Source organism: Anas acuta, chromosome 8 (genome assembly GCF_963932015.1).
Source record: "Anas acuta chromosome 8, bAnaAcu1.1, whole genome shotgun sequence".
In the NCBI taxonomy this organism is placed as follows: Eukaryota; Metazoa; Chordata; class Aves; order Anseriformes; family Anatidae; genus Anas; species Anas acuta.
This window is the reverse complement of record NC_088986.1, coordinates 9,130,674-9,269,130: the sequence shown is the minus strand read 5'-3', so window position 1 is coordinate 9,269,130 and position 138,457 is coordinate 9,130,674. Positions and strand designations below refer to the sequence as shown.

The 138,457-nt window shown below is 48.0% G+C and overlaps 8 protein-coding genes across 23 annotated transcripts; 2 read left to right on the top strand and 6 right to left on the bottom strand.

Annotated features, from left to right (window-relative positions):
• Window positions 1-1,410: 1,410 nt before the first annotated feature.
• Window positions 1,411-17,048, bottom strand: MOB3C (MOB kinase activator 3C). 5 transcript variants are annotated; one of them, XM_068690534.1, is made up of 5 exons: window positions 16,820-17,048; window positions 16,297-16,355; window positions 10,814-11,440; window positions 5,336-5,538; window positions 1,411-3,021 (listed from the first exon to the last, which is right to left on the bottom strand). In XM_068690534.1, exons 3-5 carry the CDS (start codon window positions 11,232-11,234, stop codon window positions 2,992-2,994), a joined length of 654 nt encoding a protein of 217 aa, XP_068546635.1. In that variant the 5' UTR covers window positions 11,235-11,440; window positions 16,297-16,355; window positions 16,820-17,048; the 3' UTR covers window positions 1,411-2,991. The 5 variants fall into 5 exon arrangements, with proteins under 5 accessions (XP_068546635.1, XP_068546633.1, XP_068546634.1 ...); XM_068690532.1 differs by having other exon boundaries at window positions 10,814-11,298; window positions 16,820-17,046; XM_068690533.1 differs by lacking the exon at window positions 16,820-17,048 and having other exon boundaries at window positions 16,297-16,532.
• A 5,136-nt stretch (window positions 17,049-22,184) lies between these two features.
• Window positions 22,185-31,417, bottom strand: ATPAF1 (ATP synthase mitochondrial F1 complex assembly factor 1). The gene is made up of 9 exons (XM_068689936.1): window positions 31,150-31,417; window positions 30,492-30,600; window positions 29,872-29,922; window positions 29,136-29,198; window positions 27,763-27,813; window positions 25,851-25,898; window positions 24,164-24,259; window positions 23,707-23,814; window positions 22,185-22,779 (listed from the first exon to the last, which is right to left on the bottom strand). Exons 1-9 carry the CDS (start codon window positions 31,407-31,409, stop codon window positions 22,585-22,587), a joined length of 981 nt encoding a protein of 326 aa, XP_068546037.1. The 5' UTR covers window positions 31,410-31,417; the 3' UTR covers window positions 22,185-22,584.
• Window positions 31,418-31,485: 68 nt separating this feature from the next.
• On the bottom strand, window positions 31,486-49,692 carry EFCAB14 (EF-hand calcium binding domain 14). 10 transcript variants are annotated; one of them, XM_068689927.1, is made up of 12 exons: window positions 49,260-49,692; window positions 48,809-48,957; window positions 45,313-45,458; window positions 43,397-43,495; window positions 40,483-40,593; window positions 40,140-40,244; window positions 39,518-39,598; window positions 38,458-38,649; window positions 37,692-37,772; window positions 36,264-36,375; window positions 35,505-35,636; window positions 31,486-34,666 (listed from the first exon to the last, which is right to left on the bottom strand). In XM_068689927.1, exons 1-12 carry the CDS (start codon window positions 49,442-49,444, stop codon window positions 34,491-34,493), a joined length of 1,569 nt encoding a protein of 522 aa, XP_068546028.1. In that variant the 5' UTR covers window positions 49,445-49,692; the 3' UTR covers window positions 31,486-34,490. The 10 variants fall into 10 exon arrangements, 8 of the variants coding, with proteins under 8 accessions (XP_068546028.1, XP_068546029.1, XP_068546034.1 ...); XM_068689928.1 differs by having other exon boundaries at window positions 39,518-39,595; XM_068689933.1 differs by lacking the exon at window positions 35,505-35,636.
• Window positions 49,693-51,210: 1,518 nt separating this feature from the next.
• On the top strand, window positions 51,211-60,728 carry CYP4B1 (cytochrome P450 family 4 subfamily B member 1). Its single transcript, XM_068690433.1, has 12 exons — window positions 51,211-51,479; window positions 54,786-54,930; window positions 55,641-55,685; window positions 55,903-56,030; window positions 56,892-57,016; window positions 57,324-57,475; window positions 58,175-58,281; window positions 58,676-58,866; window positions 59,183-59,316; window positions 59,410-59,474; window positions 59,981-60,063; window positions 60,231-60,728. Exons 1-12 carry the CDS (start codon window positions 51,300-51,302, stop codon window positions 60,397-60,399), a joined length of 1,524 nt encoding a protein of 507 aa, XP_068546534.1. The 5' UTR covers window positions 51,211-51,299; the 3' UTR covers window positions 60,400-60,728.
• Window positions 60,729-72,393: 11,665 nt separating this feature from the next.
• Window positions 72,394-78,372, bottom strand: PDZK1IP1 (PDZK1 interacting protein 1). The gene is made up of 4 exons (XM_068690434.1): window positions 78,161-78,372; window positions 74,340-74,448; window positions 73,165-73,266; window positions 72,394-72,910 (listed from the first exon to the last, which is right to left on the bottom strand). The coding sequence occupies exons 1-4, from the start codon at window positions 78,225-78,227 to the stop codon at window positions 72,820-72,822; spliced, it is 369 nt and encodes a 122-aa protein (XP_068546535.1). The 5' UTR covers window positions 78,228-78,372; the 3' UTR covers window positions 72,394-72,819.
• Window positions 78,373-91,254: 12,882 nt separating this feature from the next.
• TAL1 (TAL bHLH transcription factor 1, erythroid differentiation factor) lies at window positions 91,255-99,661 on the bottom strand. 2 transcript variants are annotated; one of them, XM_068690514.1, is made up of 5 exons: window positions 99,488-99,639; window positions 98,112-98,261; window positions 96,396-96,827; window positions 95,676-95,767; window positions 91,255-92,225 (listed from the first exon to the last, which is right to left on the bottom strand). In XM_068690514.1, coding segments are annotated over exons 2-5 (945 nt in total). In that variant the 5' UTR covers window positions 98,114-98,261; window positions 99,488-99,639; the 3' UTR covers window positions 91,255-91,806. The 2 variants fall into 2 exon arrangements, with proteins under 2 accessions (XP_068546615.1, XP_068546614.1); XM_068690513.1 differs by lacking the exon at window positions 98,112-98,261 and having other exon boundaries at window positions 99,488-99,661.
• A 3,171-nt stretch (window positions 99,662-102,832) lies between these two features.
• On the bottom strand, window positions 102,833-121,346 carry STIL (STIL centriolar assembly protein). 2 transcript variants are annotated; one of them, XM_068690113.1, is made up of 16 exons: window positions 121,196-121,346; window positions 120,958-121,061; window positions 119,186-119,301; window positions 118,895-119,082; window positions 117,662-117,909; window positions 116,769-116,852; window positions 116,524-116,610; window positions 114,714-114,861; window positions 113,480-113,589; window positions 112,511-112,625; window positions 110,628-111,683; window positions 109,161-109,326; window positions 108,187-108,412; window positions 106,026-106,218; window positions 105,311-105,561; window positions 102,833-104,350 (listed from the first exon to the last, which is right to left on the bottom strand). In XM_068690113.1, exons 2-16 carry the CDS (start codon window positions 121,047-121,049, stop codon window positions 103,525-103,527), a joined length of 3,906 nt encoding a protein of 1,301 aa, XP_068546214.1. In that variant the 5' UTR covers window positions 121,050-121,061; window positions 121,196-121,346; the 3' UTR covers window positions 102,833-103,524. The 2 variants fall into 2 exon arrangements, with proteins under 2 accessions (XP_068546214.1, XP_068546215.1); XM_068690114.1 differs by lacking the exons at window positions 117,662-117,909; window positions 118,895-119,082; window positions 119,186-119,301; window positions 120,958-121,061; window positions 121,196-121,346 and adding an exon at window positions 117,185-117,633.
• A 206-nt stretch (window positions 121,347-121,552) lies between these two features.
• On the top strand, window positions 121,553-135,322 carry CMPK1 (cytidine/uridine monophosphate kinase 1). The gene is made up of 6 exons (XM_068690115.1): window positions 121,553-121,890; window positions 129,590-129,736; window positions 130,626-130,778; window positions 132,241-132,317; window positions 132,397-132,493; window positions 132,981-135,322. Exons 1-6 carry the CDS (start codon window positions 121,816-121,818, stop codon window positions 133,020-133,022), a joined length of 591 nt encoding a protein of 196 aa, XP_068546216.1. The 5' UTR covers window positions 121,553-121,815; the 3' UTR covers window positions 133,023-135,322.
• Window positions 135,323-138,457: the final 3,135 nt, after the last annotated feature.

Sequence of the window (138,457 nt, the reverse complement as noted above, 5' to 3'; positions counted from 1 at the left end):
GTCTGTGGCAATATGGCTATTCCCAGGTGGGACAGCTTCGTTAAAGGTAGTAATAAAATAGCTTTTGGAGGGTTACTCATAAGGCAGTGAAGCTTCTCCTTCTAACACAGGCTGAGTAATCATATATGTTGAGGAGTCAGGGATCCTCTGCCCTCCAGACCATGCTTCCTTCTTTTTTATTTATTTATTTTAAAAATTTTATTTATTTTTTTCCTTCAGCCACCTCTACAGGAAGAGACTCTGTCATGCAGGAGACCTCATTTGCTGTTGCTATGATGTTCTACATCAGCGCAGACGTGCAGTAGTCCCCCACGCACCGCTGGCATTTCAGCTGTGACTCAGGGTCTCTTTTCAGCGGGGAGCTGAATGCCACACTCCGGCTTCAAGATTTTTGTGACACTTGTGAGTCATTTGTCCTTCCCTGACCCGCATGAGGGAATCCAGCTGACCAGGCTGTGCTAACAAAGCCATCAGCTGCCAGAAGGGAAAAACTGCACGCATTCAAGAGAGAGACTCTTGCCTCTAGCTGTGGAACTCTCTGCTGGAATCAGCATCTCTCCCTCCTCCAAGAAAGCAATCCAAGAACGGATCTCGTGTCATTAACCCTCCTTACCCCTTTCTAATTCCCAGTGGCTTCATGGTTACCTCACAGTGTGGACAGATTTTTAACCCCTTGAAACAACAGCTCCTTTTTCTCTCTTCCCAAGTCCTCTCTTACAGACTACAAGCTTTCACCAAGAGAGGAAAAGTACCTCAGACCTGATCACGTCATGGTTGTTATGACCATTCACCCTAGGACCTTCCAGCTCCTTGCTGGAGATGCCACTGTGTCCAGCAACCCCCTACCACCACCCCATTTGCCAACCCCACTGGTGGTGCAGGAACCACGTACCTGTGGAAGAAGCAGTGAGCAAAACTCACTACTGTGCATCACTGGAAAAATACCTTCAGGTGGTATGCTGATAAAAAAAAACTGCAAGGGGACGATGCAGACCAGGAACATGAGCCTACACCAGCCACTTTCTGAGATGCAGGCTGTGGGAAAACACCAAGAGCTGAAATTTTCTGCACAATCAGTGAAAAACAGTGGCCAGATCCACTATAGAGATGTTCAAATACTTAAGAACTTTCCTCAGTCCTTTCTCCACAGACCCCTCATGGCATTTACATCACACACTAAGGCTCTGCTGCTGGTGGCTGAGCCCCAAACCACTGTTCAGCAGCCAGTTACAGAGTTTTCTCCATCATGCACAACTTTCTGCAAAGCTGCCAGTTGCTGAGGTCTCGATGTGGCTCTGAGCTTCATCAGTGCTGCAAGTCCTGGGGGAAATCCACTCTTCAAGTTATCCTGGGTGCTGTTTCATGATGTTTTACTGCAGAGGAATTAGGGAAGAGTGAAGCACACAAGGTTTGTTCATGTTTCTTTAATTAGTAACAGAACAAAAATGTTTGGACTTTCAATTATTATTTTACAGTGAAAATATTGCAATGATTTATCGGGTCGTTTCGTGTCCATTTTGCTCCATTTTATTTCCATGTAAAAATATACATCTGGTACACAAGATTAAAAAAAATAGATTTTCACAACAAAATAAGTGCTCTGAGCACTAAAAATGCATTTGTGCACTTTAGTGTTGGCTTAAATATTTACATTTTTTAGCCACATCCCCTTCCTCCCCCCCAAATGGGCAAATACTATAAATATCAGCTGGGTCTGGTGTACAAAACTTTCCCAGAAAAAGGCCAGGAAAGACAAATATAAAACGCCGTGGCTCAGACAATTTAACTCCCTCAAAATTGTAAAAAAAAAAATAAAAAAATAAAATTAAAATAAAAAAAAGACTTCAACTCTTGTCAAAAGAAAATGTCACAGGGAACGGGACACTAGTTAACAGGCACTGCAAGCAGAAGGGGAAGAAGTTTTGGGATGTGATGCCTTTCATGGGAATAGGGGCACAGGCCAGGTAGCAATGGTATGCTTTCTTTTTTGGGCTAGAGAAACTCTGATCAGAAAGGCTTAAGGGGAACCGATCTTGCATTTTTGGACAATCAGGGTAGACGAGATGTCTCTTAAAGTCCTTCCCCACCTGTTTTTCTATGCTACAATATTGGACGATGGAAAGAAAACAATTTCTCTAGCCTGCACCTGCTGCTTTGAGCCAAGACAACATGTCAGGAAACACTGTTTGTTTTCTGGCAAGCTTATTTCCCTTTCTTTGTATCACAGTTTCTGAGTTTAGAAAATACTTGTGTGGACTGTGTGATCACAATGGAAAGTCGCCAATTCACTTCCTTTTGTCCTGGGGCCACCTTGCTATTAGTCATGAAGTCCCTGCTGCCAAGTGTGAAAAGTTCCTGGGGGGAAAAAAAAAAAAAAAAAGGAAAAAAAATAAAAAAGGTCCCTTTGGTAAAGCATGGATTAGGTCAGAAGGAGAGACATTCACAGCTCATGATTAAAAACAGGACATTGGCAGCTAACCTCGTGAAGTCAGCTGGGATCAAACCTCAGCAGCTTTGCAGAGCTGACCTCTGATGTTACCACAAACCCCCCGCATCTGGGCAAGGCCACAGGCATGATTCAGCCAAGGCCATACCTGCTTGCAGGGCAGGTATCGCTAACAAAGCGTTTGAAGATAATGTAGCTGAGGACAAAACAAGAGGCAAGTTAGCTGAGGAAATGTTATCACACATGGAATTGGTTTTTAGAGACCAGAGTGTGTATCAGTCAACCCAGCTTGCCCCGTTCTCCAGAAGTCAGTGGCTTTCTAAGACAGTAGCCACATGACAGACTGGGATCTGTTAAAATTGTAAAAATATGTATGCTCAGAGATGTTTAGCAAGCTTGGGATCCAGCTCTGGCCTGAAGAGGCTCTTCCGCAGCGTTCATAGTTCAGTTGAGACTCCCAGAGCAGGTCCTCGGGAGGGGTCCCCCAGCACTCTTGTCCCGTCGGATGCCGAGTGAGCTGGCAGAGTGCGCCCGCCGACATCGCCTCAGTGGCAAATCCGTTCTGTCATTTCCTTCTGCATTGGAAGAAAGGGGAAAGAAAAGACAGAACCAGTAAGTGCAGAGACAGCTGACACCGTAGTGCCACGCGGGGCAGCTTGGCAGGTAGCCTGCTGCTGGCTCCATGGAAATCCATGCATCCTGCCTTGGTACGTGAGCAGCTGGGGCTCTGCCAGTGCTGCTGCCCAGTGCCACGACCTGTCGCCTCTTCCCCCAAGTACACAGCTCCCTTCAGCCCCCATTTCTGCACTTAGCCTTTGCTAAGAGTGAATCACTGCCTGTCACCAGTTCTGCCTTTGCAAAAGATCTCTCTTATCTCGTTTTTGGCTCCTGCAATTCACTACTATGAAATCACTTCCTAAAGAAGTTTGACAAAAGTTTGATTGAGACAGCAAAGGGAAATTCAGGCAGAGGCAGTCTTTCAAACCAAGAACCCCTTCATCCCATAATCCCTGTATTTTTTTTGAGCTACTTGGGCCTAACTGGACATTCTCTGGCTAATGAGATGCTGATTTTTCTTTCCTCACCATCCTAAATTTCCAAACTGGGGCTTCCCCAGAAGAAAACCCGCATCTGGGCAGCTCCAGCCATAGTACAGCACTCAGACCTGCTGTCCTGCTCCCGCCAAGTCCCCATGTGCTTGGTGGCCCTCCACAGCCATGCACAGGGAACAGGACTCTCCTCTCCCATGGGATTTGTGCGGGCTAACTGGCCAGCTAAGTGCAAGGTGAGGTCAGTCCTCCAGGCTCATAAGGCAGTCAGGAGGGACTCAGCCTCTCGAGGACAGTTCATCTCATCCCAAATGAGAGATGATCAGCTTTCTGCAACCTTTGAGGACTTGCAAAAACAAGATCCTAACTCTTAACTTATAATGAAGGCAGATGCAACACGCTGTCTGTCCTCACCTGTGTGTCAAGCCAGGTGAAGAGTTCTTCAAGACTGAAAAACACCCAGGGGCAGGGCAACAGCTGTGGTGCAGCTGGGTGAGAAGGAGAAGGAGCAAAGCAAGCCACTGACTGCCTGATATTGTGTCTTGGGGGGAAGGAATCGTTACAGAAGCCTGATCTTGTCCCCTTTGGTCTCCTGGTGTTTTCTGGCTGTCCAAGTGCAGCAGTAAGTGCAGCTTTCCCTGCGTGCAGCAGAGAGAAGTGCCCTAACCCACTCAGAGTTTGGGCCCAATGCCCAGTTACAGCCTCGCTGGGGTAACAGGGTGATCAGAATGGCTTTCAATCCTCAAAAGTTGCCCATAAGCTGCAGGAACTTGTCCCTCTGTCCCCAGCACAGCACTGCATCCAGGGCACAGCCACCCTCTGGCTGCAGGTCACTCACTCACACCTACAGCCAGGCATCGCCTGGGGGAAGGAGGTGCCCGAGCCTCCCGCAGGGCTTGGATACCAGCAGTGCAAACCAGGCAATGGGCACACCAAGAAACAAGACAGACCAGAGAGAAACACGCCTCATTTCCTCATAGTTTAACCCTGGTTGCATCACACTGGAAAACTTATTCATCTTCGATTCATCCAGACCCATAAATGATCCCGTGCTGCATGTGAGTCAGTGGCATTGAAAGGCTATTTAGCGATGTCAGCCTCTGCTTTGGCTATTAATGCTAATTATTTACGTTAGCCAGCATCAGCCAAAGCAGATGACACCATCACGGGCTGTGTATTGATGCTAACGAGGTTTGTCATGAGGGGTGCTGGGGAGGAAGAAGGACATGGGATGCAGTGACACTGGGCTCCCTATTAATTCTTCTCCCCATCGCGACACATCCTCTCTAGGTCAGACCACACATGACTTTTTGCCTGTGACACCTTTGTTTGTGTTACAAAAACATGCACATTTTCTGGTTTATGTGCCAGGCCTGTCTTGCTCTTCCTCTGGTGCCCCCAGCCCTGCTTTTTCCAAGGTCTCTGCCTGGCTAATTGCTTCCCAGGGGAGGCTGCAGCAGGTCCTGGAGCTCCAGCAAGGCCTCTCTTGTTTGGCTTGGAAAGCTGCTGTCTGGAGCTGTGTGCCCTGCTGGGGCTCGCCTTCCTCCAGCCTCCTTGTAATTCGCACTTGGAGCTGAAGCAAGGACCTTAGACCATAATAGGAACACTCAAGCCTGGAGAGGAGACCTGGGCTCAGATCTGACCCTAGAAAGCCGCATGCACACAAGTGCCTGGCAGCACTTTGGTGTGCAAATTTCGTTAGAGCTGCCAAGATTACAGAGGGACAACCCGTTGTGGTGCAGAGACAAAAACTGTGGGTGTGCTGCTGGGGGAGGGTGAAAAGAGCCCACAGAAGGTGACTGCAGGGGACAGAGCCCAGCCCCACCTGGGGCATCCTTACCAAAGGCTCCAGCTCCCGATGGTCGACCAGGCTGAACTCCCTGATGAAGTAGTAAAAGTGCTTGTAGCAGGTGTTGACGTGAGCCTCGGCACCCATGTTGATGATGCTGTCAAAGTGATGGATGTAGACATGGACGAAGACGCGGAAGAGGCGGGTGAGGATCTTAGTGCAAACCTGCTGGAACTGCTTGGGGAAGGGGACACCTGCAAAGCAGAAGCACGTTGGAAACCATTTGACTATTTCTGGAAAAAAATGAAAATAAAACCCCACCACCAGGAAAACAAAACAAAACAACAGCCAGAGTGTAAATGTTGCTGCTGTGCTTAACAGGGAGCCATGGGTGAAAGACTCCCTTGGCCAATGTCAAGGTGACAGCTCCAGCGGCACTATGCCATCCAGCTTTCTCCCTTGCCCAATTTCCTCATCGCCCAACCAGCAATTTTCTGCAATTCTGGCAATCTGGGGAGTTCCCTAGGAGAGAAAATTTCTCATCCAATGTTGGAGGCCACATCTTTCCCTGCCTGGATCCCTCTGTCCTGCCCTTTCCATACAAACCTGAGCAGACCCAGCGCAGCACAGATGTCTTGACCCAAGTCTACGACAGAACAAAACCTGTCTCAGCAGGATGGAAACCTTCCCTGCTCCTCAGAACCAAAACCATGGGTTGTGCTACCTTTCTTCCTCCACACGCCCTCAAACATCACTTCTGATGCATCCACAGAAACAGGTGGGGTTCCAGATTTCCTCCTGAGCCGTGTTTCAAACAATTGTGTCACTAAATCAAGAACAGAGACACCTGGCATGGCAATCCTTGCGTAGTCATGCCACTGTGCCTGGATGATGCTCCCTAATGAAACGTCCTCCCAGGTTGTTCAGGAACTGGGCCCACCACACTTTACTCTATGCTTTTAGCCTTGTCCTGCACAAGGACACAATTTCTTATTCTGCATTTCCACCCTTGCCTAAACACACTACTATCACAGTGAAAATCTCAGAGGTATAACAGGGTCCGTGTCAGCAAGCAAATCTCTAAAGGAAGCCTGGCTTTTGAAACCCCTGCAAATATTTTTTTTGGAAGGTGGAAAATGAAACAATTATGATTTGTTTTCCTGACGGTTCTTCCTCTCCCCTGAGCAATTCAATGCAAATCTGCAACAAGCAAAATAAAATCTTCCCTTCCCGCAGCTGTACCTACCTCCTCCCCGAGCTTCTTACTAATACAGCACTTAACCTCTTAAAAATCTTCCCAAATAATCTCCGCTCAACTGTGGCCAGCTCACGCATGATGCTGCAGAAAGCATCAGCTAAAATCTCTCGGCTAAAAAAAAACAATAAAAATGGTAATTTGAGTCTTCCTCATCAGCCCCGCTAGGCAATTAACTTGTTTTTTTCCCACTGGCTCCTGGCAGTTTTGTTTGCCAGCAGCAGTGCCGTGCCCCTCTTCTCGTGGGGATCTGCTTCTGCCCTCACCCCCTGACCGTGGAGCTCTCCCTGCCTGCTGTGTGCTGAGGCAGGGAGCATGGAGCAGACCTCTGGGCTTCCCTGCCGTCAGGAAGGGCATTGTGCTTTAGCAAAGGCTTCACTGGGGCTTTTTGCACTGAGTGAGAATTTGCTAAGCAAATAAAAGCCCAAATCACCCGGATAGGGGCAGGGACAAGCCATTAGGGTGGCCCCTGCGGAGCACCTTTGAGGAACCAGTCGAGAAATATTTCTTTTAATAAAGAAAAATCCATCCGAGCGAGTCATTTCTGGTGAACGCAGGTTCCCAGAAGCCAGCTGGGAAACACAGGCTGTTCTGAACAAAATGGGCTCAGACTGCCAGGGCTGATGGCATCTGGTCCTGATACTGCTGTTGGAGGATCCACCTCCAGAGCTGCTGGGTGGTGATGGGTGGCTTTCCTCTGCTTTTGTCCTGAGGTTAGCCAGGAACCAGGAACTCTCTTGTCCTATAAACCAGCTGCCAGCAACATCTTCATGCACATGCTGGAGAGCTGGAGGGGCAGACACATCCAGCTCCAACCTGGGTTCTCCAAAAGCATCTCTTGCACCAGGGAACAAAGATTTAGCATAAAGCTTGTGGCTGACAGCCACTGTGGGAGCTGCTGAGCTATCACACTCCGAATGATGCCTGCAGAGAGAGCATCGGGCTGCCAAGAGCTCGAGGTACCCTCCTGGGCTACCCCACCACTGTGGCTTCCCATGAACCCAGCAGCACCATCAGCTCCTGGGCTGCTCTTCCTTGTGTCCATCACAAGGTGTCAGTGTCAGGCTGTCCTCTGTGGGCACGGCCAGGCTGCCGTGGTGTTTTTTTGGCTGTCACCCATGGACTTCAGCGGGTCACCTCGTCGTGACACCGCCACCTGCTACGGTCCTTTGGGCCCAGGGATTTTGAGGGTCGGGTTCTGGCTCCTTCTCCCCACATCTCCTCGCTTGCTCTCCCAAGCAGAAATGGCCCTAGCAGGAGCCGAGCAGGGAAACGGAGAGCATCAGACGTGCTGGAAGGCAGGGCAAGGGCTGTAAACGCAGCAGCAGGTACGATTTCATCGCTGCCAGCAGCGTGACTCACCGCCCTGACACGAATCAGCAGCTTCAGTTATTCCTGGATGTTTTCCTTGAAACCCCACGATGTGATTTAATGCGCCGAGGAGTCTGTTTTCCACCCTCTGCGCCGATTGCTTCAAAACATAAGGAAGCCGTGTGGGACCGCGAGGAAAAGGAAATGAGGATGAGAGGCAACGAAGCGCCTGCGCTTACAGGAAGGGAAGGCGGATGGGTCTTGGACCCTTCCTGCCATCTCTCCCGTCCCCAGCCCTTGTGCACCAGCCAATTCCATTTTTTCATGATGAATCAGTAATGTGAAACTATTTTGCTTCTTGGCAGTCGTATTTTTTTCTCTCCAAGAGCAGTAATTCAGTGAACGACGTGATGAATTATCGTCGTTAATATTATTGCTAAAAATCCATTTTGGCCGCTGGATGGTTCGGTGATTCATCTTTTCCTAAAAATACGTCTTTAAAGCTCCTTTGAAACTAACAGCACGGTGGCAGCTGCAAGCTGCTGTGGCATTAATTCGGGAAGAAAGAAGGGAGAAAATAAAAGGCAAATTGTGTAAAAAATAGCTAGCTGAGAAAACTGCAACAATTAGCCAAATTCTGAACATTTTTCTCCTGTTGTTACGGGGAGAAAGGAGGGGACAATTATGCATCAAGTTTTCTCTGCTTTTTGTCATTGTTTTGGGAATACGCTTGCATGGCAGGGTTGGGCTTGGGAGAGCTTTCCAAGAACAGCCCCAGAGCCTCCTGTGAGCGATGCTCCTGGCAGCCGTGGGCAGGGCTGGCAGAGAGCACGGGCGCTGCTGCCGCTGCTTTTGGTCCAAGCCCCACATCCACACTGCTTTAAAAACAGAGACGTCTCGGCACACGGGGCAGTGTGGGCATGGGACAGGTGGCCCTGCAGACCCTAAAGTTTGGGTTTTCACCATGGGTGAGCTTTTGGTGAAACACAAAATGCGATTTCCCCAGCTATCAGCAGGCACCGCGGGGCAGGGCGATGACCAGGAGGAGCCGATATTTTCCCGGTGGTAACTCGCTCATGAAGAAATCTACTGACATAGTTTTACCAGCTGGTAAAAATAAGCCTGTAGAATCACTTATTCTAATCCCTGCATGGGAACAATGCTTATTCTGCATTTAATAATTTTTTTTCAGGCCAGCTATGTTGGTTGGGAGAACGGAAACAGAGCGCTAAGCGCATGTTAACTGATCCGGGTGGGCTGGGAGAGCTGGAGGTGATTTATGGCAGCCAGGCTCACCCCAGCCAGGAAACTGTCTCATCGTGGCAGACAGGTTTCCTTCCAGAGGGAGGATTTATACAGCAAAGCCTTTCAGTGGGACTGAGCCCTGCAGTAGACTTCCCTGTGGACAGGGAAGATGCAGCATCTCCTCCACCCTCACCATCTCCTTTCATTTCCAGCTGAGCCTCCAAGCCCAGGACGAAGGAGCCCCCCAGTCAGAGGAGCCTCTCCCCTAGCTGCAGGCAGAGCCCGTGCAGCCAGGTCAGACCAGGCGCCCCATCCCACAAGGCTGAAATTAAGATTTTGGCAAGCCAAGCCTCCATGTGCTGCCTCTCTCCTGCTTGCACAGAGCTGTCACCCCTCCAAGCCTCATAGCCCAGAGGGGCAGAGGCTTTCCCCAAAAAAGCAGCAGCACGTGCCTAGATGCTCCAGCACAGCCAAACGGGGCTGTGAGAATTAGTGGCAGCCAGAAATCCCACACAGACCATTTTCTTCGATGTTTCCAAGGCTTTTTCAGCATATTAATAAAAATCCTAAGAACAACTGTAGTGGTTTCATCCAGCTCTGTCGGCTGTGCTGCTTGGGGAAACAGACTTGCAAAGCCCTGAATTTCAACCTAAGATCCCTAAAGCTTCCTTTCCATTCAAGTGGCTTTGGATTTTTTCTGGAAAGCAACCTCTCCCGGGCAGCAACTGAGACTCTGGCAGCCAGATCTGGTACAAATGACCCAGGGAAAGAAGAGATCCCGTGGGACAGAGCAGAACAGAAAAGTTCAGTGGGAAGGGACCTACAAAGACCATCGCGTCCAACTGCCTGACCACTTCAGAGCTAACCAAAAGCTGAAGCATGTTATTAAAGACATTATCCAAGTGCCTCTTGAACACTGACAGGGCGAGAGCTTATTTATAGACCTTTTCTGCTCCATGAAGATGGCAGAAACAACCAGAGCAGCCCCTCAGCAAAGAGGAGAGGTGGTAGATGTCTTTTACCAGCACCCAGCACACCAGCACCTGCACATCTCCCCAAATGAGAAAGCAGCTCAGCAGCAGAGCCAATATCAGCTGCCAAACACAGCAGGTCAGCAGCAGAGGGGTTATTTCGCATGCTGCTTTTGCCTTTGGCAGCTGCTGCAAGCTCTTAAGGCCAAACTTTTTGCAAGGTTGCATCATATGCAGGGGGTGAGCAGCTGGAAAGGCCGGATCCCTGGTCAGGCCTCTGCTCTGGAGACGCCTTAGCTAAACAGCACGCTGAGATGTATCGTCAGGGCTGGGATGCATTAGCAGGGGTGGAAAGGAGCTGAGAAGTGACGCAGCAAGGCAGGACAAAGGCCAGACCTTGGGAGCGTGAACCTGCTTAGAAAAGCAGAAAGAACTGGAGCTCGTCCATCAAGACAAAACGGACAAGATGGTGCGGGGGTGGGCTGACCGCCTCCAAGCAGCCTCGCTGCTCAGCTCCTTGAGGATGGGCGAGCAGACAGCCTACCAGCCCTCATTTCTCAGAATCACAGCATGGATGGAAAAACGAAAGCACAGAAGAAGAGAATATTTTTTCCTGCAAACAGAACAAGGAACCCCAATCTCTTGGGATTGCTAAATTCAGCACCACCCGGAGGTTTGCAGTGATGGTTTGGGAACCCGCACTGGTTACAAGCAGAGCCCTTCTGTGAGGAACCACGGCCCACTCACCTATCCTGGTGGGGAAGATGTCCTCGTTGTTGATGAGCATCTCGATCCAGTCCATCAGCATGCACATGTACTGCGGGGCCGACAGCTTGGTCGGCTTCTTGTATTTGCTATCGTCCTGCCAGCGGTACTCGTACTTGAGCCCTCCCGACATGATGGGGCAGCTCCTCTCGGTGCAGTACTCCGACATGGTGCCGTAGATGAGGTTGATGCGGTTGAAGAAGTCCACCACGTGCACGGCGATCCAGTCATTGATGCTCTCGCCAGGAGGCAGCTGCACCACCGTCCTCAGGTCCAGCCCGGATTTGAGGGAGGCCTGGGCTTTCTTGTAGAGCTCGAAGCGCTGGGTGCCGGGCTCGAACTTCTTGCGGGGCCGAAACGTTTTGTCTTTGTTGAAGACTTGCTTGAGACACAGTGCCATCATGGGCTGGGCCGGCCAGGGTGAGGGCAGCAGAGTCAAAGCCACGGATCTTCAGGGATGGAGGTTCCTAGGAGGAGAAGGACACGGATTTTGGTTATGCACAGAGCCGTGTGCGTGCACCTCGCAGGGACGAGCTAGCGCCGGGATGCTGCTGGCCCCACAACAGCAGCAGTGAGGAGCCAGCCAGCCTCTTATCTCCAGGCCTTTATCTGTAAATATTGCCATCAAACAAAAAATGTGATATCAGTGGTGTTCACCAACCCCAGCAGCCCCAACCTGGCGTCTTTTATCCCCTCCTGGCAAAGGAGACGTGCCTCTTTCCCAGGGATTTCGCAGCTCCCAAAAATAGCTGCGAGCCAGCCCTGCGGACAACGCTGCGACCGCAGCTGGCCGCTGGTTCACACAGCCCCAGCGCCCGGCTCAACGGGAAGAGGGGGGATTTTTGTTGTTGTTCAGCCCCGAGTGTTTGTTCGGAAGAACAAAACCCGCATCCGAAGAAGGGAAACAAACAGCAGCCGAGCGCGCCGGTGCCAGGATGCGGCCGTGCTGGCGCACAATGCGCGCGGGAGCTGGGGCTCCCACAGCTCCCCACGCTTCTCCAGCCTCGCAGTACCCCGGGGACAGGGGACGAGGTCTGGAAGTCACCACTCTGAGCTCATCCCTTCCTGCCAGCCTGGGGTGGCCAGCACGGAGCAGGTCTGCAGCGTTTCCCTTTTTTCCTTCCTGAAGCTCCTCTGGAAATCCCGCCCGCTCCGGAGTGTCCTGGACGGGCTGAGAAGCACTCGTGGGTCTGCCTAGAGTTCCCTGCGCTCCTCGCTGGGGTTGTTAACAGGAGGCCCCAGCGTGCCAAATGCTTTGCTGGGGCTTGGGGAGGAAAAAAATCCCCAGACGGCCTCCCCCAGAGAGGAGGAGGTGGAGAAAGAGTTAAAAATATCAATCAGTTCACGGAAAGGGGAAGTGACTTACCCAGAGTCACGAGCAGGAGGGGATGGTGGCCAAGCAAGGCTTGGGTGCACATTCAGCGTTAAAAAGACATCTTTTAGCCAAAAGCTTGCTGTGTAAACTCAATGTTTTGTCAACTCAGTCCCGAGCCACAGGCAAATCCTATTTAACCCAGCAGAGATCAGCCATCTGTCTTGCAAGGGAAGCTCTGTGCTCCCCCAGAGCCCACCCCAGGGGCATCCCTGGGTGCAGGATCTGCCCTGAGGGGGTTTCTACACCGCAGCCACACGGCTGCGAGGGGAAAGCCCTGCTGTGGGAGCCTCCAGTGCTGCGGAGGCTGGTGGGGACGAGCCGCAGCCTTTCCCACACATGCAGCAATGCGTTGTCACCATCACAGAGCTTGTGGCACGCTGGCACCACGCCCCGCCATACCCTGCTGTACCCAGTCCCGAATCTTGTGTTTTTAGGTGATTTTTGCCCCATGCCATCATGCAATGGCTTAATACTATGGTGTCTGCAGGTGATTTTCCCCCACACAGGCCCTATGCCCAATTTAAAAAAAAAAAAAAAAAAAAACACGGGGCAAGAACCCTGCTCAGCACCTGCTGGAGGTTTTTCTGCATCTGTTGGAGACGGGCAGCAATAAGGGAGCACCACGGCCGCTGCCCAAGCGCTGGGAGCAGCCCCCTCCCGAGCTCGCAGGCAGCCGGGCACAGCTGGGTAACGCGGGCGGGTTTGCTCTTGGGGTCCCTGCCAGCATCGCTACTGAATTACCGAGTCATTCAAAGGCCTCGTGAATCCTTACCGGAATTGGGAAGAAAACTTCTTCTCCAGAAATCCGATTTAACACAAAGCCAACAGCACATCCTGGGATTTACAACTGAAAGGAGCTGGGAGAGGCACCGGGCCAAGAGCCGGCTTCTTTCCCAACCTCGCTCCAAGGCTTCCCCTGCTCGGCGGGCAGGAAAAGACACGAGAGGCACAGGGAGGGAGCAGCGGGGAGGCCAGGGCTGGGGCTTTAAACACCCGGTGCAGCCCTTCAATGGGGACACTGGGCAAAAGAGCACCCTGTTGGAAGCAGCCCCGGCCTCAGGCTGCTTGCAGGACCAGCTTTTCCCACTCCCTGCCCTCAACCTGGAGCAGCGGAGCGCGAGGCAGCGCTAACGGGATGCCCGTTTGGGGAGATCCTAAAGCTGTGCCCCAGCAGGCTGAGGCAGCAACGTGACGGTGCACGTCCCACTGCCGTCGGTGCCCAGGGGGCCTGGCGTGGTGCCGGGCAGCCCCCAGTTCCCACGTGCGAAATCAAAGCTTGCCCCCGGGCTCTCCAGGCACGGCTGCCCTGCGATTCCCACAGCAGGGCGGTGCCGGCAGGCACCCCGCATGTCCTGTCCTGAATCACCTGCAAATCCTCCAGAGCGAGATGTTCGGGGTTTCGGTGGTGGTCCCATGCCCCCCATATCCTCACCGCTGCATGCCCGCATCCTCGGTGCCTGCCCCATCCGCCTGCCCGAAATGGCCTCGTTTTTTGGAGGGGTTGGTTTAATACCCAGCGAAACCCTTCCGCTGCTCTGAACGCTGCTGGTTTCAGCCGTGCCCCTGATTTTGCCAGATCAGGAGAGAAACTTGTAGGGTTTAGTGAAAGCCAAGTCGGTGCAGGGTGAAGCTGCAGGGGTGCGGCAGGGCTGTGGGGTTGCAGCAGGCTGGGACGTGCAAAATCCTGGTTTCCTAGAGGGCTGGCAGGGCCAGGGGAGAAAGGAAATGAACTGGATGGGGGGAAACAAGTTCAGGGTCAGGATCAGCCCTTAGTTTCGGATTTGGGGAGGATACTTTTCCTTTTTTTTTTTTTTCCTTTAAATCACTTGAAAACCACAGAAGAGCACTGCCAGACAAAGGCTTTGTTTTAAATTAAGAACAACACCGAACGGGCTGTTTAGAAACTGGCAAAACAAAAGGGGGAAAAAAAGGCAAAACAGAAGGGAGGGGAGCTTCCTCTGCCCACCGCAAACAATCCCGTGCTCCCAGCAAGGCCACCAGTGCAGGCCGGCATCCCTGACCCCAAACCAGCTCGAATCCCCAAGCCAGCAGGGGCTGACAGACGAGGACTGGGCTCTGGTGGGGATGGTGCCGCGCTCCCTGCCTCAGTTTCCCCACTTTCTAAACTCCTCTCCCTCCCCTCCCTTTATATTTAGGGCTGTAAAGTCAATGACTTGGCTTCGGGGAGGGGGAAAGCTCTTTGTGAGTGCCCCCGGGACGTAGCAGTGCTTATTTCTGACCAGGATCGGGAATAACAAGGGGGAGGAAGGCGCCGGCAGCGGCACCTCCAGCTGGCAGCGGGCCTGGTGCCTGCGCCAGCCCTGGACGCGGCCCCAGACGCTGACACACGCACACAGGCATCCGAAACCGCCCGGCAGCAGCCTCTGCGAGGCCCTGAGCCCACCGAGCCCCACGTAGCGGGGCTCCCGTGAAACCTGCAGGCTCCACGTGTCCCCCCTCTGCTTCCCCTGGTGGATTTTGGCCTTAGGCCGCTCTGTCTGGGCAAAAATTCCCCTCCTGCCACTGCCCTGCACGGCGGGGCCGGCATTAGCCCAGACACCAGCCTGAGCCCCCAGCTGGCCTCCAGACGGCCGGCCTGACCAGCTGCCTGCTGGCAAAGGGGCTCGGATGTGTTTTTTGCTGCTCAGGGCTGTGTTACGGTCTGCATCCCGACCCCGCAGCTCCTCGTGAGCACCGGAGAAGCCCTGTTGCAAAGCTCAACCTGTCCTGGAGCACCTGCAGCTGGGGCTTCTTTGTGGGGAGCTTGAGGTGCACCAGAAAGGCCCCGAAGGCTGAGCTGCCTCCCCCGAGCATCCCTGTCAGCAGTTCAGACCCCGTCCCACCAGGGGCTGGGGGCAGGCAGTGCTCCCCAAGGAGGTTTTGCAGCTCTCCCCATGGTCACGTCTGGTTTTAAAGGCAGGGAAGTGCTGGAGGAAGGTGCTGGGGGCACGGCCTCAGGCCTCTGGCCCCGCTCCCTCTCCCCGGGCTTCCTGCTGGAGCCAAGCCCCAGCTGGGCCGTCCGTGAGAAACGGGGTTATTGGCTGCCGATCCCAAATATAACCCAAACGCTGGAAAATTCCAGGAGATGAGCCAAGACAAGATGCCGGGAAGGGGATTGAGGGCCAGCACGCCAGACAGCAGGGCTGTGGAGAGCCGGGGGCTGGAGGCAGGGTCCCACCAGCCCCAAACGCCAGGCACAGCTCCTGGTGCTGCCAAGCCCTGTCAGAGGCATGAGCATCATTTGGGGCAGTCCCCAGCAACTATTTTTGAAGGGCCCAGCTCCCAAAGGCAGCGGGGCTCTGCTCTCTGTGCCGGTACTTCCCTCAGCTCTGCCGACACTCGGAAATCCCCACTTGGTGAAAACCAACGTGGTTTCCAGGAACAGAACCACTCACATCTCTGCTCACCCCCAGACCAGCCTCGCTGTCCCCTCTGTGTCCCCGACCCCAAAAAACCAAGCCCCATCTCTCTGTGCTGCAGGTGGCACATACAGCTCGCTTTGGGGTGATGCTGTTTGGGGGTACCTCACTCCTGGGGCTGGGATCTTGCTGTGGGCACCAGTGACTTGCTCGGAGCCCTGCAGACAGGCTCCCTGCGGCACCCAGGGAAATCAGTCCCATGGGGTGATCCCCCCACCATCACGGCTACAATCCTAAATGCCAGGAACTCCGGTGGGACACACGCCAGCGGCTGGAAGCGCATCCTCAGCGCTTGCCCTGCCCCAGCTCCCCCTGCCCTCCCTTGGACACGGACAAAGCCACCTCCAGGACTGTCCCCACCGGGCTGTGGGGTGACCACCCACACTGTGGGCTCCCCCCGTGCCCCACACACCCCCAGGCTCCCCAGCCCAGCACCCTCCTGCACTCCAGGCACAGGACCCCTCGGTTTTCACACACACAGCCCAGCTGAGACACCGGCAGCATTGGGAAGAGTCTCCGCAGGCTCCTGTGTCCCAGCTGTACACGGGGGGCTCGTTTCTCCCCTGGGTTTGCCCTCCCTGCCTTGGAAGCACCCCAGGAGCATCCTCGGGGATGTGGGGGACACAGCACCGGGACGTTGGTGCTGCTCCTCTCCCCAGCCCAGCACTCACCTCATCCCCGGCACGCCCAGCCGCCAGCACAAGATCCCGCCGTGCTTGCTGCTCTCTTACTAGGGAAAATAAAAAAAATAAAATAAAAAAAAATAAAAAAAATAATTAAATAACCCAATTCAAAACAAAAGCCCAGCGCCCGCCGGGATGCCCCACGGCGGGAGGAGCGGCCGCACGCCGACGTTGGCCGGGCTCTCGTCGCAGAAAGCGGGGCCGAGGGTTTTTGTGCCGCCGCTGATGTCACATCCTGACCCTGCCGAGCCGCAGCTGTCCCCGGGCCCCGCGGCCCCCCCGGCTCCACCAGCAGCTCCCACTCATGCACACACACAGCCACACACACGTCTGTGCAAATGCAGGCGCATCCCTCCCCGCTTTGCACCCCAAAAATCCGCCAAATGGGGAAAGCGCCGGGACGAGTTGGGCGCCTCCCAAGGAAAAAAAAAAAAAAAAAAAAAAGAGAGAGAGAAGAAAGAAGCAGCAGAAACAAAAGGCAAGAAAGCCTTCGGCTTCAGACAGGACTTACTTTTGTTGGTCTGAGAGGTGGGGAGAGTTATGAAGAGCGTTGGGATGTTTCAGTGCCGCTTGAGCCAGTGCAGTGGGCACGGCAGGAGCGGCGTGGGACGGTTTGGCACAGCCAGGGCTGCGGGAGGAGCACGGCTGGCTTCAGCTCTGGCTGCCTGAACGGGGATATAAAACACCCAGCACAGGTCCTGCATGAAGCCGGCAGGTGTTTGAGGGGGACAGGAGGCAGCTGAGCAGTGCTGGTATCCCAGCTCCCCGTCCCCACTCCTCTCCTCCTCCCTGGGGAGCAGCGCTGGGGCCCCGCTGAGATGCAGGTGCTTCCAAATTGTATTTTTAATTACATTTTCAACGTACTACAGCAATTGTTGTTTTTTTTTTGTTTTGTTTTGTTTTGTTTTGTTTTGTTTGCTGTTTTATTTTAGTTTAGTTTAGTTTAGTTTAGTTTAGTTTAGTTTTGGGGGGGGGAAGTGGCACTAATAGGGTTTCTCCCTGCTCTGGGATGCTCCTGCTGCTGCTGCCATAAGATGGGAGGATCCTGGCGCTGTGGATGTTTGCATGAAGGGGGAGGGTGTAGGATGGGGGTTTTGCCTGCTGCTCCTGAGGATTTAGCTTTTTTTTTTTCTTCTTTTTTTTTCCCATTCAGAGGCTTCACAGCTGTGGGTGATGCCAGGGTTTGCCCTGGAGCCACGAGGTTCAGAGACAGTCCTTAAAAATAAAGCCACCTACAGGGTGATGACAAATGTCCCCGATCAGCCAGCAGGGACGTGGCTGAAGGGCACATTGTGGCCGGGTGATGGGGTGGGGACACACCAAGGACATGCAGGATTCACCTGTGCTTGGGATCTGGCCCCAGGCAGGACCACGGAGCTGGCACCCATCGCAATGTGAGGCAGCTGAGGTGTCGCAGCTGCAGCACGTTTCTGCAGAAAAGATAAAATCAGGAGGTGAAACAACCTGCACGCTCAGAGCTGGGGTTGGAGGGAACCACAGGGCACCGCAGCCTTGCAAAGGGGAAAATATAACCATGAATAATTAAACCTAAAACACGAGAGCTGTCAGATCTGTCTGTCCAGCTTGCTTGTAATCATCAGCTCATCCAATATGACAGCTCCACGTTTGTGCCCTCTCCAGTGCCCCGGGATGCTTTATGGAGGCAGGGCCAGTGCTCTCGTGGTCAGGGCCAGTGGTTTCGGGTTAAAGCGACACCATCAAAATCAGCTGGGCAGGCTCCTCCTGGTAGCTGGCGAACCAGCCCTGCCTCTTGCTTCAGTGAGTTCATGCAATGGCAAAATCTTTTAGCTTTTCCTTTTGCTGAGCACCACGGGGTGCAGTTTCCCCCAGTGAGGTGGGGTGAGCCAGCAGGGACAAACCCTCCTGCCCCACAGAGCCACCAGCACCTGGGGACACATCCCCGGCACCGCGTGCTCTCTGTCCCCTGCTACAGCAGGGTTTGTGCCATGTTGCTCTCTTCTTCCCCAGCAACCCAACAGGCACTGAGTCCATGCTTGCCCCCAAATGATGCGGGAAACCCCAAAACGTCCTGGGACCTCATAACACAGAGGCTGAGGCAGCTCCCCAGCAGCTGGTGCCCAGCCGGGAGGATCCTTTCAAATAAAACACTAGCGAGTATGCTCAAATCCAAAGCTGGGGGGCTTGGATGAGCAGCAAAGATCCCGGAGGGAATTTGTGGCCAGGTGAAAGCAGCCACCCCGTGTGAGGCCGCGGGTTTCGGAAGCCCCCCAGAGCAGGGAGGCAGTGGAGCCACGCGCGGTCCCAGCTGCGGGTTTGGGGCAAGAGGGGGCTGTGTCGCTGTGAGGAGGGCATTTGTCCGTCCCGGAGGAAGGAAGAGGGTGTTCTGGTCCTGCTCGTGAAGGCAGGTGCACGGCTGAATTTATCAGGGAGGGAAGGAAGCGGGGAAGGAAGCGGGCCCGGAGCGCTGGATGGCTCCCAGACCTCGCAGGCGCTCACGGGAAGAGGCCCAACACCACCACAGGACTTCACATATTTCAAGGCACAGCACACCCCAGTGAACACAAAAAGGATCAGGGGTTGCTCTGTTTCTTTCCAGAGGCAGAGGACTCCTCCAGAGAAGTTTGCGTGGGCCGTGCAGCGCCAGGAAGAGCAAGCAGCCCCGCCGGAGTCCTTCAGACACTCAGAGATAGCGCGCGGGAACTTCCTGCGCAGGGACCGCAGCCTCGCTGTTCTCCAGGCCTCTAATCTTCGATCGCCAAGCACAGGAAGAAACAGACACAGATGAAAAAGCACCGGGCTCAGCATTTTAAACAAGGGCACGAGCATTGTTCAGTCTGCACTTCCTCGACTGTCGCCTTTGACAAGGCAGGGTGCGTCCCCGGGGAGCGGGACGGCCTCCGGCTTTCCTGGTGACGTGAGGCACATCTCCCTGAGGCGACAGGCGTGGGGGCAAGCCCTGGTTTCGAGGTGCTGATAACCAAGAGCTTCTGGGTGTAAAACTGGCTTCTCTGCTCCTAAGAGGAGCTGCTGTCACATCCCGAATGCAGGTGGCACCGAGGTCACAGCTCGTGTGGCACCCGCCTCAGCCACAAGCTCCCTGCTGCAGGGGCTGAGGTCTACACAGGGCCCTGAGGAGGTTTGGGTTTCTCCTCCATGAACATGCCCCCTTGAGGGCTACTAAAGAGAGACGCACCCAGCTCAGGAAGACCCTGGCCCACAAGTGGCTGGAAATCAGCAAAAACTACTTGGAAAACTGCTGCTGGAGTTCCTGGGGCCCTGCATCCTTCCCAGAGGGAGTGGGAGCCTTTGGCTCATTACACCCCACTGCCTTCTCTTGCTGCTTGCCCACACAGGTCAGCCTGGGTGTCTGTATGCTTTCCTAGCACAAAACCCACTGAGTTAATAAAGTTGAGCAGACAGGCTGTGTAACCTGTGTGCTGGGAGCTCAGAGCGAAGGGACATCTTCCCTCTAGCGGTCACACAGCACAGCGTCTCTCACGCTTACCCAAGCTACGACCAAAAGGTTTATTTCAGCAGCTCTTAGGCTCATCACACACCCTAAGTACAAGTGTCTGACAAACCCTACGTGAGTTTTTAGTAGCTTAGACCTAGAGTAGCTGCTGATGTGCACCGAGCTGCAGAGGGGTAGGGGGCCTGTGGCCAGCCCACGCCAAGGCTGCATCAGTGGAGGAGGTGGGAATAGCTCCCAGGTCATGCAACTTTCAGCTCTGTAAGCCTTCAGCAAGTCTTCCTACCACTGTGCACACATGTACACACAAACCTAGCAAGCTCTTGGCTCTTCTAGTTTGTATAAACACAAGGCAACCCCAGGCCATCAGCACATGCAGTAATTCCTGTGCCCGGTGGTCTCACCCTGACCCAAGTAGGAAACATGTTATGGCACATGAAAATACCTGAAGAAAAAAGCACTTGCTCTCTCCATCAGTTGACTCCACCTCTTCTAGGGCCAGAAAAGGCAGTCACCCCCTTCTCTTAGGACAACGGGTGTGAGTGGTATGATCAGCTTTGCTTTTTCAGGTAGGGCCTTACTCAAAAATACATCCAGGGTGTGCAACACAAGAAAAGTTTCCTCCTTTATATTGTACCATTGTTTTCTGTCTTAAATCCCTGGAGAAGTTCTTAGCTTGTGACTAATCACCCCATGGCTTGAAAGAAACCCACTCAAATTACAGGTAGTGACTGCTCACAGCCTTATACTGGAGATTTTGGTCTTTTAAGCTCAGAAAGAGGCTCAGGTGTGGATCTGGAGGCCTTGAATTTCACTCCTGTTAGCAATTACTCATCCAGGGATGTTGTATTATAGCTGTATTAAAAATGAATACAGCAACTTTGACTTCTTCAAAGCAGGGAGTGAATAATGAATCAAAACTGCTCTTATTTCAGCTATGGGAAAATGATAAATGGAGCACGAATGCTGAAAAACAGAAGGAAAAAGGCTCTTTAATAAAGGTGATGGGCTGTTCAGATTATAACAGCCCTATCCACACCTCCCCTGATTACTCCCCTGCTGTGCACACTTTCTCAGACCCAACCCAACCAGAAACAATGGCAATACTAGAGAACAAAACCATCTCCTTCAGCACAGCCCCAGGAGACGGACCTCTCCTAGAAACATATTTTAATGGACAAGAATTCATGCCTAACACACAAAAATCACTGTTAACCAGATCTCATCAGTAGAACCTTACTATCTGCCTTTAATGCTTAGCTGAACACTGTTCACATCCAAGGAAGGGGCTCAAAGTGTGCTGTGACAGTATTACAGCAACAACAGGGTCCTGCAATTATGCTAGCTAACAGACTGTGTAAGGGCACTTTATAACTAAGCAAACCTGTATCAGGTCACGGTTAAGGGTAGCATAAAAAAATCTGTTACCAGGCCTGCCCCCAAAATTGGTCTTTTTCTGACAGAGAAGTTGCTTCTCCTCCTTCCTATTTCTTTGGCAAAGGAGGAAATGCTTACCAGCTTCAGCAGGCAGATGGGAAAGTGTAACGTGGGCTGGACATGACAGATAACTAGCACTAACACCAAGTCTGTGTCAGTGATGTGATGTGGACAGGGGACGTATTTCAGTGCTGCTCCTGGTTGTCTTCTGTTTACTTACCAACATGTGCAGTGGTGGCACATGGATGATCCATGCACAGCCTGTCCTTGCCCACAGAGGCCTGTCTGCCTCTGCTGGGAAGGAAAACGAGGAGCTCAAAGCACAAATTATTTGGCATTCTTCTGCTGAAAGCAGGTTAAAAAACAACCACCACCCCACTGCAGTCTGTAAAGCCAGGTTCCTGCAAACACTGCTACAAGCATGCCAAAGTGGCTGTGCATATCCACACTAATGCATTTTTTTCATGGGTTGTCATTTAGCAATTGAAGAACTGGTCGGTGGCTCTAGCTCTGTTATTATACCATTTCATCTTGCTTTTATTATAGGTAGTGCTGTTCCTGATACAGAAACAGGAGCTATTTTTGTCCCTTTAAATACTGTTTGTAGAGCTGGCTGAGTAGATGCCAGTCTGAGAAAAAACATGCTATAAAGCACACAATAATTCCTCTACGCTACTCAAAAATATACAAAAATAAAACCATGTTTATAATACTCTATTCCTCAAGAAAAACAACTCTGAGATAGAAACTCAGAAACAGGATGAAATGGATATATCAATTAAGAAGCACAACATTCCCAGAACAAATCTAAGTCATTCTGTTCTTTAGTCCTGAAAAACCACGCAGGCCGCATTATATATCCATATGAGGAACCTCACACACAAGGTAACAAAGAGGAATCTGTTTTAGACCATCAGACCCATTCTCTTTTCTTGACAGACGAGGCTATATTAATTCCACACAAATTAAAAAGCACTGGACCATGCAATTATAATGGCAGAGGGCATTTAAAATGCCTTTATTGAGAAGAAACACCAATTGTTATCTCTGTGGTGATGTCAGTACACTCCACGATACAGCTCCTGCTCTGACATTTTATTTCAGATCTCAGAAGTACAGCGTGCAGCAGTTAAGTTACAAGAAGGGAAAACAGCTCCTTCTGACAACGTTACCCTGCAGAGCAGTGCTCCAGTTGGGCAGTTCGTTACTACTGCTCAAATGATCCATGTCCTCAGCTTGTATCAGTGCCAGGCAGGCTGGACAATCACACTCCCAGGATGTCTCCAGATCCCTCCTGTAGCCAGTCCAACTCCACAGAATGGAAGAGACAGGAACCAGCTAAGAAACCCTTTGACTGCTGCTGGTTTGCTTCACACGCAGGTCAGTCTCTATGACTTGTCAGAAACCTGACTAGGTCTCAGTGCTTTCCCAAGTCCGCTTTGCTCAAGCTCTGCTATAACTGACATGTATTTAAATTCGTTAGATCTGTGGTTGAAGGTCTCCACTAATTCATAGGTCTCAGAGCGATCCGTTGCATAGAAAAGCTGCACCTGATTCGCCAAGCACTGGGCTTCGTGGACCACCTGCAAGTTTAAACAGAGAATTTGTTAACATTGGGTTTTGTTCTTTCCCACTGAAAAGGACTCTTCAGGGACTCAAAGTTATGCTCATCAAAAGACTTGATCTGAAGTTATCCTCATTTTGCAGATCTCTTCACAAAACCATCTCCCTCTTGTTCCTGACCTACTCAGGCACCTGAGCACCGTGCCTACAAACTAGTCTCCTGCTGAGCATACACCTCAGAGGTCAAAGATGCACCCTATCTGTCATGATCCCTAACCCCTCTAAGGCACTGGAGAGTTACCAAAGTCACATCTTTCTCCTCCTACGGTTGACCCACATTGCAAATCCTGATTGTCTACTCTGAAATATAACAGGGAAATACATTACCACACAGTTTGGGAAGTGGTGTAAGCGGGTCAATTAGAGGTGGGATGCTTTAGTTATCATCTTGTTCCACCGGTATAATCCCTGGTGCCATTAGTCCTAGCACTGCATTATTGCAGATATGCAAATAACAGTACGCCCACAAGCAGGGAAAAGAACAAAGACACAGAAACTCAACACAAAACTCTGGATGTCTCTTGCTTTGTCCATCAGTATTAAGTTTCAAAACACTGTTTCAACTTGTTAGCAGGTAGCAACCACTTTCAAAATTGCTTCCACCAGCAAGAAGACCAGAAGCATTTCTAAATTTTGCTTATGTTTTACAACAATAAACTATAAATACAAAGAAAAAGAAAAAAAAAAGTATGTACAAGCTGCAAACACCAGACGGTCAAAATGCTGATTTCCTCCAAACTTTCCCTAGTTTACTAAATAGGTAAGTTAAAGAAATCCAGCACGACCACTTTTGGGAAATTGTCTTTTCAAGACTTAGTTTTTAATTCAAAATTATAGGAGGAATGGCAGCATAAAATGAAGGGAGCCAATGATTAGATTTCTCTTACCAAGAACTTGGAGTCCATTTCTGCTGTCATTAGTACTATTCCTTTCTCCTTCTGCAGCTCAGGATAATGGTACAGGACCAGTTGGCTTGGAGCAGATTCACCTTGGGTCTGAAGGAAGTAAACAAATCTGTTCGTATCCCATAAAGAACTTCAGCTTTATTGCAGATTTTGAGGCTTAATTATAAAACTTTTGAGTATTAGCTGCTGTGGAGACAATTATTTGCCTATTCTATTTTGAGACTGCTTGACTTCTACCTTATTCTTTAAAAGAGACGTTTAGTACTCATAAACTTACTGAATTCCGATAATTTAGGGCAGTTTTTCACTGAGAATTATTTTCAAGTTAAGCTAGAAAACCTATTCATTAAATTATTTAGCAATTGTATATTGTAATATTCTGACGCTCTGTATTTTTGGATCCTAATCCATTTTTCAACTTTTTATGGTAATTACTTACCTGTACATTTATTAGAGAAGTGAAGTGCAATTCTGTTCCTGACCACTGCCCCACAAAGAACTCATAGCCTTCTTTTCTTGGCAAAGCGTACAGGAACTGCAGAGAAGTGATAAATAATTCTCCTTTTCATAAAATAAAATGAACAAGAACACCCATGTCATACTGGCCTCCAGCATAAACTCCTTAGTGAGGAGCACAACAGAAAAAAGGGTCTCTCTGCTTTACTAAGAATGACAGGACAGCAGGAACCAGACTTCATGACCCAGGAGAGTGACTCTGATAACCACTGCCCCAAGGCTCAAATTTAACCTCAGACCAATACAGAAAAGCCTGCGCTGCTGCTTTGTGGATGAGCAGAGGTCATTAATTTTCAGAGCAGGCAATAAAACAGCATTACCTTATCAGTACTATTTCATTAGGAAATCCTCCATGTTGGGACGTATTTTTTTTTTAATCAGTATTTTATGAAAAAAATGAAAGGACTGTAGAGAATATTCAGACTCTGACCTGGTAGCTCACTTCTAAAATAAATTAACAACAGAAATGGTCAAATGTAAGATGAGGAACATTCAGAGTTTGCAGTCCTGTGCGGGACTTGCTCACATACCATCTTACCACACCAGGAAGGAGGACAATACAGGGGCAGAAAAACAAGCAGAACACCTGACTGTAAAGCCAGTGGGCTTTACAGAACTGCACTTAAAACTACAAACAACTTCCCAAGCTCCAAGTAGCTGAGGAAACCAGACATATTTGAGTGTGGCAAATGGAATACCCAGGATCAAGTCAATCTGGTGAAGTTTCCCATTTAGATGTAAAAAAAGCACTCCTCAACTCCGTGAAGTCTAGCTACCTTCCAATTTTATAAAGCAGTGAAGGATTTCATTTGACTTAGCAACGTGCAATTTCCACTGTCCATGCTTCAGTGCACAAATTACTCTAAAAGCACACTACTTTCAACAGAAAACAATACTAATCCAGCAGCATGTGGAACAAACCAGCAGAAACGTATTCTTTATCTTGTTAGCTGTTCTTGTCTTTTGCAGTTTAACTTCTTTAAAGCAACAGCATGCTCATTCACACGTTTTCTAATTGAAATTCAATTTTCCAATTGAAGTTTACCACAAATCCACCCAAGCCCCATGAGAAACTGTGAACCTCAGCCTTAGGGATCCTCAGTATTTTTATGCACTTCGACCGTAAGACAAGAACTCACTTTCTCCACATAATACAACAGTGACACATCGCTTACAGGTCACAACAGTTCCTCCAGGTTAAAACACGGATGCTTTAAGCAGCAATGAAGAATATACAGAAACATTAGCGAAGCTGGCCTAAAAGGTCTGGCTCTTCACAACGCTGCATGGAAGAGATTTAACCACAAGACATCAATTAATGTAAATCATGTAGCTAAATCATTCCCTAGGAGATTCTGTGCTCACCTTTCCGAACCCCACACCTCTTATATCTAGATACCTGATCTCTAGATCAATCTGTTTGATATACCCCAATAGTCATTGCTTGTATCTGAACACTACGACAAATATTCCAACACCTGGATTTTACTAATTGAGCTGATACAATGCATCTGAACACAGGAGGGTCAAAAGTTTATGAATTAGGCTTCAGACAGGAGAAATGTATTGCAGCTATACATCAAGGCACCGCGATCCTCTGCCATACGTACCGACGGACATTTCTGGGCTCTCTTCCACATCAAATCAAACTTCTCTGCCTTTGGGGAAGGAGAAAGAAATTCAAGCTTCACAACACGAATGTGGATGCACAGTTGTTCAGAACTGTCTCATTAACCTTTACAGGGCACAACTTCTACTTACAGAAGGTCTCACTGAGGGAACAGGTAACAATGAAGGCACAGAAGATTACATTAGTTCTGAGCTACCTAAATGTCATGGGTATCCTATTTTAACAATGCTTTCTCCAAGAGGCAGAAGGAATCTCCTTGGATCCAAAGCTTTACTTGTTGGACGTCGGAGTCCCACACTTTAGGCTTACATTAAAACCTCTTTTAGTAATAGTTCTACTGCATCATTTGGCATCAACAGCTGAACGAGATGACACATCCTTGGCCCCAAATTATGGATTTTACATCACAGTCATCTGTTCTTCAGTATTAAAATGCAATGGGATATATAAATAACACGCTTATTGAACAGTTTTACACGAAAACCACAAACATATTTAGTCATCCCTCATGGAACCTGGCAATCTCATTCACATGTCCTCTCTGTGTTCCCCTAAATCTCTTGCCTGGTCTTTTCTTGCCAGTACCATATAATAATACCTACTCTGTGGTGTTCAGGAAATAAAGCATACGTCATTTACCAACACAAAATTCCTTCATGTATGCTTTCGAGCGTTTGAGAATTATGCAAAGCCTTCCTGGCAGCCAAGAGAAAACTTCTGGCAGAAGCCAGCTTTTTTCCCCCTCGATAACACCACAAACTACCTCCCAGTGTGCCTAGAATCTGGTCTGCATTAAAGCTTTAAAAAGCTTCCAAAGCTTTCCCAAAACAGCACACCAAAGAACACTGCCAGCCCCACTAATGAAAGGCCTACACCACCTTAACTCAAGTCCCTGCTTTGGCCCTCCACTACAGTAAACGTAAGATTGAAATTGTTTTCAGAACATCCATGTGTGAGTGCTGAATGCTGCTTTGCATGGGCACACTGAAACACGAAGCTGCTTGATTTCAAACCCCAGAATGTGATTTACAGACCATACAGCGCTTTGAATGTTCAGAACAGCCTCCCACCAACTTCAGCTTGGATACTTTAAATAATATATGTCTGGAAATTCAGAACAGGTGTACAGAAAGAAGCACTAGCTTTGAGACCAACTGATCGCAGAGAAAAGGTTAAACACTTTTGGAAACAAAAGCCTTTATTCCAGGCACTAAGATCACTCATCCTGGAAAGACAGTTTTTTCTTGAACTCTCATTTTCCTTCAACGATTACTTCATTCAACGATTGTTACCACAATCACAACTAGAAATTGTCCTGGTTTTGTCTGGGCTAGAGTTAGTTTTCCTCCTAGTAGCTGCTACGGTGCTGTGTGTTGGATTTAGGATGAGAACAATGCTGATACCACACTGATGTTTCAGTTGTTGCAGAAAAGTGTTTGCACAGAGCCAAGGCCTTCCCAGCTTCTCACACTGCCCTGCCAGTGAGGGACTGGGGGTGCCCAAGGAGCTGTGAGGGGACACAGCCAGGACAGGCTGGCCAGAGGGATGTCCCATAGCGTGCGTGTCATGCAGAACAATAAAAATGGGGAGGGCTGGCTGGGGAGGGGACAACTGCTGCTTGGGGACTGGCTGGGTATCGCGTGGTAAGCAACTGCATTGTGCATCACTTGCTGTGTACGAATTATTATGATTTTGCTTCTTTTTCTGTCCTATTAAACGGCCTTTATCTCAACCCATAAGCTTTTACATTTTTTTTTTTTCCCTGATTCTCTCCCCCATCCCACTGGGAAGGGGCTGTGTGGTGCTGAGCTGCCTGATGGGTTAAACCACAACAGAAAAGAAAGCTTTGCACACTGATGTTCAGAGAGTGTAACTACAGAGAAACTACTTACAGGTATAACAGCATAAACTGTATCTTTTGCAGAGAAGTACTGATTCCAAATCTGCAGGAAACAAAGGAAATCTACCATTAAAAATCAAGCATCCACCAGTAACATTAAATGCTTTAAAAAGAATTCCATTTGCAAACAATCTTTGTACGCACTTCGAGGGATCATTTTTCAGTTAAGCCCAACTGACTCTCCTGCTAATGCAATACACTTCTAACATTGCAGAGTACTTGTACCAAATGACAGATTTCCATTAGATAACAGAAAAAAGCAGCACACTCAAGAGGCAGCTCAAGATTTACTAGCTACAAGAATTGTTTCTTATATTCTTTACAACAGTCACGCCAACAATGTCTGGAGGATTTTTGGTTTTGTTTTGAATAAAGATCAAGGAAAGCATTTTCAACAGCAGACAATCTTTCAAACACAGCTTGATGGCAATACCTGCATAAAAGCTCATATGAAGTCCTTAATAAATTGACTAGTCCTACATGACTAATGAGAATTACCAGTAAAACATTTAAGCAATGAAACGGGGAAACTCAAAAGAAATGTTATTGAATCCACTCCCTGCTACAACTGGTCCCACGTCATTCCCTGCAGAACACAATCGCTTCTATAATGTTTTCAAGCTATCAGGAAAGCATCAAGGCGTCTGCTTTAAGTCCTGCCAGAAGGCTCCTTTGAATGTTTTGCTGCCCGTAAACGAGCATGCCTACATAAAGTTTCTTGGCATACAATTTGATTAGGAAAAACCTACCAGACCCAACTCAAGCAACATCAGAAATATGGAACAGAAATTACTTATAACCAGATAAAAGGGAATGCAGTACAAAACAAGAAGATGTTAGGTAGAATAACTTGATTCACATTGTCCTTGAAACAAACACATCCGCCTCCTTCTAACCCTAACCATCTTTAGTATGGGGACAAAGGCTCCTGAATGACATAATACAAACGAAGATAGAAGATGGCAAAAGCTTTAATTCCTGCAAAATAGTCACAGCAAAATCCACGTGAGCTACTGCCAGGATTTCCCTCTACCTGTCTTCAAACCTGGCAGGATCTTGCTGATGCCAATTAAACAGCTACACATTAAATGGCAGTGGTAAGATACAGCAGAGAGCTTTTGAGTGATCAAGTCCAAATGTAAACTATTATCATGGGGGTACATTCTAGGTGGACTTCCCTATACATAGAAAAATACCTTCTACTATTGATATACATGTGGATGTACTTTTTTTTTTTTTATAAACATACAGCCACAGCCACGTTTTACTTTTCAGTCTTATTTTCAAGTAAAATTCCCATTCTCCCACGTAAATTACTATTAAGCACAGATGTAGAACAAAGTTCAGTCTATTTAAATCCATCACCTGTTTGATTTCCTCTGCTGATTTGTCTTTCACCATCTCCACGTTAAGAATCGAATCAAGTGTCTGCAAGAGAGAGCGTAAGGAATCTGTTGTGGTTAACAGTTCTCTGATTCAAGTGAGAATCCAGAATGAATGGATGGATGCAACTACATAGAACAAAATCAAGCCAGAGGAACTTAATTCAATTTACAATGCATCTTAGTTCTCTTAGTTGCCATAGAAACTAGTAAATAGTTAAGTAGTGACACAATGAAAAGTGGATTCATACATTGAAGCAGAATATAAAAGATGCTGTCAGGACACAGAACACACTTTGCTCCAGACACACGTTCTGCTGGCAGCTTTACAAAGATAGCTAAAATACAGATACGTTGAAGAGAATAAAACCATCCTCTTGTCCCTCTACTGGCTGAATGCTGGAAATATATTTTAACATTGCAGAGACAGCTTAACCATTTTGATGTATTACTGCAAGCTTTCAGATTCTCTAACTAGCAGGAACTTCCAGGATATCTGAGAGAAAAGGACTTGATAATAAAAACCCAGACAGCAAAGAGGTTTAAGACTTGAACATAATCCCAATAGCAAATGAAAATCTTATTATGAAGTGCAGCATAAGAAACATTACTTGTACCTCAAAAAGCTCTTGGGCAAAGTACTGATGGTAACACTACAAATTAACATCCATCCTTTATTTGCTGGCACATCCTCTAACGCTTTGGTTCATTTCCCTCACCTTATCCCGTGTGAATCCTCCCTTTGACATCTTCGTGCCCAAGCCTTCTGCCTAGAAGAAAACATCCTTCTTTAATTTTCATTGCTGACGCTTTAGTAACATTTATTTGCCTTTCCTGGCATGCATATCATGCCTGCTGACAAAATCTTCCAAGTATAAGCTCAAATTTAAGATACTTAAACATTACTATAATAAAATGCACTGTAGTAAGTTATTGATAAAGAAAGGTAAGCAGTAACTTCATGCAAATTATGAATTACAAGGTCAGAAAGGATTAGTTAAAGGAAAATATTATTTAATTAGGATCTGGTATTGTTGAACTTTTGTTTTTTAAATTCACTACAGAATGATAAATGCAAGCTGATGTCACTCCATCTGGCCAAGCTAATCTGGAATGAATTAAATATTTAACTAAGCCCTCAAGCTCAGAGCCTACTGCCTAGGAAAATAGCTAAATAACATGTTGGAATACAGAATTATGTTCTTAGCCACTAGAGAGTAAAATTCTGGGGCTCCTTAGCAGCAAGAATGCTGTATGGTTATAGCTCTATGCTGATATTACATAAATGACAGAATTACAGCTTCACTGCATGCAAATTACAAAGAAAAATTGGCCTTGCCTTTTCTTCCATACATCTGACAAACTCGGCTTGTTTGGAGTGTCCCACTGGCTGCTTTTTCACTTCATTTCTTTTTTCCATACGGGATTCAAACACATCTGGGCTGGCTCTGAATCACAGAAGAGACTATTAACGGTGCCAAGTGATTAAAAGGCCAAATGGCGTTAAACTGTTTCCTGTGGTGCTGACCTTACACTTAACCTGTTTTAGTTTCTTCTGCTGCTGCGTTAGTGAAATTATCTTACAGCAAATTGATCACGTTGGGGTAGGACCCCCTCATTTATTTGGAGGCAACGACGCAAGGGAATCTCAAGGCAGCGTTTGGCCTGAGGTTTTGTTTGGTGAGAGGGGCACAAGGGTAAACTAAAGGACTTTCAGCCTAGCCCTACAGACACGAATGTGCCCCAAAGCAGACAGACAGCAGCCTCCAGACATGTAGGGGATGGTGCAGCCCCACAAAACAGATGGCAAGGGGATGGCAGGCTCTAACTTCACCCAGCTTTTAGGGCACCGAGCCCCTTCAGGACAGGGTCCCCCTGCACCCTTCGACCTCCCTCGCGTCTCCCCCCTCACAGACCACAGCCACCAGACCCCCCCCCACCTTCCCCAAACCCTCCAAGCCCCCTTTTTTCCCCCTTTTCTCCCTCATCCCAGCCACCTGCGCAGCTCCTGGATCTTGTGGCGATATTTCCCGTAGAAGGGGTTCTCCTCCAACGCCGCCTCCCCGGGGCCATCCTGGGGCCCCGTCCCCACCACAGCCCGGCTCGGGGGAGCCAGCAGCCCGAGGGGTCGGAGGGCAGCTCGGCTCCTCAGGGTGGCCCCCCTGCCCAGCCCCATTCCCAGCCCCCAGGCCTGCAGCAGCGGCCCCGCCATGGCCGCTCGTGCCCGCCCGCCACACGGCTCCGCCCGCCCCGCCATGCCGCGCCGCTGCGTTCCGCTGAGGGGCAGCGCCGCCGAAGCCGGGAGAGGAGATACGCAGGTTAAAACAAAAAAATACAAACAAAAAAGATGAGCTTTTATTGAGGTAAATCGGAAAGCCGCGGCACACGGGAACGGGTGTGGGGTTCCAGTCAGCTCGCGCGCGGAGCGGTGAAGCCGCTACATGGTTCCGACAGGGGTACAGGACAGCAGGGAAACCGGGCAAAGGGAAGGTACAAAGTGGTCCCGACACAGGAGTCGCCGAAAATATAGAAGGAATACAAGCTGGAAATGAGAACGAGCGTCACAGAGCGTCTCACCTGGGAGCAGCCTGCCCCCAGCACCGCCAGCCTCATCCCACACCATGCCCTGTGCCAGGATGGGGACACGCTTGTCACAGCACCCTGAGCCCATCGGACCATCAGACACAGCATCACGCCTCCTGCTCACCCCCCCCCCCCGAGTCCTAAATTATCCCTAACGTGCCCACTGCCATCACATCACCTCATGATTTCAGCCCTTGTCCCTCCAGCACTTTCTGCCCAAGGGCAGAGCAAAAGTTTTGGGGCTTCCAGGACCACAACACAAAGCCACAAACATCCCACCAGCTCCTCGCTGCCAGCACAGATCCAGGCAGGTATATTCTTTGTCCCTGACTTCTGTGCCCTCTGCAGCACAAACACACGAGAGCAGAGAACCCTGCAGCGAGAAGCATGCGGGATGGAGACCGGAGGCATGGCAGAAAACCTGAAGGGATCACAGCACCACACTCTGAGCCTGTAACGAAGAGCTGCCGACTAGGCTAGGTTGAGCAAAAGCCACTGCTGCACTCCCAGATGATGATGGTTCATTAAACTCAAAGCACAAGTCCATCCCACACTGCAGTGACTACAGCAATTAGCAACTGACCATGCTCTTGACATGCAAGTTAAGCAGCACCACTGAACAGCTGTGCCTGAACGCCAATCGCTCATCAATTGCGACTCAGTTCCCTGGCCGTGGACACAAGACACCAGTGTCTGGAGCAGCACACGCTATTCTCAAGGCAAGCTCAGCTGACAAATTTCACTGTTGCTGCGGAAAAGCCTTCCAAAAGTAAAGCAGACTGTATCAAAACAAAACACTGGTAGATCCACATGGCAGTGCAATAATCCCTTATATTTTAAGGTAGTTTTCATACAAATCAAACTTCCAAAAATATTTTGCAAACTCTGGCATATGGCTATGATACACTATGTACAAATAAAATACCAGAATGGTTACATTTTATTGCTCCTTTTATTATTTGGTTAAGGAATTATATATAAGTGTATAAAAGAGTATGGGAAGCTGCAAGAAGCAGGTATTAGCTTCTTGTCCTCTTAAAGCCAAGGTTGGTTGGTTTTAATCTGTTTTTAAATACTGTGTTTTAAAATGTCACATCAAAAGCATCTCCTTAGCGGGTCACATCTGCATTACCCAAATAGGACAGAAGAGCAACAGTGAAAGAAGCCGAAGCAATGAATGAAAGGGTTTCATTTTGCGCATTCCTTCACTGATACATACTTCCAGAATACAATTATTAATAAAACTATAAACATCCAATCCAAAGTTGCACAAAATTCAACAGTTATCAACTGACTTCCACATAAACTGATGTTTCTGTGAGGTGGGTAATTTCAATCCACTAATCATGCAAAAACACTCCCAACAAGATCAGTGATACTGTCAGCAAAATCACCTGATATGGCCCTGACCTGGCCTGCAAAAGAATCCCTTCTGCATTTATTTTATTTTATTTTTATTTTTTACATTCAGGAAGGTTTTAAACACACTTAGTGTTTAGATCCACTAGTATAAACACACCCTTAAATTCCTCTAATCTAGTGAAACCTCATTTAAAAAGCACTCATCAGTAGAGAGCATTGATGTGATTACACAATCCTTTCCTGCCTCATACATCCTTTTTTGACAGAGACAAAAGTTAGGTACCAAGAAGCAATCACATGCACGTTAGAGAGAGAACAACCCACAAGTTCTACTCCAGGCCACTCCCACCTACTCACAATCCTACTGACAAGGAGCCTTACTCAGGGCTCTTCATCAGTGACCCCACCAACAGCAGGTGGAAGAAGCCACAGCATGGGCAACCTCATCCACAAGATCTCTGGTGACCACTCATCGAGACTTGACACTCCTGTGACTGCACCCTGCACAGGGTGCAGGAGTATGAACTGTTCAGGTGCTACTCAGCAGGCTGCATTGTAGATTTTTACCTCTTAGGTATCTGTTATTCAGTAGCTTTTTTTTAAAAAACAAAACAAAAAAAATATAGGCTCATCTCACAAAGTGTAATCTGGACGCAATACAGCAAAGCTAAAAGAATGCTGAAGTGAAAACCCAAGCACTTGGTAGGCAATTGCTCCTGTAGGCTCATGATATAAAAACACATTCAACTCTTCCCTCTAAAAATAAGTCCTGCTATAGATGGGCACAGTTTACCACTCCTTCCTTCCTCTGCGTGAGTCCAAACTCATTCATGGATACACTTAGTCAAAACTAGAATTTTAGTTGAAGTTCTCAACCACCCCTTTCAGTCAAATCTCTCATTATAAAGTTTACTATCAACGCAGCCCCTGACACAAACCTCCCCTTAAATATGCATAATTTACTCTATTCCAAATATTTACAAGCAGAGAAAGCCCATCTTTACAAGACAGATTTCTTTCTGCTTTACATAAAGTGCAACTCTCTAATTTAAGGCAAATTTCAGTGAAATATAAAACCATAGTTTTATTTTTGTATTTTAAATTAAAAATCAAGAACTCCCTCGGAAAGAATGACCAACAAATGCTTCTAAACAAGTGTGGGAATTTTCTGGATTTTAACAGTCCCAATGTTATGTCCTGTCGACATCTAAACTTGTAATTTGTTTTCAATGAAAGCAAAAAAAAAATAGGTGGCAATGTGTACAGTAATTTTGCTCCAAAGATCAGTAAAACACTGGGAAAGTGCAGACAGTTTTTTTCATATCCCGTAGTTTCCTTTAGCTACAGTAGCGTCCTTCAATATCACATTTCTAAATATATATATATCTCTCTCCTATATACCTAAAGCTAATCTCAGTTCTTGTAATGAGTATTTCTCATCTCCATCTGTGTCAAATTTCTTAAAGATCTCTGACTCTTGGGCTGTAGAGCCAAGCAGCTTTTGAAGATCTTCAAATGACAGTTTCCCGTCAGCATCTTCAGGTGATTTTTCAAACAATTTCTGAAGATCTGCAAAGAGAACAATGATTTAGAAGTAATTCTTTGAAGTACACGGGAATACTGTGTAAGTTACTCTTCCAGTTTTACTGCATTATGTGTTACTACCTAGTAATTAAGTAAAGCATCCCCAAATACACAGCTTGCCTTCTGAACTGTTACTGACAGCTTATGACAATACAGAAGTAAAAAGCATGAACATCAACATTTCTGAATTAAATTACATTAAGTCTTTTTTTAAAAAATCCCTATTTCTAGCCTCAGCTAATAGCCCATTCTACCATTACCCACTGCACAGAGATGCAGTTATCTTCCACAAAAGCAAGCTCTGAATGACTGTTGCTATACCAACAGCACAGATCATATAAAGGGAAAAGTGTCTATTCATTTCCTGAAGCAAAGCAATGCCCTTTCAGTAGCTGAAGAGATTGAACAGCGAGATCCAGAAGCCATTCATTCCACCAGGCAGCATTCTCTTAAAGGGGAAAAAAAAAAAAAAAAAGAATCGAAGAGGAAAAAGAAAAGAAAATAACATACACATTCACACCTACTTCGTTTTCCTTCAGCACCCTAGCTCTGCCCTTGACTGCTCTCCCAATCTGTTGGGCACTTGGCACAGTACTTTGGCACTCAGAACACATCACTGACCTTAATGCACACTCCTGCTTAAATCCCCGTTTTTTTTTTTTATATGCTATTCTCTTCTCTTTGTGGTTTTCAAGCTTTTCAACTTGACCAAATTTCTCACAGATTGTCCAGACACTAACATAATTCCAGCTACACCTAACGTCTCCTGAACATTCACATGAAATATTTACAAAAAGAAAAGGTCAGCCTAGAGAGGACACACCTTCCATGCTGGAAATTCCTGGCAAGGACAGATGTCTCAGCTGTCCGTTCTTCTCTGTGTTGTCATCAGCTGACCTTGAAGCCAGCCTTGAAAGGTCTGTGGGCTTTGCCGTAGTACTCAAACTACTTTCAACTGTTGCAAAACAATTTCTGTTAGTCTTACTAATTCCACAGATTTAGTCAGCAGAAACAAAACAGGAAAAATCCAGCAGAACCAATTCAAAGATTTTTTTACATCACAGATGCTAAGAATATGGGCTAAGAATAGTGCAAAATTATTTCAGGATATAGTAGCGCTATCCACTTTTACCAAAAGTAGAAGAACAGAAGGAATGAAGGCTTATTTTTAAACAGTTATACAGCCTTAACCTTTCACGCTGTACTTGTGGATATGTATTTGTAAACCTCAAACACAGAATGACTGGTTGGCAAACGCTTTCTACTTCCTATTCTGAAAGCGATGAAGAAACTTCAGTAATTCAATCTGCACCAGCCCACCTGAGCTGCTTTTACTATCTCCTCCCCTCTCTGGGGATGTATCATTGTCTACTTCCCTAATAGCAATTGTTGGAAAGTTGCTAAGGAAACTTTTGTATTCATGTGTCATTTTCTACGTCTTAGAGCTATTTTCTGCCCGATTGAACTCATCTTCACCAAAAATCTTTAGAAAGCTGTGTAACTTATTCACCTTCATTACTTATTATTTTAATTACACAGGGAACCTTAACCTTTATGGATTACTCTTGTACAACATTCTTACCATTTTTTGATGCCTCATTGGGACGGTCATTTTCTGGTTTGCTTGTGAGAGCACTGATCATCTGAAGCTTCTCTCTTAGTTTTAATACCTGAGAATCTCTGGTTCCTGGTTCCTGCACGTGTTGAAAATAATTTTCTTAAAAAGCACCCCCTTCAATAGACAGGAGATCAGAACAAGAATTCACTTAAAATATCCAAGTACTTTTGAATGACTTAATCATTTAAAAACTTGATCAGCCTGGAAAGCACTATCATTTTCAAAAAAAAAATCTATGGAAAGATTTAAGGAGTAAATTCACGTGTTCTATAAAAAGAAATAGAATCAGGACCTCAACCCAAAACGTAAATGTCTGCAGAATACTTGCCAATTTTGAAAGAACGTGACATTTTTATATTTCTTATACAAATGAGTAAGATACTCACAAATGATAATATGGGAAGTCAACAAACGTACTTGGAATGAATATTTATACATTAATTGAATTACATTATTGTTTCAAATGTTTGTTTGCAGCATTGACTACTTTCAGGTAGGAATTACTATATCACTGTCATCCATCACGTTTTTTAGTCTGGATCTCTTATGATGAAATTCCTAATTACAGGTTGAGTTCACAGCAATCCAAGCCTGATGTGACAGCGTAGTCAGTTCACTCATCTGCCTTCTTGCCAGAACGTGGAAAGTAACTTCAACACTACCCATCATCCCTAACCCACAACTTGGCCATTCAGTTAAGTCTGTTAAAACTTGCTCACAGTTAGTTATTTGATCATTATCGAGAGAAGACTTTCATCAATATGTGAACTTCACTAGTACAAAGTTCCTCTAAGTCAGATTCTGGCTGTTAGCTCCTGAGATTGCAGCTCTGAAATTAGAAAACAAACAGGGACTGTGCAGGCCTGCACAGCTCTGCACTATCTTCTCGAATTCCCTCCTCTCACCTTTTCATGATTTCCCCTACGATGCACTATGTTTACTGAGGATAAACATAGCCCAAGAAAGTTTTTACACATGGAAAAATGTCATAACACCATTTAGAGTGTGAACCCAGAATAGCTGGGACAACTTTCCTGAGGGCATGACCATGGGAACTCAAACTGAGCCAGCTGCCAAAGTCCCTCACTGCACAGGACCATGGTCTGAACTTCCAGAGACTTCAGCTGCATGAAAGGATATTACAGCAGTTCTGCTGTGTTATCCCATACTCAGAACAACAGAACTTTAAACTATCACAACTTTTCTTCCATCCTAATTCACTTCCTGTCCCCAAAATGGGGTGTGTAAACTGTCCTTCCATGCTGTACTTTTAAAGGAAACTGGATCAGATAAGCCTACTTGCAGATCTTTTCTCAAGTCTCATTTAAAACATGATTTTAAAACAATGACAGGGTCTACTAACCCAGTATAGTTTCCGTTTCCTTACTTTACCTTCAGTTCTTTATTTGAATGTGTTTCATTATCTAGCTGATCTTCATTTTCCACTTTTAGAGAGGTAGTTGTATCATTCCCCTAGAGTGAAAATGAAGGAGAGCTGAGTATACGCACGTACTTCTTTTTAATTTATATTAATTTTCTATAATAAAGTTCCTTTCCTTCAAATATGCCAGGCACAAAGCAGGATGAAAACAGGACAAGTACAAGCTAGAATAAATATCGAGACAGTGAATTATATAATTTACCACAGCAACGTCAGCATGTTTCTTGCTGTTAAGCATACAAAACATTTTCTTAAGAGTCTGGACTCGGAACAGCCTTCAGAAAGGACTGGAAAGATTTGTGAACATATTTAAATGCTTTTTTGAGCACATTTAAGTACTGCTGAATAATCCAGAAGCCCACCTAACTACCCAGTGGTCTTGACAGATGCTCTATGCATTGGAGAGGCTTGCCCTAACATAGTTAAAGAGGTTTGAGAATCCCATCCCATTAAGTAACTAAGTCTTAAACATCAGAATGTTTAGGACATTCTCCTGCAGATTCTGAAGGGAAGAAGATAGGACTTTCTTTGAAGTGGTCATTAAGTTATGTATTTCTGATCAAATAATCAAATTTCATCTTTTTTTTTTTTTTAATGAAATCCTAAGCCTCTCAAGTTTAACTCTCACTTCTTCAGTTGGGCCTTAAAAAGCTATAAATGCACTGTGTAAATGTGTAGAAAGAACTGAAATTAACAGACACCCATGGTTGCACTTACCGCACTGGTAGACAAGTTGTCTCTTTTGTCCAGTTTGTTCACAGCAAAGGGAGAGTTTTCCAACAGCGTAACCCTCCGGCTGAGGTTACCAATGGCTGAATCCACATTTAGAAGCTTGATGTCATTCAACTTCTGGTACGCCACTACAGAATTATTTAGCTCCTCCAAAGCTGCATGGAGTGACTGGCTTTCCTGAAATATAAAAAAGCCAGAACATGTCAGTTTACTTCTGCAGCACTCCTGCTATTAACAACACGATGAATGACCCAGTTTAACCGGGAAGACTTCAGGCTGGCTCTCCACAGAAAGGCTGAAAACATTCAACTGGAAGCTTCCAGAAAGTTGTTCCAGCTTTCAAAGTTTGAAGCTGAGATTTTCCTCAGGGCTAACCTCTTTGTTGCTAATGTAATCAATTCAGCTGTGCCAGCAAACACACAAAGCCTATTCATCCAGTTTTCCAGAGCAAGCCTGGTAACTACACCAATTATTTTTCGATATACTCCGGGTAGCCAGAGGGTCACTCTAGGAAGCAGGTATTTATACATAAGATTCAGTTTTGAGGAATATAATAATTATATTAAATACAAATAAATGCAGTAATTCCATTACAGGCCATTTTAGCTAATCACCTTTTTCTTTTTTTAATCCCCACTTTCCACACTCCATTACATTGAGGGTGACTCAACACACGCCACTCCCAGATTTGCTCAGATTGGCAAGTACCTGCCATAAAATCCTTTCAATAAAAAGCCTTTAAATCATTTAAATTTACATGAGCAAAGTACACGGTAACTTGTTTGATATTCCATTTCAGACATTCTACTCCTCACCCAGTTAAAACACACCAAAAGAAAAAGAAAAAAGGTACTCTCAGGCTAGAACACTTTCCTGTTTGCACATGCACAGAACAAACTACAGTAAAGTTATCCTATACTTGGTTTTGAATTATGCCATCTGTATTTTGCCTTCATAAAACCATACTTTCTTTCACTAAAATATTGTAAAACACACAAAAAAGTACCACCTGTACCAATATTCAAAACACAAGGGAGAAAAATACCTGTTTGCAATTTTCTGTCTGATTTCTCTCAGTCCTTGGCAGAGCAGTGGAAGGAAATGAAGTTATCTGTTTCAATTCCTTCTAAGGAAAGAAGCAGAAAATTATGTTACCACAAGCTCACAGAAAACACAAAGCTTTTAAGAACTGGCAGAATGTAGGTAATGATTTTTTTTTTATATAATTATTGTCACTCGTGCAAGCAGTATCTTAACCAGACTAATACAGTTTTCTCTTTTAAATACTGAGGATCCAAGTATGGGTTTGGGGTTGTTTTCGTTTGTTATTAAACAAATTACGTATTCTCCTTTAACATAGTGTTATGATATATGTTTCACCACTTCTACACAGGCTACACCTATAAAGTTTCTGTAGTACCCACTAATTAGATTAAGTTTCAAAAGGTGTCTAATGAGAATATTCAGAGGAAAAAACTTTATTCAAAGCAATGCCGTATTGTATTCTAACTGGAAAAATATTTGTTGACTCTTTCCACTAGATTAACCCCAAGCAAGAGAGGTCAGTGTAAATACAGCAAACAGTTTCTGGTGAAGATGGTCAGTAATTTCATTCCCACACACATCCTTAAGTCAACCAGCAAACTGTCTCAACACTTTCACCATACCATTCTTAAGACATGGTGCAGAGAGTTACACCATGAGCAGTACTCTGTATCACACAGCAGGAAAGATTCCCAAGGCTCCACATGTGTGTAGCAGCAAGTAAAAATCTGCAGGACAGAAAATACAGGTAGGAAGCAACTATTCTGGCTCTAGAAAAACACACACTTGGGACCATATAGGAGATGCTACGCAGGATAATAAGATCAGTATATGAACGTATCAACCTGCACCTACCAAGACCTAGAAAGCGTTTCAAAGATGTAGAATAAGAACTTGGAGTTCTTAGGCGTGTTTTGTATTAAGCAGGTAATCTTTACGCAGAGTTAAATCAGTGCATTTTCTTACCACATCATTCTGGAGTATTTCTATGGATTTCTTGTACTCTTCAATAGCTGTCTGTATGTTTTCAACATCATGAGAAACGCTGGTAAGAGTGCTACCTATGTTGGCCACAGTCTGGAAGAAAGGAGCAGACAAAAATCTCAGCCTTCCTCAGCTGCATTGTTCCAGCGTTTCCATTTGCTAAACACAATGTTTGTTAATGAAACAGCAAGCAGGCTGCCAAAAAAACAGGAAGTTGAGTTTGGAGGATGCAGAACTTCCTTTGCAGGCAAAACAGCAAACCATACCCAGGGCATCTCAGGGCAGGTAAGATGCACACACACCCTATACCACGACAGCTTAAGCTAGATGGCCAAAATTACAGGCTTATTACTCCCAGAGCAATGCAGAGGTTCTGGCATTTAAAAAGTCCTGAGATGAAGAAATCTGTCTTCCTCTCTGCATGGAGTATTTGTATTAAACACAAGGATGTTGACATCATCTATTTACCCTGCCTTAATTGACTTTCAGGCATACCTGTCAGACATGTCATGCGCTGCAAAACTGGTCTGCCAAAAGCTGGTGACTACATTTCCAAATATTGCTTTTTTAAAATGAAAGAACAGCTCTGAAGCATCAGGAAAGCCCCCATGAATTCAACAGGTACAGCCAGCGCGCTGTGACAGCCACCTCTGCTTCTCACTACTGCACTTTCATTCCTTCTGTCACCTATTTGTACTCCCCCTGCATCCAGCTCTTACTTCAGAAACTATTCTGGAAAGCTGCACTGGTGTTTTACTAGCTGGTGGCATAGCTGCTACAGGAGTCAAAGTCTCAGGTAAGACACAAACACAGATTTAATAGGACAGAGCTCTCCCATGTGCTTCTCGTTCCATTTTGAATACTTTCTTCAATGATCAAAACAAATAAAACCCATCTAAAATCCCCTCCCCCTATGAGCCCATTTCGTTCACAAGTTCTTATGGCACATGTGTGACTCTGTGGCCACCCAGAGTGTATCCAAATGATATCCACACAAACCTCCCTCCACCTCTTTCTGAACAATCTCCCTGCCCTGGAGGACCTCAGAACACTCTTAGCACCTTTCATCAGTCTGAACACAAGCCCCTGCACAAGAGCAACTCCCTCAGTAACCCTTCAGGACTAATATCAGCAGGCAGCTCCCCGTTTGCAGGATGATTTGATGAAAGAGGGCTTAAAAAAAAAAATTTAATTCCAATAGCAGCCCTTTCTTCAAAAAAGAAAAAAAGGCAGGTGATTCCAAATACAGTGGATTGCAACAGGCAGTTGAGCAAGACATTTTCTCCAGACCTATTAAAAGCCAGGCCACCCACCTACACCCATTGAAGTTCTCCTGTCTGACAGAAGGTGCTGCAGCATGCACACAGCCAGAGGTCTAAAAGAAGCCTGAGTTTTGAAAACTATTGCTCTTCATTAACATGACACTGGAAAAAACATTAAAACTGTTGTATTTAAACCGCAGAATAGTTTTCTTTGCTCAAAACATACTTTCTAGAAGGATTCCAGCTTGGTTTTTATAACATTAACCTTCTGAAATGTACACGCAAGCAAGATGGCACCAAGAGAGAAGAGAAAGCAGATGCCACATCTAGCACCTTACTTCAGCTCAGCAGCAGAGACTGAAATGAACCCTGACAGTTCCCAGCACTGTATGCAAGGTCTTTGATTTTCCACGGAGTGTGACCAAACACGGGCTTATTTCAACAAGAAGCTCTGCTGTTCAGCAGCTCGCTGCAAGCCGAGACCTGCTGGCCCTAACAGTTTGTCCTGACAGTACTGCAGTGAAGGCAGCAAGATCACACCAAGGTTATTACATAATTAGGCGTGGGTTCTACACTCTAAGCACTTCTTTACGACTTCTGACATAACGCCGTGAAAATCCAGCGTGCTCCTACCAGCAGATTAGGAACAGCTTTATATTCCCCCGGAAAAAGAACTCCTAGCAGAACTCACCAGCCAAACCACACTAATTATTTTGCATATGACCAGCTTGCTGATTATGCATGAACTTTGTAGGGATAGGACATAAGTAGAAGTGGAAACCCATAAAAGCTACAACGAGAACTGGACTGACATTAGCTGTTAGCCCGATATAAATATTTATTTCTAAATAACAGAACTGCCACAGAAGACTTGGGAAAGTTTCAACAAACCTTTCTTTTTACCAAAACGAACAAGCCAGTTCTTTGGAAAAGAGGATTCAGCTAAGGCACACAGTAAAACATTGTATTAACAGAGGTCACTTCATAAGTAAGCCTGTGTCACCCATTTGGGCACGTCTTTCAAGGAATTGTCAAAAAAAAAAAAAATCTCACTACAATGTATGTTTTACTGTGCAAGTACTGAACTGCTGAACACCAAGAAAGCTCCCACGCCACTGTTCCAGGCACACTGCTCCCTTCTGCCTGCCTCAAGACCAAACCCAGAGACAGATGTAGCACTGTATTGCTCATTATCAGGATTGTTTCTAGAAAGCAATGAATTTCTATTTCTTATTAAAAAAAAAAAGTCAAACTCACTTCCTATTTGCAACCACCATCATAAAGCTGCAGACAGACTTTTTGCAAGCATCTTAAACAAGATTAGGAAGATTAGCAACCTGAAGGAAAGCAACCTCCAAGGTAAAGAAGTGAGCACATAATACAGCCAGAAACACACATCTCCAAAAAGGGAGAGCCAAATCCTTATTTAAAAAATAAAAAAAAAAAATCTGCTATACATCACCTTAGGACCATAGTCTATCAACTATATGAACTACAGTTTAAAAACAACAGAGAAGCCACTATTTCACACAAGCAATTCATGTAGCTCCCATTGTTACTGCTGTCCCCAGCAGCCCTGCTGCAGCACAGCAGTGCACAACGCATTCAGCGATAGCCACATGTACAGTACTTGCCTTCTGAAGTTTCTCTACTGTGACTGGAAGATAAATCAGATCAGAAGCGGACTTTATGTTGGTTTTGAGATGATTTACTGTTGAGGTCAATAGGGAAATCTAAAAACAAAGAGGAATATTTGCAATCAGCCAACATAATCCTGATTCTGACCTTTCCCAATACTAATGGCTTAATTTATTAACACCAAAACATAAGACATAAGAAAAAGATACGTACGCATACACATAACAAAACACCCTAGTCTCTAGGATAGAGATCCTGCTTAGGCTGTATGAAAAGTCTCCTGCCTCTTGCAACAGAAGCAAAATTTTTTGAACTGAATGAAAAACATATGGTACCGCCTGCCCATTTTATACTCAACCCTTTAGGGACAGGTTGTTGCCCAAGAAAGTTTTTTTTTTTTATCTTGCACAAGAAACCTTCACGTAGAGGAAGCAGACACCTACTTCTGCATTTAGCAATCACAACCCTGCGCAGCAAAACCCAGTAAAGCCATGCAACTTCTCTAAATGAGCGCTGGGCAAAGAATTTGCACGTATCACTCAAACCTTCTGCTGCAGAAGTGGTTTCTGTCAATTCTCTTGCCCAGATTACAAGTGATTTTGCAAGTCTTCAAGTTAATTTTTCATCCCACACAAAACGCTGTCAAATTACAAACACCTACAAGCTGGTCATTAATTACGAATAGCACTTCAACATCAGTTTGTAGCCAAAAGTAGTTGAAACAAATAAAGAATCATTTTTCTCATACTTGACAGTGAGAAAGAACAAATAAAACACACTTTCTTCTAGTTAAAAATTAAAGTTGTCTTGCAAGATGAGAAAAGGGGTAAGACCCTAGTTTTATAATAGGCCAACCTTGACCAGCTGGCCTAGAGAGTCTCTAGCTCCACAGCTGTGAATGTTGGCTGAAATAATTCCCAACAGTGTATCCCAACAATTCACGGAAAAAACAATAACTGAGTTCTGGCTGAGACTGGAACCAGACCCTGAAGAAACTTGAGGGCCAGCAGGAACCATGTCTCAAGTGGCTTTAACATCCAGGTGCAGATAATAATTGCCTTTCAAAAGTCCAACGAGGCACCCAAACATCTGTGGATAACATACATTGTCAGATGCTAAAGAAAGCGAGTCAAGTTTTCAAATGTATTTAAATGCCCCCCATAAGCACTCAACCACTGCATGGGACTGCAAACAAACGAATCCAAGCAGGCACCTCAAGTGTCTTTAAAACTTAACCCAAAGCCCCAGCATCAGAGAGGGTCACCCCGCACGCACCTCTGGATACCACTAACTGCGAGCAGCTACAAACTTTTACCCTCCAAGGCAACAATTTCAGTAAGAGCCTTGCTGGACGCTTTGTTTGAAGCATGAGCTAATACATCAGCTGAGGAAACAGCTTTCCGTTAAGTGGCTTAATTCTATCACAGTAAACAGGGCTAAGATTTACACCAGCTCAGGTTCCAAGTGTGTATTAGCAGATTTTACATTCACGAGACATCAGTACTTCCTTTGTAGCAGCACGGAACTCGCACTGATTCAGGCTAACTTCACTCTACGCACATGAAATGTTTGCAGATACTCTCCTCAAATTTGAAGTGTCAAATCTCTCTTCGTAAACATTACGGTTATTTGGCAAGAAAATAAGAACTGCACAGTTCTTAGGTTTCCTGAAATTCCTCCTCAAGCCTTCCCACCAGTTGCATAATTCTTCCTTTTTGCAACAAGTCTCCAGTCCAACTGGATGTTCTACCTTCTTTTGTTTAAGAAGAATACGTTATTTCAACTTGAAAAATAAAAGTTTGGCATCTGGTCACAGAAGTCCTTGGAGAACAGCTCACCACTGCTCTTAGTTACATAAACACCCAAGCTTTTTTTCTGCTAGCAGGTTTAGAGATAAAGTGGTTCTTCTCACCTGTTTATTGATCTCCGTGATATTTATCCAAATTTTACTTAGCCCCAGCTCTCCAGTCTCAATTTGTTCTAGCTGCTTTTGCTTCTGCACCAAATCTTCATTGAGTTTAGGAATTTCTTGGAATGACGTCTTTTGATTAGATTCCACTAAACAAAGAAAAAAATAAATTTAATCAACAGAAGTCCAGGTAAACAACGTTGAATAAGCTAGAAACAAATTGCAAGCAACGTCTGCAACAGTCAAAGGCAGCAGTAACAGTTTCTGCAGGAGCTTACTGCCACTTCGGATTTAAGCATTTGGTTGGAACAGCTCATTTTTGTTTTAGGAGTGCAAACGTCTGCAGACAGAATCCAGAAAAACTGTACTAAATTTAACACTTTGCAACAGCACTGTCACTCTAGCACGCCTCAGCAGGTCTTTTTTTAGTGCAGTTACTTTGCGTTACTTTCACAGGGGGGACACGAGATAGTAACAGAAACGTAAACAAGAACTGCCAGAAGTACCAGGGCAGAGCAGGCATGTGAAACAAACCTCGATGCCCTTTTCAAGCCTACAAAGGGGCTGCTGACGACGAAGTGAATTCCAAAGAGATTAACACGATTACAGCTCTTCCATGTGACAGAAAGACAACTTAAAAAAATGTGTAAGCTTGCACGCTAACATCTGTTGGTAAACAACTCAATAAACAAGTGCCTTGGAAATAAAGTCAGTTCTTACTGCACTTGGTACTACAGAAGGGGGAAAACGTGGCTCTCACCAGTTCTTGTGAGCCTGAGAAATGCAGCTCTTCCAGGTCTGCAGTGACTAAGCTGTTTAGCTGCAAGTACTATTAAGCAATCCTAAATCCCTAGGTATGAGAAACAAGTGAGCAAAGGTTTTGAGATGGAGATGACAGAGCTCTCCAAAGCCTGCACCTCCACTCTGCGACACAGCGCTCCCCAACAAGCTGCCACCTCTCAGACCCCAGAATAACTACTGAGAGCAGCACTACCTACACGGTGTGCATCTGGCAGCTCCGACAATAAATTCCCCTGTGGGTCATACAGGGCCAGAGGAGCTGCCCTTCAGAAGTGCTTTTGGCCCATGCAGGAGTTGACTAAACAGACAGAACTGGAAACCCACGTGTTTTCTAAAAGCCACTTCACTTAAAACAAGTTTGAAAGTCACTTATAGGTATGCCGTAATCTGTACCGATTACTCATGACCCAAATAACACTTCTGGTTGAATAAGATCCTAAAAGGCACATCTCAGCCAAAACAGGCTCAGAGCTGATCATGCATTTGCATACCTTCATGCTTGCACTCAACCTGCTGTCTCCTCCTCAGGTTTCAGAGGCTCTTGCAGCCAGATTACTCCCTGTTTTGCCACTCTCACAGTGTGCAGCAAGACTCCACTTAAGAGTTTTCTACAATGCTAGAGGGTTAAATACTGTATGCATTCTTAGCACCTTTACTAACAACACTACAATGACTTCTCCCCACCCCAAATGCACTAGAGATGCAAACAAGTCTTACTTTGAAAATGCTCTCATACAATACTCGGTGCGATCAAAGGACGGCAGAACAAGTGCTGCCATGGGAATCTGCTCTTACAGGGAAAAAAAGACAAAAAACAATGAACCTTCAGAGGAGGAAGACTTTTTCCAGAGCAGCCAAAGGACTGATTCGTGTACATTTGTTCCTCCGTTCACCCACCTGTTTCACCAAAGCGGAATTTACCTTTTGGGACCAGGTTACTCTTGCTGTCTATTTTTGGTTGTTGTCGATACTGTTTTTAAAGCTGTGTCTCATAACGTGACTCTCATCCAGCTCCTAGGCCTGCTATTGCAGTAACAAGGAAGTAAGGGGCTATTTTATCACCATGCAGAGGACCAGACGCACTGGTTTTCTCTCACAGCTAGTAAGGAGACAACAGATACATCTGTGGTCGTCAGACAGCGCGCTCAAAGCAAACACCTCTTAACAAAGAAGTCTGCAGGACAGGAATGATGAAACTTAACTGCACCAAAGCCAACAAGTGTCATCACACACAGCTTTTCAGTGCCAGCAGATTCTATTGCTTAAATTAGATCAGTCCATGAAGAACAGCCGTTGGCTTGCCCTGAACATGACAAAAACAGGCACTGCAGTGCCTGTAACTGGGTCCTCCAGTTCAGCCTAGTTTTGGGGTTCGGTGTCAGTTAATATAAAAAGTTCACCTGACAAGCAGTGCGTTTCTTTTAGCCTGCCAGAAGATTTCACCTTGGCAGACAGCTGGTTAGCAGCTACTCCCCACCTGGCAGCAACCTTACACACCCTAACAGGAAGCCCAGGACACCAACAGCAGAGAGCTCCTCAAAGAACAGCAAACACGTCCTCGGTATCTCCTTCCCCCATTAGCTGATCAAGCCCTCTGCTTATCTCCTGCCCTAGAACCCTCCTACTTTTCAAGTCAATTTCAAGAACTCTCTGGCCTTGTTTTTAAATGTCTTTTTCATGTCCTAAGCAAAAAAAAAAAAATAAATAATATATATATATATATATATATATATATATATATATATACACACACATATACAAAATTAAGCCTCAGGACAAAGTCTGCAGTCAATAATGATGCTCTTCAGGCAAACCGTACCTACTTAACCCTCCTGAAGCATCCACAGACCACAGGAAGGTTCAGGCTTCACTATTATCACACAGCTCCTCAGCTTATCCTTGCCTTTTTCAATATATAGGATATTAAACACCACTAAAATAAGGCACCAAGATGTACCTTGTATCCAGAGGTAAGGCATAGAGACCCAAGTGCATGTTACACGTGAGTCCTATTATTTGTCGTATCTCTGCACTACAGAAGCAGTTTTAGGACTAAAGTCTTATGTGGACAGAGGAAACCTGAGACCTCCCAGCAAAATGCTTCACGTTAACTCTGTATTTCAAAGCATTCAACAAGATACAACCCCACACCACAGGCAACAAGACAAAAAAGTTGAACAAAACTTGGCAAATGAAAGCCGGATAAACATTCCAAAGATACACAAGAAAAAACATAACACCTAAAAAACATTTCAATTGCAGTAGCACAACCGCCAATATTAGAGGCTTTTAAACAAGCTCAGGATAAGAACATCACTTTCCATTAATTTTATTTGGAGAGAAGCATCAAAATACCCCAGACTACTTTCACAGGGCTTTTCAGAACTTTGTATTTCTTTTTAAACAGTGGCTTTGGAAGGGAGCTCTCCGAAGCCCAAAGTCAGGAATTTCATAAGCGTACGTACAAGCAAAGTCCCACTGAATCCAGCATTCCTGCTCCTCAGGAGGTAGCGAACAGGCAGGAATACATAATGCCTGCCTTAGATTTGCTCAGCCTCGTTATTTTTGGTTCAGAGGACTCTTCAAAGTCACAGAGGGTTTGTCCTAGTGCCTTCCCACTCTGAATAAGCAGGTAGGTGACTAAAGCTCTTCCCAGTGCCCAAAGCAAATGTGAAATAGCATAGGAAGGTATACTTACTAGTTCGAAATTTCTCCTTTATCACATCCAGATCCTCCTTGAGAGCTACCTGCATCCAGACCAAGCCAACACAAGCCACCACGCAGGCAGCAAGAATGACAAAAGCACATAACGGGTAACAGAGCTTGCAGCATCGCAGATAGTCTCCCCTGGGTAAGAGAAAGGAAGCAGACGGTGAGCATTCAAAAGTACATGGAAAAGTTTTACTTTGAATGCTCTGTTAGAGGAAGGGAAGAGCATGCAGGCTTTGCTTGACAGGAGTTCAGGGGAAGGTTTTCTAAGTGAGGGTGCAGCGGCAGACACGCAGCACCCACAACTTCACATTCAACTTCAGACACTTTCCCTAACCAAAACACCCTCCTGGCTGCCACCCCTCACACCACACACCCCGACCCCACTCGGGGGGAGCCCCCACACCCCACACACCTCCCCCAACACCCCAAACCCTCACTTGGCGAAGCGGCCCCGCGCCCCCCCCAGCTCCTCCTCCTCCTCCTCGGGGGAGCTCGACTCCGAGTCGGAGGCGGGGGGCTCAGTGCGCAGCAGCCGGTGCCCGGAGCCCTTCTTGGCGGCCTTCTTGCGGCGCCCGTCGGCGGCCAGCCCCAGCAGCGCGTTCAGCTCCTTGCGCTTCTTCATCCTCTTGGGCGGCGGGGCGGACACCGCCTGCTGAGCCCCCCCGCCGCCGCCGCCGCCGCCTGCCGCCGCCGAGCCCCGGCTCGCCAGCTCCGCCGACGGCTACAGGAGCTGCTGGGGGCGGCTGGTGGCGATGTTACTGGTGGTACTGGTGGTACTGGTGGCGCCGGGGCTGCCCCGCCGCGCCGCCGCCGCCCGCCCCGCCCGCGCCATGGCTGCTCGCTCTGCCGCCCCGCCGCGCCCCCCACCCGCCAGCAAGACGCGCTCCCATTGGGCGGCGCCGCGCCGCCCCGCCCGCCGCTCGCAGGGGAGCCCGCTGAGGAACGGGGGGACCCGGGTTCGAGACCCGCCTCTGACGGGATGGCGGTGCTGAGATAGGGGGGGTCTTCTTTACCCTACAAGTGGGGTGTTCCTATAAGTGAGGGATTCCCCTGTATGTGTAGTCTCCACTACGTGTGTAATCTCCCCTGTAAGTGAGGCTTGTGGTCCCTCTGAAGTGTTCGCCCGGGTGAAAGCAAAACCGCTGCCCTCTGCAGGAGCGGGTCTGAGAAGCAACTGAGATGGATAAAAGTGGTTTAGGACACGGGCACGGTTGAGGAGATGATTAAAAGAGGTTTAATCGAAGGGCACAAACCGCGTGGCATCGCCATGGCTCCTTCTGCAGCTCGCACCTGGCCTCAGCCCCAGTTTCAAAGCACTAAACCCATCTGCAGCCCCAGTCCGGCAGTGACACCTGCCACTGAGCCATTAGGGTTGGAAAAGCCCTCCAAGATCACCTGGTCCAGCCATCCCATTTCACCAATGTCACCCACTAACCATGTCCCTAAGCACCACGTCCAACCTTTCCTTGAACACCCCCAGGGATGGTGACTCCACCATTTCTATGGGCAACCCGTCCCAGTGCCTGACTGCTCTTTGTGAGGAGAAATGTCTCCTCATTTCCAACCTAAGCCTCATCCACGCACAGCAGGGAGGCAGCAAGATGTCTGAGGTCCCTGGGGCAGAGCAAGGAAGGCCCTCACGTCCCCTCAGTGTGTGCTGGCTTCCTTGAGCCTGCCCCTACAAGCCCTCAGGAGCAGCTCTGTGGTCTTCACCATGCCCAACACTGTGTGGTGCATGGCACAGGAGAGCCTGGGGCTCCCCAAACACCTCCTGTGCATCCTCCAGCCAGCACCCGGTGCCATGGGGTTGTCCCCATGAAGGGACACACTTTCTGTCCCCACAGCCTGGCTATACCAGTCCCCGAGCCCCTTGCTGTGGGGAACACCCGGCCACCCAGCCTCACACATCCCTCAGCTTGGGGCTTTTGGGGGCTGTTTTATGCCCAGTACCAGTCCCATAGCCAGACTCCTAGCTCACCGTGGTGGCCACATCTTCAGATTTTGTCCCAGCCAGCTTTAAGCTGCACCTTCACAGTGCGAAGTGCTCTGCTCACAGAGTATTTAAGAGCATCTCTGCGGAGCGAAACCCTGAATCCCCCCCAGCCCCAATTTTTTCCCAGACACACACCCTGCATTCCTCTGGCTTAACACCGATTACTGTTGGACATTTAGCCCCGCATCCCTTTATTTTATGCCCCCGCAGCCCCCCCGCACCCGCGGGCCCCCCGCAGCCCCGCTGCCCCCCAGCCCAGCGCGGGGCTCGCCGCCGGTACCGGGGGGGGGGGGGGGGGGAAAGACTCGGGGCGGGCGGCATCTCCCGGGGCTGGCAGCTCCGTTCCCAACAAGCTGTGCCGTGATTTGGCCTCCACTCGGTCTCCCGGCCCTGCCTCCCCGCCCTGCATTGGCTGCCGGTGGGGACAAGGACGCCGGTAGCCGCCCGGAGCCGCGGCTTAGCTCGGCTTTCGGGGCGGAGGGTGATGAAGGCGACCTGGCTGGGCGTGGATGTGGCCCGGGTGCTGCACTTGGCCGGGGTTTTCTGCTTGAGCTGCGTGCTGCTGAAGGCCATCCAGCTCTACCACCGGCGGAGGGAGCTGCTCCGGGCTCTGGCCGCCTTCCCCGGGCACCCCACGCACTGGCTGCTCGGCCACGTCCACGAGGTGTGTGTGTGTGGGGGGGAAATGCGGGTGGGAGACGGTCCCCCGGGGGGATTAGGGGTGACAGGGGAGGAAGGGGGGCAGCAGGGAGGTGACCCCGCGTGGGGACGGGGGGACACGCGTGGGGAGAGGTGCTGGGGAGAGCCGCACGCTGCGGTGCCTGCAAAACGCGGGGGGATGCAGGCGGCGGCTGGCTGGGGGGGAAGGAGGCATTAATGCGATGTGTCTTCCTAAGGAAGAGTTAAAGCCACGGCTGAACACGCCCGTGGGCACAAAAAGTCCCGTTATAAGCGCCTGTGGCTTGCGTGACTAATCCCAAGATGCGTGCTTGCTGGCACGGATCAGGGTGCGAGCGTGTTGGGCTCCCCAGCAGCTCCGCGAGGTGCAGGGGGGCTGCCCCATGTGGAAAGGTTTTTAATTCACGAGGCGGTGGAAGAGCTTTTTAATGCCCGCTGGAAGTCTTCAGGGCCAGGCTGGATGGGGATTTGGGGAAATGGATCTGGTGGGTGGCATCCCTGCCCGTGGCAGGGGGCTGGAAGCTGGTGGTCTTTAAGGTCCCCTCCACCCCAGCCCGTTCTGCGATTCTGCATTTCGGAAATCACCCTGACCTCTCCTGGCCTCTGCTGATTCCCCACCCTGACCAAACCTATGGCACCCCAAAAATAACTGACACCCCAAAAATAGGGGTGGAGAAGTTCTGCTGGAGACAGGACCTCCGAGAGACCACGTCCGCGCCGCAGAGCCCCAGTTTTGCTGTGCTGGACAGGACAGTTCGGCTTTTGGCAACGTGAATGTGAGGACAGGCCAGTTCGGGGTTTTGTTGTGCTGCCAATTAGACTTTAAAACTGCAGTTAATGAAGTGTGTTCACCAGTTTCTCGGCTGTGCCAATTTATACTGAGATGGGACTTGACTCCCTGGTGCCGATCACTCTCTCCCGTCATTGCTAGGTTGTTCACAGGTCAACTTTACCTTGGACTAAAGTAACCTCTTACCTTTGACAAGCTTCTGCTTTGTTGAGGAAGAATTACTGGTAGTTTTACTGGTTAAGTGCTGCTAAATTCACGAAAAAACAACAGTTCGCTGAGCCAGCGAGGAAGCTGTAAATGCCCTAGGCATATGCTGAGTACAAAATCCATGTGCACCTAGAGGAGGAGCTAACGGGATGTCTGGCAGCTGCATTCAGGGAGAACACCGAGACTTCCTATTCCATCGATTTAAAGTAATGAAGTGCCAGCTTTGGTTCAGGTCAGTATCTCAGATATATTTGTGGTGCCTCAGATAGTTCTCCTGGGAATGCATCACTGTTTGTTTTAAAGCGTTTTCAGGTGTTAGCCTCTGCTTATCCAAGTCACTTGGTGGAAATTAGTGTCAGGAGAGGTGGCACAGAGCCCTTCTGTCTCGCTGAAGTGGCATGACCTGGTGAAAACCCAGAGTGCCAGGCCCTGGCTGCACTTCCAGTCACAATTTTTGGGAACCTCAGGGGAGCTGCCCACGGTCCAGGAAGGATGTCAGTCCCTCGGCAGCTTTCTGTGTGCATCTCGCCTGTTTTAGCACCCGATGGAGGAGAGCAAGCCTATTTTTGACTAAGCTGTGTTAGTGCAGCACAGTGGTCAGATTTCAGCTCCTGCGTTTCCTGTGCTTCATTCGCTATCAGTGTGTGGTCATTAAAAATGCCTTTAGGCGCCTCTTCCCAGATGCTTTTAAGGTTGGATCCATTCCAAGTCTTGCATTTCGGCGTGAGATCGGGCTATTACCTTTCTTCCTCAGAACCAAGCAGGGGTTATACTTGTCTTTTAAAGCACCCAAGGGAGGAAGAAATAGAAGTGTTGTTGTGTGTTTGTTTTTTTAAAAACAAACAAAAAAAAACCACACACTAAATGCATTCCTCATATCTGGAGCCCTGGTTAGGAAGCAGGAGCTGATGGTTGATGTTCCTCTGCAACATGCAGGACTTTAACCCCCTCTGCACGACAGGCAGAGGTGGTTCACCTTGGGGGCAATCTCTCCTTTCACAGAACTCGCTCTGCTCTCTGCCAGCGCAAGGATTTGTCTCAGTAGCATGGATCAAACTGGGTGCTGATGCTCCAGACAAAAGGCTAGGTGCAAAGACTTGTGGCGTTAGGACTTCTGCCACCCCTGGAAAGCTGAGCACAGCGAGGCTAACTGCTGTCCCAGTTACTGCCAGCATGTTTATGCTTTCTCTGATTGCACGACAGGAGGAAACCCAAGCAGCTGTGTCCGAGGGACTGTCACTTGCTCAGGTGTCTGAAGGCACCGTGCCAAGTCCCCTTTCTGCTGACATTTCCTAAGGTATAGGCTGGCAGGTGGGTGCTGGGGAGGACTGCTGCCTTTAGGAGGAGAACTGGCCCCCTGAACTTGGAGGAATGTGTGGTTCTCTTTAGTAAGTCCTAAATCCTGAGCTGGGGCTGGCCCCATGGAGCAGACACCTGCTGTGTCTCCCCAGGGCGAGGCCGGGTGGGTGGCTAACTGAGCACCAACCACCACGGCCTGAGAAACGCTCGACGCACGAAAAGCCACGATAAGTCAGCACTAAAGTAATCGAGCAAACATTCCCTCGACTCAGTAAATAACGTGACATTGTGGCTAATTGCTACACCATATCAAATTCATTGCACGGCAAGTATAATTAAACTTTCAGCTTGGTCAATGCAGCAGCTGCTGGTTCAGCCCTAGCTCACCAAATCCTTTCCCTCTGTGCAGTGTCACAGCCGGACTAGGTCTGTGGGTGGAGTGGCAAGATTGTCAGAGCAGCTTTTGTTAAAGAAACTTGTGCATGTTTTTGCTTCTGTGACCTTTTCTTCCCTGCCTGCAACTCCAGACATTTCCACCAAGCCATCTAACCAGTTCATTGGTTATTGCCTGTTTAATATACAACGCGACCGGCTGTAAAAGCAATAAAACGATGATCACTTTGAAAGAATGAACCATCCAGTGCCACTGCTATTGGTGATGGTGTTCACGTGTTGCTCCTCAGAGTCTTTTCTGGGGTAAATGTGAGTTCTTTGGAGTGGCTGTGAAAAAAGAGCACCGAACACGCATGTGCAGATAGGCAGCACACACCTGCCCAGGATTAATTGATAAGGAAGAATTACTTTATATGATGTTCAAAAGTAACAAGCATGACTGCTTCTCATGCTAGGGAAGCCTGGAGGGAGAACCACCCCTTGCTGGTGATGGTTTTGTGGTGCAGGAAAACCATGAGCTTTTTAAGACAGTGGCTTAGGAGATTTTATTTTTTTTAACTGAATCTGAGCATTCTTTCTCTTTTCACTTTTCCACAACTGCAGTTTCTCAAAGAGGAAGAGGCGCTGGACAAAGTAGAGGTGTGGTCACGGAAGTACCTGTATGCTCACCCTCTCTGGTTTGGGAGCTTCTCGGCATTCCTGGTTGTCACCGACCCCGACTATGCCAAGGCCCTGTTTGCCAGAGGAGGTAAGAGACGATGCATCCCCCTGTGGAGAGCAGTCATGGACTGCAGCTGTCCCCTGCCAGGATGACAATTCACAGCAAGGCAGGGTTTCACAAATAACTTGCCTTGCAGAAATCATCCAAAGGCATGGAGATACTTGGCTCCTGTGTGCCCTGTCCTGCATGCTCCAGGCACACAGCCGCATGGCCCACCGAGGGCTGCAAGGGACCAGGGGCCCTCAAAACTACCTGAAACATGCCAACATATCTAACTTCCTCAAGTGCTCCTTGAAAAGTCATCTTCTTGGTGCCTGATCACAGCAAGAAGACAACTTGGAGCTTTGATGTTGGCTCAGACCCACAGTCACCGTGCGGAGCTCTTGGTTTGGTGCATCCAGAGAGGTGCTAGACAGCGCTGTCTGGGAGGGTTAATCATTTATCCTACAGCATATCCATTCGACTTTGGACGACCAATATTCTTGTTTATTCCACTCCGAGCATCTGCTTTTATACATTTTTTCACAACTGGGCCCAACAGTGTTATTTTGGCAGGAAATAGCAATAAGTGCTGCAAGGCTGCCACCACTTCTGTCTCACACCAAACCCGAAGTAATACTGCAGGGCCAGCCTTCAGGTGTGAACTGGTAGATTGATGCTGGTGAAATGTTTACCATTTTCTTTTCTCTTTCTTTCTTTTTTCTCTCTCTTTTTTTTTCTTTTTTTTTTTTTCACAGATCCCAAGGATAACATCAGCTATAAACACCTCACCCCGTGGATTGGTAAGTATTCCCAGGACTTTACCTTCCAGGAATGACCCTGAAGTTAGCCAAGAACACATTATAAATAAGCAGCATTGCACTTGTTCCTTGATGCAGTTATGGCAAAAAGCTTTCTGAAATTATTACTTTTTAGCACCTTTAGCTGGGCTGTGTTCATAGACAGGTGAAATCGTTCTGCTTGTGCCTACGGAAACATGCGCTGCCTGTGTTTCCCCAGGGAAAGGGTTGCTGATCTTACACGGGCCAAAATGGCACCAACATCGAAAGCTCCTGACGCCGGGGTTTCATTACGACGTGCTGAAGCCTTACGTAGCCCTGATGGCAGAGTCTACCAACGTGATGCTGGTAGGGATGATGCCGAAGGCACTTTTGTAAATGAAAAACCAAAGTAAATAAAATTTCACAACAAATCCCTAAAATATAATGGTTGGGGCATAGCTACACCGTGACCTGAGGTTAAAGGCTGTCATTTGTCATCCTACCCTCAGCTGGACTGCAGCCCCTGGCTTGCCCAATGCACGGAGATGCAGTGTCCTTTCACCCCTCAGTGCTGGGCATGATGGAAACCAGGGTGGGTTAGAGGTGAGGGCTTGGAGGCTTTGTGCACAGCTGCCCCTGGACAGGCAGGATCTGGTGCAGCTCCGGGTGCTCCTTTTCCTTGTCCCCCTCCACCCAGCCTCCCCAGAGCAGCTCAAGGGCTTTGCCCAGCTCTCCCCCAGCAGCTCTGTGCAGCTCCCTGCTGTCCTCCCTCCTGCCAGCCCAGGGAGCAGCCAGGGCTCGGGGGCTGCAGAGCCACGAAGGCTTTAGCAATGCACGTTGGTGCAGTTTGTGCAGTTTTCGCACTTGCAGACGGTACAAAGTGCCGTGTCAGGCCATGCCACAAGGTGGCAATCTTTACCAGAGACATAAAGCTGCATATGCAAGCCCTATTTCCCAGCCTGGTTTCATGCTGAGAAGACCTCAGGTGCATCCGTGCTCCTGTCTCTCCTCCTTTTCTCAGCTTTTGGTCCACCAGTTTCGTGGATAGCTGTTGAGACAAATCAGGCCAGGTGCTGGCTTCCCCTTGCTGGGATTCTGACAGCAGTTTTTCTCTTTTCCATTCCTCTGGGACATACCCAAGACCAAGCACTCGCCTAATGGGAGGCTGAGTGCAGACCTTGTAGGACTGCCCCTTGTCTTCTCATTCTTGTCTTCTTTACCCCATAGGATAAATGGGAAAAGCTGGCCACTGATGGGAAACCAGTGGAGCTCTTCGAGCACGTCAGCTTGATGACTCTCGACAGCATCATGAAATGTGCCTTCAGCTATAACAGCAACTGCCAGACCAACAGGTCAGTGCTGGCTGCCACAAGGCCTGTTGGAAAGCAGCTCAGAAGGGAAGTGGGCAAATTGCTTGTTGTGATGCTCCCGGATCCACTTTGACCACTCAGACTCAAGTCACTTGGGCAAGCACTTGCTAAGTAGAAGTGCAGCAGCCTTCTAGGCTTAAAGAGGTCTTTCTGATGCCATTATGCCTTAAATACTTGGTTAGTCACTGCTCAGGAACCCCAGGTGGGCTGTGGATGGCGAGGGCTTCAGGCTGGTATTATTGCCTGTCCCAGCTCATGCAGTGGTGTAATTCTCTTCCCCTCTCCCCAGGAAAAACACCTACATCCAGGCCGTCTACGACCTGTGCCAGATGGTGCACCAGCGGCTCCGCATCTTCCCCTACCACAACGACTTCATTTACTGGCTCAGCCCCCACGGGTTCCGGTTCAGGAAGGTCTGCCAGCTCGCTCACGACCACACAGGTATGCCCTATCTTTATCAGCTCCCAAAGCTTTCGTGGTGGCTGGAAGAGCTTTCCAGGGAGCAGGCATGGTCCAGACTCTGCATCTGCCACATCAGCTGGCACTGCTGCAGCCTCTGGCCCAAAGAAACCCATCCAGAGCTGAGAATTAGGTACTTGTATGAGAGCCTGGGTGAGTTATCTCCTTGCCCATGTACCAATCCTGCGAGCATCCACAGAGAGCAGCAGCTTGCAGCAATGGCTCATGTTGGGCATGAAGCAAGGGGTCTGACAGCTCCTGGGTTATTAAACTGGGCTAACAGAGGGCTCAGAGGGGTTCTCCTCTGGAAACACTCCTGTTATATGACTGGCGACATGGAGGGATGAGCACTGCGGGCAACACTGCTGGCAGGAATGATTTTCTTCTCCAGGCCAGGCATGATTTCAGTGCAGGAGGGGTGGGTAGGACAGACCAGGGGGTCTGTTGTGGGCAAAGAATTGTGCAGAAAAGGATCTGCTACTGTGGTTGATGGCAATGCGTATGTCATTTGTTGTCATGCTCCTAAAAAAAGCCAAAACTGTCAGGGATGCAGAAATACATGTGCCAAATGCATCATGCACTGGTAGGAGACATCCCCTCGGGCGAGCTTTGCATTCAGGAGGTGACTTCCAGGTTCAGCATCTCCTGCCCCTGCTGAACCTTCCACTCTTCCTTGCTCAGACAAGGTGATCCACGAGCGGAAGGAGTCCCTTAAAGATGAACAGGAATTTGAGAAGATCCAGAAGAAGAGGCATTTGGACTTCCTGGACATTCTGCTCTGTGCCAAGGTGGGTGCTGACAGGTGCACGGCTCATCTTGGCCAAGGAGGACACTCAGCAGCAGGCAGGGCCATAAAGTGCAAAATCCAGCGGGGGTGGGGGTGCCACAAACCCCCAGAGGTACTCAGGGCCACACGAGCCATTAGATCAGTCAAAAACACCATACCTGGTCCTGCCCAGCTGAGGAGGGGCTGAGGCGACCTGGCGCTCAGCCACTGAGATGTTGGTAGGGCCTGCTGGGGAGCTCAACCCCGAGAGGGATTTCACAGTCTTAATATAAAGGGGACAAAGGGATTTACAAATGAAAAGGGGCCCTGATACAATCTGATAAGGGCCCTGATAAAGATTGCAGTGTCCCCTCCTGGGTTAGCTGGGGCCACTGAAGCTCTCTCTGGGCTGCTAGGACGAGAATGGAGCTAGCCTGTCTGATGAGGACCTGCGTGCTGAGGTGGACACGTTCATGTTCGAGGGGCACGACACGACGGCCAGCGGGATCTCCTGGCTCTTGTACTGCCTGGCACTGCACCCCGAGCACCAGGCGCGCTGCAGGGAGGAGATCCAGGGCATCCTGGGCAACCGGGAGACACTTCAGTGGTAAGGCTGACCATTTCCCCCTCTGGTGACTTTTTCCCCATTACAGTCATTCCTAAGCAAGCATTGTCTTCATGTCCTGAAAGCTGGAATGCTAAGGGACTGATTTTTCATGTTGCTGACGTTGTAGTCGTGGCTTTTTGTGTCCTACTGTCACGTTGTGCTTAACCTTGCTGAAAGGATAAAGTTGTTCAGAGGTGGTGGAGTCCCCAGCTTGCAGCAGCCCATGGCTGGATGCTGTGGCTCCCTCTGTGCACCCCGTCCATTTCAAGGGGGCAGTGGGAGGGAGGGAGTGGCTCTAATTTCCCTGTCTCTGCAGGGAGGACCTGGGGAAGATGACTTACAGCACCATGTGCATCAAGGAGAGCCTTCGCCTTTACCCGCCGGTCCCCGGCGTGTCCCGGCAGCTCAACAAACCCATCACCTTCCACGACGGACGCACCCTGCCAGAAGGTTTGTGTGTCCCATGTCCGCTTGACATCACAGCAGTAAAATCATTTGGCCTTTTCCTCTGAGCCCTTTTTCTCCTCCTGGACTGCTTTACAGGCTGCGTCGTCGCGATTAGCATTTATGCCATTCACCGAAACCCCATGGTATGGAAAGATCCTTTGGTAAGTCTTGGAGTGCCTTTCTAATAACTTTCCCACCCTATGCTGCACCTCTTTGAACTCCTGCTCTGTGTGTTAGGACAGCGGGGCCCTCTTGCTGCTGCACATCTTTTCTCAGCATCTTTGGGATGCTGAGAAGCAGCTGCCGTGTTTCGGGTGATTCAGGCTCTGGTGGTCGTCGCACGGCAGCATTAGCACCTCTTCACAGGGTGCTGCACCACCAGCAAGACAAAGCTTCTCGCATTAACAGACAAAAAGATGGTTTTGCTCAGATTCTAGGTGGTGAATTCAGCTGTAATCATTGCTGTGTCTGATTTGTCTTGGCAACACCATTGCACGGCTCCATGGAAACCATGGGGGTCTGGTGGATGAGTGTCAGTCCATCTTGAAATGCATCCTCTCTCCAATGGGGTTGTTCATAAATTATGGGGTGTATCTGAGGATACCAGTCAGTACCTTTCCTCCTTAAATAACCGCTTCTTTTCTTGCTGTCAATACTCCATATCCAGGTGTTCGACCCTTTGCGGTTTTCTCCAGAGAACACGTCTGGCAGGCACTCTCACGCCTTTCTGCCTTTTGCTGCTGGAATCAGGTAAAGTACTGGACTTTGGAAGAGAAGTGGGGAGAGGAAACGTGTATCCCTGGGGACGGCTCAGCCCAATGGAGCCTGTGCCAGGGGACCCTCTCCCCGGTCCCCCCTGCTCACATCCCCTGGGTGCTTGCTGTGCCTGGAGGCTGAGCTGAGCTGCTTTATCCCAGGAACTGCATCGGGCAGCAGTTTGCCATGAACGAGTTGAAAGTGGCCCTGGCCCTGACCCTGCTCCGCTTCGAGCTGTCCCCCGACCCAACCAATCCCCCCTTGAAGATACCTCAGATCATCCTTCGCTCCAAGAACGGCATTCACCTGCACTTAAAGAAAATCCACTGATGCTGGGAAATGGCCCGAGAGGCAGCAGGAGGGACCGAGTGGAGAAGGAAACAATGCTTCCTTGGGACAAAAGGTGCACAGCAGGCTTTGGGGATGAGGATTCCTCGTTCCTGCGCTGCTGCCAGCAGCTGAATGTGTCCCCATGGTCACCTCGGTGCCCGCACCTCCCCAGTGCCTGCAGGTCAGCTTGGGGCAGACCTCGCCTCTCTTTTCCTGCTCAATGCCTGATTACACTCAATGCACTGACTATAGTTTGGGCCACAAAGTTCTGCTCAAACTGCAGAATATGCTGTAATTTTTGCATTAATAAACCAGTAATTCCTCTACCAGCCACTGCTTTGGTTTGTATTGCTGATGCTCACCAGCTCGGTCACACCAGCCGCCCCACAGTCTCCTCCCATGGGCCCCACAGAATAAACCACCTCCATTACAAAAACTGCCAAAGTGACTAAAACAAGATTTCTCCCAGTAGTTAAGAAAACAGATGTGGTATTAGGATTCAGAATCACCTTGATAACTTGGAAAAACTGATCAAATGATCAGGATGTGGCTCTGTAAGGACACACAAAGCAAAAGAGCGGGCATAGGTACTGCACAAAATTATGAAGGGAAACGACTGATGGGGCTGCAGCCTCTCCAAAAAGGTATTTTGAAGACATGGAGGACTATAAAGGTAACATGAATCAATAATATCCAGCTGTTGTAATCAACATAGACACTAAACTTGGATACTTATATAATATTTCTCTAAAATTTTCCCTTCCATCTCCGTTTACTAGATGAAAAAAGACACTGCCCTTCAACCATATTCAAGCATAAAGGCAACTACATTTACTCAAGATATACCTTGCCTTCATATTCTCAAGTGTAATATGAGATTTTTTTAATCAAAATAGCTGGTCACCAGAAGCAAACAACATACATCTCTTTATTGGATTCAGTTTTGTTTCATGATAAGATTAAAAAAAAAATACCATCATGTGGGTGAACCTTGGCATGCAAAAGTGAAAAATGAAAGCAAGAATATCAGATTAGCAAGAGCACGAGGCTGAACTCAGAGTGCACCCGCTGAATGGGAGTAGGTAAATGGGGATCAGATCACAGGACCTTGTCACAATGGTCCTCACATAAATAAATGTCCTCTGCTAAATTGCACTTGTGTACACACAGATTACATATCACAAAGCAATCTGTGAAGTTTCTTGAGCACTGATGTAGGTTGCTTGGAAATCCCCATTTTCAGAGCTTTTAAGAGCAGGTCACCATTTTTGCAGCAGAATCCAAATGGCCAAAGAGAGCAATGGATGTGCTGTGATGTAGGGCCGCAGCAGGACAGCTCTGGTCTGCCTGTCTTTTGGGCATGGGCTGGGGATAGAGGAAAGGCTGCTCTGCTGCATTCCCAGCTGACATACATGTTCGTGGCCGGGTTGCTCCTGCCTTTGCCCTGTTCAGTCACTCGGGACTTTTAGGACTCACTAAAAATCTGCTTCTCCATATCTGAAGAGCAATAGGAAAGTTATTCTGCAGCATTGCTACCCTTCTCCCTGCCTTGTGCCCATCGCTTCTTGGCATGGTGTCCTGGTTTCAGCTGGGCTAGAGTTAATTTTCCTCCTAGTAGCTGCTATGGTGCGGTGTGTTGGATTTAGGATGAGAATAATGCTGATAAAACAATGATGTTTTAGCAGAGCCTTGCTTGCACAGATCCAAGGCCTTTACAGCTTCCCACACCATCCTACATCCCACATCCCTCATCCCATAACCTGCATCCCACATCTTCAGTGGCTGCTCTGCTTTGGAACTGGACACTCAGGCTGAGGCTGCTGGGACAACTCAGTCCTGGTGCCAGATCTTTCCCGAATACCATTTCTGAGGGTGTCTCTCCTGCCAGTTACCTTTCCTCTGCTAGATATTAAGACACTTGAGAGTAAAGAAAAGATCTGGTCACATGGAATGTGCAACCCAGACCGATAAAGACAGTTAAATACTAGATGCAGAGAGGTTACTTCATTTTTTAATCCTTCTCTACTTCCTGCCAAAAGGGTAATTGCAAAGATGATAAGCTGACCTTGCGCTGCCTGATTCAGACCTTCAGATAACCAATTAATCAAGAGTTCATTAAGGGGCTCTGCTGGGTGCAGCAGGGTAAGGATTCATTTTGGTTAAAAAGATCTTGGATTTCTTTCATTGCTACAGCTAAACAGCAGCAGCCCTGGTCTTTCAATAACTCACATCAGCCTGGTGCTGTCACCTTCTCGCTCCCTGCCAAGCACACCAGGGCTGGCAGATCCAGCAGTGACAGTGGCTTGCTCCCATCCCTGGGGAACACAATCCCTGCGCAGGACACGTGCTGCTCTCTGGGCAAACCCATTATCAGGTGCTACCAGCAATCCTCATCTAAACCCCACTGGGATATTGCAGTGGGAGCAACCTGTAAATTAAATAAGTATTGCAACATACTGGTAAGACAGCTGCATTGAATGCTTCCAGATATAAATTCACTCTGGAGATGTGTGTGGTCAGATGGGATCCAGGCAGCTCACATTACTCTGCGACACTTGCTGGGCTCTTGCCATGATTTCCTCATATATCATGTGTTAGGAAGCCTGGAACATTATTTTTCTTGGCATTACAACCACATTTCATCTCTCAGCACTAAGCGCTGCAGGAACACACAGGGACAGATGGTTTGGGCTCTTCTTCCTATCCAAATAAACACAGGCACACCCAGGAAAGCAGCTGCTGCAAGGTCGAGCTCTGGGGCAAAGTACCAATTTGCCACCTAAATTTCATCTGCTTGGCAAACTGCTAACAGTATGTGTCCAGCCATTGAGAAAGAACCTTCCTTTCTTCTCTTTAGGTGTCTAAATTAAGTGTGGAGACGCCCAAGACCCTGAAAACAACTTTCTGATGTGTGGAAGGCTGTGGTACGGGATGGTAGATCCTTAGTGTAACTTTTTTTTTTTTTTTTTTATTTTATGGCATGACATGTCTTGGTATGCACTGCCATTAAGCAGGCATACACAAGTGAAAAGCAGACAGGTTCTTTGCAAACACTTGACAACCTCCCAAGCATCCTTTAGCAGTCCCTTGTAGCTCTGCTAGCCTCAGATGCCCAGAAGGTGAAGCCAAGCCCTTGTTCACTGTGCCAACCCACACAGACCTCTCGGACTATCAGGAGGCTCCTGCAGCTGCTTTTCCAGCTGAGATTTTCCTTCTGAGGCCCCTCACTTCAGATGGGATGTGTGGGCGCAGCAGGGCTGTAGGCCTTGCCTCAGTCCCTTGTAATGACCAGGCCTGCACTGTCCCTTGTGTCTCTGCCTGTGGCTCCTTGGCTGCTTCACTTTCCCTTTTGAACTTCCACAATTTCTTTCCCTGCAGAAACTCCCTGTGCTATCTTCCCCCATATGTGCTGAAGAGTATCAGACCAAACATTCAAAGCAGGCCCCAAACCTCCAAAGTCTGTGATAAGTGTTTTATACCCCCCCACTGGTGAAACAGAAAATGCAGAGGGTGGAGGCTGGATTAGGCCAGACCCCTTCAGAGGAACCTGGGTTTGCTGTCACCCAGGATCAGATTCTTCTTCCTAATCCCCAAAAATGAGGCTCCAGCCACTCTTCTCCCAGGCCCTTTCTTCTTTCCCCGTCAGCTCAAGGCACTACATCTCCCTTGACCAACCCATATATCCTTGACTCCATGCCCAGAAGTTGATACTGGTTATTAAATAACTACTGGGGAGTCAGATGGGTAAAAATCCACCCTGCCTGGTAATAATGAAACCTATTGTCCGGGGACTTTGTCAGCAATGAGAATGTCTGTGTAGTTATACAGGTCTGGAGACTCTCCAGCCAGGCTCCTCCACCTGTGGGTCTCAAGGGATTTCTGCTCCATTTTGTGGGTGATTGCTGAAAGCGGCCAGGTAGGTTCAGATCTCTCAGTCTGGTAATAGGGTAAGGCACCCCAAAAACAGCTCCACTGGTGCTAGCCAAAGGCTCATCCCCATCTCTCCCTCTGTCCTTTATGTGGTCCTGGCAAGGCACTCAACTTTTATGAGCGATATATGAGTGTGTTGAGGTCTTCAGCACAAATGACCCACAGAAGCCACTGCCCTTCTCCACCTCCTCAAGTAGTCAAGAAGCATCATCAGGAGCCCCTGATGAACTGCAACCTTCCCTCCTCCCAGCCAGCTGGACATCCAGCCCATGCTGCCTCCTCTCCTCATTGCCTGTTAATCACAACGCTGCAGACAGTGGAGGATGATTGTAGGAAGAGCTAGGGGTGCTGTGCAGAAAAGGGAAGGAGATGTGTCTCCTACATCTTCCATAGCCATGAGGTCCCTGGAGTTAGGAACTTGTACTCAGGGGTGTAAAGTTCTCAAGGCAAACTGTGTCTCTCTTGCTTGGGCTAAGGACAAATCCTTCCCTAAGGAATCCTTCCCTAATGCTTGGTCTGACATACTCCAATCTCCTGCCTCCTGAACTAGTTTTCATTCTCCTCTGAACTTTTGCATGGATTCAGCCAGCTTGGCATAACAAGATGCACTCAGCATCAGGAAGCTGGCCAAGTGTGTGAAAAATTAACTCTGCTCTGTGCCTGCCAGGGGAGTTCTCCAAGACAATAGCTTAATCCACAGCTTTGCCTTACAAGGAGTCCCTGTGTCTTCTTTAAATTTCAAAATTGTTGGCTGATGTGGTTCTAATGACTTACCAGGCTCTGGGCCAAACGATGCAGCACGTTAGCAATGGTGTGGGGAAGAAGTCAGGGTGACAAAAGCCAGCAGGGGATATACCCCCATCTTCCTCTTCCTCCTAGCCTGAAACCATAGGTACCATCTTAGTATGGGTTATGGGGGTCCAGTTCAGGGGGGTGGTCACAGCGGGGAGCTGAAGCAAGGTGGTAGGACGGGGCTCAAGCAGCAGAAACACCCAAGTCTGGGGAGATATAAAAGATTATCAGCTGTTATCATTGTCTCTTTGCAGCACATCTTCCTGCCATGCTAACAAAAGGTCAGTGCCATGTGGAGAGCTGCAATATTGGCTTGGTCATCCTATCCCAGCTGAGGAACTCACACAATCACTTTTTCTGCAAAGACCAGCAAGGGGTCAGGCTGAGTCTTCCTGCTCTGTGCATAGTTTACCCATCCATAAAAAGGAAAAAAAAAATAAAGGATCATCACGCAGAATGAGTCCAGCTTTCATGGCTGGGCACTTTCCCATGCTACACCCAAACCAGCACGTGGTGAACTTCAGCCTGCTTTCATGTGCAACAGCCCAGCAACGTACCCACCAGCCCTCGCGTGGGTTCACAGCTGCCGGACACTTCAAATCTGCCCAGGACTGTAATATTAAAGCCTGTACCCAGGGTTCTGTCTTTGCAATCATTAATTAACAAATATGCCACAGGCTGGCTGAGGGAAAAGTTTCTCAGTTCACTAACCTTCAGTCACTGTCATGGAGTCAGGTAATTCATGGGTCTGGTAAGGTATTTCCATATAAACTTTGTGTCTAAAAAGTTTAAATGTTTTCACTGGGGCTGTGCAGATTCATTTCAGCCAACGATCTCCAGGTCTCTGCCACTATAAAAAAGGACACATCTGGACAATGAACACCAGATAAACAGGAGGTTTTTGCAGTAAAAACACTGCCTTCAGTTGGCTGTGGACTAATTTAGACTAAAAGCTAAAAGAAAGCCTGCTCAAGGCAGTGTGTGCTGCAAAATTTAGGGCAGAAAACCCAAGAGCAAGCCCCGTGCCTTCACTACCACAGATTTGGTGGAGAGCCAGTTTCAGAGCAAATTGGGCGTGCATGGCTGGCAGTGCAGGACACACTGACATGCTTCTCCTCCATCCAAAGAGTGTGACTGTGGTAGCCTCAGGGAGGCTGGAGAAAAGGCTCCACCACCAAATCCTTCTCCTTCCAGACTGCACGTTAACCTCCTGCTCAACCAAAAGGCTGTCAGAGCCACGATCGAAGTCTGGAGAAGCTGACAGCTACTTTTGGTGTCTCCAGGGCAGGGGCTGTGAACCCTGAATGGGACCAAGTGGTCTCAGCATCAGAAGCTGCTCACTCCTGCATTTCATTACAACGTGCTGAAATCTTACATGGCCCTGATGTCCGACTCTGTCAGCGTGCTGCTGGTGAGGATCATCATTCCTGACACTTTAAGCTTGTAACTGTGCACCAGTGAAAACAGTCAGGTGTGGGAATGAGGGAAAGAAAGAGACTGGACTTAGATTGCTCCTAGAATTTCATTGAATTTTGAGGGGATTTTTGAAGTTCTGAAATTTCTCCCTCCACCTTCCTCTGGCTGTTGCACTTTCATCTTTCATCTGTTTTCCAGTAAAATCAACTGCTATAGTAAACTTGGAAAAATAAATGCACAGAACAGCTTGATTAAATTCACAGAATATGCATTGAACTAGGCTCTTTGTTGGAGAAAACAGAGTAATTAGCTTGGCAGTGTGGATCTGGGAAGAGGCAGGGATAGGGAAATACGACCTGATTGTACTGTGGCTGAGTCCGCAGCAGAAGTCCATCCTGTCACGTGCTTTCTCCACCACTAGGATAAATGGGAAAAGGCCAGCATGCAGAGGACGTCAGTGGAGGTGTTTCAAGACATCAGCTTGATGACGGTAGACAACATCATGAAGTGCGCCTTCAGCTCTAGCACCGCCTGCCAGACCCAGAGGTCAGTGCACAAACCTCCAAATTCTGGGAAAACAAGCACTCCTGTTTACCCCACTCAACTGCCAACACCAACATTAACCTTGGTCTCTCACAGCAACTCAGACTGTTATATCAGAGCTGTTCATGAACTGAGCTGCCTCAGGCTTTACCTTACGGAGATGCCTTCTATGGCTGGACTTGCCAAGGCTGCAAGTTTCAGGATGCCTGCAAGCTGGCCTATGCACACACAGGTATTTCTCCACCTTTCTCTCCCAGCTAAACTTCTCATCCTCTTGCAGCTGGAGCTCAGAGTGGGCCTTAGGAAGGCACTGACCAGAGGATTAGGTGTTACACAGGGTCTAAACCACTGACCCAGTATGGTACATACTCTCTCCAGAGGGCAGGATGCATCTAATGTGTTGCTCATTCTTCTATTCAGATAAAGTAATAAAGGAAAGAAAGTTATGGCTCTCCAGTGACAAGGAGCTTGACAACATCCAGAAGAAGAGACACCTGGATTTTCTGGACATCCAAGGATCCTCTGTGTCCTCCTCATTTCCTTGCTGTCTCCTTTGGGTTTCCATCACCCACCAGCGTGTTTGCACTGTTGCCTGCTCCCCGATGGAGCAGGGCGGATGCTCGGGTCCCTAAAGCCTGCCTGCTGCCCCAGCACCATGTGTCCACCCCCTATCAGCCTAGGATCACTCAGGATGAAGCTCAGGGAGAAACCTTCCCCCGACGGGCTGCGGGCTGGCGTCGTGCCGGGCACCACAGACACGCAGGCCAGCAGGTTTTTCTGACCGCACGCTGAACTTCCTCGAGCTGAGGGTGCTCGGGAGCCAGATAACCTGGAAAAAACACTCAAATCTGTGTGTGCGTAGGCTTGTCCTCCCCCAAACAAGAAGAAAGCCGTGCAGAGGTGCTCCCAGAGCATGCCTTCAGCTCCCTTTACACCTGGGGGCAGGATGAAGCCGGCAGCCAGAGGCAGGGCTGTGCCCCTTGCTCTGCCCCTGTCCCACAGCCCAGGAAGGTGCAGCCCTGCCCTTGTGTTTTCCCAAGCCACAAAGGCTGCCGAGGAGGTTTTTGTCCCCAAGAAGGCCGCTCACACCCACACCACACCACGGGTCACCGAGCCCTCGCCCTGGGGCACGTTGGTGTCTTGCGGTAAGGAAATAACCGCAACAGCCCGGCTCTGAATGCAGCAGAAGGAAAATTCCCCCACAAACAGCGATGGCGATGACAAAAAACGGAGGTGGTGGCGAGACAATAAAACACGGGGACAGGTTGGTGTCCCCACCGGCAGCGGCAGGGCAGGGGCCGTGCCCAGCTCCTGGGGAGCTGCGGGGCCGCGCTGCATCGCTAGGTGGCAGTGGGAGATGCGGAAACCCCAAATCCTCCTTTTTTTTTTTTTTTTCTTTTTTTTTTTTTTCTTTTTTTTTTTTTTTCTTCCACTTTGGCTTCGGAGGAGCCGCCTGTGCCCTCTGTGGGGGATTAGGGCTGGGGGCCAGGGAGAGCTGCCACTGCCCCACACTCAGCAGGCAGCGGGGGAAACTGAGGCACGGGGGGCTCAAGGGATGGATCCGGACCTTGGTTGGGACATCGTCTATAGGGTCGGGATGCTGTGCATCCCTTCGCAAGGTGTGGCTGGTGGTTATGGTGCAGGACAGCTGGAGGCAAGGTTCCTCTCCTCTCCTGGATGCCCTGCTAAGCAGCTGTTTGAAAGGATAAAAAACCCCAGTCCTTGAGGGTCTGACTGCTGGAGCTGGTGGTTGTTTTCAGGGCGCACAAGGTTTGTTTGCATGGGAACAGTTTGCTGGTGTTGCTCTGCCACCTTCCTTGCGCGTCAGACGATTCGATCACGGATGAGGGAACACGAGAGGCGCCTCGCAGCTCTGCTGGCCATGTAGGCAGTGAGCTTGGGGAGCCAGAGAGACCTGGCCCAGCCTCCTTGGTTGGGAAGGAAACTAGCTGGCACTCCAGGATGTCCCTGCAGCATCCCTACAGAGGTGATGAGCTGCTCAGGATCACCCCATTGATCACCTGTTTAGCTTGCCAGGCTCCTCCTGGCTCTCCTGAATGGCTGAACCCCAACCACATCCATCAGACACCCTCCCTGGAAGAAAAGCAGTGGGAAATCTGCTCAGGAAAGAGGCAGAATTACCTCCACTTTTGATGCAAACCCCAAATCATTACTCCAGGTGATTCTGACGGTAAAGGAGCCAGAACCAGAGATTTCAGAGTCCCAGCCTGGACAGAAGCACACTTAGCCCAGGTGTGCAATTTGTCCGCACAAGGACGCAGGCTCTGGGGGAAGGTGTCACCCTGCCACTGCATCACGGGGCTGTCACAGCCAGGAGAAGATCCTACATTTCTGCTTATCCCAATTAAACCAAGTGACCCAGACAGCCCTCCCACCTTCAAATGCTGGCAGCTTCTGGACAGCAGCGTGTCAAGCAGTGTGAGATAACCTCTGCTGCGGAGCCTAAACAGCTCCGAGGGCACAGAAAGCACCACAAGGAGCCAGCAGTGCCGGGTGACGGGGACCTCATCGCCAAGCCTTGGCCCCAAAATGCCTCCCTGCCGGGCGGTGACATTTCTGCACTGCCTCATCTCGCTCCCTCCATCACCATAGCTACAGCAGCTGCCAATGGCCAGGCGATTCCTTGCAGGGTACCGCAAACCCTTGGGGAGATGCCTCCAGAGCCAGCCCCTTTGGCACGGAGACGCTTCGGAGACCCCAGGCTGCGCACGCAGCACCTAAAATCCCCCTTTTCTTCTTTCCCTTTTTCTTTCTTTTTTTTTTTTTTTTCTTGAAGCACAAACAATGGAGCTAAAAGGTTGGGTATCAGGCCGATAATCATGAATGACGTGTCGTTATTACACGCCGCACATTCATTATCTCCCGCTCCAGCCATGTCACAGACGGCTGGAGGAGGGCAGATAACGGGGTGCCTTCATGCAGATGGCTTATTATCAGGATGTTCCAGGAGGGGCTTTAAGACAGTTAGTGATGCTGTTTGCCAGTTAAAGATTAGAGACCCCAGAGAATAATTAACAATCCCAAAACCCGGTTTTTCTGCTGGATTCTTCTGCTTTCTCCCCCCTCCCCCGTCCTCTTTAATCTATTCACTCTAGCAGGTGTAATAAAGTGATAAGGACCGGCTCCGGGGATGTTTGTTTGGCTACTACGGGTGTATAAACCAACAATGGACGGTATTTTACTTCTGGCTTTCAGGGGCTTGAATCGAGACCAAAAACTTTGCAGCCCCCTTGCCCACACACATCCATCCTGCTCTCCCAGCTCCACCTGGACCGGCCGCTCCGGTGCCACCGGGCTCCATCCCAAGGGGCTGTGACAGTCCCCTCCGCATGCCCACAGCCTCTGCCAGCTTCACCCCGCTCCCACCGGGGGTGCCAGGCTCCCTTTTTGCCTCTGCAGGGCCAAATCCCATCGCCTGGGTGCTGAGGAGCCCAATAGGGGCATGTAAACCCTAGGGTATGCTGCATGGGGCCAAGGCTGGAGCTGGCCTTCCTTCCAGCAGCGGCTCACCTGCACACAGCAAGTCTTTAATTAAACCACCTTGGAATAATTTATGTATCCTCAGGGTTATACAGCACTAACCTTCCTTTGCTGGTGGTTTCCTGCAGCTCTCCCCATCAGGCTGTGAATGGGCAGCAAGGGACGAGTGGGTCTCCACCTGCCCACGCTGCTCCAGGGTTGTGGATGATGCTGGAGCAGAAACATCTTAACCCTGTGCAGGTGGGGAGCCTCACCAAGCTCAAGGAGATCAAGGAATCACCTGGGGACCGTCAGGTGCTGCTGGTGGCCCTGGAGGGCAGCCCCAGCTCATGGGCTGGGTGCTGGGACACCTGGAGAAGTTGTCATCCCAACCGTGCTCTTCTGCCAGGGAGGGATGCGGCAGCATTGTGCTTTAAGCAGCATCCCCAGCCCTATCAGCAGGAGATGAGATATCCTAATTATGGCAGTACAGGCGAGGATCCAGGCCGTATCAGCCAGCACAGAAAGGTAAACAAGAAATCCAACAATAGACCCTTAACACTCATTAGCAGTGTCAGATAATACCTCACTTTTCTCCCTTTGGGGCTTCAAATCTAATTAAGATTTTTCCAACAATAAATTTCATTCCTGCTCGTTCCCTTTTGTTCTTTTTGAGGCTGCTCGGCCTTGTCCAAAAGCCCCAACCCTCTCCTGGAGCACCCACAGCCACGAGGGGCAGGGGATGCTGAGCACCGACCCCACATCACCTGCCCCAAACCCGGGGATGGCTCATTCGGGGTGCGCATGAGGCAGGGAACGAGCTGGTTACTCATTATAAGGATGCTGTTTATAACTTCTTTTGCAACCGGGAGGTAAAAATTAATGGGTGCCCATCCTCTCGCCACACCCCCCAGCCGCAAGCCGGAGTGCTGACGCAGCGGGCAGGCAAAATGAGTAATCCTCGGCAAATTCTGCTGAGCAAATCATTACCGGCGAACCCTGGGGATCTTGTTTGTCAAAGCCACGCAGTTTGGCACCCGTGAAAGAAAAGCCAGGGGAGCAGCCTTGACCAGGGGGCGAGCTGAGGGGGCTCACTTCCAGCCCCGTGTCTGTACCCCCAGGCACGGGGCAGTGCCTGGTTTTTCAGTGCCCAGAGCCTTCCCCAGCAGGGACATCGAGTGTCACCTGCAGGAAGCCTTGGCCACGGGGCAGGAGCTTGCAGTGCTCAGCAGCACACGCGTGGAAGTGATGGCACCCCTGTGAGCGCTTCCCAGGCACCGTCCCTGCTGCAGAAAACCCCATCCCTTAGGCAGGAGGGAGCTGGGTTAATGAACAAACAGCCCAGGGGGAGAGGCTGGAGGCAGAGCAGCCCCACAGCCACTGCCTGGCAACGCAGGGGGAGCGAGTGCTTCGTGCCCAGCCTGGAAATGGTTCCCAGTTTGCTGCAGGTCTGCACCCTGTGGATGGTGGGATTCGGGGAGCTGTGCTCTTCACCCAGCGAGCAGCACTGGGAAGTGCTGGGCTGGCTCCGTGCCTCAGTTTCCCCACCTAGGGAATGGCAGGAGTTGATGCTTGCCTCTCCTACACTGAGCAAAATAAAAAGTCCATCTCCTTTTTCTTCCCTTTGTTGACACATCAACGCAGGAAAAAGTGGTTTGGGCTTCATCTGAGCTAGGAAATAAGGAACAGATCCTACCCAGGGGATCATGGGGTGCTGGCCCCTGTCTGAGCACCCTTCCCACCCTGCACCACCTTCCCCGAAGCGCCCGGAGGCTGGGAGCGCTGCGAGATGCCAGAGAGTCCTGCGGGTGATCAGGGAAATGACCCCGCATGCACAGCAATCCTCTTTATTGCTGGCAGGGAAGATATGTACAGGGGAGGAGATTTGTTCTGAAACGAAGACACGTGCTGTAGGGCCTTTGCTCGTAGAAAGGAGGGTGAGATGGTGAGATGAGAACGGGTTCTGGATCGCCAGCTTCCCAGAGGGCAGCTAGGGATGTGTGTGGGGGGGAAAAAGGGGATCCCACAAGGACCCCTGTGCATGTCCGGATCAGGCCAGCGGCCCCACAGCACCCCGGTGGGGCTGGCAGGGGGGCAGAGCAGCAGGTCCTGCAGCCGGGATGTGGTGGGGAGAAAGGGATGGAGATGGCAGGGCTGGGACAGGCTCCGTGCGGGGGGACATCGGGGAAAAGGGTCCCGGCGTGGCCACGGGAGGCAGGGCGAGGGGTGGAGAAAGGAGAGGGGGACAGGGGGACGCTGCTACATGGCGGTGGTCACCACCCTCTCCTCCAGCTCCAGCGTGTTCTCGTAGGCGTGCGTGTTCTCATAGGCGTGCGTGCTCTCCTTGGACCTGGGGTGGGGGGAGAAGCACAGGCTGTTAGCTCGCCTCCAAAGCTGTGGCTGGGTGAGGCTGTGCTGCGGCAGCCCCAGGAGGTGGTGAGCAGGGTGGGCACTGCTGTCCTTCACCACCTTCTGCTTCCCCCTGGGAAGGACAAAAACCCCAAAACCAGGTGCAGAGGGTGGGAGACCCAGAGCAGGGCAGAAGCCGTGGCTCTGCGTGAGCCCAGGAGCCACAGGGAGGGGGGTTCTGGGCACGTCCCTCACCTGAAGTCATTTGCGGTGCTCGCGTATCTCCCTTCGTGGCCGTTGGATGTGACAGCCTCCTCCTTGACCCCTGTGGTCACCCCTGACTCAACGTTATCCCTCCTGCAGGGGGAGAGGAAAGAGCCCCTTAGCAGGGCAAGAGAAGAGCAGCCAAACCCATGGCCCTGGGTGGCTCTGACGGCACCCAGAAGGATGTGGGACAGCAGAGGCTGAGCCACCCGGGGCGGATTTTCAGGGCTGTGCCCATACCCTGAGTGCCAAGAGCCACAGCTCACATTTGCCTCTCGGGGTGGAGGCACTGCCGGGGAACCCCAGCCACGAGCCCCACGGGGTGCTCCCGGCACCGGGGTCACCGTATCTGGCACACAGCGGGGTTGTTTTCTCCTGCTGACTGGTTTTTCCAGTTGCCTTCTGTGTAATCCGTTGCAAAATAATCACCCACAGTCAGAAGCGACCCAGGCAGATAAGCGGGGGCCGTGCCTCCACCCCAGCCCTGGTGCAGAAGGGTGTGTGTGTGCGTGTGTGCACGTCCCCGTGTGTGCACGGCCCCCTGTGAGCACCGCTGAGCATCTTCCTCCTGGGTGTGAGGCTGCCCGGCTCCCCGAAGGAGCCATCCCACAGCAAATATGTGCTCAGTCTCAGCCCAGAGCCTGCGGGTTCACCCCTTGCTGCCTCCCCCGGCTGCCCCCAACCCTGCCACTGGGGCCTCCAGGCTGGGAAGGAGCAGCCTGGCCTGGGCTGATGGGCACAGGGGGGACGCAGGGTGGCAGGGACTGGTGCCAAACCCACCAGGATGCAGGCTGCTGGGCACGTTCAGTCCTTGTCCCTTGCCGACTTTGGGCTCGGGTTCAAGATCAAGTTCCTGCAACCGAGCGAGGCAGGGGTCAGCTGGGCGAGCTCAGCACGCAGCGAGCAGGAGGTGCCCGCCCCGTGCCGCCTCCACCACGGGTCAAGTCCACATCGCTGCCCCGGGACCGGGGCTGTTCGGCCGCCTCGCTCTGCTGCCAGCTCCTCTCCTGCCTTGGCTCAGTCTGCTTCACCAATTAAAACATTTGGGGCTTGTTTTCACCCCCCAAAATGCTTGTTTTTGTGCCATGATCGTGGTGCTGCCAGCACCAGCACGGTGACAGAGGTGCTGGATGCCAGCCCCGAGCATCCCCGGGCCCAGCGCTCACCTCTTCTTGTTACACCAGAACTTGTTGACCACGAAGACGATCGCCACCAGCACCAGGAACACCACCGCTGCGATGACACCTTGCGACCACGGCTGGAGCTTACCCCTGGCTGCAGGGAAAAACAAGGACAGGAGCGATATGAAATGCGTGCGTGTGCTTTGCCTGCTGAGCTGAGCTTCTCCATCAATGTCCAGCCAAGGGTTCAACCCTACAAAGCTGAGCAGAGGGCACTGCTGCTAGCCCAGAGCGGGTTTATGTGTCTGCCTATGCCAGCATGGGGTGCAAATAGCATCAATCTCCCCGGTACTTGCATGCAGAGCTCAGTGCCTTGCAGATTTGGGACCTCTTGTGTCTTTTCATGTATGTACAGAGAGCAAAGGAGGGATGTAGATGCCCCTGGGACTGGTGGCACAGCGCAGCAGGAGGCTGTTTGCCCAAAATAACAGGCAGAGGGGTTCCAGCAAATGGCTCAGAGCACACATGCCCCAGGCATCGCTCCCGGCTTGTTTTCCAAACACCGCCCGGGGCAGTAAGTGACAGCAGTGAGGCTGTAAAATTCCGTTGTCACTCTCGCAGCAAACCGCTGCCGCCGTGGATTTGGGTAAAATCCGCCGTTCAGCAAGTTTCCAGAGCAGCAAACTGATTTACGACGGGAAATTGAAGGCCGAGCGGTTCAGAGCAACAGCCAACGGCACAAAAGCCAGGCGGGGCTGGCGGCGGGCCGGGGGGGCGGCGGGGAGCTGCGGCATCCCTGTCACCCCAGGGGACATAACCGAGCCCCCCCTGCCTCCAGTCTTTTTCCAGTCTTTGCCCGAGCTGCCTGCGGGCACACGAAGCTCCTGGAGGAGGACCAGGAGCAGCTGGAGCCCTGACCTGCAGCCCCTCGTCTCGCGCTGGTGCTGCTCACGTGGAGTCTGGCTCAACACGTGCGCTCGCAGGAGCGCCGGGAGAACACGGAGTCATCCTTCTGGGGCCATGCCCAAGTGGTGACCTGGCCACGGGTGGGACAGCTGCAAGATGTGTTCCTGCAAACAGGAGAAACTCCAGGGCAGGACAGAAAGAGGAGGAAGCCTTGTCTCAGTCCTTGCTGGGGTGGCTGCTCCTCGGTTCTTGGGGGCTGCTGCACAAGGGAGCACCCAGACATACCCAGCCCCAGCCTGAGCAAAGTCCTGGGTGTCAGCTCCAGCACCAAAAGCAGAGCTCGTCAGCACAGTTACATCCCTTCAGGATTTAATTACTGCTTCACCCAGGCAAGGCTTTTCTTCTTCCTCAGCTCCTCGCCCACAAAGGAAGCCCTGGCATGTGTGGATGGGGCTGGCGGAGGCAGCCAGCCCCAAACACTCCCCCCATGTCACCGCCTCTGCCGCCGTGTCCTCAGCCCAGCCACTTCGGCCTGACACCAGAGCCTCTCGCTGGCTGAACACTTTGTCCAGACAGATCCCTGCTCTAAGCTGCAAACAGTCCTCACCAGAGGCAATAAAGGCGCTGTGCAACCTGTGTTTGCAAACCAATCATCCAGGCAGCCACACGCCACCTCTGCTGCCGGCTGCCATCCCGCCTCCTGGCTCTGCTTTGGGCTCAGCTCCTTGAATACTAACCCCAAGGGGCTTTTATTTAAATAATATGAATACAGACCCGAACTCTCCCACCCGTGCTGTGTTTCGGGAGGCTGCTGGCTCACCGCCTGCAGGTTTTGGGGAGCGGTGACCCCGTGATGGAGCAGCGGGTGCCAGCAGCCCCAGCAGTGGCTCTCGCCCTCCCTCCCCGCACAGACACCGCAGCGTGTTTACTGCAAGGTCCTGGGGCCAAAACTCAGCCGGGAGGAATTCAGGCGGAAATTCCCTCTTGTGTCAGCAGCGTGCTTTGCCTGCAGTCCCCTCAAACCCGTAGGCTGCTGGTGCCCATGGTGTGGGGACAGTGGCAGGGGAAAGAGCAGGGCTCAGTCCCCACCTGCACAGTCTGGTGGGCAGGAGATGCTCCTGTCCTGTCAAACAGCCCCAAAGACACCTTTCAGCCCCCACCCCAAGGCCTGACCAGCTTTGTTTCCTCCCTCGCTCTGTCCTTGGCTGTTTTCTCGGCCAGATTTATTTATTATTTGTGGTTTATTTTTCCTGCTGGGACCATGGTTTCCAGTCTGAGCCCAGGAAGGGAGGTCCAGGTCCAGCCCAGGATGAGTTTGCTGCTGGGGTTAAAGGAGTTCAAGGTCAGCCTGGGTTTGAATTTCCATCTGACCATCAGGAAGCTCTTCTGTGCCGTGCAGGTGAGGCTGCCCAGAGAGGTTGTGGGGTCTCCTCCTCGGAGATCTTCAAATCTGGACGTGGTCCTGGGCACCCTGCTCTGGGTGGTCCTGCCTGAGCAGGGGTTGGAGCAGTGACCCCCAGGGGCCTCTTCCCACTATTTTGAGATTTCATGAATCTAGCAGGGACCCAGATCCTAAACCAAAGCAGAGGCAGAGAGCCCAGCAATGTGGGTGAGCCCTGGGGTGCCTCTGCTGCAGGATGAAATATCCCCGTGGGGCTGGGGCTGCACGCATCCATCCAGGGGAAGGGCTGGGAGTCAGGCAGAGACAAGTGTCTGCGCCCAGGGGTTGGTGAGATCTTATCAGGGAGTGAGTGCAGAGATGGGAGCCCTGCCTGGCACCGCCACGGGCTGGAGCACACACTTTGGCCTGGGAGGGATGGCAGGCAGGACGGATGACTCTCACTTGCCTTCCCTGACAATTTTTTAAGAGAGCCATCCCTCCCAGGGCACCTGACCACCTCCGGTGGGTTGTTCTACAGCAAACAAGGACTCCTGAGCCAAATAACCAACATGGGGTGTAGCCTCTGCACTCCCTGACAGGCGTGTGCCCATCCCTTTGCAGCTCCAGCTGAGATCGAGGAAAGCATCGATGCCAAAATACGCCCTGGTGCACACCGTAACTCCATTTCCATTCTCAGTCGTGTCTTCAGACACAGACAACTTCTGGTGCGTCTTCCCTGAGCGCTTGGAAAGCATCGGCTGTGCTCTGAGTTTTGCTATGTCTGAGAAAGTTGTGCCAGGCTCCGAGTCCTCATTAAAGGCTTTTTTTTTTTTTTTTTTTCTTTCAAAGCAACAGCAAAACTTTCAATCCTGCTGACGGTGGAGACCCCACGCTGTTAAATCCTTCGCAAGTTGGTAAACAAATACAGGAAGAGGGGTCAAGGCTGGGGCATCAGGAGGAGAAAGGGGGAGGGAGTTTTCCAGCGCTTTGGCAGGATCACATTAGTTTTAATTACTCCTGATTATTTGTAGTGTCAGACAAGCCTTCCCCTGCGTTTCATGAAAATAATGTCATAGCAATAGGAAGTTTCTCTCTAAAGCCTTGGGGAAGGGAGCGGAAGCCCAATTTGCGGAGGGAAATATCTCCCCCCTGCCACCTCACCAGCGATCAAAACTACAGGAAAACCTGCGAGCTCTTGGAATGAGACGGAAAAGCAACCCCACGGAATGCTTTCCTGGGGTCAAGACCGAGAAATAAGGAAAAAATAATAATAATTAAAAAAAAGCCTTAAGACAACACGCTGCTCGCCTCAGAGCGCGCGGTGCTGCGGGGATAAATCAGAGCCGCGCTGTCACTGCCTAACCCAGAGAGCTGAGCTCCTGTCCGCACCTCCAGAGCCAGGTGAAGCGAGCAGCGAGCCTGTGAGCTCCCTAAAGGGATTTTTCCCATTTCTGAGGCGTTTTTCCCATTCCCAGAAAACTCTCCCGGGGGTGCCCCCTGTCCCCGCAGCCTCCCCAGCGCGCTCCCCGTGCCTCAGTTTCCCCGGGCGGGGGGCAGCAGGGGGGCTGCCGGCTCTTACCTTGCTGGCAGCTTGCGGGCTCCAGCACCAGGAGGAGCCCGAGGGCGACGAGCCCCAGGGCCGGCATGGTGCGGGTGCGGTGCGGGGATTTGCGGTGCGGGGATTTGCGGAGCGGCCCCTGCTCGCCGGGGAAGAGCCGCGCTGCGCTCGGAGCCCTCCCTCCCGCAGGAATGAGCCGGGTAAATTATCAAACTCATTAACAGGGAGGCTGATGCTCACACCTGGCTATTCAAACCCCTGCCCCGGGAAGGGGAGGGCTTGGGGATGGGGGGGGGGGCGGAGGAGGTGGCTCTTTTTTTTTTTATTTTTTCTTCTTTCTTTCTTTTTTTTTTTTTTGCCGCCCCAGAGCCAAGGCTGCCGGGGAATTTGGGGGCAAGGCGACTTGAACCTGACGATCCCCTCCGGGCTTGGAAGGGAGCCGAGCCGCCCAGCCGACATTTGCATGGGCGCAGGAGGAAGCAGCACCGCCCCGAGCCGCAAATCTCTGCCGATCACGCCTGGGGCATGCGGGCTGAGAGCTGAGACTCCTCCGACCCTGCTCCCCTCTCCCCCTTCCCTCCCTGCCACCGAGCAGGGCCCTGCCTGGGACCCCCAACCACCCTCCTGGGGCTGGGAGGCTGGAGGAGCCTCCCCATCCCGACACAGACCCCCTCATTTCGCTGCTCATCCCAAGAAAGAGGGGTGAAAAGAGAAAGAACTGCTTCTGTTCTTTTCAGCAAGTGCCATAAACAACCTAGGAAAACACATTTGTGGTTTAGAAACCTCCTTGTATTAAAGCTGCTGCTTGCTGCCTCCCCTGCCCCGTGCCTTGTTAAACGGGAGGCTGTCAAACATCATAAACACAGCGCCGGTTTTATTGAGCCTGCGGGACTGTTTCCAGATTTCTCCTGACACCAGAAGAGGCAGAAACACACAAGGAAGCAGCACGGCTGCTGCTGAGGGCTGGAAGGCGCGGGGCTGGGGCTGGGGCTGGTGCAGGAGCCCAGCAGCTTCCCAACGCATGCAGGCTGTGGGCAGCTGACAGGTCAGCCTGCAGAAGAGCTGGAGCTGCTTGGCTTCGTGGCTGCTCAATCCTGGTTACTCCCCAAGGGAATTTTGGAACTGGGAGCCAGCGGTGTCATCGGCATTCCTCTCGCTGCATCTCCCAGCCCTCCCACGAGCTGGGTGTGAGCATCCCCCTCCGTGCCTGCACACCTGCAGGATTTCCCCTCTCCATTCCTCCTTTTCCCCCTGGACCTAAAAGCAACGTTATTTATGCTGGAAATGGGCTGGAGCTGGCTTGAAAACCGTCTCCCAGCTCTCTCACCATTCCTTTGGGCACCTTGCCATGCCCTGATCCCCACGTGCAGCGCGGGTAAGCCTCCTGCTAACCCTGCTGACGTCTCTTGCAAGAAGCAAGGGAGGGACTCTCCGAGGTGGGGACTGTCCCCGTGCACCTGGGAAGGACGTGGGATAACCGGGACCTGCCCATAGCAAGGTCCTGTGAAAGCAATCCCGCTGTGAATCAAAAGGGATGAGCTGGCTTACGAAGAAATAATAATGAGAGTGAACTTTGGTTTCCCAAGGACTTGTCGGCGTGTCTCCCGTTCCAGGGAAACGTGCAGAGATTGTGATCACTGCTGACTGCATGTCGCCTGTCTCTTAGCAAAACCCTGGCAAATAAAATAAATAAAAATAAAAATAAATAAATAAATAAATAAAAATAAAAATAAACCTGCCTGGAGCAGAAGCCCTTAGCAGCAGAAGCCCTGTAGCACCCTGCCCTGCTGCTGCCTTTAGAAAATTCGGTGCCTGAGCCACCCCCTGCTAATTGCTACCCACCCTGCAGTCACAGCAGAGCTCGTGGGGTTTCCCTATCCCTCCTCCACCCTTACTCCAGGACATCTCATCACCCCTGCCCAGCCCAGCCCCAGGGGTTTCAGGGGGATTTTCCACAGGTAGGGATGTCTCCTAAAATAGGGGGCATGGCAGACCAAGAGGTGAAGGCAGGGCTGCTAGGTGGGGGTCTCGCTGTCAGCTCCCTCCTTAGGAGCAAAACCCACTTTACCATCACACGTTCCCCTGTTTATACGACACTTAAGGAAGTGCTCTTGGTCTGTCCTTGGTCATGAGGCCAGGGAATGATTCCTTTGCTTATCTCAAAGCTTACAAAGCTCCAAGGCATCTGCTGAGCCCATGGCAGCCATTAGGGAGGTATGCACCATTGTGGCTCAAAGCACCAGGGCTGCATATCGCTCAGTCTGCCCCGGGGGGATGAGAAACTGCAAGCAGCTTTAGTGGCGGTGGGCTTAGCGCAGGGGCCGAGTCAGAAATTTCAGCAAACAATTTTCCACCTGCTTTGTCCCTTTATAACCCTGGCAGTGGAAGCACGCGAGGTGCAGAGACAAGGAGCGGCACGTTCCCGTTAGGCTCTCTCCTAGGGCCTCCTGTGAGCTGCTGCCCATACAACAACCCTCCTGCACAGCCAGGTCTTGGTATTTCGGGATTCATGCTGATATCCTCCAAAATTTGACTTTTTTTTTTTTTCCCCCAAAGAAATGATGTCTTTTTTTTTAAGCCAAAATGAACGTTTGCTCAGAGCGCATTCCTGAGCCTAAAATGTGTTCCTGGGTGATATGGCTCAGGGCGCAGATGCCAGTTCCTCTTCAAAAACGTTTGTGGGGCTCCGTGTTTGGATGGAGGTTATTTGCCTTTCTCCTTCACTTCCTTCCTCCCTCCCTCCTTCCTTCCCTCCTTCGTCCTCCCCATCTCCTCCCACTTCATCAGAAAGAGACAAACAAATTAAGAAACAAAACAGGTAAGAGCAAGCCTGAACAGCCTGAAGAAAAGATCACATTTTTCCTTTAAAAAATCAAATAATTGAATTTATGTTTAAATGGTTGCTCCAAAAAGAAAAGGAAAAAAATAAACAAGCCCCAAATTTTTTGTTTGTTTGGGTATTTTTTTACATTTTCCATCAAAAAATATTCCCAGCCTGCCGCAGAACTCCCCAGTTTCCTATTGCCAGTGGCTTCATGATCTCAGGTGGAGCTCCTGGTGCAAACCCCTCTGCAGATGGCGTGGCTCTGAGTGCAAGCCTTCGATCAGCAGGGGCCGAAACGGACCCTTGCAGGGGGGTTTCATGGATTTCCCCCCCCTCCTCCCATGCTGCCTGGCCTCCTGTGCAGGGCCAGGCAGGACAATGTTGGCAGGACTTGCCTGCCGCAATGAGTGAGCTATTTCACCCACTGGTTACTCAGCGGCAGACCAACCTGGCGGCCCCCACCGTCTGCCCTTAAAGCCCATCCAGTCCTTCCCGCTGCCACGGGCAGGGATGTCTCCCCCCAGACCAGGCTGCTCAAAGCCCCCTCCAGCCCAGCTTTGAGCACTTCTGGTGCTGGGCCATCCGCAGCTTCTCTGGGCAGCTGTTCCAGTGCCTCACCACCCTCATCACGAAACATTTCTCCCTTATACCCACTATAAATCTGGCTCCCTCCTCTCCCCAGCTGCCTGGTTGCCAGGATTCACCCTCTGAGAGCTCCTGGGCCCACAGAGCACAGGAGGCTCAGCGCCTGCTGGGGCTCTGAAAACACGTCCCCAATAACCTCATCCCCCCAAGCTGGAGACATTAGGCTAAGAAAACAACCACCCGATCTTCCATACTGCTGCTGGAAGGACACACGTTATCGATTCCCCCTCGTCTTTGTGCACCCCTGCTAATTTCAGAGCACTGCCACCGTGCTGCTGGGGCGGCTGATAGCCGGGATCCCACCACGAGGTGCTCAGGGAGGGAGAAGGGAACTGGCTCGTGCTTGGATATTCCCCCCTGCCCCGCCATATCAAGTGGAATGAATAATTCACTATCTGATCATCTCTAATCTTCGTCCCATAAAATCAGCAGCAAGCTGGGAGGGTTTTTGAAGCCTCCAGCTGCATTGGCTGATAAGGCAGGAAAGATTGGAAACCCATAAAAATGATAATCTCAGGCTCCAGTGTAACTTGGTGGAAGGGTTTTCTCCTGTCCTTTCATTAAGGATGGATTTCGTGATCTTCCTTAAATAACAACAAGCCTCCTCACGAGGAATCTCCCATCTGACAACTGATTGCATCATCATTAGGAAAGAGGAGGCCAATCAGCCAGGAAAAAAGAGCAGGACCGTGGGTTGTTGCCAGGGCCAAGTCCCCCAGAAATGGCACCTGCCTTTGTAAGGTGGGGAGAAACTGGATGATTGGAATTGGATTGAATTTCTGAGTACAGAAATGTATCCCTCAAAGGACACCTTCCCTCTTTCTTTGCCAGATGAAGAGGGAAGGGTGTGACCCTGTGCTCTCTCCCCAGGGCCCCCCAAAAGCTTTCCAAATTGCACGTTTTTTCAGCTGGGAGTGCCGGCCACCGGCCCCATGCCATGCTGCTGGCCACCACCCTGCCCATTGAGCAAAGCCCCATCCTCCACGTCCTGCACCTCCTCGGTGTGAAGAGAAACATCTCATCTCCCTTCAGCCTGGCTTGCACAGCAGCCCCCCTCCATCCCCAAATTCCAGGAGGCCGGCCACTGATGGGGAGAAGAGCAGAAAGAGAAAACCCAGCTCCTCGGCCATTCCCATGTCACTCGCAGCCAAGATGACCAGGAGGAGAAGGAAAGAGCTGGCTGGCTCGGTGGGTGCGGATGGCTTCAGGAAATAATTATCCCAGATGCCAGACTGGGAGAAAATTAGAAGTGTAAACTATAATCAGATGTTAAGTTGCTTTTCTTCTGCTAATTGAAATAATGTTTTCTCTGCTACCCACCACTCTACCCCTTTCAGATGCTAATCCCTATCAAACACGGACTTACAATTACAAATTCATAGGCATCTTTCCCGGGAGCAGAAATTGCTTTGCCCTGTAACCTCTAAGATGAGGTCTTAATAGGAATTCACGAGCAGTCTCTGGTAAAGCTTCATTAGCCGGAGAGAATAGACAAGGGCAAGTTGCAGTGCTCCCTAACCACTCTAGGGAAAAATTAATTTAAATTACTTTGTAAAGTAACAAGGCCAGATAATGTGTTTCCTTCTTGGATTATTGTTTTCTGACACCCTAATGCACTCGTAGATTAGGTTGCTTCTCCTGTTTTGATGGTGGTCCATACTAAGTTGTGGTGCCTGGCGAGCAGCACCCTTCGGACGGAGATCACCAGCCCCCGTGGCCAGAGCTGGGAGGGGACGAGGCGAAGGTCTGGCTGCTCCTCACCACGATCGGTGGCTGGGAGGCTGCTGGGGACACTGGGGCAGGCAGAAACCATCCCCAGGAAAACTTCAGTGCAGCCTAAGAGAGAAACCTGCCTGTTGAAGGGGATGCTTCGGTATTTCTCTGGCTGAAAACCAGTTCAGGTTGGTGGAAGGAGAGCTCCTGGATTTGGACAGCTCTCTGTTTGCGTCCAGGAGGCCAGATCCTGAGCAGCGCTGAGCCCCACGCTCCCAAGGGCTGGGTCAGCACAGGAAACCTCTGCCAGAAGCCAGCACCCCTCAGCAGAGACACCACCTGGGTACCCAGGATATCTGGGTCCTTTTCAGCTAAAAATGACAGCGCACTAAACTGTGCTAAAAATGACCTCTGCATCCAGGGGGTCTTGTGATTTTTCCCACCCCAGCCCTTGCTGAGGCTCCCCAAAAGTTTTACTTTTCTTCTCCCAGCCCCAGGCAGGCCTTTCCCTGGAACGATCTTGATGCTGGCTCCCAGCCCTCCTCTCTGGCCATGCCATTTTGTGTCTTTTCATGGAAATGTGCAGCGCGTGGGAGCGCCCAGCCAGGAGACGTGGGAAGATGCGGCGATAAGCGGCTTGGCAGAGGGGCAGCGATGCTCCCCGTCCCTCTGTGCCTGCAGCGAGACTTCGGTGGGTTATTAACCCGGGAGGCAGCGTGCAGAATAGGCCAGGCTGGTTAAATCGCCAGGGGATGCGGGGATAATTCAATAAAGACACAAAGGGTTCAAAGGGCCTTTCGGCAACCGGGGAGCGACAAACTGCGCTGATGGTCCAGGCTGATTAAATAGGTTCCCGACTGCCCCAGGAGTCCTAGGAGACCGGGCTGAAGCTGGGAAGATTTATGAGGAGCTACCTGAATTGGGGAGGGAAGATATTTGTTTTATTCCTGGCTTCTGACGGGGATTGCTGCCTTTTTTCAGATCAGAGGGAGAGGGTTAGAGAAATGTGCATCGAGACAGAGGGAGAGATAGCAGGGCAGATAGTGGGATGGATGGACAGACACACAACCCATCTGATCATTTTCCTGGCCCCAGTTACCCTGGGGAAGATAGAGCATCCTTGAAACATGGGGTCCGAGCTGCCAGAGCCCTGCCAGCTGCCTCCAGCCCGATTCATTTCCCTCACCCTCAGCAAAAGAAGCACAATTTCAGGTGGCATCTCCCTCCTCCTCCTTCCCAGCACCAGAGCCTCCTCCTGGCATCCGAAGGGAAATAAAAAAAATAACGGGGCCATCGGCAGCAAGCGAAACGCATCTAATAACCTCCACTTCTTTTCAACGAGCTCCAGTTGTTGCTCGACAAGTGTACTCCAACCCCGGCAAGTGCCAGACAAAAGCTCCCCTCTCCTCCTCCGTGTCTGCTGAACAGCCTCATTATTTCAGCAGCCCGCATCTGCTGGGTGGCAGCCGCGATTACCATAACACAGGGGCAGGATTTGGCCTGGCTGATCCACCCTGGGTTCTGCAGCAGGCAGGAGCATTTGGCTGGCTGCAAAATCAAGAAGAAAAAAAAAAAAAAAAAATCAAACATGAAGTCAGTTTTCTGGCTGCCACCCAAGCAAACAGGTGCGGGTAGCGGAGATGGGGAAAATCACGTCACCTGCTCCCGGTGCTGGGAGCAGCCCTGCCCTCAAACGCAGCCCCGAAAGGGCTCAAGGACAAAAGGTGAAGGCTCCTGGGAGATGCCTTGGCCTGGGATGGAGGAGAAGGGGCCATTTCCACGGCTGGGAGGGCGATTAATTAAAGTGGGTTAATAGCAGGGCATTGACACAGCCACTGCAGCTTCCACCTGGAAGCACGACAAGCCTTCACAGGGTGCTGCCAAAAGCACGGCGGAGAGGGGAAGGGAAGAGAGAAGGGAAAAGAAGGGAAAAGAAGGGAAAAGAAGGGAAAAGAAGGGAAAAGGAAAAGAGATTGGAATGGAAGGGAAAATAGGGGGGAAAAAAAGGAAAAAGAAAAAAAAGAAAAGGAAAAGGGGAATGGAAATGGGAAAATGGAGAATAGGAGAAATAGGAAAAAGGGAGAACAGTGGAAATAGGAAAAAGGGAAAATAGGGTAAATAGGGAAAAGGGAGAAGGGAAAATAGGAAAGATGGAAAATAAGGAAAAGGGAAAATAGGGAAAAGCAAAAATAAGATAAGGGGAAAGTAAGGTAAACAGGTAAAAGGGAAAATAGGGAAAATGGAAAATAAGAAAAATGGAAAATAAGGTAAATAGGTAAATGGGGAAATAGGGTAAATAGGAAAAAGGGAAAGGGGAAAATAGGGAAAATATGGGGAAAAGGGAAAAAGGGATATAGGAAAAGGGAAAATAATAGGGAACAGGGAAAATGGGGGCAAAGGGAAAATAGGGAAAAAGAAAACGGGTAAAGAAAAGGGTAAAGAAAAGGAGGGAAGAAGGCGGCAAGGGTAAGAAGAGGCAGGGGCAGGGGCCGGAGGAGGCAGCCCGCAGGAGGAGCCCGCAGCCCCGGGCCGGCCCCGCAGCGCTCCCTGCCGGCCGCGGGGGTTTTGGGGGGGGTGCGGCGGGGTCCGTGCCCTTGTTCCCAAAATGGGACATGGTGAGGGCTTGGCTGCGCCCTCTGGTTAATTACAGAGGGTCTGTTTCTCGTTTCGGTGGGCTTCGGGCCAGCCCCGAGCAGCTCTGTGCCCCCCAGCCCCTCTGCACCCATAACATGGGGCAGCCGGGGCAGTTTTGGGGCCCCCACCCGCCGAGCCCACCTCAGGGTGCTGCGTTTGGGCAGCTCCCAGCTCGGCTGCACCATGCCCGAGGCCCTGCAGCCTCCAGGTGTCACGCAGCACCACCAGGGATGCTCAGCACAGGCGCCCCGTCCCCGTCCCCACTCCTCGTGGCTCTGCCGTGGCTTTTCCTGGCAAATCCCCTCGCCTCTCGCAGGCCCTTCTGGAAGCCACCTCCTCCCATTGTTCCCGCAGCCACCTTGCAAGGCGATGCCATGCTCCTTTCGCTTTCCACACTGTCAGCCCACCACCACTTTCTTTGGCCTCTTTCTGCCAAAACCCCTCCGTGGCCGGGCCTGGTCCCATCTCCCGTGGTGCTCCCACTGCTCCCAACGCCGTGCGGGGCTGGACAGAGGGATGGGAGCAAAACCCTCGTGGACTCTCACAGCCCCAGCTTGGCCCTAACCCTGGTCCCGGCACTTCAAAGTGCCCGAGCAGATTTCCCTGTGCTCCAGACGCTCCCTCCCATTTCCTGCTGGATTCCCGTCTCGCTCCCTTCGCCCGCATCAGCAAAACAGAGTGTAAAAATAGAGGCCGGGCTTCACCCAAACACAATAGTAAATTGTTCCCCGGAAAGGTCACTGGGGCGTCTCAGAATAGCTCCGGGAGCAGGGGAAAATGAATGTGTGCAAGGGGGGATGAATCTGAAGGTGATGGCTGGACCCCCAATGTGAGGTCCCCCTGCGTGTCTTGGAGCATCCCCATCTATCCCCAGCCACCTCCAGCCTTTTTGGGGTTGGCCATCACCCTGAGCCTCACCCTGTATGGTGGAAACTCAGCAAACCCAAAGCAACGTTTAGGTGTAAAAGCAGAAAAACTGGGAAGCAAGCAGCAGGAGGAGAGGCATGAGAACCAGGGATGCAGAAAAGGGCTGGGAGGAGGACAAACGTAATCGCTGCATATGCTGGGCTCATCTCCGAGCTGCCCGTGACAGCACCGTGTCCCCTGGGCACCTGCAGCCTTTGTGCAGCGGTGGGAACACCAGGGCCGAGCCTGTTGCCAGTGGGGCTGAGCCCCGGCAGCCCCATGGGACGAGCAGTGCATTGAGCAGCCCCGCCGGCCATAAATTACTGCCTCCTCTTGTCCATGCCCGCAGTGATGAAGGGGTGAAGCTTTCTCATCGCCTGCACGGGTGGGAACGTGTGGGTCCTGATGTTCCTATGAGCATATTTTAATTGACAAACGTGGGAAGCCCCTTTATAAAGCAGGTGCTTGCTTTTTTTTTTTTTTGGCGGTGCTGCTCCCACTTCGGGCTGCCCTGGTGCATGGCTTTTCCAGGAAGGCTGTAATTAAAACCAGATAACGAGGCTGGAAAATAAAAGCTCAAATTTTTGGTGACAAAAGGCACAAATTTTCACATTTCACTGGCTGTAAAAAGCATGACTCTCCCACCTTCTCTCTCAATTTTAATTCAGTTTTCTCTAACTGGTGCCACTTTCCCATCCTTTCTCTCTCCCCAGTTTCATCTGTGCCCCAGCCATCTCACGAGCGCAGTCTCAGGGGGATTTTCTGCCACTGGGTGCCCACACGTCACGTTAGAAATGTGCCTGAGCACAATGCCTTTAAACGCTTTTGCTTCTGGTTTGTGAGGAAACCACTTTTTGCCTGAAAATTCCCCACAGCGTGAGGCAGATCAAAATCCCCATTGCTCCCGAAGCGGCGTGTAACCAGCTAGCTGCGTCTGGTGGCCAAAGCAATGAGCCCCAGGCTCCTCCATGTGTCCTGACCAGCCGGGGGCAAAGTCACCCACAAAATCACCCCCACCTCTGCAGACATCATTTTTGTGCAAGACCGGGCCCTAAAAAACACAGAGGATAAAAGCAGCTTGTTTTCTTTTTCCTTATATTTGGACTCGTGTGACTGTGCGGTTCCAACACCAAACTCACGCAGGAGGTGGGGGGACCCCGGTCATTTTGGAAAATATTTGGAGTCAGGGCAGTGTTCACCACCACCTGCAAGGCAAGACTTTTGTGTAACAAAAAATACGGATTGATGGAAAAAGAATGAAATTTTCCATCAGAAGACAGAAGCAAAAGCAGCTTTCAGAGAGGGTCCGTCAGGAGCGACACACGTTGGCGAGTGGGCGGCATCACCCCCCCAGCCTTTTTTGTAGAGCGCTGTGTTAAATGTATGTGTGCAGGGAGAGGTTTTAAACCCTCACCTTGAGCGTGTGTGTCCCAAATAAAATGTCGTGCTGCTGGTGAGGGCTGCGTGACCCAGCAGGATGCTTTCATTTAAAAAAATAAGCAGAAGGCGGAGGTAGAGGGAGACCTGTCCTGGCGGCAGGAGGGAGGGAGCAGGCTGGGACGTGGGAGGGAGAGATAAACGGCGTGAGGGCTATCGGCTCCTTCCGGGACGGGGTTGACACATCTGTGCAGCGGCGATGGGACGACAGCAGATAAACACCCTGCTGCAGCCCAACGCCCGTCCCGCACCCACCACGGGGCTGTGCTGAGCCTGCCGGGCTTTGTAGCAGCTTGGCTCTGGGAGATGCTTTGGAAAAGCGAGGGATGCTCTAAAAGAGCACGTGGAAATAGTTTGTGACTCCAGAAGTCATGGAAATTCAGGCCAAGGAATACCAGCACTGGTTTTGTTCACCTGCTCCTTGTCATAGGAGTGGTGTTGGCGCCACAGCGCGCTGCAGCTGCACACCCGTCTTGAATGCACCAGGTAGCCCTATAAATATTACATATAAGCCCTATAAACATTATATATATATGATTAACGTCACCAGCTCACCAGCTTTTTAGCATTTCTGCACATGGCCATGACAACCACTTCTTGTTTTTCTGTTTTGTTTTTATTTGTTTCTTTGAAAAAGAGGAATTGATGTCACTGCCTATTAAGACACAGCCAAATGCTGCCGGGGACTGAAAACAGCAGCATTGCCCCCAGCAGCCCCAGCCCCAAAAGAGGGGCAAGGCCACCAGCTGGGGACTTTGGGGGACCTGCAAATAACTCACAGCAGTCCTGCTGCGCCCGCTCGGCCCGCGGCAGGGGATTGCTCCACAGTGCGTCTTCCTTCCTGCCGCCCGCCCCGGCCTCCCGCCCTGTCGGGACGGGTAAATTGTTTTGCAAGGGCTTTGCTGGCCACAGATGGCTTTTGGTGGCCGGGCATGGGCCGTCCTGTAACGCACGGAGCTGAAATACCGGTGGGTGAGAGCAAGGAGAGGGGAGAGAGGAGAGCGAGTGGAGGCTGCTTTGTAAAACTTTATTTAGAAATATTCTCGATATATTCATTATATATATATATTTATATATACAGACACATTACAACAAATGTGTTTTCTAAATAGCACATCCACAGTGGGTTGAGAATCAGGGTACCAGGTCTGGTCACTTCGTTTCTGCAGAAAAAATGCAGAAACCCAAGGGGAGGGCGGCAGAGAGAGGGACGGGGCTGGAAGAAAAATCATGGCAAGGAGAGAATTCAATCACACGGTACGACATTGACCCAAAGTGCCGTCTCGAACAGAAACGTGGCGATGTCCCACACACCAAGACATGAAGCAGGCAGGAGGGGAGGTGGGTGGAGGAAATGTACCATTCAAATCACAATTAAAGTACGACTGTACATACCCCGGGAGGACTACGGCGCGCCCTGCTACGAGGCTGGAGGCAGGCGTGCGTGCGGGTGGGTGTGCGTGCGGGTGGCGAGGAGGTTGTACCATTCTGTCAACTGTTCAGCTACCGAAAAGGGAGGAAAAAATAAAATAAAATTGTGGGGAATGAGGAATTTGGGGGTGTCGGTGATTTTTCTTGCAGTAGTTCAATAAAAAGTATGACCCGGGGTTATTGCAAAGGCTGAAAACTGAGAACTGCTTGACCCGTGTGACAGCATCCCTCTCCCTTCCCGGGGGGCCGGTGCTGGTGGCGGTGTCCCAGGAGACCCTTGCCAGCCCCTGGGCCCCCTGCCCATCCCCGCTGCCCTCCTCTCCTGCCCCAGTACCAGGGACACCGGTAACCGCTCAGCATCGCTCCAGCACGCCCTGGCACGGGTGGTCTGGACCCCAGAGGGCATTTTCCTCTTTTTCCCCAAATACAACGTGGGAAGCTGCCAATTTCTGAGGATTTGGGGCTATGCTGGAAACCCCTGTTTGAGCTTGGAGCCCTTGGTGGGGAACACATCCCACTTAACATGCTCGCCCCACGGTGGGAAAAGTCAGCCTGATGCTTATTATTTACAAAAAGACCCTAAAAACAAGTGAGGATAGAAACAACCAGGCTACGCTGTGAGCATGCTGGCAGGCACACGCACAAATCCTGTGTTCCCTTGTACCTCAGCACCTCCGAGAAGGAATTAGTGTGATGGAAAGCATCCCCACGCAGAGGGCTGTTTCCCTTACGGAGGATGTGTGTTTTTTACGGTAATGTGGCAATTTCTGGGCCTTGGAGCACAGGGAGAGATTGGGCTGAGAGGGGGGCACCCCGCAGCACTGGCGCCTGGCCTCTGCTTCCCAAACACCCACCCGGGGCAGGGAGCAGAAGATCGGGTCCATCACGACCCTCAGTTCTGCAACCACCTAAGCTATTGGTTTGGAGGCTAACCCCAACGGTGCTGTTCGCACTCACCCTATGCAAGGAAATTTGGGGGGGCTGCGGCCTCCTAACAGCCTCACCCAGGCAAGGGCCTCCGAATGCCTCCTTGCGCCCAGCCTGTGGGCACCAGCACGGGCGCACGACCATCACTTTCACACAACAAAACCAAAAAAAATTCAAAGCATACCACCAAAACCCTTTTACAACCCTATGTACACGCACGCTGCTGGTGCATCATTGATTCCCTTGGCTTTTTTCAATCCAAAAAAGTCCCTGGTTCAATGGGAGGCGACGTTTTCTCTCCTTACCAATCCTGACATTCATCTTCCTCGAGAGGAGCTCTGCCCTACAGAAAGCGCCGGGGAAGCTCAAGGAGACCACCTCGGGACCTCGCCTGCTGCGTTACCAGCACAGGGATCGGGGACGCGGAGGGTGGTGGAGAGCAGAGAACACCCTTGTACCTTTTGTTCAGTGGACACTGCGTGACGGCATTAAACAGAAGTAATCCCACGTCATAAATACAACACCCCAAACAATCCAGAGCTGGGCAGAAGGGAAAGGAAGAGGAAAAAAAAATAAAAAGAAGAAGAGGAGAAAAAGAAAAAGTCTCAATCCTTTTAATAGTTCTTTTGCTGAGGGCGTTTTTCACCTCTTTAGAAAGGTACAGTCAAAAGCTCTCGGACAAGAGGCCCCCATGGCCCTGGCTCTGAGAAGCCACACGCGCTCCTGGGGAAAGGCAGCAATGCCCGCAGCTCCCTGCGGCCTCCAGTGCCACGTCCATGGCCTCGGCTGGAGAGAAAGAGGAGTTCGGTGTCTCCTGGCCCAGCTGGGTGACTGCTTAAGTGGCCATCAAGCGGTCTGAAAAACCCTCAAAGTGCCGGAGAGGCGCTGGCCGCGCCGCCCTCCCCTCCTCAGAGTCACGCCGCGAGCGATATGTACAACGAAGACGACTTCAAAGCTTTTCTTCTTCGTACGGTCCCGTACCTAAACGCCGAGCGTCCGTCCCGTCGGGCCTTGCTCTCGGCCAACGCGCCGCCCGCCCCGTCCTGGGCCGGGAGGACGGGGAGCCCGAGCCCCGGGGCAGAGCGTCCCAAAATCCCACCCGCCCGGGCCTCGCCTCCCCCTTCGCGCTCGGGGAGCGCCGTGGGGGTCATCACCGCTGCGCGTTGCCTTCTACGGGGAGGATGGCGTGGTGCAGGCCCCGTGTGTGCTTCGAGTCCAGCGCCTCGTGCTCTTCCGTGAAGCTGTCCGGGCTGGCCGCGCCATCTAAAGAGCTCCCACAGCTGGAGTTAGGAGACAACATATCCTGCAGGAGGTCTTCCTGGACGATCCCCGAGTCTTTGTTCCCTTTGCCCCTTTGGTTTCCTTCTTCCTCCTGGTCGTTGAGCAGCTTGGCCAGGAAGTTGATGTATTTCATGGCCAGGCGCAGGATCTCGTTCTTGCTCAGCTTTTTGTCGGGCGGGTGAGTGGGGATGAGCTTGCGGAGCTCGGCGAAGGCTCCGTTCACGTTCTGCTGCCTCCACCTCTCCCGGCTGTTGGTAAAGATGCGGCGAACCACTTTCGTGTGAGGACCTGCAAGTGCAACGGTGCACAATTAGGACTGACCCTTACCAAGTCATTAAATGCTTCAGAGAGTAAGCTGCTGTTTCCCAAATTAACCAATTTATTTTAGTCACGTTGGCAAGGCAGCGAGGCAGGAGTTTCCAGCTAACTGGAAGCTACCTGAGGAGGCACAATAGCCATAATTTTGTTCGGTCCAGTGGAAGGGAAAAGTTGAGTAGCATCTTTTTAGATGCCTTCTGAGATGCCTAAATTTAGCTCTCCAAGGAGAAAGGCTCAGGCCGTGACCTGCGCAGAAAGCTGGTGTATTTTTAGGGTATTTCAGTAACAAAAAAGTCCTATTAAGAGGCTAAGTCACCAGATGGTTTTATTTTCCATCTCAAAAGTCTCTTAAGGACACACCAGTGGGACAGAGGGATCTGCAGGAGCAGAGGCTTTAACAGGACTAAGACCCAGAGATTTTGCTCCTGCCCCTGATGCCACCAGGACCAAGGGCTGGCAGAGACCACGGAGCTGCCACCAGCCCCCCAGCTGGTTCATGCGGTGGGGTGGCAGGATTTGACCCAATGTCATGCAGGGTGAAAGCAGTGCCCTTGCTGCAAGGGTGACCATGGGTGGAGGATGAAGTTTCGCAGCTGACCCGAGGACCACCTGCTGTCTGCACCACAGGGCAAGGGCTCCTATCAGACACTAATTGGAGAAGGGACCCTCGATCACCAGGGGTGTCCATTTGGCTCGGTTACATGTGAATTTCACTGCCATATTGCTGAAGGGACATGTAGCACAGGATGGATGCCCAAAATGTCAGCTCTCCTTTCAGCTCATCAGGGTAATTCCTGCTGGCATGACCTAGGCATTGCTAGGGGAAACCCAGAGCAAAAATCAGCCCAACAGTACGGTGCTACAGGAGTAGCAATGCCGTAACGCATTATATATATATAAAATGCATTATATATATATATAGTTTGTTACATTATATATATATCTATATAACGTAACAAACTATGGAAGAAAGACCATGCCAGAAGCCACTGTAGGAGTAGGAAGCATGACAGACAAAGAAAACCATCCCAAAGTATGGAGCAAAGGCTTGCAAACAACCCATCGATGGCTGTGCCCTAAGGTCTCTGCCCTGTAGCCCTGTGAGACACTTGCCCAGCAGTCACACGAAGTGCTCCTGGCCATAGGGTCTGCATGGGGACACTCATCCAAGGAGGGTAAAGCTGTTGGCTTCTCCAGCATGTGGGCACCCAAAGGACTCCCTGCCCCTTGCTGCCTGCTCAGGAGGAGCAGGGAAGTCCCCACAGACCGCAGAGGCAGGCGGCAGGGAGAAACTCATCTCCAGCTGCTAAGATCCCAGTCTCATGCCTTAGTAAAGCCAATTTTCCCCTCTCAAGCAGCTCATAAATGCCTTTCAAATGAATTAACATACAACAGCTCGGGGAAGGGAGAAGTCTCTTGCCCTCTGTGCCCCAGGGTGATGGGGAAGGTGGTGGGGACCGAGGGGACCTCAACCACCTGCAGCACTCAGCTCTGCTGGAGAACATGCTGCCATCTCCTATAGGGGTGCAACAATTCCTACACTACAACGCTCTTCCCAGACAAAACCAAGCAAACAGCCTTGCATCTAGAAGGAGATGCGGCTTAAAATCTTTTTAGGAACATAGAATATGAGAAAAAAATAATTTGGATAATGTTAATTTTCAAGAAGTCTCATTCTTCACAGGCATCAAACCTGCATCTCATTCACTGAAGGCTGCCTGCTAAGAGGCTCCTGTTCCTAAAATTTTGAAGTGAGACAGAAAACCATCTTCATTTCATCTGGGGGCACTCAAAACAAGCTCAAGACTCTAACATAAATTCTGGCACCACAACAATTTTTGATCCCACATCAAGGCCAGTAACTGAATTAAACACGTATTTTAAAAGGAGCCCAGGCTTTGGTCAAAGCGTGTCAAGCAGTGCAGAAATTTAAAATGCCCCATAGCTGTAATAAAATGGAAGAGATTCATTTCTCATGGAGGAGCTCGCCTCATAATTAATCCAAGCGGTTGGCTGAGAATTTCTGCCTGGATTTTGTTCCAATTGATTGATCGATGCTTTTTTAATTGCAATTACAGATCTGAGAAAAAAAAATAGCAGAAAGATGAGCTCCCAAAGCTACAGAATATTCTCACAGATAGGGCTTTTTTTTACATTTATGCCTCTGTGTAGATCTGTTTTGTAAGAGTGGCATGGTCACTGCACGCTGCTGTCTCCATTCCCCATATGCTCAGCACGAAAACCTCCTTGCTGCAAATCCACGAGCCAGAATCTGCAGGATCAGGCCCAAACTACAGACCTGCGTTACCTGGTGAGCACAGAGCCAACAACTCGGTTACAACCAAACATCTCTGCAGTCCTTAACACCTAATTTAATAACGGCACCGGAGGGCGAAGCAGGCACCAGGATTTGAGGGACCTCACCGCAAGCACTCAGCCTCTGCCCAAACCCAACAAAACGAGGTTGTGGTGCGGGGCTGAGCCACCTGGGGACACAGCTCCTGCACCAGGATGGATGGGCTGAATGTGCTAAACAGATGGAGGAGGAAGGAAAGCTGGAAGGGGACAGAAGCAGCAATGAATGCAGATAACGCAGCGAGCCCATCATTCTGCACTGTGTCATTTTAGAGTGATGTGGATTACGATTTGTCTGATTTGGGATTGGGAAGAAGGGGACAGGGAGCTGGAGGGAAGGGTGGCGAATTGTCCATCGGCTGACACACAGCATTTACATTTGCTGGAGAGAAGGCGACGCAGGCAGGTGGACGTGTCAGCCTCGCACACCCAGCCCGTTTGTGCAAGCATCCTTGTGTGCGTGCATCCTCCTGCTCCACGCGGGCTGCTGCAAGCCCCGCTGGCTGCCCAGCCCAGATGGCCGGATCCTGCCCTGCCTTTCCCTTGCCACCTTCCCCCCCAGCACAAAGGGGATCCCCGCTCCTTGGGACCCCCCAGGACCGGGCAGGGGACCGCAGCGGGGCTGCAGCATGGTGCCGGCAGCTGCGGGATGATTGCGGTGCTGACCCCGCGCCCCTTACCCCTCTGCTCCCCGGCAATTTTGGGGGTAGTTCGGACCTTGCTGAGCTCTGCCTGTTGAAGGCTGGTGGCTGCCAGGCTTTGCACGCAGAGCCGGGCACTGCGCTGGCCCGATCCAGCCCCCGCGCTCCAACAAAGACGAGCACAGCGGCTCCCTTCGGACTGAACCTCAAAGCGATCAGCGGGGCAGGGGGGTAATTAGGCAGGGTAATTAACCACAGGCTGGACCTCTTTGCTGAATTAAACCCCCACGGCACACGCTGCTGCTGGGTCACCAGCCCCGGGCTCTGCGCGGAGCCTTACCCGGGGCAGGGGGCACCCTGCAGGGGATCCCCCCCCCCGTCCAGCCGCTGCCCCCCAGCCAGGAGCGGCCCCCCCGGTGCTCACCGTCGGTGATCTCCATCTCGTAGGGCGAGGGCCTCCTCTTCACCCGGTTGCCGCCGTACATGGAGAAGGAGTCGGGCTCGCCGAAAAACCCGCTGCAAACGAGAAGCAGAGGAGGCGGTGAGAGAAACCAGCAGCTCCCGGGGGATGCCCGAGGCTCACGAAGCCCAGCCCGGGGCGTGAGGAGGGAGGAAGGGGCTGCACGGAGCCGGGACACGCAGCCGGGCCGGGCAGGGGGCAGGGGGGTCGCTGGTCACAGCCCCCCAAGCAGCCGGCGCCGTACGCCCCGTCGGGGCGCACCCGCGTGTCTCCAGGTCGCACAGGGGGGAAAGGGGGGCTCCCCTCCGGCCCCACAGCCCTGGGACCAGTCTCTGTACCCCGCATTTATCCCCGGGGGGCACCCCAGTTCTTGAAAGCATTTATCAGATCCTTTTCCTCCCCCCCCGCAAAACCGCCCAAATGGCTGCTCTGCCTGCGGTATTTCTGCCGTGGATTTTTTTTTTTTGCTGTTTTCTAGGAACGAGTTTTTCGTTTAGATTTTTTTTTCCCCCCTCTTTCTTGCGAAGTTACCAGCAGGCAAACCCGCGATGACTAAGCCGAGCCCCCCCCCTTCCCTTTCTCCATCCCTCCCTCCCCAGCCCCGGGGGGCTCCCCTGAGGGGAACCGCTCTGTGGGACCCCCCCCAGAAGAGAAATAGGGGCGCAAGCTGGGGGGGGCACGAACCTGCCGATGGCTCCCAGCGGCTGCCCCAGGTTGTAGAGCATGGCCCTGCCGGGGGGCTGCAGCGGGAGCGCGGGGGGGCTCAGCTGCACCATGCGGGCTTCGCAGGCGGCTTCGGCGGCTCGGCACGGCTCGGAGCCCGGCGCTCTCTGCATCGCCTCCCCCGCCGCCTCCCGGCTTTTTATGTCCAGGGAGCCCCCCCGGCGCACCAGCTCGATGACGGGCACGGCGGCGGCGGCGGGGGGCCCGGGGGAGGGCCGGCCCGCCTCCTTGGCCGCCCCATTGAGCAGCAGCTGGGGCTCCGGCGGCGCCTCCATGCCCCCCCGGCTGCCGTCGGGCTCGGTCGTGGGCTCCGCTTCCGAGTCGTGCCGCCGGGGGGGGCGGGCATCGCGGGGGTCACTGGGGGGCGGCGGGGCGGGCGGCCTGTCCATCGTCCTGCGGGGAGAGGCGGCGGTGAGAGAGGCCCCTTGGGGAGGGGAGGGGGGGGGGTAAAGGAAAATGGGGGGGGACCGGGGGAAAAAGGAGGGGCAAGGGGGGAAGGAGGGGGGCTAGGGAAAAAGGGAGGGAGGCGAGGAAAAAAAATAAATTAGGGTCAAGGGAAAAAAGGAGTGGGGCAAGGGGAAAGGAGGGGCACAAGGGGGAAGGGGAAAATGGGGGGAAAAGGGGAAAAAGGGGGGTCCCCTAATCCCGCCCCGACGGCGCGCAAGGATGCTGCGCTCTGACGTCACGGAGCGCCCCGGCCCCACGCAGCGATGCATGGCTCTGACGTCACGGAGCGCCCCGGCCCCGCACACACCCCAGGACCCCCCTTTTGCCCCCCAAAAACCCCATATAATCGGGGGTGTCGTTCTGCCCCCTCCCCCGCCTCGCAGCCCCGCGCCGTGCCGCGCGGAGGGGGCCCCGCCCGGGGCGGGAGGGGCGCAGGATTTGGGGAGCTGAGCGGCCAAAACGGGCGGTGTGAGGTTCGCTCGCCCCATTTTGGGGGGATTTCTGCCTTTTTGGGGGATTTCTGCCCGCAGGCTCTGCCACTAGGGCCGGACACACCGCGGCCCGGCCTGCACGGCGACATCTCCTTATTTATTTATTTATTTTTCCCGTCTCTCTGTATTATTATATTTTTTTTTAATAATCGTTCATTTTGAAGACGGAAACAAAGCTGGCGTGGCGATTTGGGGGGGGAGCGGGTTAAGGGCAGGCAGCGGGGAGCGAATCCCCCCTGGCCGGGGAGGCAGGAAGGAGGAAGGGGCCAGGCGCCCTGCGAGGCGCTGCCTTCCCCCCCCCCGGCATTGTCTGCTGCCGCCCCTCCAACGACTCCTGTCGCGACAGGGCACCCCGAGCCGAGGGCGGGGAGCCATATCGCGACCGGTTCCGCGCTGCTTCGCCCCCATACACCCTCCTCGTTGTTTTTTTTTTTTTTTTCCCCCATAAATAACGGGTTTCGCCGAGCTGCGGCACCGCGCGTCCCGTCCCCGACCTTCTTGCAGCTTTGGCGTGGGGCATTATTATTTTTTTTTTCGTTTCCTTTGGGCTGATTCAACCCCAATTGAGAGAGAAAACATTTTTTTTCCCCTCCATATCTCTCCATCTCCAAAAAAAAAATTAATAAATATCAACCCAAAGCACGAGCTTTCTGCCTTCCCTCCAGCCCCCTCCCCGCCAGCCCTCTCGAAAGAAAATCTAATTGCCGATTCCGATATTGTATGGGAAGAGATTACTCACATGTGTCATATTTAAGTAGGGACACCGCAAGTCTCTCCTGTTTCAACAAAAGCGCTCTCGGTGTCAGGCTGAATTTACTCCTCCCACCTCAAGGTACTTACGACTTTACAGAGAGGAAGGACACCCGCATCGGGATAAAACTGCTAAATCCTGGGAGGAAGAGAAAGGAGGAGGGGGGGGAGAAAAAGAGGAGAGGGTGGATCTCGTGGGGTCGGGGGAGAGCCGGAGCCCGGTGGGGAGAGGGGTGCAGGGAGGGGACGGCACCCCCGGGCGGGCAGCCGCACCCGGCCTCGGCGGGGAAAAAATAAGAAATAAAAATAAGAAAAATAAAATAGGTGTAATATAAAAACGGAGGAAAAATCAGCACGATATTTGGGATGAATTGGGTGGGTTTTGGGACACGTTAAGAGCCCGGTTTCCCTGGGAGGAAATCCCAAACGGGGCCGGGGGTGGTTTTATGCCCGTAGGCTCGCAAGGAGCGGCGGGTGGCAGGTGCGGGGGGACAGGGACCGGGACCGGGATGGGGACAGGGACCGGGATAAGGACCGGGAGCGGGATGGGGACCGGGAGAGGCCGCGCTGCCCGCCCGGCCCCGCTGCGGATCAACAGGAAGGCGAGCGCCGTTCCCCCCCCCCCCGGCACCGGGATGGCGAGCAGGGAGCTTTTCCTTTCGTTAAGCAACGAAATAAAGCAAGCCCGGCGGCCTCGCCTCCCGGTTTCGTTAAAAACGAAATCAGAAACAAAGCGATAAATAAAGAAAAATTAAAAATGACAGCAAAAAAATCCGGCGTTTCGCGTTCGTTGGGGTGGAATTGCATCGAGAAAATGGAGCCGGGCGGGGGGGGGTGGGGGGGGGCATTAATTCCCCGCCCGCTCGTTTCTGCTCTTCAAACTCCTTTTGTTTTCCAGCCGCGGATCGGCAGGAAATTTCCAGCCCCAAAACGCACCTCTCCCTTTACCCTTTTTGGGGGAAATCACCCCAAAACGGTGGGGGAAAAGGGAACGGGGTGGTGCGGGGGGAAAAAGGCCCCATCCGTCGGCCGGGCCCCCCCGGAGAGGCCGGGGGCAGCGGGCCCGTGGGGTGCGGAGCCCCCGCTCCTTGCTGCGGCAGCCGGGGGGGGCGCGGGGGGCTCGCACCCCAAATTCACAGGGAAGGCTGCTGCCCTCCTCACCCACCCGCATCAAAGAAGAACAAAACGATTAAAAAAAAATACACACAACCGCGGAAAAGCCGAGCTTTTCTTTTCTTTCCTCCCCCCTCGCTTGTCCCTGGCACGGTGCAGAAGCCCCCGAGCACCCCACAAATAAATCCAAACCCCCAAAACCTTCCCAAGCAGCCCCGGCCCGGCTGTAGGGCCGGATCCCTCCCCACTCACCATTTGCTTTTCATTGGGAAAAGTGAGTGGAGCCATTTTGTGGCCTATGCGGCGCGGCTATATTTGTAGTAAGTGTTGGGTGGCTTCAGCTGGGTAGGCTCTAATTCCACATCACGTCCAGTTTCCTATTTAGTATGGAGAGCGGAACACTACTGCAATGTGGCCGAGAGAGATAAAACCCCAGCAGTGGCCCGCCTGCCCTGATAAGCTTCTAAACCCATTATTTATGAAATGATTCATTATTATTTGGCAATTTTATCGAAGGAAAGCGGAAAATTATTGCAGGGATATGCATAGGAATAACTCCGGAATGCATGCCTTCTAGCTTTTTATGTGTGTGTGCTTAGATGCTCTTAAAAAGACACTGGGAGGAAAAAAAAAAAAAAAAAAAAGGAGTAATAAAAAATTGCGCTGTGCCTGCCCGCATCTGAATAGCAATTCTTTATTTTAGTCCTCTTGGAGGTTATTATGCCCCTGCATTTTTTTTTTTTTTTTTTTGATTAAATATGGAACACCTACTCCGTTCTTAATTAAATTTAATGAGCCAAAATAAATTGTTGGAGATGCTGAGAGAGAGAGGGAAGGGGTGTGGGCTGCTCTGGGACAAGAGGAGGTAAATAAAGCACGCGGAGAGGAGACGTTTTGGAGAGCAGTGGCCCCGTCCCCACCTTCCTCCCCACCGTGTCTTGGCTAAAATTGGGGCCGGCTCCTTCTTAATGCTGGCGGATGGGGATGGGGAAGCCGGGGGGAGCTCGGCCTTGGGAAATTTGGGATGTGAGCGGCGGGGATTTGTGCCAAGCCCCGAGGAGAAGGGCTCGGGGAAGGGGGGAAGGAGCCCCGGGGGTGCGCGGGGCTCGGCACCGGCAGCGCGCCCCGTCGGGGACGGGCGGCTCTCCATGCGCTGGGGGAGGCGGGCGGCGGAAAATCAACGAAATCGCTGAAAATGAGGAACGGGGGGGCCGGGACCGGGGACGGAGGCGTAACGGGAAGGGCCCCGATCCTTTCTGCGGGGACCCCGGGGCCGGAGCCCGGAGCGGCCGCACCTGCCGGGGGGCGGCGGGGGCCGGGGGGCGGCGGGGTCGCTATTGTGTGCCCGCCACCTGCACGGCCCCGGCCGGGGGGGTGCGGGAAATCGCGGGGCTGTTTTTCTTCCTTTCACTCCTTCCCCTCAGCCTCCCGCTCTGGATGCGGCCGTGGGAGAGGTTTCGCCCCGGCACCCCCCCCCCCCCCCTTCCCCTCCACCCCTCCATCCACCCGCCCCGGGGGATGAGCTCGGGTGGCGGCGGCCGTCACGGTATGGTAGGGGGGGTTGCTGTCACGATATACAAGGGAGCCGGCACGATAGAGGGAGCCGGCACGATGCGGGGAGCCGGCACGCTGCCGGCACGGTGCGTGAGGCTGCCGGGCAGGGTCGGTCACGACAAGCGGGGAGCCCGCCGTGCCTCCAGCCAGGAAACACGAGCATTTGCAAGCCGGCTCCTCTAACCAACAGGAAGCGTTAAAGATAGAACAGCCGGGGCTGGGCCGCGCAGATTAGGAAGCCGAGCATCTTCTGGGCCCCCAGACCCGGGGGGAGCATTGCCTCCTCCGGCCCGGCTGCGAGCAGAGCCCCCCCGGGTCTCCCCCCGAGCCCCCCGGCACCTGCCGGGCTTCGAGGAGGGCCAGGAGCTGCGCAGCAAAACCTGGAGGTGTTTGGGTTTTGCTAGGATGAAGGGGAGCTGGAAATAATAGGGGAAATAACAGCTCTAAGGGGCTGCCCCCTCCCCGCTGCATCTCCCGGGGCTCAGAGCAAACCCAGCAAACTGCGGGGATTTGGACCCGGAGCTGCAGCGGGTGCTTTGGGAAGCAGGCAGCAGGCATCCCAAAACCTCCCGGCCCTACACCGCGAAAGGAAAAGCGGTTTTAGGGAAGGGTGGTTTATTTTTTTCGGCCAGTAACTGAACGTTTCAGTGGCTCAGCTCGCTGTCCAGGATCATACACGATTTGCGTAACTTAATTTAATACCACACCCTCGTCCCGAGCTGCGTGCAAGCAGCGAGCCTTTTGTTTTCAAATTGCTCCTCGCCTGCAAGCATTTGAAGAAAGTCTTCAAAATATTAACCAATACAACTGTCATCTTCCTGTGTTTCCAGACATTTTACAATAGGAAACAAAGAACAAAACCCTACAACAATAGCTCAGAGGTATGAATTGCCTCATTCATCCCAGTGGAATGTCCAAAAACATTAACTATTTTTTGGCTACTTCAGCAGAAACCAGGCTGCCGGATTGTAAGCTCGCGCCTGACCCAGTAGCGCTTTGGAGTGGGAAAGCCTCCCCTTCTTCCCGGCACGGAAAAGTAGTAGCAGCTTTCCTGAAAGGAAGCGAATAGTCTTGGTGATGGAAGAGGCTGCTGCGAGGAGAAATTCTGACACAGCGTGAAGCTGCCACCTTCCTCTCTCTATACCCAGGCAGCTCAGCTTTGCTCTGAAAAAAATAGTGGCTTAATTCAAGCCTGATTCTTAGCCCATAAAGGTGGTAGGTGCTGGAACTCTTACTGTAATAAATTAATTAGCAATTAGTCTATAATCAAACATGCCATAAACTAACAGAGCCACCCCAGCCCTTCAGCTCTGAACGGGAAAAGCCTGGGACTTTGGTGGAGGTTGCTTTAATTTCTGTTTTAACACCCTTTGAGCAGGAAAGACGAGGTCAGCACCGTAGGCTGAACTCGTGTTGAGACAATGCCATCATAAAAACAAAGTTTGTTCACACTCCCATTAAGCCCGAAGCGTGCTGATGCACCACAGCCAGGGAGAAAACAGATGGCACTATGTCATTCGGCCCCGTCCTCCTCGTTACGGATGGTGGGAACTGGAATAAATTGCGACTTCCACCGCCACGGCCTCATTTCCAAGACCAGGAGGTCAGAAGGGAGCCGTGTTAGCTGCAGTGACGCTGGTGGAGCCACGTCCTTAGGACTTGCCAGAGGAAGCTGAGCTGTCAAAGCCAGCGCTGGGCACCTGGGGCTTCCTGAGCCAGGAGGAACGCAACCAGCACCACAATCCCAGGAGTACCTATTACACCTAAACGTCTGTACAGAATTCCAAGTCTGAACAGAAAATCAGTAGCTGAATTCCTCAGTTTCCATAATCCCGTAATAGCAATCCCAATAATACGCTGTAAAGCTTTCAGACTGATCTGTGTTAATGAGGAATAATTTATTTATTTTGCTTACCCTCCCACCTAACACTGGGATTCCTGAAGAGTTATTACCAGGTGACATCCTCATACTTCTTTAGCCATTCTCAACAGTGACCAGGAATTAGCAAATGTCTTAAATGAAGGCTACACCAAACAACTGGAGATTTTTTATTTTTTTAATGAAATCTTTGACCTTTATGAGCAATTCGTAGTTATTAAATAAATAGAAAACATTCATTCAGAAAAAAAAAATCACAAAAGTTATGAAAGTGCTAGTTGTCCCCGATTTCTTTATAAAATTTCATGATACAGAGTCTGTTACATGTGCCTTCCTGTCTCAATTCAAAATAACTTTATGCAAAGTAAAACCATGGTTATAGTTCCCTTCCCACCCAGCGCAACCCCACACACAGGAATCCAAACGTTTCAGCAGACTTCTAGAAGTTAGTGCTTTAGCTCTGCTGCCCCTGCTCTGCCACACCACAGCGATGGCTCACAGTTGGCACACACACGTAAAAGTCAGTAGTTAAAAAATTCAACAGAAGAGCATTTAAATAAGCATCATTATTAAAGCTTCATTAAGGCTTCAAGTTGATTCACCTCCTGGATACTTTAAAATTATGCTTAACTGTAAACACGAGTGCAAACATACTTCAACGCTGACCAGCACTGACTCGACCAGACATCTAGAGGTGGCTCTCAAACTGGGCTGAAAGCTCAGTTCTGCAAATTTTAATGTTGCTACAACAAAGAGACCTCATAAAAGACAGCTTAATCCTTGGTTTCCTGCAGTCTTTTACAGAGGGGTCCCACTTCGATTTGAAACAGCATCTGCCAGTTATCTCTGGAGATGTTCAGAACAACTTTGGCAGTTGCCTGAGTTGTTTTACATCAAGAATGGTGCCAACCGAGTTCATGCTGTGTGACTGGTGTAATGTTTCAAGGGCTGAAGTATGCAGATTTCCAGGGAAAACTTTAATATCTCCTTCATATTTCCTGCCAGGTTGTTCAGTGAATTCAACCTTCCCAGGTAACAATCTGTGGTTTGATTTTAAATCCTTCAAAATCTCAACCGAGTTTTCATTTGCTTGTTCTGCTCTGGGAGGAAAAAAATCGTTTGTAATGTTTCTTATCATAGGACCATTTAATTCTGGCAGAGGAGCATTAGCAGTCAACTCTCTGCTGCAACTTTTCAGATGAGCAGGGAGTCTTTCATCAATTCGTTTGGATAATTGAGTCCAGTGGTTGAAGCCATCCGACACAGGGGTGCAGTTGTGCAGCGCATTTTCACTTTTGTCAGTGCCACAGCTGCCACCTTGAATGTGCAGTTCCTCTTCATCCTCACTACTGTCGTTGCCCTGTATCAGTCCGTATCGTTTCATGTACTTCTTGGTGGCAAAGGACATATTGTTTGGTGAAATTAGGCTAAGGCCCACCATGCTCTTGTCCACATTTGCATGTGAGGCGTCTTGGAAAGAGAAATCGGGAGGAGGATTTGGGCCTGAGTGACTGAGAGAAAGTCTAGATAACTGATTTTCACTGAGATACTTGAGTGCTATAGCGTTTGCTTCCATGCTCAGGTCAACTACGTTGGGAGTTAAGCCATACATGCTGACGTTGGCAAACGACATGTAATTTAGTCCAGGAATCACTGCTTCGGGATTTATGCACGCTAGGATGCTGAAATAAAGCAGCAAAAAGTTAGTTTAGCGTTACAGGAAAAGAAATATGCATTTCACAGTATAATCTGATCATTTCATTTTGCTCTCCGCATTGATTTCTCCTTCCTCCTGAGCACCATAGCTTGAGCAGGCTGCTCAGTGCTGAGGCCAGACATCCTGCACGTCCTGCAGAGCAGCTCTCCAGCCAGTCATGCTGACAGTGTTCAAACAGTGTCTTGGAGAACTGATGACATTCCCTTCTGATTCAATACTGACCACAGCCCTGCTACCAGGAAGAACCAACCTCTAACAGATTTCAGAGCTGATTGTTTTCTAAAGCAGATTTGAGCTATTGTCGACTTTCATCAGCAAATGAGAAATTACCAAATGCACCACCAGAAATCAGGCTATGGAGTTGTTTCTTTCTCTATTGAGCTGGAGACCTTTGCTCAGAATTATTTATCAACCATGAATGTGGCAGAAAGAAGAATCCCATCCCCTGCCCCAGCTTTGAAGAAAAAAAATCAAGAATTCTCATTTTGTCTTACAGGTTCACTTATCAGCATATTATGGACTAGAATAACACCAACAAACTGCAGCCAAGAAGGAAGCAAAGAAATTCTGGAAAAGTATCTGATGAAATTAAAGTGAAAATGACAGAATAGAGCTCAGAAACTGTATGACTGGAAATAGCTTTTGATAAACAGCTGAAGAGAAGATTAATTAGGAGACTGAGTTTTGGTTTACCTAACACTTACACAATAGTATTAAGAAGACAATAAGGATGAAAGTAGAGGTGTATCAGGCAGTCAGCCCTATCCATAAGCAGCTACATGAACAAGACCCATGCCTCACACTTCTCCAGAAATGCAGCTCTTAATGATACATTTTAACTTTGGGTCAGCCCTGACATAGCCAGACACCTGGACTCAGTCTTGGTAGGTCTAGAAGTTACTACTCAACATAACCAGTATTTTACCTGGCATTCTCCACTTTGTGTGTATTTTTCTTCATTTTGCTGGGCGATTCAATTGTCACTCCAAGACTCCTCAGTTGCTTGAGCGTAGCGCTAATCACACTCTCTTTATCCACCACTCCCGTGTCAGCCTCCGAGTCCTGTTCTGTTGCATCATCACCACTCTGATACTTAGGACCATCATTAACAAATCCTGTTTTTACTGGCAAGTGATCTTGCTCTTCTGAGGACTTTAAGAGATGGTTTACTTGGCCCTAGAGAAAAAATGGGGCAGGGAAGGGACCACATTGCCAAAATTATCATGACATGCAGGAGTTGTCACGAAAGCAAACTGTTTTGTTCTTTTGTAATTTACTACACAACTAGATGGGCTAACAGCTTGTTTGACAGACAAGCCAAACTCAGATTCAGTTCAGATGCAATCACATAAACTCACGTCAGTGTACAGGAACACCGTGCTACCTTACATTTCTGTAAGCTTTCTGTTAGAGTCTGTGCTGAATTTAAACATGACATTCTGCTTCAAGATTAAAGCCTCCATCCTTGAAGAGACTTGAGGGTAAAGTGCTGTGCTATTTTAAAGGGCGTTAATTGGGAAAAGTTAACTGATATCATCTTTTAACTACAGAATTATATATTAGGCAGTAGACAGTACTCCATGTATGCACAGAAGAATTCTGTTGCATTCAGATTTGAATATGAAATTTCAATGAATTACCAGCAAGTGCTGGTAGAGCTTCTGATCCTCCGATGGACACCGGGGCAACAAGGAGGTGGGTGGCTCCAGGTTTTGCTCACTTGTTACCACCACATGGTTGCTGGCTCCCTCTGTTGGCTCTTCCTGTAAGCACATGCTTGCACTTTCTTGCAAGGATGAATTGTGAACAAGTGCTTGGGAAACATTTTCATTTCTGAAAGAAACCATTGACATAAGCAGATATATTTCTTTGAAACAGAAAACAAAAGGCATCGCTACCGGTGCCTGTCTACGAATACCAGAAAAGGAGAAAACAGACCACTGGAGATAAAGTCTAACGTTTCTTGGTTGTCTTCTGCCTGAAACTTTGAAAGAAAATGACTGCAAAAAGGAGCAAAAGCCTTTTGAGGACTGAAGAAACACAGCCTGCAGGGTAAGACTACAGCAGCCTCAATAGTTTTTCAAATGATGATTTACAATCAGTATTGGCTTCTCGGGATTTGTTAAAACTCATTGTCACTGACTTACCCTTAAAGCAGATAAAATAAGTCATTAAAATTTTGGAGTTAGTCTTACATTTTCAATATCTTTATGGACACTTAAAGCCTTTATGAGTCATATTTTCCATATGTTCTGAAACATTACTAATTCAGAAGGTATCTTTTTTTACCATTTATTCACCTTGGTTTTAAAAAAAAGTCCTGTTGAAGTTTAAAGACCACATTGGAAGAACTTCTCAAAGAGTTCTAAGTACATACATACAGAATGCAGACCAAATATCACGAACTGAGAACAAACACCCCTAGTTGAAATGTTTCTCTATAACAACAAAAGTAAAAGAAATCATAATCTGCCCTGAAGTTTACAGATAAAAAGGGTAATATTCTAGAATGAGTTAAACGATGCTCTGCATCTGCTGCTGTCTGGTGTGTACATTGCATAAACCTTTTGAGACCAGACACATCAATAGTACTATCATCCCAAAGAGATCGTTAAGTGACCCTCCTTCCCCTTCCCGTCTCTTCTCAAGAGACAAGTGTAAGATAATGGAATTTCAGAACCTAAACGATCAATTGCCTGTGTTGAAAGCGATAAGATTTAAATCACGTGACATACTAGATAGTCAATGTAGGTTATCAGTTACTGTTATACTAACAATTATTTATCAGTCCCAAAAATGTCCCCCTCCTCTTCAAAGAAGTCTGAGTGATACTCTGTGTTCCTGCCATAAGACACTTAGAAAACAATTTCACAGATTTATGTACCCAAGTTGAAGAGAAACTTCAGATGGCATTTCTTTAAAATATGATATTGAAAAGAGTGATTTGAATCAGTGACATTACTGGTAGTGTTATGTATTTGTAGATAATATTGTAATCAAGGACTATGAACATATAAATTTTGGCCTAATTATCATCCATCTTTCCCAATATGATTATTTTAGAAACCTAATTTAACTGGAAGGATATTCCCCCTTCCTTTGGCTTTTTATACTCAGGGAATATTAGATTATTAAGTGTCAAATTGTTGAGCTGTTCCCTGTTTAAAAATAACATCCATACAGATAACTAAAAATATTTCTAAATTAGACTGAGATTAGTTATTGCTACTTGAAGAATCTGACCTTAAAAATAATGTAGTTAATATCAATGAATGTGGCACTTGCATACGCAATATAATTAGGTGCAAAATGTGGAGAAATTCAGAAGACATATCATAATCAGTCACATAATCATAAGCCTCTCAGAACTGAAATGGTTCTGAATGCTGAAAAGGAAAAATCACTGTAGGAAAGCAAATAACTACGGCAGTGTCCCCTTTCTGCTCAGGAGTTAAGGTAAGAAAGGGAATGCTGCCAGCAGCGTACGTGCTTTTCCAAGCTAAATGCTCTTGCCATCAGCTCTTGCTGATAGGTAAGCCAGTTAAATGCGTATGACTGATAAATACAAACTCTGAAGACAACTGTGTTTTGGCAAGCCGTACAATTCAAAGCATAATTAAAAACAAACAAACAAACAAACAAAGAAGGGAAGGAACACAACTGAAGTCAGGTGACCATTTTCATAATTCTTGAAAAAGAATTTCATAATTCTTGAAAAAGAATTATGAAAAATTACAAAAAGTAGTAACTTCTTCAAGGTAGTTCAGCTTAAGTGAACAGGAGATATTTCTGGTTACTTACTGGAGAGTATTCTGATTAGCTCCTTCTTCCACGAGATGAATACTGTCTACAAAGCTGGGCATGTCAACCACCTTTAAAGAAGAAGCAATACTTGTATTACTTGCATCTTGCTCAGCATTAATTGAAATGTTTATGTCTTCCTTAGAAATCTCTGCATCCTCTTTCTTTCCTTGTGGTATGGAGTCATCCTGTTTTTCTGAGGGTGCATCCCAAAATAAGCTAGCACCTAGAAGAGAAGAATAAGATTTTTACTCATTTAGGAAAGTCATTACTATCTTTTGAGACCGTTTGGTTTCGTAAAGCTAGAGCAATAATTTGCTCACATTCAGGTTTTTTTCACCATTTCAAAACTGATTTAAGGTTTAGAACAGATAGGAGTTGCCAAAACATTGTTCAAGTGCTACGTTACAAAGTATGCTCCCAAAACATCCCATACATGTTACCAAATTCCTACAATAACCAAGATTTTTCTATGGATTAAACAGGAACTGATACGTTAATATGTAACCTTACAGTTACACCTGCATAATTTGCTAAAATTAAAAAGAATGCAGTCTCCCCTCTACGCACAGACCTCCATGAGTTACAGAAGGCATGCTATCAATATTGTATTTAATAGAACACCAGATAGGATAATAGTTACTACTTTTCTAACTAGTGTATTAATAATAATAAAAAAGATGTGGATATTTTCTTACAACAAATCATAATTAAAAATATAAGACCTTGCTAAAGCTATTGGAAAAATAACTCCTCCAGTGATGGCAATCACAATCTTTGCAGCCCAAAGACCAAAGTAACTCCAGCCCAAACTCACAAACACAAACAAACCAAATTTGGCTGGTTTTGGTATCTAGGCATATGTTTGCCAGCATTCAACATTTCTGCAATACATTCCCTTCTCTCTACAGATAAAATCACAGAAATATCCAGAAAAAGCAATGCCAGTCTGTTCTTAAGGAATAAAGTGTTACCTGTGCTCACAGCAATGCTCACACTTTTTCTCATGGGCAAAGCTGGTGAGGGCTGAGTTTCCATAGTAACAAGTTCCCCTTGCTTCTCAGGCTGCTGAGCATTGCTAGATGAGGCTGTTTCGGAGGAACAAGCCTGACGAGCCTGTGCTTCCAATAAGCGTTGGATCTGTAACAGTTATCAGAATGGTATCGTTTGTACAGGAAAATATAGTAAAGAGGCAGAAATGAATTATTAAATTTGGATCCTCTAAGGTCTGGATTCAAATCCAGGATGTGTTGCCACAGAAGTCTGATTAACATCCCAGTTCTCAGCCGTGCATGCAGCATAAATCAAAACATCAATTTTGACACTGGCAGAGCTAACAAATAAGAGGTTTTATGCATGCTGGCAGAACTACACCAAGAAAACTTGATGAAAGCTTATTCATACCACACTTGCTGGAAGTATTTTCTGTCCCCTTCATTCATATACAAAGCCTATTGCTCACTTACCAGCCAAGCTTTTAATATGCCAACTGTCCCTACACTGTGTTAAACCAGCTATGTATTAAATCACAAATACAAGCACTTAAATGATAAAATTAGGGTTGCCCAGGCAATCTTTACTACAGTATTTCTATCCACCGTTTGTTGATTAATTCACAACTCCAAAGTATTTATACCATACGGAGTGGTTTCCCTCCTTCATATTTCAAGAGCTTGATTTTACAAGCAGGAACTGTATCTATAGCAGATTTCAGCTTAAATTTTCTGGTTTAGGCAGGAAAAATATGTATTGCCTACAATTGTACTATTCCCATCAATTCATCACACCCTGCAGAAGTGTAACTCGAGGTAGGTACTTTCAAGGAACTTGACTTGGTATCAAAATAAAACTTAGTGAGTCCAGTAAAACCCAATTTTCCAGCCCAGCAACAAACACCTGATGAATCTTGCCAGTTTGCTGCAAACAGACTGTTAAAGTTTTCTAATCAAGAGTCTCAACAGCTCAGGAAGCTGTAGGCTTTAAAGGTGGGTGAAGTAACACATGACAATGTTCTGTGCTTCACCTGTATGCTTACGTTAATGCCAAAGTCTATAGTCTGTCTCTAGCCTGGATACACACACATATATATACACAAATTTTTAACATAGAAAAGCATATATATATAAGCATGTATACATATATAAGTATTTATATAGAAGTCACATCAATTTGCATTATAAAAGTCTGCCGAAAGGGAAACAAACCTTAATGTTTTGGAATTATGACAAAAATAAATACAAAGCTTAATTAGCAAAGTCAAAAGTTTCCATTGTTTTAAGTGACATCAATTAGCAGAGCTAATTCCACCCCCAAACCGGACGTGGTATGATGAGCTTACTTGTCCTCATGAGAACAAACACTTAGTTTAATTCTTCTGGTAGGGAAACTATCAAAGCATAACCACCAAGAGGGCAGAGGAGAAGGCAGACATTTCAACAAACCTGGGCTTGAAGTAATTTGAGTTGTCTGTCTTGTTCTGTAAGAACCCTGTAAGCATCTGGAGATAGTCCCATCATCCCATTATCTGATCCTGCTTTAGAAGCAGGCGCGTGCAGGCATGGTGAGTAGGCTCCACAAAACTGTGGACTAGAAGGGCCTGCACTTGAAGGCGGTCTTATCCCATGTGACAAGCTATTTTCAAGAGAACAGTTCCCCATTTTCCCATGGCATCCCATGCTTATGGGGTTACTCGTGGTATATCCTGGATTGCAGCAAATATTTGGACAAATGATATTTTGATGGAGCACTGTACATGGACTTTGCTGGGCCATCTCTGACGGGACTTCTGCTCCGTGCTTGGGGCTCATTTTACCAATTCCTTGCCATGAGTTTATTGGATTATATTGGACAGAAGCAGGAAACTGACAGTTGCATGCACTGGTTGGACAGCAAGGTGGAACTTGAACTGGCATCTGCAGTTCTGGTGGCCTTCTGCAGCTCTGTGGTGGAAAAGCAGAGTTGTAGAGGACTGGCTGTGTAACAGTAGGAAGTTGCCTGGAACTGGACACCGAGGTTCTTCGAACTGGAGGCTCTCCCTGCTGTGCAGCTCCATCGGGATTTAATGCAAGCCTTTGTGGTGGCCTTCTGGGTTGATGCTCAGACGCATCTGGGGAAGGCCCACTACAAGGAGTCGAAGGAGAAGATCCAGAACTTTTTCTTGATTGAGGACAGGCATTCTTACAGTGCAACTGCTGCTGGAGTTGAGCTTGCTTGCCCCTGGAAGGCCTTGAAGGTGGAATTTTCTGATTCAAATGGTTTGGTAATTGCCTCAAAGAAGGATCTCCTACATTATCAGGCAAGTTTTGTTTGTCGTCAGAGTACTGGCTGGGGTAATACATAGATCCCAAGCACCATTTCTTTTTAATGGGCTGATGTAGCACTCGAGGTAGACTTTTAGCACTTGAAGTTCCCACAGGCTTAGGCAACTGTCCCGATTCCATGAAGCTCCCATCCAAAACAAGGGACAGTTCAGGAACTGAAGGAAAGATCTTGGTAACCTGAAGACAATTACACAAGCAAGTTTAAGACAGCATTTTAAAGTGAGCTTTCTGCTCTTCACATGCAGAATTTTCCTAGTGTTTCTCCAAGACAGTTTTTCCATTTAGATCCAGTATTTGTCTGTTACTAGCTCCAAATCAACTGTATATGGAATACCTTTTTAAAGCTTAGAGAATCCAGATATAGAAAAAAAGATCTCCAGGATAATTCTTATACAATGGTACTGCTTTCTCATAGCATAATAGCCATGTCTATGAAACAAAAGCTCTATATCAATCTGAAGTATGAATCCTTCCCCTTCCAGAGATAGGCTACATATTCCCTCTTATTATTGTTAGACCCAGTACGTAACAGACCCCATAAGGAGGTCAAGAAAGATGTGACAGTTGTGGATTATCAGATATGTTCTGTTGCAGGTATTTCATTATATTTGTACACACTTGAGTTTAAAAAAATATATAATTAAAAAAACATTATATATATTTTAACCCAGAAATATACAAGAAAGGGAGTTTGCAGCACCCTTCTTAACCTCAGACACCATGGCTATTCCATATAATATTAGACAGAGTCCTTAAGTAGAACCTACTATCTCTGTTCCCAAATGCTAGCATATGCAGGAATTGGTGTCTATAGCCCTGGCACAAAGGCACGCTGACTAGAGACAGAGCTAAGACTCTCAGTCCACTTCAGTTTTGTTTTCCTCCTGCTAGCACTTTGAGATAGAAGCTTTACATTCTCTGACCACCTTACAATGAGCTTCGCTGCTTAAAGTATCACATCTTCTAAAATCCGAGATGCCCAGAGCAATTATTTATTTAGTTACCTGTTGACTCACTGGGTGTGGACTTGGAATGGGTCTTGGGGATAAATCCTCATCTTCCACACCGGAGTCGTGATCACTTGCAGACAGCTTACTGGGTGAACAGCCGTGGGGAGGACTAACAAATATCATTAGTCAAACAGAAATCTTTACTTGTCTGTTTTGGTAGCACTAATATGAATCTTCATGTTTGCCACTGTGCAGTCTACAGTGAAATACCAGCATCATTTTTTCCTAGAAATAGTTATACATCTCCCTGGTTAGCCAGGGAATTCACATGGAAAACAGCTCTGGGACCAAGCAATGAAAAGGCATTTGCTGCTTTTGGGCGATTAAAAAAAAAAAAAAAAAAAAAAAAAAAAAAAAAAAAAAGGTACTAATCCTCTCTCTCCACATCTCTCCACAGTATTTAAGTGACATTCTAACAGTGAAGCACTGATTTATGTTAGAAAAACGGAAAGTAATAAAGCAAAGATTGTTTAAAGGAGATTGAAGGCTGTCTTACAGCCACAGATAACCAAAAATTTGATGGATAAGTCAGGTTATATATAAGTCCCAAAAATCTAAGTTTCAACCTATCTAGGTTTCAGCTCTGAAAAGTCAGAAGCAAAACTGAATTTTTAACAACTTAAGTAGATTTCAGCTAGAGATTTGGATCAAAGGACACGGAAAACTTAATACAATGAAAATACTAAGCTCCATCAGTAAAGAAACATTTGTAGGAATATCTGCTGTATAAATTACAACTACTAGTAAGAAGAGTAGAACTATTAGTATTTTTCTCTGGCTATAGAGTCAGCTTAACCATCTTACTTGAACATAAACTCTATGAATAAACACAAGCCCATTCAGATTTTAATGCAAGGTCATCACTGTAGTCAGAGTTAGCCTGCCATCCTGCACAGCAGAGATCAAAAAATCTCATCTGAAAAATATCTGATTTTTTGCACAGCTGACATCTGAAAGATTTACCTTCTAATAGGAAGTTTCTTGCAGATTCTGCTGAAGAACTCAGTTTCTGCGTTTTGGTTTTCTGTACTCAACTCAAACTGGATAGGGATCTTGTCCGAAGGTTCAACATTCTGAAATGGAATTTTATGTATTTGTGAAGCACGCAGATTTCAACTTTTGATTACTGAGGTACTGCTCCCAAAGACATAGTTTTAAGGAAGTTTATATCTGATTATTTGTTGCTTGGCCTTTACTTTCAATTCTCAGTTCTTTTACCACTACAAGGAGGCAGGCAGCTTCCCTTCCTGTTTAACGCTGTTCCCCCTGCTACTCTGTAAAGTAGTTGGCCTATTTATAGCCATGAGCAGATGCTTCCTTGCTGTAACTGCTTAGATGCTCTTCCACAAGCCTTTACCATCAGAAGAAACAGTAACTGTTCTATGCTGATTCACATACATCTAGGAAAATCCTGGAAACAACAGAAGCAAGGCTCTGTTACTGAAGTTTTGCCATCTGCAGAAAGCTTTTTCTGGAGAAAGCACACAGTAGAACAGCACAGGACACGTAACATTAACTGCTTCTCTACCAGAGCCCAGAAGCATGTACTGAGCAAATGAACAACTCAGCCTCAGGTTCTGCACACACCCAGGAAAACATTTAAACAAAACGATATTCCTAGGATTTCTGCAAACCTTTTAATTTTCCCCCAGACTCTGCATCCCATTCTTTCAAACAGTTACTTTGCAAAAAGATGGAATTGCTTCTGCTTTGTTACTGCATCACAGGAAGAGCTCTGCAGGTTAGCAGCCATTGAACTCCATTTTGCATTCTTAGCTTTGCTCTCCAGAAAGAAAATACAAACATGCATCACCCACAGCAGTCAATGGAAGCATCCAGCACAGTATACCAGATTAACAAATGCTATAGGAAATCAGAATAAGAAAGAACACTAACAAATTCCAACACAGCATGCTATTTTTTAAAAGACAGACTCTTAAATGCCACTGGAAAAGTGAGCAATTCCTGACTTGGGTGGTGCTCTCACTCTGAGACACAAATTACAATAAATCACTGGGGAAAAAAAATAATAAAAAAAAAACAACCAACAAACCCACATCTAACTTTAAACAGCTACATCATTTTTAAATGCTGCAGTTTCATTTGGGTCACATTATAGTGACCCCTCCTTTAAGTACTTACACTAAAGTTGATTTTTTTAATCTACCATGATGCAGTAAGGAGCCAAGCCACTTACTTTAAAGAGGTGTACAGTTTCATTGCAAGTTAATAGCTGAAACCCTAATTCAGTCTGTCCACGGCATGGAACACACTCATAAAACTCTGGATCTTTGTGTGTCAATGAATAAAGCACAACAAGAAACCTCCCAGATTCTGAGAAAACCCTAAAACAGAAAAAAAAAGTACATATCTTAAAAAAATAAGAAACAGGAAGAAGACCATTAGGTTCTCAATATATTGGGCAAATAATCAAACAATTTATCAGTCTCGTGACTTACTGTATTTTGAGTGGTACTGAGCCATAGACAGAACACAGAGGGACTTACAACTGATGCCATATGCAAGAATCAAAGCAAAGTAGAGAAACAGCGAGAATAATTTTTATACTTTCTAGCTCAACCCTTCAGGATCACTTAGTACTTTAAATGAAATCCTAGAAGTCTTCAGTAATAGTATAGAAGAAAACATTATAAAAATTATAGTGTTTTTTTTTTTTTTTCATAATTCAGTAGAAGAGATTATAAAGACACGCAGCATGCATCATTCCTCAGAATTCCAAAAATGCTCATCAATATTAAAAACAAATTTTTTAAAGAAAAGGTATACTGAAGGTGTTTTTTGTTTGGTGGCTTTTGGTTTTTATATGGATAGGGGACAGTGTGACACAGCAGTCAATATTAGCACAGAAGTAAGATCAAGGATAAAGAAAACAATGTGCATTTCCAGGAAAAAGGTACTGCTGCTTTCAGAACAATTTTATTTTATTCTTTCCAGTTCTATCTGGGATAGAGAAAGCAGTAAGAACAAGACGCTCAAAAACCATATTCCCATACAACTTTAAAACGATTCTCACAACTTAAGAGTTAAAAATATATGATGTACAGATTGAACAGTTAGCCTACAGAGGTTAATTCTCTTTGCATGGTTCATCAAATCAACCTAATCCACTTCCAAGATAGAATCAGTGAAAGTTAATGAGAGTCAAGCATCTAACTTGACTGCCAAATCTAATAATCTAATTGGGGTCTTATCTGCATTTGTGTGTCTTTAAATTGCTTAAGGAAAAAAGTCTATTCAGTAATTACAAACATCTGTTCACCAAATGTGTTTTCATTTTGTAATTTAAAAGCAAGTATGAATAACAGCATAAGAAATTCTTATGCATATACTGCATATTCTAAGGTTTAATTTACCAGAAGAACATTTTAAAACTATAAAGACCTGAACTCCCTCCTTCCAGCTTCCATATAAAATAGAACTTGGCCAATATTACAGGTGAAAAGACACAGAAAACGTGGGATGATTATTTACTAACATGACACTGAAGAAAAATCAGAATGCAAAAAACTACAAAAATAGACTACTTAGCAGGAAGTCATTACAAGACAGAACTAGCTGCAAATCTGTGTGCTTCAATGTGTTGGTTAGATACAAGCGGGGAGAAACCACATTCCAGAAAGCACCCATAAGAAAAGTTCAAAAAAACCCAACAGCTAAACACACCACTCCTTATGTAAGTGTTTCCTGCTTGCCAGATCTTATTTAAACTGAAGAATGCAGTGACCTTAATGACAGTAAATATTTACCTTCTTCTTTCTTTGGGATATTGGCCCAGCTCGCTAACGCTTCAGTTATAGTTTTCAAGAGATTTGAGGCAGAAGTCAAAACCAGGAAGAACAACTAAAAAAGACAGACCCACCTCCTATACAACACATACATCACAGAATTCCCCCAAATATCCTCGAATTTTTTATTTACCACACATTGCTGTGGGATACGTTTTTAGGCATCCCATAGTTTCTATGTTTTGTAGACAAGTGACTTGCCTTTCTTGAATTGAAGAACTGAATAAGTATCGCAGGCAGCATGCCCAAACTTGAGGACTACTGATATGAGTAACTCCACTCAGCCAACTACAAGTAAGAAGAAATATCCGATTAGAGACCGCTACATTAGCAAGTTTCCACTACATATTCCCTCAAATACCACTCAAACCAGTATGTGTATTAATATATTAATAGATATTTATCTATTTATTAACACACATCTATGTTTATGAATCTACACTTACACTCCAACTAATGGCAGAGCATATGCCTTCGGATCAGACTCAAGCAGCAAAAGTAGTTTTCTCGTCTGGTCCATAGTAAGGTAGCTGAAACAAAGCAGAAGTTGTGTTTTTTTTTGTTGTTGTTTGTTTTATTATCATCACCATTAGTACTATTAATATTTTGGAAGTCAGTCTTTCAGAAAAATCCTGAAAAGAATGATGAAAGTTTAGAAAGTACTGCAAGAAGGAAGTCTGAGAAAAAAAAAAAAATCAAACCCATTCTTTCTCCATACTTACTGCTTTTCACTAATTCCCTGTGTCAATCAAAAAATTATCAAGCACATTTGCTTAATATTCTGGTAGTTACAATGAATCTAGAAGTGCAAGTCATGTTAAATTTGAATAACTGTCAGGAAGGCATTCACAAGGTCTCTCACCAAATAAAATGGCATTCAGTTGCTTCAGATTATTTTCCTGCTCTATGCTTAGTTCATCCTATTAAAGCAGTTACCAGTCAGAATGACAATTCCCCAACACCATCTTTATAAGCACAGTTAACAGAAAGAGCTTTTGTTCACATTCATCTGATGTTCGTTCTAGGGCCAGCACTGCTATCGTTACACAAGCTGGATACTGTTTGTAGCTGTTTTGTTGACCAGACATGCCTCAGCCTGCCCCAGCAGGAAGGTACTTCTACTGAGGTCAAAAGCAAGAGCTACTAGTTGAACAACTTAAGGTTTTTACCTGATCCCATTTCCTGCTTGTTTATAATGTACTGTTTTTCTAGGTACCAGAAATCGTGTTCTTTTCATGTCAGTTACTTTATTAAAAAGCAAAGCACTGAGATGCCTCCTACCTTCCTCTTCTAAGGCATACAGGCCACTTAAGGAGTTTTAGCATCATCCTTTACTTACCCGCATTTATAAGTTCCTTGCACTTGTGCAATATTCATAGGACCATTCAAATTTCTTGCTAGGGCTGTGGGAATAATTGGGACAGATTTCACAGGGGTGTATTCCAAGATATTTGCTGCAGTAATAGAAGCCCAGTGAAAACTGAAATTTAGATTATCCAGGTTTTCTGTGAAAACAATGTGAGCTCTAACAGTGAGCAGTTTAGACAGGTCCAGTGAATCTTTACTGCACAGGCTGTGCTGCAGATCCTACAAGTAAGGGAAAGAAAAAGAGTTAAACTATACAAAGTTGTCTTCATATTACTACTACAATTCCATTTTTACTGCAGTAAGAACTCAAATTATTCATTAGCCAGTGCTGCAGTAGGCACCTTATAAAAAAAGATAAGCCATGCCTCCAAAGCTCATGGCTATACTGAATATAATGAATAATAATGTAAAATATATTTGAAATTAAACACATCTTAAATGCATTTGCTAGCCTTGCTTTATAATATATTCAGAAACCTGGGGATACTTAAATTATATAAAAATTAATAAATTAACAGCAACGAGAAGGCTCAAAGTGGACAATTGAAGCTTTCCTACGTGCATTCAAGAAATTTATATTTTGACATGTGGATGTATCACCATGAGAAAACCAATGTAAAGTGCTATTTGTATGAAAAAATACATAGTTGAATGTATCACTGCAGTAACTACAGGCAAATGATTACAGAAATAGGTGTTTTTTCTGGATTATTTATCCACAGAGCACAGAATAGTTTACACATTTCAGCTATACCTACCAGCCTACACAGCCTTTACAGGTTTTCTTGCAAGTCACTTGCTTAGCAATACTTTTAATGAACTTTAACGCAAATACCGCAACTCGCTTGTGATAGATTTGAAAGAAAAAGCTGTTCTTGCTTGTTTAAATAAGTGTGTTTCTATCACAGTCATCTTGCTCTTTTTCATGGTCAGACCAGCTGAAAACTTCTGGTGAGACAGCAAGATTTTAGTCGAAGATAAAAGAAAGCATAATCCCTGAACTTCTGTGAAGACCACTGATTCTGAGTAGTTTTCAGTGTGCTTTTCAGTGACACTCAACCAACTAAGTAGTTTTCCTCCAGGCACTACTTTTCTAGTTTTGTTTTAAATTGGTGGGGTTGGAAATTAAGACCTGTACATAGTCCAATCTCCTGCCTAGATGGCAATTTATTAAGAAACCCAAAAGTTGCCAGCAGCTGCCTACCTTAAAAGCCAAGCTGATATCTTCAGCACTGTGGACTATAATGCTGCCTGAAGAAGGTCCCCAGGCATTAACTGTACACCGAATCAAAAAGTCTCCAGGAAGAGATGCAGTTGGAACTTTGCCCGATCCACCAGCAACTTCTCGGCCAGGATCAAAACGGTCTATTGTTAGCTTTATGCCTTCCCCATCTTGAAAATAAACAAAAAGAGTCCAAGAGCAACAACTCAGGCTCCTTGATAAAGGCTTATTCAACCAACTGCTATTGGCTGTCTACTTGATATTTAAAGTTACCTTCATCCACTGCAAGAGTCCCAAGTAAAAAACAGGCAAATAATTTCTTTTCACTCTGCTTAGCATGGCGATAGGCAAGTCGCAAGGTTTTCTCCATCAGAAATAATTTTGGATTTCTAAAGAGAGACAACAAGCAAATTTAAAGCACAATTTTTTTTTTTTAACGTGCTTTATTGTGCTAGCTTACGGATCTTTTATCCTCCTTTAAAAAGAAAATATACAGAAGCAGCCCAAAGCTCTAAACAGCAAAAAGATAAAAGTTAGTAATACTGCATAAAATATGCATGGGATTTTATCTCTTGTTCTGTGCATCACCCCAATCATTCACATTCAAGAACACACTTTAACTAGAAGAGATTCACAGAATGCTTTATACGATTATCTTAACAAAAATATTTTGGCTTGATTAATCCTGCAAACTAAGGTCAGAGTGGAAACATTTTTTTCCCCTGGAGAATAAATAACAAGAAGAGAGAAGAGCCTTTTCAGCTGAAGAGCAACATTGTTATAGAACTAAGATGCATGCTAGTGAATTATTTTAATATAAGGTGTACAAGTTAGAAACATTAAGGCTAAAACACAGAACTCAAGTTTCATAAATCTAGAGAGTAAATAAACCACAAAGCTTAACTAAGTTTGACAGGGTGCCCTATCATTTTAGCCCAGCATTGAATGCGGATTTAAAAGCTACAGCAGCCTGAGCTCAAAGACACAGCAATGTCAGGAGAAGAATTATGTAACTTATAAAATCACAACTCATTAAAAAAAGGTAAAATGGTAAAAAGTTTGGAATTTGGGTTAGTAAGTACATCAACATTATTTTAGCTCATCATAGCTTATCTAATATTGACTTGGAGAAAGTTCAAAGAGAAGCTACTGATTTATGTGAACACTGTGAAGATGACTCATATCCTCTTATCAAGATTAGAGAAGTGCCTTCATAAAAATTAAAGTAATTAATTTTAAACTTGGCTAAAACTTGGAGATTTAAATTTAAACTCACACAGCACTATGTGGAAAGGAGATGTGGAGGCTGCTCTGACCCGTGCGTAAGGGATGCCCACCTCTTTACCAAGATTACCCATATATGAAGTAAATGCGTTATATCCTTCTCCTGTCACAATGACCTTCATATACTTGCGTGAATATTGAAGATCTTGCTGTAGATATATCTGTATGAAAATTGTCCTAAGTAATAAAGATCAATTTTTGCTCTCTGTTGATTTTAAAAGTCAGGTTTAGAATATCCCGCCCTACAAGTTCACAAGTGCTTCAGATTTTCCTCCAGACTCATTCTAACAATAAATAAATAAATAAATAGATAAATAAATAAATAAAAACTTTTGGTATTTGAACCCTGATTTCTGAAGCAAGCAAAACACTTAGCTTCAAGTTTTACTTGAAGCATGCTATCTGTGTTCAGTTTGCCAAAAAAATACTTTCCTTTGGATATTTAGAGATAAGGAAAAGCAGGTTAAAGAAAGCTACAAGCACGCAGTTACTTCTGCACCTTTCCACGTAGGAAGCGAACCGAACGCAATTGTAGTTTAGACGAAGGTACCTCCAACCCACCTGACTGCAATTACCCCACAGAAAGAGAAACTTCTTAAACCCTTAACTCTTTCCAATGAAAAACCCTATATGCTTATTGCAAACACACCGGTTGTTTCTTTCTCCTTTGTATTTTTTATACACTATATACAGAAGATAACGAAGCTTTGAATCGCGTAATACTTATGTCAGCCACCAGCTGCCTAAAGGCCTCTCCGTACCTGTAGTAGGCGATGTGCGACCCCACGGCCTCACCCATGGGCGCCGGGTCCCAGAGCGCGCACCGGGCCAGCGGGAAGCTGAAGGGAACCATCCTGAGACAGCGCTGGGAAGACGGCAAAGAGACAAAGTAAAGCGCCGAGTTCAGCCCCACGTTCAATTACCGTTTTTCAGAAGGAACAAAGGAGTAATTAGTTAAGGAAAAACACCAAATTGTTGCCCCGGAGCCCCCCTCGTTACCTGCGGGCCGGGGTCCGCCTCCGGCCCTGAGGGCGCTGCCTCAGGGGAGCCGCCGCCGCCGCCGCCGCTCCCGCCGCTCGCCCCGCGCCCGCCGCCAGCCAATGGGAATGCAGAACCGGCCGCGCTCCCGCCCCCTTCGCCCTCCGGCAGCCAATGGGCGGCGCCGCCTCCCTCCACATCGCGGCGCGCCCCCTCCCCGCCGAGCCAACCGCCAGCGCGCGCGCGCAGGGCGGGGGGGATTTAAAAACGGGCGAAGAAACGGTCGGGGAAGGGGGGGGGGGGCGCGCATGCGCACTGCGGCGCGGCGGCGTTGCCATGGCGACAGGCGCCATGTTGGGGGCCGGGCCTGGCGGAGCGCGGCCTGCTGCCCCCACCGGCGGCTACCGGCAGCTCGGGCCGCGCGGGGCACGCCGGGTGCTGCGGGGCGCTGAGGCGCCCGGAAGCGCTTTCCCCGCGGCGGGGCCACCTCAGCGCCGGCTCCGCCTCAGCCTCGCACCGCCCGCCAGCCGCCCTCAGCCGCCCCCGGTCTCGGCTGCTGCCGCCGCCGCTCTCCGCTCGGTCGCCGCCCCGCCGCCGCCGCTGTCCTGCTGCTGCTCCGCCGCCGCCGCCTCCTCCTCCTCATGAAGCCCGTCGTCGTCTTCGTCCTCGGCGGGCCCGGGGCGGGCAAGGGGACGCAGTGCGCTCGCATCGTCGAGGTGAGGGCGGTGGGCTCTGGGGGAGGGGGGGGACTACATTTCCCAGCGTGCCCCGCGGCACGGCTGCGGGGGGCTCCTGCGGGCTCGGCCGCGGGGCACGCTGGGGGTTGTAGGCTGCACCCCCCCCCCATTCCCGAGGGCGGGCTGGGCTGGGTGCTGGGGCCAGGGCTGTGGTGCTGGGCACGGCCCAGCCGGCGGGGAGACGTGGCAGGGGTTGGCCGTGTGGCCCTCTGCCGCCTCGGGTAGCGCCCACGGTTGAAATTTGGCTCAGTGCTACGCTATGGTAGAGGTCAGAACGTGTCCTGGCCCCCCAGGAGCCAACCTCGTCTCCTCTTGTTTCAAAGAGCCCCAGGCTGGTGGCACAGCATGACGAGGCGTTTGGCTCTGCTCTTCACGTTTCTCTTCTTCCAAATGCATTTTTACAGTCCTTTGAGATAGAACAGATGCTGAAGAGGAAAAGGTGACTCTTGCACAGTGCAATATTCTCCGCCTAAAAAACAAACAATCAGATTGTAATTACATAGCGCTCAGGTGGGTAATTACAGAAGTAGTTGATGCTTCCAGACGTGTGCGTGTTGGCTTTGAGGTATTTTTGTTCCCTGAGCACATGCATTTTATTTTTTTTTCATGGAAAGCCTTGAAGGATCAAGGTCTATCCATGCCCCAATGAAAAAAAAATGACAGAACTGTAGTAATGCCCATGCTTCTGAATCTGCTGACTGTGGAGGGAAAAAGGGCAAAGCACCCAACCACAAGTCCCAGCGCAGGCACATTTGATGCATCTTCAGTTATGGCAATGCCGTGGCAGTGCTGTTGCAGTTTCTGCATGCTGCCATCACATCCCAGTCCTTGGTACCTATAACTGTGTTAGGCAAATTTGGTGCAGACTGAAAAATGCCATTCAGACTTTAGTTCTGAAGGATTTTAACCTCAAATTATGGACTCTTCAAACTGGCTTATTCCTTAAATTAAGCGGTGGGATGAAAGGTTCGTAATGCTCATAAAGCTGTTTTGGTAAGGTCAAATTCAGTCCCTGGAACGTAGCAAACAAATGAGCTTAAACTGTAGGGAAACTTTTTAGGCTGTCATTAATGGCTTTCACCAAACCATTAGTGTAAGCCTCAGGGCTGAAGAACCTCCTGTGGCTGCTGCCCTGTGTTCAGAAGTATGAATGCCTCTGGCTTGATAGGCTACGGTAATTGGATAAAGACCACTTCAGGAGGAAGGATTCAAATGAATCACTGCTACCCTAATTGTAGTCGCAGCTAAAAACGGAAAACTAACTTTGCTTGTACTGTATTTATTTTCTTTCTAAGCCTAGAAAGAGAAGCCCAAAAGCTAATAAATGGGAACTTGCTTTAATTCTGCTAATCCTGTTTGCTGCGTGGAAAGAAGTTACTGACGGCCTGTGCAGTGGGCTGACTGCAGGAAGCACAAGGGGCTGCTGACAGCAGTGTCTGGCTCTCCCACTCCCTTGGGCAACTCTGCGGGAGTTGCTGGCTAAGCCTTGAGGGAGGGAAGGTCTGGGGTGGCTCCAGTGAGGGCTGGGCTCGGGGGAGTCTGCTGGAAAACTTCAGAAAGAGAGAGCATGAACAGGGAAGTATGGATGAAATGCAATCAAGGCTCTGTTGAGCACCAGATTTTTTTTTAAGCTCACACCATTGGCCTGGCCCTCATAGCCCCCCAGAGAGCCCTAACGCAGGCAGTTGAATGGCCTTTATGCACTCAGTGCTGCCTTCAGGTTGAAAGTGTATTTTTGTTTGGATTTTAAACCCCGTTGGCAGCTTGCCGCAGAGAAAAGGGGCTGCAGCTAAGTAATAATAAACCTCATTCATCTTTGTTGTATAAATGGGCTGATTAATATTAGTTTATGTTAGGAACGAATCCGATCCCGTATCTTGCTCTAAACCTGGAGTTTGTGCTCAACAAAAAGTCAGTATGAACTATAAATACTTCTCAGTTGCTGTACACGCTGGAGATGTGGGACGGAGCACGTCACGTGGAGAGGCCTCTCTCTGCTGAGGTGTGACCCTGTATGATTTTTAGCTTCAAATGACTTTATTCAAAACCACAAGCTCCTGTAGGTGGTTTGTGGAGCTGGCATTAAGTACTACCTGGGAACAATTTCTCAAAAAGTGTTGTAATTGCTTTGCTGACTGTGTTTCTCCCTCCCAGAGAAGGGAGATAGCCATCAGTCATTACAGGTAAGATGTGGATTTCCTAAGTACCAGCCTGCATCGTGGCTGTTCAGATCGCAGCCCCTCATTACGGACCGGGCGTGTATTTGTATCAAGTTTGGACTAAAACGGGGAAGTGATTTGAGGGAAGAATTTGTAATAGCAAGTGAAAATGGGTATTGACACAGTGTACAAAAGGGAGCAGCAGGTAAGTGATTAGGTTTCTTTATCTTTGCAGATAAGGTTTGAAGAGACAGCTGAAGGAGGCTGGTTTCCTCTGATACGGAGGGGAGACTTGTGCGTGTATTCCCTAGGCTCACAGAATTGTCACTGAAATGTAAATTCAGTAGAAATGCTGCTCTATTCCTCCTATTTGGGAGGGGATGAAGCAGAATTCCCTCTTAAGTGCCTGCTCTCTCCCCGCCCTGCAGATTAACTCCCACAGCCTTCCACGGCTGCCTGAGGTAGCGGTCAGCATCTCTGGGATGTTGCAGGGCTCTCTGTGGGGCAGATGTTGGAGCAGGTAGTTGGATGAAGGCATCTGAGTGCATGTTCTTTAGATCTAACCTTCATACTTTCCACAGCGTTTATCTTTCGTGATTGCGAGGTCATTATGTGTATATAGGACAAAATGAATGTTTTATTACTGACTTTTGAACTTTGCTAATGAAGTAGTTATGGTACAGTCAAGGAAAAAATACCTAATTCCTCAAATCTGCACAAAATATGATTTTATTAACTTAAACTTTAAATTTTTACAACCTTTGCCTGAAACACAAAGATCCTTTGGGAGAGGGGAAAAAAGCATAACTAAATAATCTATCTTTGTTTCAAGCAAGATGTCAGCTGTTTTTGTTATTGTTTCTTTGTTTTTTGGCAAGGTGACTCTGCAGGGATTTGGGGTATGCAAAACACCCCTCCCTGCATACGCAAAATGTAATTAATTCCCACCGCAGCCCTAAGCTGGATATTTGTGTTTAAAATTCAGCCCACAAGGTGGGATGCTGAGCCTCGTCTTTCTGCAAGATCATAAATTAGAATCCAAGGGGGAAAAGGTGCTAAGTTGTTTTGGGATGCATGATAGAGATTCTCAGGGGAAAAGAAAACTGCAAAGAAGGCAGTGTATCAGAAACACTCCTGGAAGCAGCAGCAGCAGATTTATTTTTTTGCTGTCATGTGTTAATTGTCCTCTGGAAGTCTGCAGAGAGACAGCGGTAACTTTCTTGAAATAAAATCGTTTTCAGAGTTGTTTGCTCTAAACTCAGTTTTTAAAATCCCTTCCAAGAGTGCCACGTACTGGTAGTCCAGTTAGCTCCGAGTTCTCATAATTGTTCGCTGGAATGTCAGTTCATATTTCTGAACCGTGGCGCTGTTGTGAAACATGGTGAGAGATCATTTAACCCCCCTCAAAAACAAAACAAAAAAATCCCTATATGCTTCCATTTTACAGAACCCAGGCTCGCTCGCTGGGCATTGAATTTAGGACTTTCCCAGCCATCCTGGGTGTCTTTTGTTCAGCTCTGCGTTCCTGAAGCGCTGGGGTGTTCTGTTTGCCCCCCGCTTCCCCAGAGGCGCTATCAGTGGGATCTCCTTTGTGTGTTTTGTTTTTATTAGTGTGGGTTTTGTGCTTTTTTGTTTTGTTTTGCCTTGTGTTTTGTTTTGTTTTCCCCCAGAAGCAAGAATATATCTCTAGCTAGGGAAATCTTTTTTCAATTTTTTTACTGGAATATGCAGACAGAAGGGCTGCTACTGCATGATGATTTATACCTCAAAGTTCTGTTTCTATGTGTAGATTGCCAACGGGGCAGACAAGACTTTTTTAGGTTTAAGCAAAACAAACAAACCCCAAACCCCACACCATGAAGGCTGCATGCTTTACGCGGTTCTATTTTTATTTCTTTACTAGCTCTTGAAGAGGCTATCTGAGAAAATGGGCAACCTTACGAAGCAACTGAAAGTTGCCAGAAGATATGACAGGCCAGAACTAGGGCAATAAAAGTTTGTTTTTTATTTGTTCAGCCCTTTGACTTTCATTTGCAGATTAACAACGATAAGCCAAGATAGGATTCAAGGTCAGAGCAGTAATTTGTGTTGCTCTAGCTTCTTTCTTGGCTTCTGCGCACTCAAGGAACTTCCAAACTGTGTAGCAGAGAGGTGTGCTGCTGGACCACACGGGGCTGAATCAGAAGCAAACCTCGTGCCCCGTGAAAGCTCCAGCGTGGGGTCCCAGCAGCAGCTGATCCATGCTCCTGGTTCCTTCTTACTATGCTGAGGGAGCGGCCAGGCTGAGCTCTGCCACGTTCAGGTGTGGCACGGGTACGAGCCCTCTGCTCTCGTTTGCAGTTCATGTGAATCTACTCGCCTTTCAGCAAACACAACGTAAGGCTTGTGCTGGCTGCAGGCGGATGTTGCAGATCCTGGCTGGCAGATGACAGATGAAGTGGCAGTGGTACGGGGAAGAGAAGGGCGTTCTGGAGAGGCGGCAGGCTTGGGGTTTCATTTGGAGATGTGGCATATCCAGATTGTGCGTCCCAGTTTGCCCTGCTGAGTGGAGCCTGATTTCCCAAGCCTTTGTGCGATGAACAAGCAAGCTGTGCTTCGCTCTCTTGCAGAGCACCGTTAAGGGCTGTTCTAAGTAACACCTCTCAGGTGGGATTGCTAGAAACTTGAACTTGCCTTTCCACTTCAGTCTGCTTTTCGAAAGCAAGGGAGGAAGGTATCTACACTGAAAACAGATTTTCTGTTAGAGACTGGGGTTATGGTTCTCCAAATGTGAAAACAGTTTTGAAAACAATGAGAGCAGCTTATATGGTAGCTCTTTGATGATTTCTTCTTTTTTTTTTTCTTCTAGAAGGGCGTGCCTGTTAACTAGCATAGTGGAAAACATTATCTATGAAATGTTTTAGAATAGTGAATTGTTTATTTTCCAAGGTCTAGAAGTCTGTCCAGATCTTAGGTGCATGGCATCCAAGTATTTTATTTTTTTGTTTGTTTAACCTGGTTGCTATTTTAAGCCGACCTTTCAGCCGTCAGCTAATGTTATGGATCTACTCTAAAAGAATGTATGCATTCTTCTGGGAGAATTGGAGGAACTGCTTTTTCATTGTTTGGAAGTCACAGCCCTCTCTTTCTGATTTCAGAGAAGTGGTTGCAACAGGTTCCATCTTGGGGATTGCATCGCGATGGGCTTGGCGCTGCTGGAAAGTGCTGGCACAATGCGAACTTGCAAGGCGTGAGAGCATTTAGCCTGGTGGTGCAGTAACATTACAGTCTCTTTTGCGAGCTCTTGGGGAAAGTTAAGGTTTTGTCTGCTTCAGGACACTTGCTGAGGGTTTGTCTCGCCGAAGATGAAAGAAAACTTTGTGTCCTGGGCACATGGCTTGATTAAAACTGGCAAGAGCAGCATGAGCACCACGTCCCTGCAGCCTGCTGCGTATAGACTCGCAGTCAGGCCTTTCTCTGTGCTTGTTTGTGTTGTTTAAACTGACATGTTGTCTTTGGCTCTTGCGCTCAGAGCAGTTAACAAATAGATGTTTTGCCACTGAAGGAGAAGTTTGTTTTCCTTATTGCCTGGTTAATCCGTTCTGAAGGTTACTCCAGAAGACAACTTACTATTATCTAAAACAACTCTATTTATACAGCAGCACTTTAAAACACTTCTATCTTTTACTTTCCCGTTCAGCCGTTAAAAAATAATTTAGTTTGCTACTGCAAAGGACAGAGAATTCCAAAAATTGTCTGACTCAAGTTTCTTTTCATGCATGAAAAGGGACATGCCAAGGAAAATTAAATGGTTTGGTAATCCTCTAAAACAGAAGGGATTATATTTTTCCTCCTGTTTTCTTCTTCGTAGAAACTTAATGTGAAAAACATCATCGTTCTTTACTTCACCAAGGCCTGCATGTTAATTTGGGGTTCAGCAGAGTAAGGTTTCGTGCTTAAGAGAAAAGATTTACTTGGGTTTACGGCTTCTGTAGTCCATAGTTAATATGTAGATTTGCAGTTAAATAGGCATGTCCAAATGCAATGCACATGAAAGCAGGAGTACAGAGAGCTTACAGAAGATATTTGTGGAGGTTTTTCTTCACAGTTACTTAAAGCAAAATCTTGTTTCCTTTTCTTTCCAGATGTGTAGAGTTTTGGAGATTTAGGTAATTATATCCCTTCTTAAATTATGACTATGCAGAACTAACTTTCCACGCTTTTGTGGGTGAAATTGGAAAGCAACTGAAATGTTTTTAAAGCCACTTAGTGGGTTGTGTAATATTTCTGTTGTACTTAGTCCAGTAGCCAAGTTTTTAAATCCCAAGTTCACAGCCTGAAAAAGCATTTAGGCACATTACTATGCTGCTCAGGCACCATTTTTGAAATTTGCTTCAGATGTTGCTGCAGCCGAGCTGATAACCCTGAAGTAATTTGCTGCTGCTTTTGTTTTGTAGCAAAAACTTCAGGATAAGTATGTATAGGTGTACTCTGTCTTGGGTGTATAGATAGCTTAGGTAATCGCCCAGGAGGTGTATTTATTGCCCGTTTAGCTTAAGCATTCGTTAAAGAGATGTCTTTACATCTGTTTTTAAGGACTATATTTGTTCAAGGAGTACACTTGGTTAGTTTTCTTCTGATGCTAAATGAGCTGAGCAAGTGATTGTTTTGTGATCTGAATTTTCCCTTATAACAACATGTTTCTCTTTGGTAAGATCTCCCATGGACCGATTAATCTGCTCACAGCCCGCATCTGAGCCTCCCCCAAGGGCAGCCCTCTGAGTTTTGGTCACCTCCTTCCTGGGGAAGGATGAACACAGGGCAGGTGTGCGGGGCTGGGTTTGGAGCAGCGTGTGGGCAGGACTGTTTGCTGGCAGCAGTGCTTTCTGTTGGTTCAAGGCATCTGTGCACCTGCACTCTTAGATGCAGTTATAAGTGATGCGACCAAGGCAGAGGAGGAAGTTGCTGTCAGACCTACAACTAGAAAATAAGGACGCTGCTGTGCTTAAAGCATGCCTCCAGCTGCAAAGAAGCAGGAATTGGTTTGTGTGCTTTTTTTTTTTTTTTGATTTACCCGTTGTGTAAACCTAGCAGTGAAAGACAGTCTTAAAATTTTGAAGAGGCCGTCAGTCAGTCGGTCAAATCTGGCTTTATTGTGTGGAGAAGTGAGGTACTGGAATTGTGTTGGATGAGGTGTAGCTTCTATCAAGTTTGGTGCTTGTTAAATGTCTCATGCACAGTGTAATGTTTCAAGAAGTGCCTCGGGCACTTTGAGACTTTCTCATTTTCAAATGGGACATTACCTTTGAAAACAGGATGCGAATATCTGACCAAGGCCGTGTGAACCATTTAGCCCAAGAATCTCTCTTGCTTTGCTTTCAGTGCGTCCTGAAGATGGAACAGATCTGCCACTAGCAAGCTGCTATTTCTGATATTTTTCTATTGTAGTACAAAGATAAATGTCACTGATAGTGTTGACTGATGTAACCTTGCATGTGTACTAATTCAAGGGCATCTGCCTGTTTTTTTGCATGTTTCAGAAATACGGCTACACGCACCTTTCTGCTGGCGACCTCCTTCGAGATGAACGAAAAAGGCCGGGCTCACAGTATGGAGAACTCATTGAGAACTACATTAAGGAGGGAGAAATCGTACCAGTTGAAATAACAATCAGCTTGTTGAAGAGGGTGAGGAAAGGGCTATTTCCTTTCTAGCTCACTCTTGCAGACTAAGTGACAAAGCAGTGGCAGTGTTCTTCAAGAACTGCCTGTTTTCCAATGTAGTATGAGCAGTATGGAATAGCAGACACAGGTGCACACTGCATGCTGTGCTTCTCTCAGCAATTAGTCATGCTGCTGGCTGGGAGGCAGTGGGTGATGGCCTCTGATACCTAGGGATCTGTGAGAATTTAAATTTTTCTTTTTATGTTCTTCTAGGGAAACAAATGAAATTGTGTATTTCTCACTTCCCTTAGCACGCTGTAGGGCTTAGTGGTCAGATCAGTCATGTGAGAGTGTAGGGTGAAGGCATTAAAATTATTAAGTTTCTGTAAGTTTTAACAAAATAGACAGCCAGGTGAAGGAAAGGGGAAGAGCACCTGCTAATGTTCCTATGGAAGGAGAAACTCCAGTGTTCATCCTTATTTAGATGTCCAGGAAAATAATCAGAGCATCTCCTTTGTGACAGAAAAAGCTTCTGTTGCTCATACAACTAATTTTCTCTGGAGTTTTTTCCATTAGACTTAATTCTAGACCAGGAACAGTTTGGCATCTTACACTGGTATGTGCTGTTACACAATATTGCAGAATATAACAAACAAGCCCAGCTTTAAAAGTTTGAGATACTGAGCTTTATGAAATGGTGCATTCAGTTCAAGAGGAGGCTCTATTGTTGCATCAGAGAAATAAAGAGAACACATTGAAGGTGACACAAAAAAAAAAAAACCACTCTGTAAATCTGCAATAACTCTAAGAGAAATACTTATTAATTTGCCATATGAACACTTTGGGGGTGATTGAGTAAGTTGCTAGATAATTGCATGTGCAGGGGATCTTGAATTGAATTCTCTTCTGGCAGGCTATGGATCAAACAATGGCTGCTAATTCCCAGAAGAACAAGTTCTTGATTGATGGATTTCCCAGAAATGAAGATAATCTTCAAGGCTGGAATAAGACTATGGATGGAAAGGCGGATGTTTCTTTTGTTCTGTTTTTTGATTGCGACAACGAGGTAATGAAGTGTGTTAGCCTAACTTCTTTTCTTGCTGTATTGTGAGATTCACTGCAGAACGATAAAACTCAGTTGGGTAGTGAATCTTTCAATATCAAGGGACTGGTGTTGGAGTAGAAGGAAAACTTGATTTGTGAGTTTCAGGCATTTTGGCAACTTGTTTCTGCAGATGAAGAACTGCAGGCTTTTGCAATAGCAAGTGAGTAATTACACTTGGTACAATCGTCTGCAAATAAATTTTACTGAAGAAGCACTTCAAAGAATTGCATTCTGGAGCGTTTATAAAAGCTTTAAATATATTAAACAATCATTTGATTCATGTTCAAAAAACATTGCTCTGTTTACTCTTAAAGATTTCAGGCTACTTGTTTGGTAGCAATGTTTGCTTTAATTCTAAAGTGCTGACAGCGTAAGTCTTAATTTTCATAGTTGTGAGCTGTGCTGTAGGATACCTCATAATCAAAATTGTATTCAGCAAGTCATTAATTATAAGGGTTTTTTGACAATGATACATTATATTAATTAAACAAATGCCATGATATGCTGTCTCTTTAATATGACAGTGCCCTTGAGGGATTAAAAACTGATAGTAAAATAACATCTTAATCTGGCTTTCTCCCTTTCCCCCAATTTTCTAAGAAATGTTGCTATTTTTTTCTTAATTGCAAAGTTTTTTAGTCTCAACAAGTGTGGGTCTATTTTTCTGCTTAATAAAGAAAATAAAAGGTTAAGTGAAAACTTTCATTGAGGGTGTGTTGATTTTGAGATTCTAATTTTTACTATAGATGTACTTCGTAGGAAAAAAAAAATCACCTAACTGTTGTCCTCTTGCATGCGTAAGGTAAATATACTCATGAGGTGTACACGTGTCAGCATTGCTTACTTTACTTTAGGCTTCAAAACTAACAGTTCAACGGGCAGCCTTTGAGTATGGTTTTATAATTTTTACTGAGACTTTGCTTTTTAAATCTTCTTATGGCAATGCCAAGCAAAAATAGTATAACTTTGAATAAATTAACGTGTCGTCTTACATAAATTCTTGAGACAACACACTGACTCTTTTTCAGTGTAAGCATATATTGGTAGTCTAGTCTGACATTGTGCTTTTCAGATCAGAACACATCCATGAAAATCAGATATTTTCTTCTTTAAATGTCTCAAGTTGGAGTCTTATTCACACCACAGAACTTGATGTTGCTTTTGCTTCCACTGACCCTAATTCCATTTTAAGAACTTGCATCTTAATAAACTGGTGAAATGTAAAGCTGTCATCCTTTTTCTGTGGAATAATCTTAACTCCCTATGTGATATCTGGCTTACATAAATCTGATCTGGACAATATTTTGTATGTCTGGGCTATCTAGATTTGTTACTAATTCATAATTTATTTTGTTTTGCTCCTGCTTTTCAGGTAAGCACATTGTGTTTGCGGTTATGATCATCCTTTTGATGTCTTTTGTAGATATGTATTGGTCGCTGTCTTGAAAGAGGCAAGAGCAGTGGTAGAAGTGATGATAATCGGGAGAGTCTGGAAAAAAGGTACTATATCCAAAACTTTTCAGTTCTCTTCTGTTTTAATGTTATTATGTAAATAAATGCATTCTTTGCTTTCTCCTAGAATTCATACATATCTGCAGTCTACTAAGCCTATAATAGACTTATATGAGAGAATGGGAAAAGTCAGAAAAGTGGATGCCTCTAAATCTGTTGATGAAGTAAGTATGTAAGCCTGAAAACATGGGGATGGTAGTGGGCGGGCTACATATTTATGGCATTCTTCTTGTTTGTATGTATGGTCAGTGAAGCTAATTAGGCAGTGATTTCTGAATGAGTTTATTACTGAAGGAGGTTGTGGAACTTTCATTTTGACTTGTAAAGAACTAATTGAGATAGGAATAACCAAGAAATCAATTTGTTCTGCTTGAACATGAGCCGGACTAAAAAGATTTTTATTGTTTCTGTGTTCAACAGTTTCTTGGCTTTTTCACTTTCATGAGATCTCGCTTTTCTGAAATATTTATTATTGTTCTTATGTCCCGCTTTCCCAGTGTTGGTGCCAATTTTTCTATTGAAGAATCACTATGAAAATTCTAAGAAAAACATCTTTAAATACTATCAATTATTGTGTGCTGGATTAACTTGAAGTGACTGTTTACCTAACACTTCATAAAATTAATAACGTTTTAATCTCTCTCTTTTTAGGTTTTTGAAAAAGTTGTACAAATTTTTGACAAAGAAGGCTAATTCCCAGCTTGAAAGTTCGTTTAAACTTGTGCTTGAATCTTGCTTGAATAGCTGCTACTGCAGTCCACTCTTTGTAATTGTTTTAAAAGGTTTTTTATTGTTTTTCACATATTGATTGATGATTGAAAAAGCAGTTAATTACAAACGTATCTGTTTTTTTTGATAGGAAATAATTTCTCGTGGCTAAAGTATACAAGTTTCAGGGTTCTCCATTAGTATGAGTTCAGTTGCTCATGTGGCAAAATCACAGTTAAAACACATCTCTGAAGAGACTATACTGTCACAGTTCTGTGCCTGTCATGGGTGGCCCTTCTTTGTTGTCATGCACCTGTCTTAAGGATCAACTAAACAACAACATTAAGCAATGAGGGACCTGTGTGCCCATGTTTGTCTTTCGGATGTTTGGACCAATTTGAGGAAACATTTTTTTCAGAGTATAATTTTTGTCACAGAGTTCCCTGTTGCCCCCAAACGTGTATTCTGTAAGTAAAACTACAGTTAGTATGAGAATCTGTTTTAGCAGTTCTCACAAAACTATTTAATATGCTGTTCAGCAATAGACATACAAAGTAGTTTATGGAAAATGGTGCTGTCTTATGATTCTGGGTGTAAACTGTCTTGTAAGTTCCTGACTATCTGGATGACACGACCCTGGGCTTTGCCTTGTCTTCGTTTCCAAAAAGTTGAGAATATCATTTCAAAGTCAGGTCAGTTTTCCATTCTCATTTGCTTTGAATGATAGTTTAGTTCTTAATTATGGCATGACCTTCACAAGGTGCGAAACTCTTAAATAGTGTACATTAAGCAAAATCTTCTAATAGTTCTGTCTTTTGTAACAAGTGGAAGGGATTTCCTGTATTATAATTACTGAAATACTGTGTTACTGAATGCTTTAAGGTTTATTACTTGGGGAAATATTTTTATGGTTAAACTTATAAATTTGTTTCCCTAAAAGTATATAATTTTAATAGTTGCTTTGAAAAGTTTGTAAATGATTGCACTTTTGTTATTATGTGGTCAGCTGAAGGGAAAATATCTGCAGAAAAAGTCCCATTCTCTTAAACAGATTGGGTCCTGCTTTATCACATTCTCTTGCATTAGTATAGTCAGCAGCAATAATAGTTGGGAGAAGCAGATAACTAGCTGAAAAACGGTATTTTAAGTGTTTGTACAGATGTGATGTAATTCTACCTTCTGTTTAAAGTAACCTCCCCCCATAAGACTAGCATGCATATGGGCCCAACCATGCATTCCTTGCACACCCTGAGCTTTCACTGAAGAAGCCCCAAGAAGGCTTGAGGATGGGTGTTTTAACTAATTTTAGTGATAGGATTCTTCTTGCTACATTAACTGACATTACTATTGGTTTGTGATGGGCTGCAAATTACAGGGAATTGCAGTTAGAAAATTTGAGGATTCAGCTTTTCTTTATTGCTGACTTTCTATATTTAAAGAAAGCTTTAAATTAAGCCAAGTTCTAATTAGAATTAGTTTTGTTGGTCCTCATCCTGTGCTCTGATGTGTGCAGGCAGGTTTGTATTTGCATGAATACTCATTTTACTGAGGTTCCTGCTACTGTTGGACTGGGAAGAGGTGGATACGGAAATAAAGGGTAAACTACAGGATTTTTCCAGTATGGTGGTAGTTCAAACAAAGGACTGAGCACAAATACCTGTTTACTATTGCAGAATATATGGACCATGATTACTTCTGTTAGTATAGGAGGCTAATGCTTTTGCTTTATGAATTTTCCTTTAAAATAAATAAGTAAATCATGGAATGTAATTCTTATTGTATAAGTATGCTGACATAGGATAGGACCCAGTGAAACTACACTTCTGATGTGAAGGCTAAAATCAGGACGTTTTTCAAGACTTCAAGCAGGATTCTTTAATCTCCTTAGAGATTTAATTATCTTTGTTTCTAAGTTACTGGCTCTTACAAATTCTGCTGAGGAAAGAATATCTGTTTTTTCTCATCGTATACTTTTCTATGTATTTAAGTGCTAAAACAAACAAAAAACCCTTTAGAGCAAGTTATTTCTTTTTGTTGTTTTTTATTTTTAAAGACAAATGTTTTGGCAATACTGAATTTGGAGTGGATTGTAATGTCTGTACAAAGACTAGTTATTTTTGTCCTTTTATTTATTGAAGATGCCATTAAATGTTACAAAATCTTTCAAGTTGGATTTAAAATTGAAATGAAGATTAAAGGTAATATGCCAATGTGTTGTGCCCACTTAGCAGCAAAACTGTACACAGAATTTGAGAAGATCGAATAAACTTTGTTCTGTGGCTTAATAGGAGTGCTTGGCTTAATTTCTCTGTACATATTTATGAAAAACAATATATATGTACACTTCATGTATCTTGCATGGACAAACACACGGATATGTCTATAAAGGTTCAGCTTTCAGCATCAGAACTGAAGTCCTGAAGAGATGAGAACTCCGCAGGCATTTCCCTAATCTTTCTTGATTTCTTGACCTTTTCTTGATTATATAGGTTTGTCAAGTTACTACATTCTTACAGTTCTGCAGCAATAATTCGTTTGGAATGTCTGTGAAAGAAATGGGACTTGGGAAGTGGACCAGGAAACCTGATCCTGTTGTGTGGCTACTGTTAGAGATTTATTTTTTTTTTATTTCCCTTGCTTCCTTGCTCAATCACTGACTTCTTGGATGCTTTTCTGCTACTCTGCATCACAAGTTTATGTGCTTTGCTGGAGATTGTGTTCTTAAAGGAGCTTTTCTTCCATTTAGGGTACTTTTAGTCTAGATGCATCAGTTAAGAACTTGCTTTTGGACACTGGTCATGATTGCCCTTCAGGATAGACAAACTGAAAACTGTTTTGGATATCGGTGGAAGCAGGATTGGTGCAGCATATTTTTTTTTTAAAGACAAACACAAAAATGGAGAGGTTGCCAGGCTTATTTTAAGTCTTCATATTTCACAGAGAGGTTTGTCACAAATGAGTTGTTTATTCACATGTAGGTTTCCAGTAAACAACATGCTGAACTTGAAACCTTACTCTGGAAAGATTTGCACAGCTGGCCTGAAAGGAACGGGAAAAGCAGGGAATTTTCCAACCCGTGTAGGTAGCTTTCTGCTGGTAAAACTGTGTAACCAAATGTTATTTTAAAAACTGTTGCTGAAAGCTTACTCTGAGGATGTGGAGTCTCCTAGGGGACAGACCGACAAGGGTAAGACTCTGGTAGCTTGTCCCAAAGCAAGCTTTCCTCTCCCATAGGTAGGAGAGGTGAACTGAAAATCCTTGCCAGAAAGGTGCTGATTTGTCAGGGGAGTGGGGCAGGAGAGACTGGTGTGGAGAAGACTGCAAGCACGGAGCATAGGATTGCCGCAGTATAAGATATTCCCTACTGACAACATTTGTCCTTAATAAAAAGAGGTGGTTTGTGAGGGAATTCCAAGATCTTATGCAAAACAGCAGGGAAATCCGTGTGCTGCTGCCCAGGCTCAATTGAGGAGAATGGGAGAGTTAAAATGGGAAAAAAAAAAAAATTGGCTCAGTCTGGAGCTGCCAACTGTTGTTATCTGTTGGCAGTTTCAAAGCTGCCAGCAGTTAGGAAAGTTACGGCTTAGTGGGCTACTTTCCTGCTTAGTTTGAAGTTCAGTACCAGTTCGGTCCCTGTTGTGAAGCAGATGTCTCTGAAAGCTGCGATCTGTGGCTGCTCGGTTGGCCTTCTGCTCAGGTGGGGCCGACACGCTGAAGAAGAGCAGAGCAGATTACTGCTTCGAGGCTGGTTGCATGGGGCCGTGTGCTTGCTGTAGCCTGAAGATCCCTGGACTAACGGCTGGCTAATAGTGAAAACTGCAAGACGATGCAAAGATGATTCAGCTAATCGGGTAACAAAGGAGACAGCAACAAAAATATTAAGACTTTGGATTGCATAGAGCAGCAGCTCTCGCCCTCTTTTGATCTGCAGACCTTTACAAATCTTCCAGTGGAGATACGGGAGCATAGATGAATTTAATCCTGCTGCTCTCAGCTATTTTTCATGGATTGCTTAGTTTAAGATGGTGGTTTTCAGCCTGTGGTCTGTAGAGTATTTGTTGGTAACAATAGATGTCTTTATTGAGTCTGTTAATCTGCTCAGCTGAAGTATTCTCTATCCTCTTTGCTTTCTGCCTTTTAATGTCTTTTCCTTACCTTTCTGAATTGCAGATACTCTTTGGGATGGCGAAGGGGTGCTCTTACCAATCTCTGTTCCTTGCAAAAGCAGCAAAATCTTAAAGTACCACCAGCCTACTGCTGTTTCTGCCAGCGAGCTTGGTGCATAATCTGTTACAAAACTGATAATAAAGCGTGTTGTGCTATTTTTTAACTATAGAAAATCTTTGTAGTACCTGTGCTCTTTTCTCCTGTGAGATCAGATGTGCCCATCTTGCTTCAGCACAATACTTAGCAGCAGCTGCATGAAAAAACCTCAGTCAGTAGACACTGAACTAGCAGTGACCTGTCATGCTTCGATGGGAGCAAGTGAGATGATTGAGGAGGGGAGTAAAGATACTTAAGGAAGCTCAGTCAATTCTGCTCCACTAGTCAGACTCCGGCTTTAGATACCTATCTGTTCTGCGCGGCAGTGATGCTTGGATTTACTCTAGCTCATCTTTTCACAATTATGCTGGATAGAAATTCATACAAATGCGCTCCCTGCCTAGAAGTTGGTTGTCTCCGCTTGTTCTCTGCCACCTTGAATTTCAGGAGTTACAGGGGCAGGAATTTACCTTGGGGTAAAGCTATAGATCCTAAAATGGGCAGAATGAGGACAAATTGAGCCATTCTTGTGAAGAGCTAGATGCACAGCTCATTTCGCTGCGAGCAGCGGTGCCAGGCTATTTTGTCATCCTGGTTTATAACTGTATTCAGACAGCAAAAGAGAAATCTTCTCTTCCCCCTCAAATATTTGGCAGAAAGCTTGCTTTTGTCTAAAATGCTCCTTAAGTACTGTGCAAAACATTCAATGCTAAACCAAATAACAGTTTGAGTTGTGCTTTTTCTTTCTAATTTACAAATAGGAGGGTTTGGTTTAGTTTCATGTAATAGCCCGCTGCAGCGAGACAACTCTTGGAAAATGCAAGGCGCCATCCCAAAAGATATTATCTGTTTTATTCTGGAGGGCTTTTTAGCACAATGCAGTTCCTTTATGGTAAGAAACAGCAAGGACTGCGGGATTGCTGGGCAGCTCTCAGGGTAAGTATGATGATATACGATGGTATATGGAAATGGTATCTTATAAAGCAGATCCCTTTGCACAAAGCTAAATGTCTGTGCTCAGCACACGTTTTCGTTCAGTGCTGTGAGATGTGAAAAGGTATTTTGGGATGACTTCTCATTTGGATCAAGTCTTTGGAATGAAGCTCAATCTATCATGGGGGACTTCAGGGATTACCAGAATCTGTCAAGGTACTTGG

Coding starts and splice junctions, on each gene's coding strand:
- ATPAF1 (XM_068689936.1), bottom strand. CDS start 31,409: ATGGCGGGGCGGGCGGAGCCGTGTGGCGGGCGGGCACGAGCGGCCATG. Junction 29,199..29,871: donor GAGGATTCACACGGGATAAG/GTGAGGGAAATG, acceptor TCTCTCTTGCAG/ACACTTGATTCGATTCTTAA. Junction 24,260..25,850: donor GAGCCCAGAAATGTCCGTCG/GTACGTATGGCA, acceptor ACTTCTCTGCAG/TTCCTGTACGCTTTGCCAAG.
- MOB3C (XM_068690534.1), bottom strand. CDS start 11,234: ATGATGGCACTGTGTCTCAAGCAAGTCTTCAACAAAGACAAAACGTTT. Junction 5,539..10,813: donor CATCTTCCCCACCAGGATAG/GTGAGTGGGCCG, acceptor TCTGCTTTGCAG/GTGTCCCCTTCCCCAAGCAG. Junction 3,022..5,335: donor ATCGGGAGCTGGAGCCTTTG/GTAAGGATGCCC, acceptor CTTCCAATGCAG/AAGGAAATGACAGAACGGAT.
- CMPK1 (XM_068690115.1), top strand. CDS start 121,816: ATGAAGCCCGTCGTCGTCTTCGTCCTCGGCGGGCCCGGGGCGGGCAAG. Junction 121,891..129,589: donor AGTGCGCTCGCATCGTCGAG/GTGAGGGCGGTG, acceptor TGCATGTTTCAG/AAATACGGCTACACGCACCT. Junction 132,494..132,980: donor CCTCTAAATCTGTTGATGAA/GTAAGTATGTAA, acceptor CTCTCTTTTTAG/GTTTTTGAAAAAGTTGTACA.
- STIL (XM_068690113.1), bottom strand. CDS start 121,049: ATGGTTCCCTTCAGCTTCCCGCTGGCCCGGTGCGCGCTCTGGGACCCG. Junction 119,302..120,957: donor TCGCACATCGCCTACTACAG/GTACGGAGAGGC, acceptor GTCTCTCTTTAG/AAATCCAAAATTATTTCTGA. Junction 104,351..105,310: donor CACAAAGTGGAGAATGCCAG/GTAAAATACTGG, acceptor GCTTTATTTCAG/CATCCTAGCGTGCATAAATC.
- TAL1 (XM_068690513.1), bottom strand. Junction 95,768..96,395: donor CCGCTGGGAGCCATCGGCAG/GTTCGTGCCCCC, acceptor TCTCGTTTGCAG/CGGGTTTTTCGGCGAGCCCG. Junction 92,226..95,675: donor CGAGATGGAGATCACCGACG/GTGAGCACCGGG, acceptor TTGCACTTGCAG/GTCCTCACACGAAAGTGGTT.
- EFCAB14 (XM_068689927.1), bottom strand. CDS start 49,444: ATGAAGAAGCGCAAGGAGCTGAACGCGCTGCTGGGGCTGGCCGCCGAC. Junction 39,599..40,139: donor TGCACCATGTCTTAAGAATG/GTATGGTGAAAG, acceptor TTCTTTCCTTAG/AAGGAATTGAAACAGATAAC. Junction 36,376..37,691: donor ATTCAAATAAAGAACTGAAG/GTAAAGTAAGGA, acceptor CAACACGTGCAG/GAACCAGGAACCAGAGATTC.
- PDZK1IP1 (XM_068690434.1), bottom strand. CDS start 78,227: ATGCCGGCCCTGGGGCTCGTCGCCCTCGGGCTCCTCCTGGTGCTGGAG. Junction 74,449..78,160: donor GCCCGCAAGCTGCCAGCAAG/GTAAGAGCCGGC, acceptor TTTTCCCTGCAG/CCAGGGGTAAGCTCCAGCCG. Junction 72,911..73,164: donor AGCACCGCAAATGACTTCAG/GTGAGGGACGTG, acceptor CCCCCACCCCAG/GTCCAAGGAGAGCACGCACG.
- CYP4B1 (XM_068690433.1), top strand. CDS start 51,300: ATGAAGGCGACCTGGCTGGGCGTGGATGTGGCCCGGGTGCTGCACTTG. Junction 57,476..58,174: donor GCTCGCTCACGACCACACAG/GTATGCCCTATC, acceptor TTCCTTGCTCAG/ACAAGGTGATCCACGAGCGG. Junction 58,282..58,675: donor ACATTCTGCTCTGTGCCAAG/GTGGGTGCTGAC, acceptor CTGGGCTGCTAG/GACGAGAATGGAGCTAGCCT.